This window comes from Macaca mulatta, chromosome 1, assembly GCF_049350105.2.
Source record: "Macaca mulatta isolate MMU2019108-1 chromosome 1, T2T-MMU8v2.0, whole genome shotgun sequence".
In the NCBI taxonomy this organism is placed as follows: Eukaryota; Metazoa; Chordata; class Mammalia; order Primates; family Cercopithecidae; genus Macaca; species Macaca mulatta.
The window spans coordinates 200529042-200673220 of NC_133406.1; the positions used below are offsets into that span (position 1 = coordinate 200529042).

The 144179-nt window shown below is 41.6% G+C and overlaps 1 protein-coding gene, 1 non-coding gene and 1 pseudogene across 6 annotated transcripts; all 3 read right to left on the reverse strand.

Moving 5' to 3' along the window:
• Window positions 1-4648: 4648 nt before the first annotated feature.
• RLF (RLF zinc finger) lies at window positions 4649-85290 on the reverse strand. Of its 5 annotated transcripts, XM_028835462.2 has the most exons (9): window positions 85041-85290; window positions 56461-56615; window positions 54835-54916; window positions 50939-51071; window positions 44787-44970; window positions 44284-44486; window positions 23186-23322; window positions 14565-14706; window positions 4649-9774 (listed from the first exon to the last, which is right to left on the reverse strand). In XM_028835462.2, the coding sequence occupies exons 5-9, from the start codon at window positions 44791-44793 to the stop codon at window positions 5116-5118; spliced, it is 5148 nt and encodes a 1715-aa protein (XP_028691295.2). In that variant the 5' UTR covers window positions 44794-44970; window positions 50939-51071; window positions 54835-54916; window positions 56461-56615; window positions 85041-85290; the 3' UTR covers window positions 4649-5115. The 5 variants fall into 5 exon arrangements, with proteins under 5 accessions (XP_028691295.2, XP_014991942.3, XP_077818499.1 ...); XM_015136456.3 differs by lacking the exon at window positions 44787-44970; XM_077962373.1 differs by lacking the exons at window positions 44787-44970; window positions 56461-56615.
• Window positions 68093-68199, reverse strand: LOC114674818 (U6 spliceosomal RNA). The gene has a single exon (XR_003725915.1). It is a non-coding gene; the product is annotated as a U6 spliceosomal RNA (small nuclear RNA).
• A 37794-nt stretch (window positions 85291-123084) lies between the features above and the next one.
• Window positions 123085-125124, reverse strand: LOC100426639 (ornithine decarboxylase antizyme 1 pseudogene; annotated as a pseudogene).
• Window positions 125125-144179: the final 19055 nt, after the last annotated feature.

Here is a 144179-nt window from a genome sequence, read left to right on the forward strand (position 1 = left end):
AAAGTGCTGGGATTACAGACATGAGTCACCACACCCAGTCCCCTGTTGGATTCTTAAATCTCTATGATGCAGGGAAGAGTCTTGTTCAACACTTACCACCCAGGGGCTAGCAGATGGTATATGCTTTCTAAATATTTGGCTTCTTAACCATTTAGATAGCTTTCCTATGCCTCTGGTCCTTTTTTTTTCAGGCTATACCTGCCAAATACATGTTGACAGATTTTTAAATCTCTTGCCTATCCTGGTTACCTTCCCCAGAGTGAATCAAACCTCCAAATGCAGTCTGTCACAGAAACCACTCCTGCAGGAGTAGACCAAGGTCACAGAGGGATAGGCCACTCTTTCTAGACACAGTTCTACATAATAGGCTATAAAATCAGTAGTATAAAGCCAGGAGGTATCACAGTTTACCTTGGGGTAGGAGGTGAGGAGGAGCAACGTTTCTGAGTTTTAGAAGTTTCTGGCCAGGTGCAGTGGTTCATGCTTGCAATTCCAGCACTTTGGGAGGCTGGGGTGGGAGAACTGCTTGGGCTCAGGAGTTCAAGATCAGCCTGGGCAACTTAATGAGATCTCGTCTCAAAAAATAGCAAAAACGAGTAAGTAAAAGTTTCTTTCAGAAAACTTGCCTTTTTTGTAGTTTTCATGTTATTCACAGAAAAAAATATGCACCAGTTTCCCATCTCTATATTCAAAAATGAAGAAATGTCAACACCATGACTGTGGAGTTTGAGTCGAATAACCTGGCTTTCACCTACACTTCAAATTGTATTTCCCACTATTCACCTTCACACTCACTCACATTACAGAACTGTGGTATTTTTGGTACTTCAAATACCACCTGCAACTTTCCATCTGTTATTCCTTTATACTAAATGTCCCTCTCTGACATTCTTCCCGTCAGAAGAGATTGGAAACTGGGCTCCATCTCTATTTGTGCCAGCCAGGCAAGATGCTTCATCTCAAGTACTTTGTCAAATAAGGATAATAACAGCACCTACTTCATTGGATTATGAAAATTCAACAAGATAATTTTATGTAAAATGCGAAAAAGCATAACTACCCTGAATTCTCACAGTATTTCCCACTTCCAGGCCAGTGCTTCTAGAACTTTTCTGTGCCTAAGAATCACCTGGAGATCTTACTAACACGCACATTTGGGTCCAGTAGGTCTAGAGTAGGGCCTGAAATTATGCATTTTTATTAATAACAATATCCTAGGTGATGCCCATACTGCTGGCCCACTACCACACTTTAAGTAACAATGTTATGAGAAACTCCAGCCCTCCCTTCACCTTGTGAAAGCTTCTTGATGGCCCTGACAACTTTACTTTTTTTCCTCGTCTCCCATTGCACCTGGAATTGTATCTTTTTAAATATGTGTACTTAAATATTTGGTGAATGACTATGTCTTAGGCAGTTCAGCTCAGTAGGCCATTTGGGACTGAGAAAGGATAGATTGAGCATGGAATACCCCGAGGAAGGCTAATAAAAAACTTTCTTCTCCACAGTTCCTTACCCTTTTTCATACATGGGCTCATGAAAATGGGAAAAACACTGAAGCAAGAGAATTCTGGGTAAAGGCAACAATAGAAGCGTCTGGAAGTCTTCATACCTACTCACCATTTGGAGGCACTCTTGAACTGAAAAAGCTTTGAAAACAAAGTCAGTGCTTTCAGGTCTGTGCCAGGGTTGGGACAAATTCCAGAGATATCAAGTTAAAATGATTACTACAAGCTAAAAAAAAATAACCCTTTGCCCTGTATTATATAGTCATTCATGCTGGTTTAAACATGAAAGTCTTTTCTTTTTTTTTGAAACGGAGTCTCGCTCAGTTGCCCAGACTGGAGTGCAATGGCACGATCTCAGCTCACTGCAACTTCCACCTCCAGGGTCCAAGCGATTCTCCTGCCTCAGCCTCCTGAGTAGCTGGGATTACAGGCATCTGCCACCACACCTAGCTAATTTTTGTATTTTTAGTAGAGATGGGGTTTCTCCATGTTGGTCAGGCTGGTCTCAAACTCCTGACCTCAGGTGACCTACCCGCCTCGGCCTCCCAAAGTGCCAGGATTACAGGTGCGAGCCACCACACCCAGCCAAAAGTATTTAATACAGATCAAATGATGCAAGCTGCTCTAACTGGGATAGACAGTGATCTTAGGATCAATTACTTAGGCTTGTACTTGAACTATTTTATTTATTTTTGAGACAGTCTCGCTCCGTCACCCAGGCTAAAGTGCAGTGGTGTGATCTCGGCTCACTGCAGCATCCACCTCACGGGTTCAAGCGATTCTCCTGCCTCAGCCTCCCGAGTAGCTGAGACTACAGGCGTGTGCCATCATGCCCAGCTAATTTTTTGTATTTTCAGTAGAGACGGGGTTTCACTGTGTTAGCCAGTTTGCTCTTGACCTCCCGACCTCATGATCTGCCCACCTCAGCCTCCCAAAGTGCTGGGATTACAGGCGTGAGCCACCGCGCCCGGCCTAATTGGGCTCTTAAAATCTGGGTTTAGTTTCACTGTGAATGGCCTCACTTGGTCCTTCCAGGGGCTACAAGTTTTTTGTGGTTGAATGGATATAGTTCAGTCTTAGATAAATTAGTAGCTTTTTCTTATTCTGGGCTAACCATCTCTCTAGTATGAGGAATTTTTACTAGGCCTACAGGTGCTTCTCATGCTCAAATCACAAAAAGGGACCTTTCACCTATACCCCCTCCCTTCGTAAGTGAGGAAATCAAGTCGCTGAAGAATTAGCTGGATTCCAAAGAAACAATAGTGGTCTCAGTCTCTAAGATCCTCGTTTCTGCCACTTCTTTCAACAGTCTTACTCAGATCATTTCGATTCCTCAGAATCCTCTGTTACCTATTGGGAGCTGAGACAAGAAATGACTTGGTTATGGGGGTGCTTTAGACTCAGGGTGAGGTGACAGAATGAAATTCCTGAAGAGCTGACAAAACAAGAAAACAAGGTTTAAGGGTCAGAGAAAAGGTCTTGAAAATCTAACCACAATAGGCTGGGCACGGTGGCTCAAGCCTGTAATCCCAGCACTTTGGGAGGCCGAGGTGGGGGGATCACGAGGTCAGGAGTTCAAGACCAGCCTGGCCAAGATGGTGAAACCCTGTTTCTACTAAAAACACAAAAAATTAGCCAGGCGTGGTGGCACACACCTGTAATCCCAGCTACTCCGGAGGCTGAGGCAGAGAATTGCTTAAACCTGGAGGGGCGGAGGTTGCAGTGAGCCGAGATCGCGCCACTATACTCCAGCCTGGGCGACAGAGCAAGACTCAATTGCGGAAAAAAAAAAATTCTAACCACAAGGATGATAAAGAGATGTTAGTTGTCTGAGTCACTTCATATCTAGCTAATGAAAGTGGTTGAAAACTTCACAAGGAACAGGAAATAAAACCGTATTAAAAGGACGTCCCACAGTCTAATAAAACTCAACACATCTAAAAGCCAAACTCACCTTGGTTTCCATTATCTTCCCAAATAATCAATCCTCCTTTGTATACCTACCTCAAATGGTTGCATCAGTACCAAATCTTTTCCTTGACTCCAAATCCCCAAAATCCTGTCTCCTTAAATATCTCAATTTCATCTATTCTGCCCTCTGCTGCATCAGTACATACACTCACCAAGCTTGCCTCAATTACTTCAAGTCTACTGTTTCCAATTTCAGCTCCTCAAATCAAGTGAGCACTCCACACTTCCAGTGATATATGCCTATAGACTGAAGTCCAAACTCCTTAGTGTTCATGATTTAGTTCCTGCTGTTTCTTCAATGATGTCACTCTCTTGTTCCCTTTTTATTGCCAGCGTATCAAATTATTTGTAGTTTCCTAGAAACATGCCCTCTGAATTTGCTATGTCCTTCATGTTCTGGTAGACATATCCTCTCCTTTCTACTCAGCCAACATCTGGACATCCTCTGGGAGATATCTTCACTCCCACAGCTAATTACTCAATCTCAGAAACTTCTTCCACAAAAACAAAATTTTTATTTTTATTTATTTATTTATTTTTTGAGACGGAGTCTAGCTCTGTCGCCCAGGCTGGAGTGCAGTGGCCAGATCTCAGCTCACTGCAAGCTCCGCTTCCCGGGTTTACGCCATTCTCCTGGCTCAGCCTCCCGAGTAGCTGGGACTACAGGCGCCCGCCACCTCGCCCGGCTAGTTTTTTGTATTTTTTAGTAGAGACAGGGTTTCACCGTGTTAACCAGGATGGTCTCGATCTGCTGACCTTGTGATCCGCCCGTCTCGGCCTCCCAAAGTGCTAGGATTACAGGCTTGAGCCACCGCGCCCGGCCGTAAAAACAAAAATTTTAAGATAAAAAGAACCTTGTTCTGGGATGGGCGTGGTCGCTCACGCCTGTAATCCCAGCACTTTGGGAGACTGAGGTAGGAGAATAACTTGAAGCCAGGAGGGGGAGGTTGCAGCGAGCCGAGACTGCACCATTGCACTCCAGCTTGAGCAACAAGAGTGAAACTCCATCTTAAAAAAAAAAAAGCAAAACAAAAAAACCCCTTGTTCTGAATGATCTAGTTAATAATAAAAAAATAACTGGGGTAAAATGTGAGTGGCATATTTCAGAAAATACAAGTGCAATTTCAGTTTACACGTGGCATGAAAACTCATTATGAGTAAACAACAAATGGGTGAAAAATTGTAATTTATTGAAACTCAACTCAAAAAATATAAGATGCTGTAGTGTACAATATATTACACAAAGCACCCTCAGGTGCACATTCAAGTCAAGTAAGAACTCCATATCCGTTTCCCTAACCCTCCCACCCTGGGACCTTAGTATTTGTTCCATATACAATCATGCACACTTAATTTGAAAAAGGAAGCCCCAGTATATTTTGATGTATTAATTAGCACCAAACAAGAGTACAGTTCCTTTTTTTTTTTTAATAAACAAAAAAACCCAATCATTAAACCAACTGGAGAGCTAATGGATTCAGCCAATACTGCTGACATAGATATTATACATTCATGTAAATACACAGCCTATTCTACCTAAACAACGGTGTGGCTGCTTCTCAGCCTTTGTTCGAGTTGGCAAATGTCCCCATGTTGCAGTGTTGGAGCCAGTCTGTTACAAAAACAAAACTGCTACTTATGAACTTCCTACACAAAGCTCATCTGTCTTTTTTGTTGGAAATAAGTCTAAAATTGGTGTGGAAAACTTAGATCTTTCAAGAACCACCACTGGGCGAAGATAATGAAGCTGTTTTAAGGCAAGCTCTCCACAGTCTGTTAATGCTTTGTCCAATACGACCCTCAGGTTTTCCAAGGAAGGAACTGTTGTTGTTTCAGCTACTATTAAAGGTGGGATTGCAGTCAGGTTCTCATGAATTGTAGAGTCACTGGAAGAATGAGGTATGTCAACTTCAGGTTCATTGTAATTCACCATATTATTTGCCACAACGTTCCCTGTTAAATCATTACTGGGCTGTGAAGAATTACTTAATGTTAAGTGCTCTGAAGGCTCCCAATCATCAAAATCATCTTCTTTCTCTTCACTTTCCTGAATAAATTTCAGAAACGAAGATTCAAATCCCATAGGTTTGTAGGTCTTCAAATCAAATGACCGGGGCTGTGAATGTTTTCTAAAATTCTCTTTTGGGACATGGGTTGGATTTTTTACAGTGTTTTCTTGCCCTGAACCATGCTGCCTAGTTTCTGATTCTTTGATCCTTGGTAAAGGCGGCAGCTGGAAACTTGTGAAATAAGTCCCACTTTCAGTCCCATTGGGATTAGGTATGGAATTTTCTATTTTACAAGGAGGAGGAGGCTGAACTATATTACACTGTTCCAGGGAAGTGGTTTCTGAACTATGGTTACATTTCAAAGTTCCCCTGTAAAGCAGAGTATCTGCATCAAATACTGAGCTGCTTTCTATGCACCCTTTCTGACCTCCATCCCTTTCACTTGAATGACAGGAATCAGTGTTCTGGATGGGTGCACTACTGTCACCCGGGGAATGGCTGTGTTCTGTGTGCTCTGATTCACAGCTTCTATTTTCTTCTTTCTTTATACAGGTATCTGCTTCAGAAGGGGGTTCCTCCTTAATTTTGGTACCGTACTTAACGCAAACAACAAGGTTCTCCATCTGTTGCTCTAAATAGGCACTACTCATCTGATGAGTGCGTTTGTAATGCCTCACAATGCTGCTCTCCAACTTCACCACAGATAAGCATCCTTGAACCATGCAGGGGTACTGTGTGTGCTCAGAGTGCTCCACACACATATGGAGGGCCTCAGCTCTGGTTTTAAAACTTATTGGGGCTTTCTTTTCTTTGATTAAGCCACATTTTTTAGCTTTAGCATTAAATGATCTCCTGGTGGTCTGATATTCATGCCCCTGAGTGTCAGCTGTTTGACATACCTTTTCACTCCTTAGTAGTCTCTCATTTGCTACTTTCTGGCTTCTAAACAAATCATCATAATAATCTTTATGTCGGTAATATACATGTTGTGAGTAATTACTGCGATGGGTGAAAATCTGGCCACAGCCATTAAGATCACAATGAATTTCATAATCTGAATGTATTTCCCCTTCAATATTATGCTGTTCCATCAAGTGGTGCTTCAACTTGTTGAATGTATAAAAAACAGCAGGGCACTGAGGCTGGTTACAAGAAAACCTTGCTGCAGATTCAGCTTCGGAAAGTACTTTAGGCTCTTCAGTATGGTCTAGGTTATGAGAGTCACTACAGTGCTTAGCTAGAGCTTTGGAACACAGGAAGCGTTTATTACATTCCTTATATTTGCAAGCAAATATCTTCTTACATTTGACAAGTTCCCTTTTGGTTCTTGCTTTGTCTTTCTCTAAACATAACTGTTCTTTGTTGTACTGATGTACAGTTCTGTAATGGCGAATTAAGCCTTTTAGATTGGTGAATGAGGAGTTGCAAGTTTTATGGATACAATGGAATGGTTTGTGGTATTTATTCAAAATATAACACAGATTTCCTTTAGCAACAGTTCGCCTGCTACCTCTGCCCTCTCTTCCTTCTTGTTCTTCTCTATGGCTGCCTATTGGTGATGAAATGTCAGATGTTTTACTTTCTGTTTCTTCACAAGATGATTCCAAATCTGTTTCAGAACTGCATTCATCCTTCTTAGGATGACAGTGTGGTTTCTCAGAGTTACTGTTGGGATCACCTCCAAGTTCTGCAGAACAATCACCTTTCAACCTATCTACTGAACATGGGCCTTCATGATCACACTTTTCATTATCTAATAGTTTGTGAGTTGCTCTGTCACTGCCAATTTGATGTTTATTTTTATAATGAATCCTAAGGTGTGTTTTTCTTGTAAATGACCTTTGGCAAATATGACATTGAAATGGGGAATACCGATGTTGGAACATGGTTAACTGAAGGACTTTTTCTTTTGAATAATTATGCTTTTTAAGATAATGCATTAACAGAGCCTCTCTGGTCACAAATTCATATTTGCATCCTTGAAGCTCACAGAAAAACGGCTTAGCCGCCAACTGTGCAAGGTACTGACTTGGCATATTTTCATCTTGATTCTGAAAATTAAGGTCTGAGATAGATGAAACTGACTGAAGAGACTTAGCACCACTGGATGGGTACGCCTGCAATGACCCTGAGAAAGAGCCATGTGTTATTGAGTTTTTCAAGCTTAAATGTTTCAAGCGTAACAGAAGTTCCAACATGGTATCCTCTGTACAGGGCCTTTTAGAAGCACAAATGGAGGATTCTGAGGAGTAACCTTGATGTTCTCGTTTACATTTAATGTGAATATTGTGATCTAGACCTTCATCTGGGGAGTCACTGTTTGTATCTGAGCTGGGTTTAGGTTCTGCATCCAACTTTTCCGTTGTCTGATTATGTTCATTACCCAAAGAGGGAAACAGATCTTTCGTCTTTATCTTTTTGGGCTTGAAATGGTATGGATGAACCTTCCGTAAATGTTTCTGCATTCCTCTTGCATTTTTGTATGTGGAACCACAGCCATCAAAACCACAGGTAAACTTAGTCCCGTCAAAACAAACTGCCATACTGGAACATTTTTCTTTTAAACTGGAGGGCCCAAAGACTTTCTCATTAGATAACAATATATCCTGCATGGTTTCAGAGTGATCTAGTGTGTCAATTAACTCTTCATTCATTGAAGCTGAAGAGCTATGACTTAACTGATCACTAGAATTACTGTCACTGTTTTCTTTCAGGTTTTCTGCAGTTTCTGTATCTATTTGAGAATTAGCTGATTCTGCACAGAAAAGATCTTCAGGTAAATGTGGTTTATCAGTTTGGTTAAGTAGATGGGGCTGATTAACACAATCTTGCTTTTCACCTGTTGCAGACTCCTCAAGTTTCACTGATTTCTTTATGTCACCATTTGAATTTTCAACATTATGCATTGAGAGGTGATTCTGGTATTCAATTTTGGAGTAATAGAACTTTTTACAGCCAAGAAAGTTGCATGTGTAAGATGCATCCCTAAAGTGTTGTGCTTCATGGTGGTAAAGCTGTCCCAAGTCACTGAAAACAATATTACAGCCATTTAATTCACATTTATAACGCAGATCATCATGCTTTTGTTTATGGTTAAGTAGTTCATTTACTGATCCAAACCTAGCATAGCAATCTATAGATACACACATATAAGGTTGAGGCCCACAATGCACTTGTTCATGCTCCCGAAGGTGAAAAGCAGACATAAAATGTCGTCGACAGTAAGTACACTTCTCTCTTCTATTTTTCATATCCAAGTAGTGCTTGGCATTTTCATCATTATTTTGGTGTTCAGCTTTAAGATGCACACTTAAGTATTTAAATTGCTTAAACACACGGGAACAGTCTGTACCAGGACATGGATACAAATCTCTGTCTTGCAGGTGGCAATCTTCTAATTTGCTGAATGTGACATATTCATGAGACTCTCCTTTGGCTTGTTCATTCAATGAATGGTTTTGCTCTGGGATTGCAGAGGGGCTCTTGGGACAAATACCCTTTTGAGAGCCTTTCAACAGTAATTTCTTTTTAGAGCGGTCCCTTCTGCTTGGTGGCATTTTAACATGCTCCATCACATGAGGAACAAACATTTCTTTTCTCTTAAATTTTTTAATACAAACTGGACAGGTGTAAATTCCATCTTCCATATGCATCTTAGAATGATGAAGAATTCTAGCCTCTATACATTCCCGCTTACATAACAAACAGAAAAACTTATACTGAAGCCACCTCTGATATCTTTCAGAAGAGCCAATGGGTTTTTTGTCTCTTTTCTCCTTATGCTGATCTGTCAAATCTCTTCTTCTATATTGTTTATCTTCTTTACCCTCATCATAGTCACTGAGAAATGACTCTAAAACATCTGTGTCATTAATGGACATTTCATAGCCACTTAAATCATCATCAGAATCTGAGGCTTCTTGTCCTAAAAGTTGGTGGCAGTGTCGTTTTAAAGTTTTCCAGTCCCAAAACTCAGGATCAAAAGGCCAGTGGGCTTTTAAAGCTAGTAAGAGCTCACATCGAAGAGAATTTGGAACCGGTGCATTTTCTTCATCAAATTTTTGATCTGGTTGCAAATACAGTTCTTCTAACATATTAAATCCATCCAAACTGGGTTCAATTAAGAATTCTGTAAGCTGACAGGCTCGTCTAACTTCTAAATCTTCTGGTAAAAGACAGGCAATTGTTTTACAAACTGATGCCTTCATTTCCTCATCTTCACTTGATCTGAGTTGAAGAGCTCTGACACACAGTAAAATTGACACCCCAAGACCAGCATCTTGTGCCTGTAAGTAAAACAGGATAAAAAAAAAATTTTTTTTTGCATACAGAAAGAGTATATAACGTTCACTGATACGGAATTTTAGGTTGTAAAAACTTTTAGAGTTCCTAAATTTTATCTTAAATCTTTCTTCATGAAAGACATTTAGATATTTCTTGTCTCAACATGCAAAGAACTGAATTAGATGCTACAACTATGAACAATGTACATTTACTAGGCACTGTGTATTAAAGCAGTTCCTTACTTTCAAGGAATTTATCTGTACCCCGAATGCATAAACAATAAATGCATGTGAATCCAAAGAAATTCAGGATTAAGTAAGGTCACTGGAGGATTCAAAATAGAATGATGTTGAGTAGAGGGGCAGTGTTTAAAAAGGCAGCAACAGGAAACACAGGTATAGATGTGAATCTAAGATTAAATTCAATTTAAGAAATTCTCTGTGGCCGGGCGCGGTGGCTCATGCCTATCACCCCAGCACTTTGGGAGGCTGAGGCAGGCATTATCACCTGAGTTCAGGAGTTCGAGACCAGCCTGACCAACATGGAGAAACCCCGTCTCTGCAAAAAGTACAAAATTAGCCAGGTGTGGTGGTGCATGCCTGTAATCCCAGCGACTCGGGAGGCTGAGGTTCAAAGAATCCGGGAGGTGGAGGTTGCTATGCACTGAGATCACGCCATTGCACTCCAGCCTGGGCAACAAGAGTGAAACTCTGTCTCCAAAAAAAAAAAAAAAAAAGCCGGCGCAGTGGCTCAAGCCTGTAATCCCAGCACTTTGGGAGGCCGAGACGGGCGGATCACGAGGTCAGGAGATCAAGACTATCCTGGCTAACACGGTGAAACCCCGTCTCTACTAAAAAATACAAAAAACTAGCCGGGCGAGGTGGCGGCCGCCTGTAGTCCCAGCTACTCGGGAGGCTGAGGCAGGAGAATGGCGTAAACCCAGGAGGTGCAGCTTGCAGTGAGCTGAGATCCGGCCACTGCACTCCAGCCTGGGCGACAGAGCGAGACTCAGTCTCAAAAAAAAAAAAAAAAAAAATTCTCTGTATCATGAACACTTGGATTTTTCAAAACTTCAAAGATAAAATAAATGATCCTCTCCATTTCCTCCTGAAAGAATTTAGTAATTTATAGTCACCATCACAGGTGTACTGAATCTCAGCTTTCCAGGGAGAAAAAAGAAATCAGAAAATCTTGCTATGGCAGCAGGTTCTCAGAAACTAGTTTAAAATTAGGACGACCTGGTCATATGTGATAAAAGCTTGGTACATACAAGATAACTCTTTTTATCTGAGAGGCTGAAATGCGAAAATGACATGAAAAAAGAAAAGCAAGATATGTCTGAGTGGCTTAAAACGCACTGCTAAGAGCAGAGACTTTAGAATCAGACTTTGACTGCCTTTGAACCCCAGCTTCACAACAAGTGACAGGTTCTCAACCTCTAAACTTCAGTTTCCTTATTGGTAAAATGATAACAGTAATGGTAATACCAGATTTTCCTCCTTCTAAGGTTATAAAGATGAAATAGTAACGCTAGCACATTGTAACTGTTCAACAGAATACGATGTAAAATAACGGAGTAAATTCCACTGTTTAAATCAGTCAACAATTTGCCAGGCATTTAATTCCGTGTTGGGCATCATTCATTCTAAATGCTGGGAACACAAAGAAATCACTGTCATTGATTTACAGAACCCCTACTACAACCTAGGCACTTATTTGAAATAAACTTTTTTGCACATATCCTCATTTTATAGACAAAAAATCCCCAACACTCAGAAGGTTAAGTTGCCCAGTGTCATCAACTAGTGAGCAGACGAGCAAGGACTTAAAAGCATTTAGGCCAGGCATGGTGGTTCACACCTGTAATCCCAGCACTTTGGGAGACCGAGCTAGGCACATCACTTGAGGCATGGAGTTTTAAGACCACCATGGCCAACATGGCAAAACCCCATCTCTAATAAAAATACAAAAAATTAGCCACGCATGGTGATGCAGGCCCAAAGTCCCAGCTACTCGGGAGGCTGAGGCATTGAGAATCCCTTGAGCCTGGGAAGCGGAGGTTGCAGTGAACCAAGATCATGCCACTGCATGCCGGCCTGGGCAATAGAGTGAGACTTCGTCTCCAAAAAAAACAAAAAAATAAAATAATAAAATAAATAAAATAAAAATTTGGCCTGAAGAGTAGAAGAGATGTGGACTGGTAGGTGGAAAGGGAGTGAGTGAGTGTAGAAGCCCTTGCAAACCGAGACTCCAACATTTTTTCCTTTAAAACTAGTCAAGTGTAATAGTGAGAAGGGGAGAAAGAGTAGAACAGAGTTCAGTCTGTAACTGACTGTGAACAATCAATTGAGATAACTCTCTACCTTTCAGACGAGCTGAGACTAGCTTTTTTGAAAGAGAGGCATTACTTAGCCTGTATCAGCTAGGATCTGGTTCTGTTATGAATGGCAGACATCCCACAACAGTAGTGGCCGAAAGAATATAGAAGTTTCTCCCTCTCATTTGGAATGTAGTCCAAGTAAAGAGGCCATGTTGCTTCAGTGGCTCCACAGGACTAGACCATGGGTCTCTTATTAGGATGCTGTGATATAAGTTTATCATTTGTTAAGTAAAAGCAGAGAGGACGGCCGGGCGCGGTGGCTCACGCCTGTAATCCCAGCACTATGGGAGGCCGAGGCGGGCGGATCATAAGGTCAGGAGATCGAGACCACGGTGAAACCCCGTCTCTACTAAAAATACAAAAAATTAGCCGGGCGCGGTTGTGGGCGCCTGTAGTCCCAGCTACTCGGGAGGCTGAGGCAGGAGAATGGCGTGAACCCGGGAGGCGGAGCTTGCAGTGAGCCGAGATGGCGCCACTGCACTCCAGCCTGGGTGACAGAGCAAGACTCCGTCTCAAAAAAAAAAAAAAAAAAAAAAAAAAAAAAAAAAAAAAGCAGAGAGGACTTGGGGAAAGTCAGCCAAATTTTAAAATAATTCAGTTTCTCCACAAGTTATTAACTCCTTTTGGAAGACTGTGAGGTGGACAGCAAAGAATGGCCATTCTTTCTTCAACAGCCTAATCTGGTTGGGATGGTAACATTTGAAAAATCACTAACAACACTTTTCAAAGAAAAGTAACCAGAAATACCATTATATATTCTGAAGAGATAGGCCAAAAAGTTACTAAAAGGAGTAGTGAATAAATTTGAATCAAGATATGGAATGTGGAGCTGAATTTTGAAGAAATTGGTGGGTCTTAAACTAGGAAGGTGAGGGATCAAGAGTGACTTGGCATATTGATGAAAGCGCACATAGGATGTAGCCAAGTCATTTAACCTTTGCTTCTTTTTTTTTTTGTTGTTGTTTTTTTGTTTTTGAGACAGAGTCTCACTCTGTCGCCCAGGCTGCAGTGCAATGGTGTGATCTCGGCTCATTGCAACCTCTGCCTCCCAGGTTCAAGCGGACAGGTGTGGCAGCTTACACCTATAATCCCAGCACTTTGGAAGGCTGAGGTGGGAGAATTGCTTGAGGCCAGGAGTTGAGAATCAGTCTGGGCAACAAAGCAAGACCCTATATCTACTGCCCCTGCTCCCCACCAAAAAAGAAAAAAACTACACGCCTATAGTCTCAGCTACTCTGGAGGCTGAGACGGGAGAACTGCTTGAGTCAAGGAGTTTGAGGTTGTATGAGCTATGATCACACCACTGCACTACGCCTGGGTGACAGAGTGAGACCTGTCTTAACCAAAAACTGAAAACTAAAGTCAGAGATGGAGGATGTCAGGTTTCAAGCACCAACTTGTTGCACCCTTGCTGCTTGAAAATAGACGCAAAGACTGAGTGTAGCTTTCTAGGACCTGAGAACAGACCCTGACTGGCAGCCAGCCAGAAAACAGAAACCTTAGTCCTACAATCACAGGAACTGAAATCCGTCAATGATAAGAACAAGCTTTGAAGTGGATTTTCCACAGAGCTTCTGATAAGAACTCAGCCTAGCCAACTACATTTTAGCCAATGTGATAGTCTTAGAAGAGAATCTTGCCACATTGTGCTGGATTTCTGATTTATAAAACTGAACTAATAAAAATGGACATTGTTTTAATATTCATTTTTGTGATATGTTATTCAACAATAGAAAATTAGTACCTTTATTAAAGATTTAAACAAAACAAAATGTTCTAATGGCCAATTATGAAGTAATTGTTTAAACGGGCAAGTTCTATAGTTACCTTGAAATGTTCTTTTTTTTTTTTTTTTTTTAAAGACCAAGTCTCACTCTATCGCCTAGGCTAGAGTGCAGTGGTGCAATCTTAGCTCACCACAATCTCCGCCTTCCCTGTTCAAGCGATTCTCCTGCCTCAGCCTCCAAAGTAGCTGGGATTACAGGCGCCCGCCACCATGCCCGGCTAATTTCTGTATTTTTAGTAGAGACAGGGTTTCACCAGGTTGGCCAGGCTGTTCTTGAACTCCTGAGCTCAAGTGATCCACCTGTCTCGGCCTCCCAAAGTGCTGGGATTACAGGCTTGAGTCACTGTGCCTGGCCTCTTAAAATGTTCTTAATGTGACAGGAGACACAACTTCATTCACAGTAATTAGAAATAATAATCACCTAACTTGTTTGGCCATCAATTTGTTTCTGATTAATTATAGGAAGTCAATCTGGAGAAGCAGTCAGATGTGGTCAATTCCATTAATCTTATTAAAACCCATTATTTCTTATCTTCCTTTATCTAAAGGGAATTTCCTGAGACATTATCTTCTCACTCATTTCTTTCCTCCAGCTACAGTTAGCAGAGAAGGCATAAAGTACTCACTTCAGTTTGTATAACTCTAATGAGGCAAAATAAATGCTGCTGCGTTTTAGCTATGACACCAAACTGACGACAGCGCTCCAAAAAAGTATCTAAAGAAGGGTCAATTCTTCTTTGCAGTTTACTCCAAAAGAGAGTCAGTTCCCTATAAAAAAAGAAGATCATGGTAAAACATTTAAAGTAACTGGTATTTGCTACCCTGCCCCCGGCAACCCAATTTTTTGATCTGTAGAAAGCTGACAGTAGAGAAAACAAAAACTAGATTAAAAACTATCTATATTCACCACTGCTTTCTCCCAAACTGGTAAAAATGTTAAGAATCCTCCATAATGATTCCCTGACTTCTCTTGTGTTTGGGGGGAAAAATAAAAACAAAACACTACTTCCTTTACGGTGACATTTTAAAAAAACTTATTTAGATCCCATGTTGTTCTAAAAGGTTTTATCCTTCACACTGATAATTATTATACTGATTGAATTAAGCCCTGTCCTAATGGGCAGAGATAATCAGACATCACTAAACTAACAACGAAATATATATACAGCAAATGGATACTCTAATTGTACACTTCTATACAGTGATCTTAAGGGCCCTTTCCAGATCTGAAATATCAGGATGCTACTTAGAGCCTGTAGTTTGGAATGTTTAAATACTTCCAGTGAAATAAGTAAAATGGCACTTTTTGGAAATGGCTAAAATACAGGAATCTCACAAAGATTTATCATGGCAACAAAAGGAAAGCTTGAAAATAATAAATTAAACAAAAACATTTAATGAATAAAACACTCAAGCAAAAAAGCATTAGAAACTCAAAAATGCCAAGGATAGAAATGCTAATGAGAATGTAAAATGTGAATGCAAGGAAAGCTAATAGTGAAACTAAAAAGAATGTTATCACTTCTAATAGCAAAACTAAAAGAGGCTAGGCATGGCAGGTGGCTCACACCTGTAATCCTAACATTTTGGGAGGTGAAGGGGGACAGATCACTTGAGGTAAGGAGTTCGAAACCGGGCTGGCCAACATGGTGAAACCTCCTCTCTACTAAAAATATAAAACTTAGCTGAGCGTGGTGGTGGACGCCTGTAATCCCAGCTACTTGGGAGGCTGAGAACAGGAGAATCGCTCAAACCCAGGAGGTGGAGGTTGCAGTGAGCCAAGATAGCGCCAATGCACTCCAGCCTAGGCGACAGAGCAAGACTCCGTCTCAAAAGAAAAAAAAACAAAAAAACAAAAAAAACACACCTAAACTAAAAAGAATGCTATCACTTAAAAAATGTGGCTCTTTTAAGTAAATCAATGGATACCAATTAAATTTCATTTAAAAATCTGTATTATTTTCATAAGCCAATTTAAAAACACTGATATCCTATATTGCTATGAACACAGACTGTCTCCCAGAAAGTTGGCTACAAATCCAAAGCTTAAGAAATGGAAACATGTGGCCGGGCGCGGTGGCTCAAGCCTGTAATCCCAGCACTTTGGGAGGCCGAGACGGGTGGATCACGAGGTCAGGAGATCGAGACCATCCTGGATAACACGGTGAAACCCCGTCTCTACTAAGAAATACAAAAAACTAGCCGGGCGAGGTGGCGGGCGCCTGTAGTCCCAGCTACTCGGGAGGCTGAGGCCGGAGAATGGCGTGAACCCGGGAGGCGGAGCTTGCAGTGAGCTGAAATCCGGCCACTGCACTCCAGCCTGGGCTACAGAGCGAGACTCCGTCTCAAAAAAAAAAAAAAAAAAAAAAAAAAAGAAAGAAATGGAAACATGTAATTTAAAGTAAATATATTTAACATAATTTATTTTCTTATATTTCTAAAGAGGTAACTGGGGCTCTTGTAAGGTGAGGTGTTTTTTTTTTTTTTTTTTCAGACGGAGCTTTGCTGTCATTGCCCAGGCTGGAGTGCAATGGCAGATCTTGGCTCACCGCAACTTCTGCCTCCCAGGTTTAAGCAATTCTCCTGCCTCAGCCTCCCAAGTAGCTGGGATTACAGGCATGTGCCACCACGCCCGGATAATTTTGTGTTTTTAGTAGAGATGGCGTTTCTCCATGTTGGTCAAGCTGGTCTCAAACTCCCAACCTCAGGTGATCCACCTGCCTCTGCCTCCCAAAGTTCTGGGATTACAGGCATAAGCCACTGTGCCCAGCATAAGGTGAAATTGTTAAGTAGTTATAAAACTTGCTTCAAAGATTGAAATGAATATATGGTGTCTCAAAAGATAAATGATTGGTCGAGGTGGAGGCTGCAGTGAGCCGAGATTGCGCCACTATGCTCCAGCCCGGATGACACAGCAAGACTCCATCTCAAAAAAAAAAAAAAAAGGACAAATTAATGAAGCTTAATAGGATGGCAAATTTGAGCTATAACAAATACAATTAATTTAAAATGCCTTTAAATATTTGCCTTTCTGGGGCTGGGCGCAGTGGCTCACGCCTGTAATCCCAGCACTTTGGGAGGCCGAAGCGGGCGGATCATGAGGTCAGGAGATCGAGACCATCCTGGCTAATATGGTAAAATCCCGTCTCTACTAAAAATACAAAAAAATTAGCCAGGTGTGCTGGTGGGTGCCTGTAGTCCCAGCTACTCGGGAGGCTGAGGCAGGAGAATGACATGAACCTGGGAGGCAGAGCTTGCAGTGAGCTGAGATCGCGCCACTGCACTCCAGCCTGGGCGACAGAGCGAGACTCTGTCTCCCAAAAAAAAAAAAAAAAAAAAAAAATTGCCTTTATTTGGCTAGTGCCACTTTCCTAACCACAAGAAGTGAAAATTGAGATAGGCCAGCTGTGAAAATAGCCACCAGCCAGGCAAGCTGGGATAACTGTTCATTTTAAACACACAATTACTTTATTCAGATTTAAGCATGTTAAGTAATAAAAACTTTTGTAATCTGTCATATGTATGTGAAATCTGTCCTATTTGAACAGAACAAAAATTATCAAAGTCAGTAAATCCTGATTATAAAGATATACACGAGTAAACGATGTCAACTATCTAAAATTTACTAAAGGGCTGGGCATAGTGGCTCATGCCTATAACCTCAGCAGAGGATTATTTGAGGCTAGGAGTTCAAGACCAGCCTGGGCAACACAGTAAGACCCTAAAACCAACCAAACAAAAAAAGCCTAGCCAGTGGTGCGATCTCGGCTCACTGCAACCTCCACCTCCCTGGTTCAAGCAATTCTCCTTCCTCAGCCTCCTGAGTAGCTGGGGACTACAGGCACATGCCACTATGCCTGGCTAATTTATGTAATTTTAGTAAAGATGGGGTTTCACCATGCTGTCCAGGCTGGTCTCGAACTCCTGACCTCAAGAGATCCACCCACTTCAGCTTCCCAGAGTACTGGGATTACAGGCTCAAATAATTTTTGCCCCCCAGATGGAGTCTTGCTCTGTCACCCAGGCTGGAGTGCAGTGGTGCGATCTCAACTTACTGCAACCTCTGCCACCCAGGTTCAAGCGATTTTCCTGCCTCAGCCTCCCTAGTAGCTGGGATTACAGGTGCCTGCCAGCATGACCGGCTAATTTTTGTATTTTTAGTAGAGAAGGGGTTTCAGCACCTTGGTCAGGTTGGTCTTGAACTCCAGAACTCATGATCCACCAGCGCCGGCCTCCCAAAATGCTGGGATTACACGCGTAAACCACCATGCCCGGCCACTCAAATAACTTTTAAAAGAGTAAGTCAGAATGTCCAGGGCTTGGTATTCCAAATTAAATATTTCAGGCTCCAAGTATGTAACTCCAAATAAGCATGATCAAAAACAGGCATTTATGGTGTATTTTGTAAAAATATTTGCATAGTTATAAATCGATATAAAATGATTACCCATCTAAATATATAAACATGCCTGAAACCATGACAGCCAGTATATTACTCATGAGGATGCAAGATGTCACTTCAATCATCCATTCAAATCTGTACACTGGAACAATGAAACCAACATCCAATAGTAACCGACAGCCTGATAGATCAAACATGTACTAGGATAAGTTCTTCTTCAATTACTACAATAATGTGACTTTTTAAAAAAAGCCAACCATTGAAAATCATGGAAAATGATTCCATTGTATGTATGCTTCCAATGTTGAGATGATCTACTGTGCCCACGGTTTTGCCCATTACCTAGCGCATTTCAACAAGTTATATATAAATTTATAAAAATTGGAAAAGAAATTTAGCTCTGTTAACAGCAAGAAACACATTTTGGTAGGAATTTAGCTACTAAGCAAGAACTTTAAATTACTCTGTGTTTTGGCCAGCGTGGTGGCTCAGCTGAGGTCAGGAGATTGAGACCAGCCTGGCCCACATGGTAAAACCCCGTCTCTACTAAAAATACAAAAAATTAGCCGGGTGTGGTGGCTGGCACCTGTAATCCCAGCTACTCGGGAAGCTGAGGCAGAGAATCGCTTAAACCCGGGAGGCGGAGGCTGCAGTGAGCTGAGATTGCACCACTGCACTGAAGCCTGGGTGACAAGAGCGAGACTCTGTCTCAAAAATAAATAAATACATACATACATATATGCATACAAACATTACTCTGTGTTTCTACATAGCAAGAAGCCCATGAAGTCCAGTTAACATGTTACACTGAGATTCAGAATTTAGGTATTTTAGGAATGAAGTAAATAAAACTGTGGAATCAAGGGATGATCATCCCCTAAAAAAGGCTATTACAGAAAAAAAGTTTTTAAGCTAATACAATAGTAATTGACCCCCATGACCTCTTTTCTCTCCCACAAAATTCTGTTAAATAAAACACATATGCTAGTTTTCGCCAGTTACTGAGGACACAACTGTGAATTAAACAACATATTGGTTGGTATATCAGTCTAGTTGGGGCAGAACAGACATGTAACTACATCTGAAGAAACACAAATGTGTAACACAAAATTTAAGCTCAGACGCATTACAGAAAGCAAAGGCCAGTCTATCAAATACTCAATGAAGGCTTACGGTGGAGGTTCAAAGTTCAACTTTATGACTTTAAAATGGCTGCAGTAATTACACCTCTCTCTATATAATACATCACCTCACTCAAAATGGTCACCTTTTTCAAATGCATGGCTATTCCAATTATATTACCACTGAGAGGCATCTACAGGGAGCTTACTCCTCTAGTACTTCTTTTTTTTTTTTGAGATGGAGTCTTCCTCCGTCGCCCAGGCTAGAGTGCAGTGGCACGATCTCGGCTTACTGGAAGCTCCGCCTCCCGGGTTCACGCCATTCTCCTGCCTCAGCCTCCCGAGTGCTGGGACTACAGGCACCCGCCACCATGCCCAGCTAATTTTTTGTATTTTTAGTAGAGACGGGTTTCACCGTATTAGCTAGGATGGTCTCGATCTCCTGACCTCATGATCCGCCCGCCTCGGCCTCCCAAAGTGCTGGGATTACAGGCGTGAGCCACCGAGCCTGGCCTCTTCTAGTACTTCTTTAATTTTCTCCAACAGTCAAAAATCTTTTGGGGTCAATATTAATAAGTAAGTTAAACAATAACTGCTGCAAAGTTTAAAACATTTTTACTTTTTACTGTGGTTTGTAAATGTCTCTGAGGGAAATTTCTAAAAGAATAAAAAATGTTCTGAGTGACAGTTACATAGGTTTTTGTTTTTGTTTTGTTTTGTTTTTTGAGACAGGGTCTCATTGTGTCACCCAGACTGGAGTGCAGTGTTGTGATCTTGGCTCACCACAACCTCCACCTCCCAGGCTCAAGCAATTGTCCTGCCTCAGCCTCCTGAGTAGCTGGGATTATAGGTGTGCACCAGTACCATCTGGCTTTTTTTTTTTTTTTTTGAAACAGAGTCTTGCTCTGTCGCCCAGGCTGGAGTACAGTGGCATGATCTTGGCTCACTGCAACCTCTGCCTCCCGAGTTCCAGCAATTCTCTTGCCTCAGCCTCCAGGGTAGCTGGGATTACAGGCGCACGCCACCATGCCCGGCTCATTTTTGTATTTTAAGTAGAGATGGATTTTCACCATGTTGGCCAGGCTGGTCTCAAACTCCTGACCTCAAATGATCCACCCACCTTAGCCTCCCAAATTGCTGGGATTACAGGCGTGAGCTACTGCACCCGGCCGATAGCTACATAGTTTACATTTCAAATATTATCTTCATGGTAACTACACTCAAGAATGATACTCCCAAGAAACAAATTCTAGCATATGTGTTTAAAAATAAGCATGACTACTTTTATTACTTTGTATTTCAACTTTATTGCCACATTTAAAAAATACTGATATCTCTCTTATCCAAAATGCCACTTAAAAGTTTTTTTTTAAACAAATACTCCTTATGTCCCACTACCTCAAGCATAACAAAATAATCTATCTCATTTGAACAGAATTCCTGTGATTAATTTTCCTTAGTAAAATTCAAAGTTTTTTGTGGTTTTTTTGAGACGGAGTTGCTCTTGTCTCCTGAGCTGGCATGACCTCAGCTTACTGCAACCTCCACCTCCCAGGTTCAAGCGATTCTGGTGCCTCAGTCTCCTGAGTAGCTGGAATTACAGACGCCTGCCACCCATGCATGGCTAATTTTTGTATTTTTAGTAGAGATGGGGTTTCATCATGTTGGTCAGGCTGGTCTTGAACTCCTGACCTCAGGTGACCCACCGACCTCGGCCTCCCAAAGTGCTGAGATTACAGGTGTGAGCCATGCCTGGCCAAAATTCAACGTTTTATGTTATTCTAATATTCTAACTCCAGCATCCCACTACCAAAAAAAAAAAGCTTTCAAAAACAATGGAAGGGTTAAAAAAAAAAAAAGATGTGGCTAGGCGCGGTGGCTCATGCCTATAACCCTAGCACTTTGGTAGGCTGAGGCGGGTAGATATCATGAGGTCAGGAGTTCGAGACCAGCCTGACCAACATGGTAAACCCAGTCTCTACCAAAAATACAAAAATTAGCTGGGCATGGCGGCCTGCACCTGTAATCCCAGCTACTCAGGAGGCGGAGGTTGCAGTGAGCTGAGATCACACCACTGCACTCCAGCCTGGGTGACAGAGCAAGACTCGGTCTCAAAAACAAAAACAAAAACAAGCTGTGATTTCTCCTTGAATTGCTTGAAAGAAGCTTAATTTTAACAAAGTGTGAAATGACTAAGATTTTCTTTCCTTTACTCATTATGGCTCCTGAGGAGGCCACAAAGGGAAATCTCTATTAATCCCTTCCTACTATAGAAGAACAGCATTAATCCTAGAGCCACTAACAGCTCTGGAAGAGTGAATGGTGGGCGACTAAAGAAGGGGAGAAAAATTTTAAACACAATCTGTAACACATTCCATATACGATTTAATTTATTATTTGTACTGAAAACCTAGCTATAATGGTAGGTACTTTTTTCATCATAAAGAAATTATATTTAAGTCCCCATCTCACTATCTCCTTTCTCACAGGAGGTATAACTCTGGCATAGTGGATTTGGTGGCAAAAAACTACAATTTGAATTTTGGCCTATGCCAAGAAAACACGTATACAGAAGAAAAGCACTAGATTAGAAGTTTAAGACCTGGGCTTGAATCTCAGCTCTACCACTTTAGCTTTGAGACCATGGACAATTACAGGTTTTCTCTGGTCCCTATGATCCCCCAACTGCCTCACCTGTGCAATGATTATTTATGAGGACTGGGTGAGATTACAGCACACAAATTTCTACATAAAATAATAAACAAAAAGAAATATAGTAACATACAACAGTATTAACCATAAAACTATTAAAATAGACAGACGATCCAGAGGGAGATCAATGAGGGCTGAAGTACACAAAAGGCTTTACTAGGTTTTCCTATAAACAAAATGCTCATTTCCAATTTTAAGCCATCCTTAGGTTCTGAAATAGAGTTCCTCTAATCAAGATAATGCAAATCCAACCCATTCTTAGAATTAAATCTCAAATATTACTTCCTCCCTGACACCTTTAATACTCTGGTATACAGTGAGCACCTCTCTCTGATCTCCTATAGCATTATCCATACCACTAATCTGATACTTACTGACAGAGAGTCTTACATTTTAGAGGTTTCCTGTGTTATCAGGTTTGTCCCTTTGGCCTAAATAGATTCAATACAGTTAGAATGAAAGAACCATGGATACACTTACTGTTTCCTTTTTAGCAACTAAGTATTCTGTAGGCAAACAAGATATAAATTGAATTAAAACCAAAATAATGCAATTCAACTATATAGTTCCAAAGTTGCAAAAGAGATTACTATTCAAATGAATTTCTTTTTTAGTGCTAGTTTGACCTAGAAACCTAGATAATTTGATCCTTTTCATCTGTGGGTTCCCAAATAAGAATGGGAAGGACTACCCAGAAGATACTAAAAAAATGAAAAGAAAAACAATCTAACACAGGTTTGTTTCATATTGACAAAATTTTATCTTCAAGATAGAAGACATATATTGGAGTTAACAGACAACCCTTTATGGGATAATCAAGAGGAATATTTTACCCTTTCTTGACTAGATTAAACCAATGATATTTTTAATTAAATGATTTTGTGTGGAAGCAAGAAGCTATTCACAGTTCATGCTAGGTTTTAAATTAGAAACAAATTAACATTTTACATAAACCCTAAATGCTATATACTATGTGCTAACAAATAAAGAGTGTAAAACTAAATATACTTACCAAGAACAATATACACTTGCAGTTTGGAGCTGCTGGGTAAGGTAAGTCGTACAAAGAACAAATGCTGTGTTATCCTGCCCCTCAGATTCCAGATTACAAATGATGTCTAGTACTTCCTTGCAGTCGACCTTTGCAATCTATCAAAAATGAGATGACTAAGTCAAAAAGAAAATGGTGACTTTTCAGTAAACTTTGTTATATAATGTGAAACTTCTTGATGAGGCAAAAATTAGGGACATAATTTTCTCCTGCTAATGAATGAGTCTTCTGGCATGAATATTTCACATAAGAAAACATTAAAGAAGGGAACAGACACTATAAGGAAGTTCTACTACAGTCTCAATATAGATAGAAACATTTTTGCATTTTAAAAAAATTACTTACGAACATTGCTACCATATAGATGATTCAAATTATATATAATAATCTCAGATTATTTTTACCTGAAGTATTATTATCTTTTTTTTCTTTCCTGTTCCTGTCTTCCCCTAGTATCTATGACCACAGCTGGGTCACTCTGGTTACAGATAGTAAAACATATGGCTTATCCTCACTGTCAGTGGGGCTAAAGGAGGCCAGTTCAGGAACTGTTTTAAATACAAACGCTACATTAACATCATTTTTTCATAGAAGGAAAATTTCTAGTGTATTAATGGGTTTTTCAGACCATCAAAACCCTTTTTAGAAATACATCTTTTCATTTACACGACTTAAATCATAAAAAAAACAAACAAAAACCCTCTAGACAAATCAGTCAAATTTTTCTGGGGCTCCTTTCCTACACTGAAAAAGAGTATAAAACAAGTGAACTAGACTTTAAAAGACCCTTTCTCATTCTTTTTTTTTGCATCAGAGCAAATGAGGTAAACAGCTCAACTCCTCCAGAGTGCTATGTAGTTACAAGGGGGTGGTTCTAAGGCTCTAATTTTAGTCATATCTTCAGGTAGGTGCAGAAAGGCTTTTTTTAAAGCTCAGCTCAAATGTTATTTTCTTACAGAATCGTTTCCTAACTTCTGAGGTCATGTTATTTGGATCGCTGTCAAACACTCAAATTTCTCCTTTGTAGCACTTATTTCTAGAACTTTTTTTATTTTTTCAAATAAATTTTACTGTATTATCTCGTTTTTTGTCATACGTCAACATGACAAATCTATAAGACTGGCAAGGCAGGCAATATTTCTATTTCACAAATAAAAAATGAGTCAAAAGTTCATTTTTAAATTGAAAATGTTTAAATTGGGATATTTATTCTGCCTTGGCCAACATTTAACCTACTCATACTGGCCTTTACCTTTTATTATTTTTTGTGTGTGTGTGTGTGTGTGTGTTTTTTAAGACAGTGTCTTACTCTGTTGCTTAGGCTGCAGTGCAGTTAGGGTAATCATGGCTCATTGAAGTCTCCACTCTCCTGGGCTCAAGATATCCTCTTGCCTCAGTTTCTCAAGTAGCTGTGACCACAAGTGTGTACCACCCCACCCAGCTTTTTTTTTTTTTAGAGATGAGCTCTCACTATGCTGCCCAGGCTGGTCTCAAACTCCTGGCCTCAAGTGATCCCTCCTGCCTCAGCCTTTCAAAGTGTTGGGATTACAGGTGTGAGCCAACGCCCTGGCCCTATTATTTTACTTTTTTATGTACTTTCACTTTGGCTCTCCAGCTAGACTATAAACTCGAGGACAAGAGCACAGCTCTATAAATAATATCCCAAATCCCCTGTAAACAAAACCCTGTAAGAAGAAAAATAGCCATATCAAAATGTATGTGCCTAGCAAAGCAGTGCGAAGTACTGGAGATGCAAGCCAATCTAATTTTTGCCCTAATGGATATCACAGTCTAGTCAGGGTTATTAGTAAGGAAGCAGTTACTAAGAATTAAATAGCTACAATGAGAGAGTATACAGTATTTTAAAAATACCTTTGGTAAGAAGACTCTAACCCAAATTTGGGAACCAAAAAAGACTTTCCGGGTAAAGTGGCACCTAAGATGAGTGGGAATGAATAGGAATAAGCCATGGGAAAGGGAGAGTGAACTGCAAAAGATACTCCAGAACAAGAAGAAAAACACATGCAGTGGCCTAAATAAGAGTGAGCATGGCATTGAAGAAACAGAAATAAAGTATTTCAGTATTGTTGTGGGTAACCCAGCAATACTGTGGGAGCATCAAGTCTTGAGAGTTGCTAGGAGTAGAAGCACTTCTGTTTTACTTTCTTTTTTTTTTTTCTTCTTCTTTTTTGAGATGGAGTCTTGCTCTGTTGCCCAGGCTGGACTGCAGTGGCGTGATCTCGGCTCACTGCAACCTCTGCCTCCCAGGTTCAAGTGATTCTCCTGTCTCAGCCTCCTGAGTAGCTGGGATTACGACACCATGCCCGGCTAATTGTTTAATATTTTTAGTAGAGACAGAGTTTCAACATGTTAGCCAGGATGGTCTCGATCTCCTGACCTCATGATCCACCCGCCTCGGCCTCCCAAAGCGCTGGGATTATAGGCGTGAGCCACCGCGCCTGGCCAGTACTTCTGTTTTTCTATTATCATTATCTCCGTGCCTTCTAAGTTACCACAGGGATTGTTGGTAAACATGCTCCTGCACTGGCCTAAACAAGCAAAGCTTAACTTTCTCTACCAATGTCTCAGATTAAACTTAACTTTAACTTTCTCCAATTATGCATTTTCAGCAAATATTAACATTTTTTTTTTTTAACATTCTTTTAATTAGCTCTTAATATTGCTGTTTACCTGGCATTTTAAAATACACCAGTATGCTTGATAATGAAATTTCTGATCAAGAGCTTCATAACTCCGAAGCTTGGTATCTCACACACACATTTTCATTATCTATTAACTTGACTGTTTTGCTTCCATCAAGGTTTCTATTGTGAAGGTGGAACTAGTATACAGTGGGGGCTTCGTATAAGCTTCCAATTCAAGAGCTCATTTGTCTTGTGCCCACTTATCTGAGGTAATAACAGAAATAAATATCACTCTAGACTTATTTTCCACTTTCATTTAACTAAATGAGACATCTGATCAATTTTACAAATGAGAAAAACTGAAGCCAGAGTTTTTTTTCCATATCTGTTATCTGTTCCTCCTTATAGACTCTAAATTCCTTGAAAGCAGGTACTAGATCTTATTTTATACTTTTATCCCCCTTGGCACCTGTTTTAGGATATTCACACAACAAGCACTCAGTTAACATCCTTTGACTTGAAGAGAATCTCAGTATTATGCCCCAAATACCTGTACCTTCTTGAATATAGAGGAAAAAAGATACGATAAATAAAAGTAAATAAATAACTGAAAAAATTCATGTAAATTAAAATGAGATAACACCTCACTAACAAAATATCATTATACTACTTGTCCTCAATCTTTTGCAATAAATAGCTAAGACCACACTAAAAAACAAATATATGCAAGAAAATACTTCACAGCTAAGGTAAATTAAAATGAAGGTCATCCACAAGCTTCTGAGAGTTTCAATGAGTATCTAGGTAACATCTTATACTTAGATACTAGAACAATTTTTTGTTCTTAAATATAATTTCTAGTCCTGGGGCTAACAATTCTATAGCTGGTAAAACAAACCAAACGTGTTTCAAATAATCAAGTATGCTTACTATCTATTTTACCACTAAAATATAAGTTCCTTAAGGGCAGAAGTCTGTTTCTTTCCCCACTTATCTTCAGTGCCTACAATAGTGCCAGGCCCATGAATGAACATCAATAACTACTTGTCAGAATGAAAGATAACTATAAGATAAATAACATGAAGAATAAATGGGACAGAAGACTGAAGACAGGAAGAGTAACATTGACTGAAGTAAGCCACAAAGATTCCAAGGAAAATAATTATTGGGGAGATAGCAGGGTCTAGATGGACAGGGGAGAGTGTAGCCCAAAAATAAAAAGCCAGAATGAGCAAACTAATTAATGTGAGAGTAACTGTGGCATGTGAGGAGGGAAAAGGTTATCTGATGTAACGGCAATGAGGGATGTCACGCAGATGACACTCCGTGAATGAAAGGCTAAACAAGTTGAGAGACTTAGGATAGAGCTAAATCACACACTGGGGGATAGACAGACTGAATAAGGCCATGTCACAGAGTTGTACAGTTTTGCATGGCACAAAACTAACCAGCCAAGGGAGTTACTGGGAGCTGAAATTCAGTCCACTTGTCAAGCCCTAATAAGGCTTTTGCCCTCAGAAGACGGAAGAACTTTGAAAGGCAACCATATGAAGGTGGTGTTAGAGGGTGAGGGTACTTTTGGCTGATTTCCACAAAATTATCATGCAGGCCAATGGTAACAGAATACTAAAGGACCCGAAACTTACTCACGGGTTTTTATGGGGAAAACCAATTTTTGTTGTTGTTTTCACTTGTATATATATCCAAAAGAAATCACTGGAAATCGTAGTTTGATTAATTACTGTTTACTAGATTTCTGCTAATTACAAAAATATTTACAATAGAAAACCCAGAACACAGAATAAAAATCATCTTCAATCTTACAACTCAATGATAACCAGTATTAACAATGTGAATTTTTTTCCAGTATTATGTCTACATACATGTTACACAGCATGGGTTTAATATGTGACTACTGCAAATATGTACACATTTTAAAGAAAGGGGATACTATGCTGGTTATATGTTACTTCTTTTACCTTATGCTATGTTGTGACTTAAGTAGGACTTGGGTATTTTTCTCTTTCTTTCTATTTTTGAGATGGAGTCTTGCTCTGTTGCCCAGGCTGGAGTGCAGTGGTGCAATCTCGGTGCAACCTCCGCCTCCCGAGATCATGCAATTCTCCTGCTTCAGCCTTCTGAGTAGCTTAGACTACACGCATACGCTGCCATGCCCAGCTAATTTTTTGTATTTTAGTATAGACAGGTTTCACCGTGTTGCCCAGGCTGGTCTTGAACTCCTGACCTCAGGCAATCTGCTCGCCTCGACTTTCCAAAGTGCTAGGATTACAGGCGTAAGCCACTGCACCCGGCCCGTTTGTTTTTTTTACTATAAGAGACAGGGCTAGAGTGTAGTGGAGTCTGTGGCCCAGGCTAGAGTGTAGTGGTGCAATCGCAGCTCACTGCAGCCTCGAACTCCTAGGTACCAGTGATCCTCTCTCCTGCCTCAGCCTCCAAGGTAGCTGGGACTACAGTCGCACACCATCATGCCCAGTTTATTATTTTTTTGTAGAGATGGAGTTTCATATTGTTGCCGAGGCTGGTCTTGAACTCCTGGCCTCAAATGTTCCCCCAACCTAAGCCTCCCAAAGAGCTAGGATTACAGGCATGCGTCACTAGACCCCAGCCTTAAATAAGAGTTTTTACAGATGTATTCAACAGTCCAGAAAAACAGGAGTGGGTGAGAATATAGAGGCAAAGAGATCAGTAAGAACAGAAGTGGCATGAGTGGACATTCTGGCATTTTGTCTCTTTTTGGAGAGAGTCTCACTCTGTCATCCAGGTTGGAGTGCACTGGCACGATCTCAGCTCACTGCAACCTCTGCCTCCTAGGTTCATGCAATTCTCCTGTCTCAGCCTCCTGAGTAGCTGGGATTACAGGTGTGTGTCACCACACCTGGCTAATTTTTGTATTTTTAGTAGAGACAGGATTTCATCATGTTGTCCAGGCTGGACTCAAACTCCTGACCTCAAGTGATCTGCCTGCCTCCGCCTTCCAAAGTACTGGGACTACAGGCATGAGCCACTGTGCCTGGCCTGGTCTGTGGTTTTCTTTCTTACAATGTCTTTGTTTGGTTTTAATATCAAAGTAATACTGGCTTCATAGCATAAGTCGGGAAGCGTTCCCTCTTTTTCTGTTTTTTGGAATACTTTGTGAAGGACTGGTATTAATTCTTCTGTAAATGTTCTGTTCAGTGAGACCCTGTGGATGTGGGAAATTTTCAAATTACCCTCTTTACTAGTCATAGGTATACTCGGATTTTCTATTTATCTGTCAGTCAGCTTCTGTGTGTGTGTGTGTGTGGTTTTTTTTTTTTTTTCTTGAGACAGAGTTTCGATTTTGTTGCCCAGGCTGGAGTGCAACGGCACAATCTCGGCTCACTGCAACCTCTGCCTCCCGGGTTCAAGTGATTCTCCTGCCTCGGCCTCTCGAGTAGCTGGGACTACAGGTACGCGCCACCGTGCCCGGCTGATTTGTTTTTTGTATTTTTAGTAGAGACTGGGTTTTACCACATTAGCTAGGCTGGTCTCAAACTCCTGGCCTCAGGTGATCCATCCGCCTTGGCCTCCCAAAGTGCTAGGATTATAGGCTTTGAGTCTCTGCACCCGGCCTCAGTGGTTTAATCTTTCTAGAAATTTGTCCATTTCATCCGGTAATGTAATTTGTTGGCAAACAGTTGTTCAGAGTATTCCTTTATAATCCTTTTTATTTCTGTAAGGTTGATGGTAGTGTCTCCTTTTTTATTCCTGATTTGAGTATTCTTTTTGTTTTTGTTCAGTCTAACTGAAAGTATATCAATTTTGTCAATCTTTTCAAAGAACTAACTTTATTACTTTCCTTTATTGATTTTATATTCTCTATTTCATTTATTTATACTCTAATCTTTATTATTTCCTTCCTTCTGCTTGCTTTCAGTTTAATTTGCTCTTCTTTTTCTAGTTTCTTAAGGTGAATGGTTAGGTTACTGGCTTAAGACATTTCTTTTTTAAAATCAACATTTTACAAATATAAATTTCCCTCCATAAATATTGGTATGTTGTGTTTCATCATTCATCTCAAAGTATTTTCTGGGCTGGGCGTGGTGGCTCATGCCTGTAGTCCCAATACTTTGGGAGGCTAAACTGGGAGGACCACGTGAGCCCAGGAGTTCAAGGCTGCAGTGACCTATGATTGTGCCACTGCACTCCAGTCTGGGGGACAGAGTGAGACCCTGTCTCAAAAACCACAAAACAAAATACAACAAAAAGTCATTTTCTAATTTATCTTGTTTTTGGTTTTGGTTTTTTCTTTTCTTTAATTAATTGCTTATTTGGGAAGGTAGAGTTAAATTTCACTTATTTGCGAATTTCCCAAATTTCCTTCTGCTATTCGTTTCTTATTTTACTGTAGTTAGAGAATATACTTTATATATTTCAATCCTTTAAAATTTATTTAGATTTGTTTTATGGGCTAACACATGGTCTATCCTAGAGAATAGACCATGTGCATTTGAGAAGAATGTATATTTAGCTGCTGTTGGGTAGTCTATAGATGTCTGCTCAGTCCACTTGGTTTATAGTGTTGTTTAAGTGTTCCATTTCGGCCGGGCGCGGTGGCTCACGCCTGTAATCCCAGCACTTTGGGAGGCCGAGATGGGCAGATCACGAGGTCAGGAGATCGAGACCATCCTGACTAACACGGTGAAACCCCGTCTCTACTAAAAATACAAAACTTAGCCGGGCGCGGTGGCGGGCGCCTGTAGTCCCAGCTACACGGGAGGCTGAGGTAGGAGAACGGCGTGAACCCGGGAGGCGGAGCTTGCAGTGAGCTGAGATCCGGCCACTGCACCCCAGCCTGGGCAACTGAGCGAGACTCCGTCTCAAAAAAAAAAAAAAAAGTGTTCCATTTCTTTGTTGCCTAGTTGTTCTACCCATTATTCAGAGTGGGTATTAAAGTCTCCAACTCTCATATTTGAATTGTCCATTTATTTGCCTCTTTGCCGCTATTTCATGCATTTTGGGCTCTATCATTTCTCAGACTGGACAAGTTTGCTGATTCTTTCTTCTGCTAATTCAAATTTGACGCTGACCTTCTCTAGTGAATTAACTTGAGTCGCTGCACTTTTTGACTTCAGAATTTCATTTTGAGAAATGGAATTTCTCAATTTTATTTTGAGATGGGGCTCACTCTTGCCCAGGTGGGAGTGCAGAATGGAGTGATCACACCTCACTGCAGCCTTGACCTCCCAGGCTCAAGTGATCCTCCCACCTCAGTCTCATGAGTAGCTGGGACTACAGGTGCACACTACCACATCCAGCTAATTTGAAAAATTTTTTGGCCGGGCGCGGTGGCTCAAGCCTGTAATCCCAGCACTTTGGGAGGCCGAGACGGGCGGATCACGAGGTCAGGAGATCGAGACCATCCTGGCTAACACCGTGAAACCCCGTCTCTACTAAAAAATACAAAAAACTAGCCGGGCAAGGTGGCGGGCGCCTGTAGTCCCAGCTACTCGGGAGGCTGAGGCAGGAGAATGGCGTAAACCTGGGAGGCGGAGCTTGCAGTGAGCTGAGATCCGGCCACTGCACTCCAGCCTGGGTGACAGAGCAAGACTCCGTCTCAAAAAAAAAAAAAAAAAAAAAAGAAAAATTTTTTTTTGTAGAGATAGGGTCTCTACATGTTGCACACGTAGATGTTGCTCAGGCTGGTCTCAAGAGTTTCTCCTACCTTGGCCTCCCAAAGTGCTGGGATTACAGGCGTGAGGCACCTCACCTGGCCTCCTTTAATTCTTTAGGCAAGTTTCCTTTAGTTCTTTGAATATACAGTTGGTCCTCGCTATTTGCAGACTCGGTATTTGTGTATTAGCCTACTTGCTAAAATTTATTTGTAAAACCCCCAAATCAATAATCAGAGCATCTTTGTGGTCATTTTACAAGCATGCACAGTGTGGCAAAAAATTTGAGTCACCTGACAGGCATATTACCAACTGAGGTCAAAGGTCATATTCTTACGAGATTTATCTCTTTTTCTTGAGTAAAACTTCCTCAGATTGCTGTAAAGCCTTTAATTTTTCAGAATTCTAAAAAAGTTAATCTTATTTACTCTCTGGTTTCAAATGGTGATAACTTAGAACTCTTAATTTCCAGCTCAGACCTCTCCTCTAAGTCTCACATTGTGTGAACACTGTCTGTTGTTTCTCTCCCTTTTGTCTTGTTCATTCTTGTATCCCCATTGCCTAGCAGACACCTCCAATGAATGTATACTGAATAAATGGAAGGCATTTCTGCATTATTTCTTGTAATTACATGCAAATCTAAAATTACCTCAAAATAAAATGTCTAATTTTACTTAAAAAAGAAAAAGGATCACCTTGGCCACTGTAGAAAATAAATCAGGAAAAGGCAAGATTAGATACAGTTAGAAAGGTTTCAAAATAATCAGGCAATTAAACAACAGTAATAACAAACATAAGAGGCAGCTAACTGGCATAACACACGGTGGGTAGAGGCAGCATACTTATGTTCCTAAGTTATTTTCCTGCTTAGGCTATCAATGTAAACTAGTATTCCGGCCAGTGCCATTAATATTTTATCATTTACCTTTCTCTAGAATAGTGGTTTTCAATGCAGTATTTCCCCAATTAGTCCTGAGGTATACTGAAAACAATTTGTTCCTAGCAACAGATTTTAAAAATCAAAGTTGATAAATGTTTTATTTTTTCAAAAAGGAATCAAAATAGATTTACGCTTATTCATATAATACTTTATTCACTTGCATCCTTGAGTAGAAGAAAGGTGGAAGTTACAGTTAGCAAACTTACATTTCAAGTAACCCTAGATATCTTTGGGAACATCATCTGTTAGGTTCAAAGACATTATCTGGGAAAAAAAGAATACTGACCAGTTTTAAAAACATGAGACTCCTTTTAAACTGCAGTAATGCTACACACCAGTACTATGATGCCTCATCGACCTTGCATATTTCTTAAAGAAATAAATGGTCACCAACGCTTCCATTTAAACCCTATCACAGTGCGTATCTGAAAGAAGGCTGAAATGTCCTGCCGAATTCTTGACAATGATATGTCCGATAGACTCTTCATAATGACCCCTCCAGTGCAATCATACACCAACCAAAATACCCACACATAACCCATGAAAGTAAGACCAGAAGTGAGATCCACACGCATACAAAGTTCTGGGAAGATGTCTCTTCAAACCTACGAAAAAGAACTGTGCTTTAGGAGATAAAATATCTAAACAAGCAAATCTAAAATATCTAAACAAGCAAATCCTCAATTTCTTTACACAGCCTTTCTGTCATTAGTGTAATGAGTGTGTATCTCATTCCTTGCATGATCACAAGGATAAAGTAAAAGTATTTAGACTTTCAAAATAATCAGGCAATTAAACACCAGTGGTCTAACAGGCAGTCAATTAGCATAAAAGAAGGTGGTGGAGGTGGCATATTTTAAATTTCAAATTTAATTAAACCTTTTGTAATTATTCCTTGTTCAGAATTCACCTTAATCTTGATTCTTACTTAAACTACATCTGGAATTTCTATACTCCTGTTTACTTTTTCTTCTACTCCCAAACTGAATTCCCACTGGGTCCTGTTTAAATGTTACCTGCTCTATCATTTATACCTAGTGACTGTGTCAATTCCCAACAGTGTTAGGCTGGTGAGTAAATTGGATCCTGTTTATCTTTTCCTTTCCCCATCAGGAAAAGAAACAACCATCTGCTATTGTGTCTATCAACCATGTCAGACACCGAAGATGTAGTTTATTCAGGGATTAAGAATGAAACAGACCCCTGCCTTAACTGTGACAAGAACTCTGCCGACAGATTTCTTGAGCTCTTTAAAATAGAAGTGCTTCGTGTTTAAAATGTTATCTTTTCTATATGGAAAACCAAATCTTTGCAAAGATTTCTCCTTTCAGTAATGAAAAAATATAGGAAACATCCACTTGGGACACCAGGCCACTGCCAAGTCTATAACATTCATTAAAATCCTTTCATATGTAAAGTTAATAGCAATGTCACCTCATTCAATTCAACATAAATAAAGTATCACAACCTAAAACTCCAGGATTCCATGGAATTCTTCTGCCTTCCAGACCTACCAGATCTCTGAAAGGACTCACTCTTTGCCCACTGGGTTCTGAATTTTGGCTTTCAGATGACCCAGTCAATTAATCTTAATTGTATGTGTCTGGCTAAATCTTCCCCAGCAGCGGTTTCCTATTACATATACCTACTATTGGGATACCCACAGGTGCCAACATACAATATACTTTTATTCCCAGCTGTTGCTCAAGTTAACTCTTCTCCTGAACTCAGGTGAAGTAGATGGCAAATACGTAACTCTGCTACCTTAGAACATATGCTGAATTTAAACTCCAATTAATCAACATCTAGTGAGTTACTAGTAATTTTCCAAAGCAGACTAAAGATTATTTTTAATTCTGTTGACACTTGCAAAAGAAAAGTATCACTAGAATAAGAGACTGAATAGTGGCTGGGCGTGGTGGCTCATGCCTTGTAATCCCAGCACTTTGGGAGGCCAAGGCAGGCAGACAACATGAGGTCAGGAGTTCGAAACCAGTTGGTCACCAGTAGAAACGGTGAAACCCCATTTCTACTAAAAATACAAAAAATTAGCCAGGCGTGGTGGTGCGTGCCCGTAATCCCAGCTACTCAGGAGGCTGAGGCAGGAGAATCGCTTGAACCCGGGAGGTGGAGGCTGCAGTGAGCTGGTATTGCGCCATTGCACTCCAGCTTGGGCAACAAGAGTGAAACTTCATCTCAAAAAAAAAGAAAAAAAAAAAAAAGAGAGAGAGAGACTGACTAGTTACGATGATACTAGAGTTCCTTTAAAATAATTTTCAGATAACTTCATGTGTACTAAATGTTTTTGCATTGGTATATTTAACAAATTAATCCAGATCATGATAAAAATGTTTTAAATCACACCTATATGTATAAATATGAACAGAATGATATATCACCAAGATGTTCCCAATCAGACTATGGTTTATCAGTGTCTAACACATGGAAATAGGTGGTGGAGTGGAAAGAAGGCTGACCAAGGAGCCAGGTGACCTGCATTCCAGCTGGGCTTGGCCTCTCTAATAAGCTTAATGCAGGAAGGGCCTTGGAAATATTATCAGCTTGGCTTCAGTTTCATCACTTATAGAACACGGAGGGTTAGACCAACTGATATATTTTTTTTCTTTTTCTTTTTTTTTTTTTGAGACGGAGTCTTGCTCTGTCACCCAGGCTGGAGTGCAGTGGCCGGATCTCAGCTCACTGCAAGCTCCGCCTCCTGGGTTTACGCCATTCTCCTGCCTCAGCCTCCCGAGTAGCTGGGACTACAGGCGGCCGCCACCTCGCCCGGCTAGTTTTTTGTATTTTTTAGTAGAGACGGGGTTTCACCGTGTTAGCCAGGATGGTCTCGATCTCCTGACCTTGTGATCCGCCCGTCTCGACCTCCTAGAGTGCTGGGATTACAGGCGTGAGAGACCAACTGATATTAAACCACTGAAATAGACTGAAAAATTTGGCCGGGCGCGGTGGCTCAAGCCTGTAATCCCAGCACTTTGGGAGGCCGAGGCGGGTGGATCACGAGGTCAGGAGATCGAGACTATCCTGGCTAACATGGTGAAACCCCATCTCTACTAAAAATACAAAAAACTAGCCGGGCGTGGTGGCGGGCGCCTGTAGTCTCAGCTACTTGGGAGGCTGAGGCAGGAGAATGGCGTGAACCCGGGAGGCGGAGCTTGCAGTGAGCCGAGATCACGCCACTGCACTCCAGCCTGGGAGACACAGCGAGACTCCGTCTCAAAAAAAAAAAAAAAAAAAAAAAAATTTAATTCTTGTAGAGCAGAGGTTAGCAAACATTTTTTGTACAAGGGCAGACAGAAAATATTTTCAGCTTTTCTGGCCAGAGAGTCTGTTACAACTACTCACCTCCGCCACTGTAGCACAAAAGCAGCCACAGACAAGAAATTAGTAAGTGTGACTTCGTGCCAGTAAAACCTTATTTATAAAAACAGGTAGTTGGGTGGGTGCCAACCCCTTGTTGTGAACCGTATCAAATTATATTTCCAATGACACAGTTCCCTGCAAACTCAACACAATCACGAAAAATCCCGTTTCCATACATTGTTATTAATAAACCAGAAAAGATCATGTATAAAACAAAGCTGATCATCTTCCCAGACTCTCCCTTGTCCCTCCACCCATTCTTTCTTCTAATTAGCAGCAGAACACCACTATTCTTCCAGTCTCCCAAGCTAGAAGCCTTATGAGCCTCTTGAAAGTATCTCTGTACATCCTTCTCTGTTTCTGCCCTGTCAGCAAGTCCTGTCCTTTCTCCTCTTGCTGGCTACAATCTCTTGTCTTGAACATAATATATACTATTTCTGTCTAGTCTTCCTAAAACACTTCAGTCATGTCACTTCCTAATTTCAAAGCCTTCTTAATTTTTACTGCACCAAATGTAACCACTAATGCAATGGAGTTTCCAAGCCCTTCTTTTCCAACCCCAACAGGTCTTATTTCTCACAAGACTTCAATAACCACTCTCTGCTCTAGGCAGGGTATTTATTCTGTAGTGGATCCCTGCAAAGTACTCATTAGTACCTGTGCCTTTACTACCACTCAGTCATCTCCAAACCATTCTTTCCACCCATCCAAAACCCACCATTACTTAAAGCTCCAACTCAAGGATCAATTTTTCTATAAACACAGAATTCTCTATCTTTACACTTCTACCGAATTTAGGGCAGTATCATAGAGCTTAGTACTTATCTTCCTGTAACTATTTTTGGCAAACAAACTGGGCCATACACAATTTGCTGTATTTGCCAATGCCTAATACGACATTAGAAACAAAACGGGTTTTAATTAAACAAAGGCTAAGAGAGTAAAGTTATTATTATAGGATGAGGAATCAAACCCAAAATGTAGTATTTTCTCAGTCTGATTAACTTTCCCAAACATAAAATACTGCAGCTGCTATTAGAGGTAAGGAATCTATCTCCTTACACTACCTGATACTACAAATAAATAAATTAGCATACAGGTTTATAGTTGGTCCCTTATGATCACTTTTTTTTTTTCTTTTTTAAGACGGAGTCTCGCCCTGTCACCCCAGCTGGAGTGCAAATGGCGTGATCTTGGCTCGCTGCAACCTCTGCCTCCCGGGTTCAAGTGATTCTCTTGCCTCAGCCTCCCGAGTAGATGGGATTACAGGTGCACGCCACCACACCTGACTAATTTTTTGTATCTTTAGTAGAGACGGGGTTTCACCATGTTAGCCAGGCTGGTCTTGAACTCCTGACCTCATAATCCGCCTGCCTCGGCCTCCCAAAGTGCTGGGATTATAGGTGTGAGGCACTGTGCCCAACCCATATGACTGCTTTTAAAAATGTAAATGAAGTCATAGGAGGCTAACTATCTCTGTGTATACTACATTGTTTCTCTGTGCAAATTCAGGTTTCACCTCTGCTCAATCTCAACTTCAACTGCTCCTCCCTAGTTCTGCACCCCAGGCTTAAAGAATTCTTCTACTAGAGTCTATATTTGTACAGTGTCTAAAATATGCCAGGAACTGTGTTAAGTGTTTTAGGTATTATCACATTTAAACTATCCAGACATTTTGCGAGACGGCTACTACTGTTTTGCCTACTTTACAGATAACGAAAATAAAGCTACCTGGCCAAGGCTGTATGGCTAGTAAATGACAATGTCAAGATTCAAGCCTACATATTTTGATTGTTGCTCTCACTTCTCTTGATGTCTTGTGAAAAACATACTCTACCTATGCTTCTCAGTAAATTCAATCCAGTAATGAGCCACGCACAAGCCTCAGAACTTCAAAGTTCCCTCCCATCTTTTCTGAAGTTTCCCCTCTGAGTAAACAAAAGAAATAAAAACTTGCCTGTGCAACAAGTCTACTTTAAAACCAGAATCCAGGAAGAACCAGAAGGTTGGCAGTGCCAGTGAGTTGGATCATGTATATGAAATGTGTGAGTGTCAGATTAATATGTATAAAAGCAAAGCAGGGGCAGATCACCTTGGATTTAAACCCTGGGCCCACCACTTACTGGACATCTTACTACTATGGGCCAGTAATATCATCTTTCAGAGCCTCAGTTAATTTCTATAAAATTCATAGTTTTTTTGTTTGTTTGTTTTTGAGATAAGGTCTTATTCTGTCATCCAGGCTGGAGTGCAGTGGTGCAATTTCAGCTCACTGCAACCTGCACCTCCAGAGCTCAAGCAATCCTCCCACGTCAGCCTCCCAAGTAGCTAGGACTACAGGCACATGCCACCACACCCAGCTAATTTCTGCTTTTTTTTTTTTTTTTTTTTTTTTGGTAGAGATGGGGTTTCACCATGTTGCCCAGGCTGGTCTTGAACTCTTGGCATCACGCAATCCTCCCTCCTCAGCATCCCAAAGTGCTGGGATTACAGGCATGAACCACCATGCCTGGCCTAAATTAATAGATTTTTATAAGGATTAGATACTAACACATTTAAGGCACACAGAACAGTGCTTGGAATAGACAAGTGAGCAATAAATGTTTTCTGCAGTTATATTTAAGGTTCAAGTGGAAAGTCTGAAAAGACAGGCAATGCAAAGCATTTTATCCTTTGATTTCTTTATCACCAGAAAGTCTAACAAATTAGAACATTTGTTAATGAGGCCCTAGGTCATAGCTTCAATTCCCATTTGAGGAAACTACATGTTATCCACTTCATAGCCACCAACTGGCTGTTTCATCTCAGCATCCCGTATCTGTGCTCCTGTCTAGGGTCATTCCCTAAAACAAAGATGACTAGCATTCTGTCTCTTTCTATATTTTCCCTGCCTAGACAATCCTCTCAGATTCACGCTACTACTAAATCTCAAAGTCCAGGTCACAGTGCTTCCAAATGGAATGTTGCTAACCCAATATCCATCCCAGAATAAAGTCTGTGAGCACTTGAAAAAATAAGTTAGTTGACAGAAATGCAAAGACTACTAGGAGCCAGGACAGAATCAGGAATTTCTGGAGTCAGTATTTTGGCCACTGGGAAGTACCTTAGATATAAGTACATCTTAAATCTCAACAAGGGGCCGGGCGTGGTGGCTTATGCCTATAATCCCAGCACTTCAGGAGGCTGAGGCGGGCAGATCGCTTGAGGTCAGGAGTTGGAGACCAGCCTGGGCAATGTGGCAAAACCCTGTCTCTACTAAAAATACAAAAATTAGCTAGGTGTAGTGGCACATGTCTGTAATCCCAGCTACTCAGGTGGTTGAGGCAGGAGAATTGCATGAACTCGGGAGGTGGAGGCTGCAGTGAGCCGAGATCACACCACTGCACTCCAGTCTGGGCGACGGAGACTGTGTTCAAAAAAAATTTTTCAACAAAAAAATCTGATAAAAGATTCTCACAGTGGGGAGATATGAGCTGGGCCACAGCGGGGGGTCTTAGCCATTTGAAATAACTACTGACCCAAGCACTGATCCAGGATGCAATCAACCCATACAGAAATCTGAATCACAACACTATATTTGGTTTCATCTTGGTTCACATTTTTATAAATATACAGATAGCATAAGTATATTTCAAAATAAAATAAAGCTGAGAGAAATATAAAATCATAATTTTAAAATTCAAAAAGACCTCCAAGCAAAGTTTAAAAACTTACAAAGCATGAGTGGAATGTTCCAGCTTTGACATTCTGGTCATAACTCAGGTAATAAAGCTAGAAATCCTAGTAACAAAAGATCAAGGGATGAGGCTATACTTTTCATTAATTCATTCAGTAAGTAATGAGTGCCTACATGGCTAAGCATTCTTCTAGAATATAGGGATATACCAGTAAACAACCTATGTTCCTGTCCTTACGGAATTTACAATCTAGTGGGAGGAAATACTGAATAATCAAATATAATGCCTAGTAGAAATAGTAATGTGTACTACAAAGAAAATACAAATAGGTAGAAAGACAGTGATGGGGTCATTTTAAATGGGTTAGTATATAATAATGACAGCAGATACTTAGGGCAGAGTGGGGGATAGGGTAATATTTTAGATGAGACAGCGAGGAAGGCCTCTCTGATATGGTAATATTGAACAGACAAGAGAATATTTAGAGCAGACACGAGGTAAGGGAGTAAGTCATTCAAATTATCTTGTGGAAGGGAATTCTGGTCAGAGGAAAAAGCAAGCACAAAGCTCGAAGACAGGAACATGCTTGGCTTGGCTTCTTCAAACAACAGCAAAGACAAGGTGGCTGGGGAGCAGTGGGCACTAAGATAACAAGATAAGGTCAGAAAACGTTACAAAAGTAGCCAGGGGCCATGGCACATAGAATAAAGAATTCTGAATTTATTTTGAGGAAGATGGAAAGCTATTAGATAATTTTGTGCAGAGGAGTGGCATGGTATGACAAGTTTTAGAGAGATTATTCTGGCTATTTTCAAGATAAAATGTAGAGGCCAACAGTAAAACCAAGTATGCCAGTCCAGAGGCTTCTGCATTCATCTTTGAACCCCAATGCCTAACACAGCATTTGGCATATAAACCCTAAGGTAAATACCAACAAGAATAATATTCCTTATCCTATGTCTTTAATATTACTGGTAGTACACCAAACTCAGGTTTGAATCCCAGCTTAACCACTTTAGCTTTGTAACCTTGAAGCATACAACCTAATGTGAGCCTGACTTTCCTCATCAATAAAATGGAGCTACCTCAGAGCTACTGTGCTGATTAAATGTAGCAAAATATATAAAGCATTTAGCTAGGTGCTAAACACATAGTGAGGACTTAAAAAAAACCCTCATAAAAGCAAAGTCCACATATCAGGAATACCAAGAGCTTAGTTATGGACATGTTAAATTTGAGATATTAGCTCTATAAGTAGAGATGGTAATTAGGCAATTGGATATGGGTCTGGAGTTTGGAGGAGGGAATAGGGCCGGAGAGAAAACTTTTGGGATTCAGACCATACATGGTATTTAAAGCCAAAGATGAAGGAAATAAGCCTAGTTAAGTGTAAAAAGAGAAGACCCAGTGACACAGTCGTTGGGTACTGAAACATGTACTCATTAGACAGCAAAGTAGAACTGAGAAGGAGTAATCAATGAGGTAGCCAGAAAACTGAAAGTCATCATTAGATTTAGTGATATGGTATACTGCCGGGGCAAAGGTCATATTAGAATGTCTTGAAAGAAGAATAGGCCAGGCGCCGTGGCTCGCGCCCGTAATGCCAGCACTTGGGAAGCCGAGGCGGGCCAGATCACGAGGTCAGGAGATTGAGACCATTCTGGCTAACACGGTGAAACCCCGTCTCTACTAAAAATACAAAAAAAATTAGCCGGGCATGGTGGCGGGTGCCTGTAGTCCCAGCTACTCGGGAGCCTGAGGCAGGAGAATGACATGAACCCAGGAGGCGGAGCTTGCAGTGAGCTGAGATTGTGCCACTGCACTCCAGCCTGGGTGACAGAGCAAGACTCCGTCTCAAAAAAAAGAAGAAAGAAAGAAGAAGAAAAATGTTCGATAGTAAATTAAGACAATTTGTTAGGAAGTTATGCTTAAAAAGCCAGAAGGAAATGGGGCAGTAGCTAAAAGTAGAAACAGGATTTAAAGCAGCGTTATTTTTATTTTATTTTTTTGAAGACAGAGTCGCGCTCTGTTGTTCTGTTGCCCAGGCTGGAGTGCAGTGGCGCCATCTCAGCTCACTGCAGTCTCTGCCTCCTGGGCTCAAGCAATTCTTGTGCCTCGGCCTCCCAAAGTGCTGCCTCGGCCTCCCAAAGTGCTGGGATTACAGGCATGAGCCACCACCTCTGGATCTACGAAGGGCTCTTTTTTAAGGACAGAATAAATAATAGCATAAATGCCAATGGGGTGGTTATAACAGAGATGGGGAAATCGATGATGTAATAGAGAAAAGGAGAACTGCTGTAGCATTATCCTTAAGGGAGACAACATCAATTGAAATACAGAAGTGAAGGAGGCTGGCCTTAGCTAGGAGAACAGATATAATTTATCTCTAGTAACAGAAGAGAAGATTCATCTATAGCATTCACAGATGCTGGTAGATGAAAAGATGTTTCAGAGACAGAGCTTATGAAAATTCTCTTATTTATCTTCTCAGCGCTTCGTTTTTTTCAGAGAAATAGGGAGTTAAGTTCAACAACAGAGAGTGAAACAGGGCAGAAAGTGTTATAGTATAGTTTTGAAGAGTAAGAAAAAACTATGCAACTATCTAAGAGTGGGAGAATGAATGGGATAAAGAAATACAGGCTGGGCACAGTGGCTCACACATAATCCCAGCACTTTGGGAGGCTGAGATGGGCAGATTGTTTGACCCTGGGGGTTCGAGACCAGCCTGGGCAACATGGCAAGACCCTGTCTCTCAAAAAAAAAAAAAAAAAATTAGCCGGGCATGGTGGCATGTTTCTGTGGTCCTAGCTACTCCAGGGGCTGAGGTGGGAAGATCACCTGAGCCCAGGATTTTGAGGCTGCAGTGAGCAGTGTTTGTGCCACCACACTCTAGCCTGGAGTAAAATTAGCTGGCAGATTTTTCTCCACGTAAGTTTGGCCCCATGAGTGCAGGTAAACACATAAAGAGTAGGTGAAGATTTAGGGATAATCAGGATACTGGTAGTCAAACAAGTACAATTAAGAGAGAGACCAGTGGCCAGGAGTAGTGGCTCACGCCTGTAATTCCAGGACTTTGGGAGGCTGAGGCAGGTGGATCATGAGGTCAGGAGTTCGAGACCAGCCTGGCCAAGATGGTGAAACCCCGTCTCTACAAAAATACGAAAAAATTAGCCAGGCGAGGTGGTGGGCGACTGTAATCCCAGCTATTCAGGAGGTTGAGGCAGGAGAATTGCTTGAACTCAGGAGCCGAGATCGCACCACTACACTCCAGCTTGGGCAACAGAGCAAGACTCTGTCAAAAAAAAAAAAAAAAAAGAGAGACCGACCAGCAGAGGACCTGAGAGTACACGGTAAGGGAGTGATAACGATGATCTGACAATGACAAAGCAGAGCTAAGTAGGGAAGTGAATACATCGGGGGATAAGGGAGAATGAAAAGGGGACAAGATCAACAGATCTTGATTGATCCTGGCAGAGTCTGTATATTAAAGGGAGTAAGGTAGAAAGATAGATAATGGTATTTGGAGAGTAAGATACCACAAGAAAAAGTTTCAGAAATTACTACAGCATAAAACCAGATCCTTGGGACTCCTACATCTAATAAAAAATTTCAGTTCAGAGTAAGAATCCATGTCAGAATTGAATGGCAGATAAGAAGATTAAAAGTAGATGATGTTTAAAAATCTCTAGTTTTTTTCTGTATGTCAAAAACCATTAGAAAAGTCTAACTCCAAATTTAAGAAAAACAATAATTCAGGTTGTTTTTTTTTTTTTTAAAGGATGCAATCTGATGGATAAAATAGCTGTTTTATGTTTTTTGGGGTTTTTTTTTTTTTTTTTTTTTTGAGACGGAGTCTCGCTCTTGTCACCCAGGTTGGAGTGCAGTGGCACGATCTCGATGCACTGCAACCTCCGCCTCCTGGGTTCAAGCGATTTTCCTGCCTCAGCCTCCCAAGTGGCTGGGATTACAGGTGCCCACCACCATGCCTGGCTAATTTTTGAACTTTTAGTAGTACAAGCTGCAGCAGGTGGATCAGCTGAAGTCAGGAGTTCAAGACCAGCTTGGCCAACATGGCGAAATCCTGTCTCTACTAAAAAGTACAAAAATTAGCCAGGCATGGTGGCGCGTGCCTGTAGTCTGAGCTACTTGGGAGGCTGCGGCACAAGAATCACTTGAACCCGGGAGGCAGAGGTTGCAGTGAGCCGAAATTGCACCACTGCACTCCTGCCTGGGTGACAGAATGAGACCTTGTCTCAAAAAAAAAAAAAAAAGACTCAACCCTTATTTTCCATGGTATCCAGTTTGGCCACTTAATTGTCCAGGTTGTAGTCATGGACTCTAGAGTCCTATACTTTTCTGCTTACAAAATTAAATGTATAAAGCAACTTAAGCTAAAATTAAGTGCCATTTTCTTTAGTTTATACTTTGATGCCACAATTAAACAACTTCTGCATTCCCCAAACGTGGAGACATCATTACTTTAAAAAGAAAAAACAACTTTCACATTTAAAGATTTCACAGCAAATCATCATCCAAACAAGTAAACATCCCTTTGTATATTCTTATCTACTTTTCAAATCTACTCTAAAATACTACATTCTATCTGTTGAGCAGTTAAATATACGATTAAAATCGTACATTTTGGTAGCCTGAAAAAAATGAATCTTGGTTTTCATTCTAAAGGGAAAAAATAAACTATGCAATATACATATATATAAAAATCTATTAAATTAATACCAAGTTTGAATGATGACAATTATTTACTCACCTCCTTAATAGCATCTTCATTAGGCAGCATAGAACATAAACATGTGATGTACGCTTGCTGAAAAGATGACACATTTGAAATTTCTTTAGATTCTGCACATAGTTTTGATAAAGCAGTAGCCTGGGGGATGCAGTTAGATTTCAACAAATGTTTTATTCGCATTTGCAGAAAGGAAGGTCCTTCTTGTGCAATCAATTTATTGACTAGAAAAAATGAAAAATAAAACAGTTTGACAACATACCACATAACATGTCAGATTTGTTAAGATGAACATTTCAGATCTTTTTATTTGATTTTTAGTTAATAAAAATTTAGTTTATATAAATGGGAAGTTTATTCTGGTCTCAATATTCATCTAACAGAGATGAGAGGAAAATTAAGAAATAGTGAAATGAACTATAAGCATAAATGCAAGAAATGAAGCAAGTAACCTATGTAATATTAACAACTATCAACTGAATGCTTATGAGACATCAAGTTTTAAGCTGCATATTTTTATATACCTTTCATTTATTCTTCACACCACCACCAAGGCAAGTATTATTATCCCCAGTCTAAGGTTAGGAAAATTAACATTCACAGAAGTTAGGTAACTTGCCAAGGATTCCAAAGCCAGTGGTGCTCTTTCCTCTAAACCAGGCATTTCTCAAAGTGTGTTCCACCGACCAAAAGACCTGAGAGATAGTCCTAGAAAAAAAAAGGATTCCTTGGTCAAATCTCTGAACAGTCCTGCAATAAAGAAAACTGTTCACTTTTATTTAAAAACCCAATGTTTCCCAAACTGATTTGACCAGAGAACCCTTTTATACATATTAGTAACCTGTAAAACATGTGTTCCTGGTTTAGTACACACTTTGGAAAATGCTACTCTGAAAGCTTCAGAAGTACTGAAGCTCAGTACTTCTGTACTTCCGTACTTCTGAGCCATACTGAATATTAGGCACTTGGCATTGACTGAACAGTGCTCTGCATGAGCCCTCAATTTTCGAATAGTAAATATCCAACAAGAATGTGACATCACTACATAATATTACTTAAAGAATAGAGGTGAGAATATTGCATGTCAAGCCAAGTGGTGAGTAAACAAACTGCTTTAGGTGGTTAATCTAACACAGTATCTCTCAGACTTGAAAGTGCCTTCTGGGTCACCTGGGGAGCTTATTAAAATGCAGATTCTGATTTACTAGGTCTGGGACCTGAAATTTTGCTTTTCTAACAAGCTCCCAGATGGGGTGTGTGTGTGTGTGTGTGTGTCTGTCTGTCTGTCTGTCTAGAGTAGCAATGGTTTATACTAAGGATAAATGACTGGCCCAATTTTAACTACATATCAGAATCAATCGTAAAATTATCCTTTAAAAAAAATAAAGAAAAAATATAGATATAATCACAGATTTCAAAAGGACACAAAAAGCTATACAGTTAAAGTTTTTCTCCCTCCTACCCTGACCCCAGTGCTCTGGTTTCCCACCCCGAGAAACAACAAGTTTCCAATTTCTTGTTTTTCCTTCCAGAAATATTCTGAGTATGGAAAACATTTTCTTTTGCCACTTAATATATAATACAGGTTACTCTATCATCTGTACAGTTAGAGCTACCTTCTTATTTTTAACAACTGAATAGCATTCAGTGGTATGGATGTACTATATTTAACCAATCCCCTACTGATACACTTGCAGGCTATTTCCAATCTCTGTCAATCATCAATAATGCTGCGACTTACAACCCTATATATAGGTCATCTGAAACATGTGAATAAATCTACAGAACAAATTCCTAGATGCGGAATTGCTAAAGGCTCTGTTCACTTGTAATACTGACTCATACTGCCAAATTGGTCTTCAAAAATTGAACCAATTTATATTCCCATCAGCAATATGTAAGTGCCCATTTCCTAAGGCACTTCAAAAAGTTCTGGATTCCAGAGCTCCAACTCTGGAGATTATGATTTAGCAAGTGGAGTCTGGACCTTGGGATGTATGTTTTTTGGTTTTAAATCCCACAGATACTCTAATACGTAGCCAAGGTCAAAAAGCATGGAGGGAAAACAGGTCACAATCACTTGGACTTTCCATTTTCGTCCAACAGTTACTAAATTCCACAAGATGAACTCACAATCATACCCTTCACTCACATAGCTCCTTATTCCTTACTTCTATTTTCAGCAATGATATTCTCTCAATTATACAACAATAAAATTTTGGCATTATCCTTCCTTGATACTTCCTTTCCTCAAGGAAATCAACTTAGTTATTATGTCCTAGCAATTCTTTTCTAATCATCTCCAATCTAATTCATGCCTATTATTTCCTGTCATGTCTCCCCTATATCCTATTCTGCCTAACATCAGATTCTGCTCTATTTATCTGCCATATGAGGTTGTAAGCAATTCTGCAAATCCCACAGGAAGCAACGTACCTGATAACAGGCGTATTACCTATACAACTTATCACCTTACAAATTCCCACAGCATTTTACTTCTTTCCCCACATTTAGTTTTCTCTAAGAACAGTGATAAGGGATTATAGTGTACAAAGGTTAACATTTCAGGCTTTATAATCACTGATCTGAGGTTGAAACCTGATTCTGACACATAGCTGTGAGACCCTTGGACAAATTAACTGAACTCTCTGAGACTCAAGTTTCTTCATCTGTAAAAAGGTTAGTTATATCCATCTCACATGGATGAACAAATTAAAGAAATACTAAAGATGCAGATAAGACTCACCACAAGGCCAGACATAGAGTAAATGTTCAATAGTACTTACTATTGTCTCTGATATCTCCTTTATTACACTGTCAGCAATTTGTGAACAAATACCATGTCTCGTTAGCCTTTGTATTCCCTACAGCTTAGTGCACAAGGCCTTGTATATTACAGATGTTTAATTAAACCATGCACTTAGCAACCGAAGGGTCATCACTCTCCAATCAAAAATGTTTTAACGTCATCTCACCTGGGCTCAAATTCTGCCTCCACAATTTTAACTACGTGGTCTTGGGTATGTGTAATCTCTTACCTGTTTCATGGATTAAATGAGATATGAAAGCACAAATACAGTGCCCAACACAGAGCAGGCACTCTGAAAACTATACTATTATTTTCCATGCAGTAAGCTATTTTATTCAATAATTATAACTATAGTTAAACTGCTGCTAAATCAATTTTAACATATAGCTCAATCTTGTATTTTACAAATCACTTGAAGATATCAATCTTTAAATTTCTTTATTGAAAGGAAATCTACCATATGCTTCAATATTTAAAACAATGTCTCCCAATCATAATCTTTTCTGTATCTCATTTCTTCAAACATTTCTATAAAAAAATTTGTTTTAGTTTTTATACCCTCCCTTCCATCCAAATTTAACAATTGAACTGGTTTGCCATATTTCTTTGCCTTCTCTTTTTCAGAACCATTTAAAAGAAAGGTGCAGACATCATGACACTTCATCTTATACTATATACTTCATTATGTAAAAAGAGTAACACTTAAGATCCAGTTGAAAAACAGTTCTGCCAGGCACGGTGGTGCACACCTGTAATCACAGCACTTTGGGAGGCTGAGGCAGATGGATCATCTGCGGTCAGGAGTTCGAGACCAGCCTGACCAACATGGTGAAAACTCATCTCTACTAAAGACAAAAAATTAGCCGGGTGTGGTGGCACATGCCTGTAATCCCAGCTACTTGGGAGGCTGAGGCAGGAGAATCACTTGAACCCAGGAGGTGGAGGTTGCAGTGAGCCAGGATCATGCCATTGTACTCTAGCCTGGGCAACAAGAGCGAAACTCGTCTTTAGAAAAAAAAAAAAAAAAAAAAAGAGGCCGGGTGCGGTGGCTCACGCCTGCCAATTCCAGCACTTTGGGAAGCTGAGGCCAGATCACCTGAGGTCAGGAGTTCAAGATCAGCCTGACCAACATGGAGAAACCCCGTCTCTACTAAAAATACAAAATTAGCTGGGCATGGTGGCACATGCCTGTAATCCCAGCTATTCAGGAGGCTAAGGCAGGAGAATTGCTTAAACCCCGAGGCGGAGGTTGCGGTGAGCTGAGATCGCGCCATTTCACTCCAGCCTAGGTAACAAAAATGAAACTCCATCTCAAAAAAAAAAAGAAAAACAGCTCTTCCATGGCGTCTTTACTAATCATGTCACATGAATGTCAGGTAAAAGTATCAACAATTGGCACTTATTACAGAAGACAATCAGTGATATGAACATCACTGCTTTTTGGTATCAAATATGTTAAATATCTGGCCTGCAGGGGCAGCAGAGATAGAAAGAAAGCTTTTTAATCTTTTGACCCAAAATTAGATTAAGGGTCAACTGTGAAAGGAGGCAGGCTACATGTTACCTCCCACTTATACTGTGGTCCTCAACATAATTCCTTAGATATGGAGGTTATCATGTACCTATTCAGCGTCTTAAAGATAGTGGGTGCGGCCGGGCGCGGTGGCTCACGCCTGTAATCCCAGCACTTTGGGAGGCCGAGGCGGGCGGATCACAAGGTCAGGAGATCGAGACCATCCTAGCTAACACTGTGAAACCCCGTCTCTACTAAAAATGCAAAAAATTAGCCGGGCGAGGCGGCGGGCGCCTGTAGTCCCAGCTACTCGGGAGGCTGAGGCAGGAGAATGGCGTGAACCCGGGAGGCGGAGCTTGCAGTGAGCCGAGATCGCGCCACTGCACTCCAGCCTGGGCGACTAAGCGAGACTCTGTCTCAAAAAAAAAAAAAAAAAAAAAAAAAAGATAGTGGGTGCTTAATTAATATTTACTGAATAGACAAGATACCAAGAATGTTAGGTAAGCAATGCTTCTCCCCATTTACTGATGTTTTTTCTATGTTAAAAATGATTAATTACTGTTAACTCCAGAGGTGGGGTGACATAGTTGATTAGTATTATCAGGGGAAAATACACTAAGGATGTTTAACTCAACCCCACCCTTTTTCCCTCTTGGGCTTGGGCCTGCCTGCACAAAACATGCAATCTCCTCCGCCCCAGTCAAAGACTTATCTGGATAGGAATCTGCCCAATTCTGGGATGTTTCTGAAATTACCTGGCTCTAACAGCTTTTGTCAATAACAAAGGTGTTATTTTAGCCTCCATCTATCTACATTTATAAAGGGATGCCGTTTATTGAGGACCTCAACGGAAAACAATAAATAACAATCTTTTTCTACTTAACAGCTCTTTTCCTTATTTTTTTTTTCTTGTCAGTGCAACTGGTAAGTACTAGAATGATCAGAGGAAACGGAGCAAGAAAAAATCTAAGTGCCTTTATGCCCATCTTCTCACTATACAGAGAGGTCCAAACACCATGTATATGGTAGGTGCTCAAGCTGGGTGAATGGATAAGCTAACTGGGATATTTTAAAGGATCAACAATCAAATGGCTACTTCTAAGACCTAAAGATATCTCAAAATGTGTAATAATTATTCTAAAATCTGTTTTTATAGCAAAAAATGTACTTAACAGAGTGTAATCCTTTGAACTTTCCACTAACTTGACGGAAATGAAGTTACAATTGTTGGCTATATCAAACAAAATATTTTGCGTACCTAAAATGCAAGTATCAATTCAAATCCATAATTTTTCTGGTCTTCAACTGACAATTTTGCAAATAAAAAATTTCATTCTGGCCGGGTATGGTGGTTCATGCCTGTAATCCCAGCACTTTGGGAGGCTAAGGCAGAAGAATCTCTTGAGCTTAGGAGTTCAAGATCAGCCTAGGCAACATAGTAAGACCCCCATATCCACAAAAAATAGAAAAAGTAACTGTGCACAGTGGCGCATGCCTTAGTCCCAGTTACTTGTGAGGCAGAGGCAGGAGGATCGCTCGAGCCTGAAAGGTAGAGACTGCAGTGAGCCATAATTGTGCCACTCCAGCCTGGGTGGCAGAGTGAAACCTTGTCTCAAATTAAAACAAAACAAAAACAACAAAACTTCATTCTTTGCATCTCCAAAACAATGAATTCCAATTATTTCCTATATATAGAAGAAAAAAGAAATTTTTTTCACGGCCCTCGGTTATTGCAGCCAATAAAAAAGACATAAGCAGGCCGGGCACAGTGGCTTGTGCCTATAATCCCAGCACTTTGGGAGGCCAAGGCAGGTGGATCACAATGTCAGGAGTTCGAGACCAACCTGACCAACATGGTGAAGCCCCATCTCTACTAAAAACACAAAACTTAGCCAGGCATGGTGGCGCGCGCCTGTAATCCCAGCTACTCAGGAGGCTGAGGCAGGAGAATCGCTTGAACCCAGGAGGTGGAGGTTGCAGTGAGCCGAAATCCTGCCACTGCACTCCAGCCTGGGCGACAGAGCAAAACTCTGTTTCAAAAAAAAAAAAAAAACAAGAAAAGTATAAGCAAAGCTCTACCACACACCAAAGATTACAGCAGATTATTCATTTCTATCTCAGGAACTTTGTATGAACATTGTTACTCAACGCAAAATTTAAAAATGAGTGCAAAAACGATCTAACAATGCAAGAATCCTTACTTAAGCAAAACATTAAATGCTAATGGTTAATTTTTACTGCTCAAAGCAGAAAGACTAGATATATACACAAGTGAAATTCCCAAAATTTTAACCCATAATCAATTCCAACTTTCTCAGAACTAAATCCTTATCCAATATAGTCTTAAGACTTACCTTCCTCTGTTTCCACTGGCTGTTGAGACAGAATTTTAAGAAGAACTGGGTTTTTCCACACCCCTTCCTTGGTAACATGAACCAATATTTGTAGGTTATTATTCCCAAATTCCAATAATGCATCATGTGACTCCTAGAACAAGAACAGCATACCCAGAAAATAAGTTAACAATATAAAAATTAGTTTTGCCTTTTCAACATATCTGATACACCTAAGAACTGAAAGAATCTATACTTTGGATTTCCTAAAAATAAGTAACCAAAAACAAAAAGACTATCCTTAAAGCCTTGTGAAATTCTGTTGCAGCTTTTTTTTTTTTTTTTTTTTTTTTAAAGACAGAATCTTACTCTGTCACCCAGGCTGGAGTGCAGTGGTGTGATCTTGGCTCACTGCAACCTCCACCCCCTGGGTTCAAGTAATTATCCTACCTCAGCCTCCCGAGTAGCTGGAATTACAGGCGTCTGCCACCACGCCCAGCTAATTTTTGTATTTTTAGTAGAGACAGGGTTTCACCATCTTGGCCAGACTGGTCTTGAACTCCTGACCTCGTGATCCACCCGCCTCGGCCTCCCAAAGTGCTGGGATTACAGGCGTGAGCCACCGCGTCCAGCCTCTGTTGCTGTTTTTTTTTTTAAAAAAAAAAAAAAAAAAAAAAAAAAAAACTAGGATGGGGCCAGGCACAGTGGCTCATGCCTGTGATCCTAGCACTTTGGGAGGCCGAGGTGGGTGGATCACCTGAGGTCAGGAGTTCAAGACCAGTGTGGCCAACATGACAAAACTCTGTCTCTACTAAAAATACAAAAAATTAGCCAGGCGTGGTGGTGCCAGCCTATAGTTCCAGCTATTCGGGAGGCTGAGGCAGGAGAATCACTTGAGCCTGCGAGGCGGAGGTTGCAGTGAGCCATGATTGTGCCACTGCACTCCAGCCTGGGTGACAGAACAAGACTCCGTCTCAAAAATAAACAAATAAATAACTAGGATGTTTTCACTAAGTAAAAGAGTGCCTTTAAAATGTTTTCCTGAATTCCTCCCTGGTAAAATTATCACAACAATTCAAGATAGGTCCTTGCATTACTGTTGGATATTTGGAGTTTTTGTTTTTTTGTTTGTTTGTTTCCTTTGGAGATAGAATTTCGCTCTTTTTGCCCAAGATGGAGTGCAATAGCGTGATTTCGGCTCACTGCAACCTCTGCCTCCCAGGTTTAAGCGATTCTCCTACCTAAACCTCCCAAGTACCTGAGATTACAGGCACCTGCCACCACACCTGGCTAATTTTTGTATTTTCAGTAGAGACGAGGTTTCGCCACGTTGGCCTAGGCTGGTCTTGAACTCCTGACCTCAGGTGATCCACCTGCCTCAGACTCCCAAAGTGTTGGGAATAAAGGCATGAGCCACTGTGTCCGTTGATTTAATTATTTTAAAGCCACCAGTGCTGCTTTCTTTTAAAGAATTCTGTAGTATTCACACAAGCTGCCTATTCCTCTAACAGGAATTACAGGACTATTAGTGACACAAATCGTTAAATAATTGCTTAAATTCGTCTAAAAACTTGCTATTTAAATGATAGGTGACTCTAAAATCTAAGTTATTAGCTCAGCAAACAAACAAAATGTATTTACCAATAGTTTGTTCATTAAAGTTCAAGTGTGAGGGAAAAGGAGTCAGAAAATTAATTCAGTATAAATGATGACGTATATGTCTCACTGTCCTCTATTACTACTGAGGATTATTGATTATGATGAGCTTGTTCCCATGTTCTAAAATTCTTGTTTCCCTTATTTTAAACTGCTGAAATTCTCTAGCAACGTAAGCTTCCATTTATGTCAACATTTCTTTGGAAACTATAAGCCAAAAATGTTCACAGGCCTAAGAATATAGTTTAGTATTCACTCAAGTGAAAACTACAAGATATAAAGTCTCCCCCATCTGCATTTGCTGCCTTGTCCATTTATAATATAAAATAGGAAAAATTAAGGGTTTTTTATCTTTTGGATTTCAACAGGGATCATGTCTTAACATTTATTTGTACCCCCACTACATTTATTTACTGAACACATGTTAAAAAATATATCCTACACATCTGATAAACCTGAAAAAGCTTACACACTTTTAAGCTGAAAAGTGGAAAAAGAGGCAACTATTTTATTCAAGCAAGCTATCTAAGAAAAGAATAAAGCAATGTGAGAGATTTCTCTCTAAAAAGGATAGAGGATGAGTATCCCTAATCCAAAAATCTGAAATCCAAAATTTTCCCCAAATCCAAAACTTTCTAAGCATCAACACAATGCTCAAAAGAAATGCTCACTGGAGCATTTTGGATTTTCAGATTAGGGATGCTGAACTACTAAGTATAATGCAAATATTCCAAAATCCAAAATACTCCCAAGCATTTGAGATATGGGATACTGGAACAGTATTAATATAGTAGTAATAGTCCTAATTAGGATTTGCCCTTCTAGAATGCCATATGCCAGAACAAAACAACTGGCAGGCTTCAGAACACAGAGTGACAAAAATCAAAGTGCTACGCATGAAAGATGATTTTAGCAGCTGTACAGATATGTGAGCTATTAGGACTGCATTACAGGGATTTAAATAGGCCAAGAACATGACGAAGAATCCTCTTCTCACTAAAGAGAACATTATATCATTTCATTTTGGGTTACGCATTCCAGAGGAAAGAAATGTTCAGATAATGAAGTGTGTCTGTTAATATGCATGTCTTTATTTGTGCCTACATGAAACAGGTCTAAGCTGCTACAACAGGTCTAAGCTGTGTCCTCGAGGAAGTGGTTAACAAAGTAAGCTCAGGGTTTGAAATCTGTGTGTAACTTTGGCCAAGCTAATTAACCTCTCTTCACCTGTCTCCCCATTTGTAAATGGAGATTCAAATAATCCTCACACTATAAGGTTTGTAATTTGATTAGAAGATATAAAACGAGTAACATGTAGTATAAAGCAGTGATTGGTACATAATTAGTGATCAATAAATGAATGACAGAATGCATTTATTTTTAGAGATGAGTCCTATTATTTTAGAGATGAGCCCTGTCACCCAGGCTGGAGTGCAGTGATGTGATCGTATCTCACTGCAGCCTCCGACTTCTGGGCTCAAGAGATTCTCTTGCCTCAGCCTCCTGAGTGGCTGGGACTATAGTCCATAGACCATGCCCAGTCTATTATTTATTATGCTTTTTTTTTTTTTTTTTTGAGATGGAGTCTCACTTTGTTGCTCAGGCTGGAGTGCACCGGCACGATCTTGGCTCACTGCAGCCTCTGCCTCCTGGGTTCAAGTGATTCTCCTGCCTCAGCCTCCCAAGTAGCTGGGATTACAGGCGCCCACCACCATGCCTGGCTAATATTTGTATTTTCTAGTAGAGACAGGGTTTCAGCATGTTGGCCAGACTGGTTGCAAACTCCTGACCTCAAGTGATCCGCCTGCCTTGGCCTCACAAAGTGTTGGGATTACAGCCGTGAGCCACCACACCCAGCCGGGTACAATTCTTAAGGTGTTAGGAAGAAAAAGGTGAACCTTAGATGTAATGAAATAGTGTTTTGTACATTGAAGGTTACCAATAAGTATGCTATGAAGGATCCAAATATTGTTCCTTAATAATCGTGTATGATTTTGATAGCTTTATGCTGTGTAAACTTTGTTTGAATAATGAAACTTTTCTGTTGATTTCTAACTATGTCGAGGCAAACAAAACCAAATGAAAAAAAACCATTTTTAATACATCCCCTTCAAGTGACGGGCCTTTTTGTCATTTGATGAACTTAATACCAATATATAATAAGTTTTGTTTTTGTTCTAAGGTTTTAATTTTAGTTTGCTAGGAGTAATTAATCAGGTGTCTTGGATACAGAAAATTTTTCTGAGTTAAAATCAACTCACCTGCAGAGACTGAAGGAATGGTAACCAGACTTCACAAGGCAGTTCACTTTCAGATACTGAAAGCAGTAATTCAAAACAACTCCTACAATAAAAATGAGTAAGTATATAAAGGTGGTTACAGTAATAATTAGAGTATGACAGCAATACTAAAAATCTATTTTACATTTGTTTAGACTATTTTAAATGTTTTTACTCTTCAAAATTTTCTTCAGAGTTGTTATACTGACTGTTCAATCTAAAAAGGAGGAAAAAAGAAAGACCACAAGGCTTTATATTTACATTGTTGCTTTAGTACATTTGGTAAGAATATAATAAGCTCTTTAGAAATCACATTCCAAGCAGTTTTATTTTGTTTATTTGGGTGTGAAGAGGCACCCGTATAGGACAATTCTAATTCCAGTAGACAAAAATGGGAGCTCATACTACTGTCAATTCAGCTGATAAAATGATAAATATATGTAACTGTTATCTATAGGTTTCTGTCACTTGCAGAGGAAACAGGAAGACTAGCAGTCGTTTCCTTACCTCTGAAAAAACCAAGCGTAAGAGTTTCCTTTTTCTAACTATTATCCAGAAGACACAGAAAAGAAATAACAGGAAGATTTTTTTTGAGAAAAGAAATGCACAACTTGAATAATGATCAACTCAAAATACCAAGAAATCAACACCTCTCTAAAACCCTGCAGAATTATCCTTTACTCCTTAGAGATTACAAAAGGTAAAACAGAAACTAAGACTTGGTAGAAGGAAAAATAGGATCATAAAACCAGGAATGCTGGTCTTCCATACAGGGCCATTGGAGAATAGGAAGCAAAACAGGTGAAGCTAGAAAAAAAAAAAAAATAAACCATCTAGACTAGAAGTCATCTCACTAAACAGTCTATAAGTTGAACAAGGTGATGCCCAGCTAAAACTGAATAGCTGTTGTATCTTTTCAATTTGCAGATGAAAATTACAATAAAGATGTAATTTTGTCTACTACTATGCAGTTAAATATTAAAACAACAGCTAAATCATGTTCTTTTTTTTTTTTTTTGAGACAGTCTCACTCCCTCACCCAGGCTGGAGTGCACTGGCGCCATCTTGGCTCACTGCAAGCTCCACCTCCCAGGTTCAAGCGATTCTCATGCCTCAGCCTCCTCCCAAAGTGCTGGGATTACAGGCGTGTGCCACCATGCCCACCCTAAATCATGATCTCTTTCTTAGGATGGTAATCTTATACTGTACCCTGATATTTTTTGCTAATAAAATTATTCTTAGTTCAAATATAATCAAATTGCAGAATTTCATGTTGTTTTTGCCAAGATGTTCTTCAAAGACTACCAGTTTCCAGGTATTCTGTCATTTAAATCAATCTATACCTAAGGGACAGAAATATATCATTCTCAGATTCCAAGCCTGAATAGGAGAAGAGACTCTAGAGGCAAGTTAAAGATGATGTTGCTTGGCTGGAGCTTCACTTGGACTGTATCTCCTGGCAACGTGAGTACAAAGGAAATTTCATTCAATGGTATGACTCTAATGGTGCTCTGAAGAATAAATGTGATGCCACTGTAAAGAGAAACCAGGCAAACAATACGACCAATGGTACTCAATTTTAAGAGTGATTTAAGTTCTTAAACTTACAGTACTAATCTGCCAAGCACTAAGAGGACATCTTCACATTCAGTAGTTAAGTATGGACGTGCACTGGCAAAGCTTTGGATGGCAAGTCGATATACCTCCAGAAGATACACAATATGTTCTGACGCATTCTTGTTGCTTGCATATTGCAATAAGGTCTACAAAATAAAATTAAAAATTATTTACAAACAAAAATAATGAAACAGATTGTCCTCAAACGCACCATATAGCTCTCCCATTTTTTTCCTAATAGATGCATATACCTTTTATTTGCCTTTTAAGGCTCTGGTTTGTTTAGAAGATTCTATTTTCATCACTTAATGAATTATTTCTGCTAAGTTAAAGAAATGGCATAACTACTCTTTTGATGTCAGAATAATTCTAAGAGTAGAGCCATAAAATGTCTAGTTGTTCTCACTATAGTTCTGGAGTTGCCATCTCTAAAATTCAATGAGTTTTCAACCATGTGCCAAGCACTGGGTACATAAGAATAATACTATGATCCCTGCCTTCTACAACAAGAGATGAATTATTCCTGAGTATGACTCTCAGTACTACAGTCCCATAAAATCCTTTTTTTATTTTCTGTACATATGGAATTGATTAGGCTTCCAAGGGCTAATTTATGCTAACTAATTTGTAAAAGGTTAATGTTATATTGGTATTTTTATTTTTCACTAGCCCTGTATCCTCAACAAAATACATATTTATTTTTTGTAAAGTTTATGAAAAATATTAACATACAGGCCAACACCAGTTTATCTGGTTACAATGGGGGGAATAGTCCTCTTACCACACAGGGTACCCTATTCCTCATACTGTGGCATCTGAGAAGTTATCTGGCAAGTATGGAATCTAAACCAAAAGAAAATGAAACCAAAATAAAGCCTGATTATGTGTGTCCTATCACTAAGAATTTGTCCAAATGATGGTGGAAAGCTGGCTTATGTTCTCCCTGGACAGTGTTGAAAAACCACTGCCAAATTCATGTTTGGGGACTCTCCTTCTGAGTTCCATGGAGCTGTTTTCTCTCTTGTTCATATATATCTTCCTTCTGACAACTGATTAGGTTTTGTCTATGCTTAATTGGTATATCTAGTTAAGACCTGAAGTATGTATTATAGCCTAACATAAGCAGGATACAACATTCTCCCTGGAATACACATTCTGTCTGACAGGGCTAGGGAGTTCCTAATAGGCTTTTGGTTGGGGATACTTCAATAGGCAAGTCTTATTTTCAGAAGGCAGCTTTAACTTGAGTGAAATACATCTTATCTGAATTCATTACCCCAGAATAATGTCTTCAAAGATTCCTAACTTCCTGTCTTTGATTTTTCTGCCTGAAGAACTACAAATAGCTACAACAGCAGCACAGGATTCTGCTGGATTTTCTGCAGCTTTAGTTTCCACACGAATGGCCCCTGTATGAGTTCTGGTAACTGACTGTTAGCATCATCTTGATTACTTTAAAATTTAAAAAAGAGAGAAACAACTTACAAGGAAATATACCTTAGACCATTATACCATATAAAGTAGAAGTTCTCTTAATATATTGCATTATCTGATCTTTGCATACCTGAATCACTATAGTCAGTTGAGCTATTTTTAGTATACCCACCTACTCAATTAAGTGTCTTGCTACTTTGTCACAGTCACTTTAGATAAATGCGCTTCTGTAATTTCAGAAGAGCATCATGTCATCACTTAATCAAATCCCTAATTTTAATAAAATAAAAAAAATGAGTAGCATTATAAACTGACTCCTAAGCAATCCTGCTTCCCAGCTGAATTAGTAGAGAGAGAATGCAGAATGGGTGTCTGTTATATAATAAGATTTCACCTAATCTCCCTTAAGAAATTTATTAAAATCAGCCAGGCACTGTGGCTTACGCTTGCAATCCCAGCACTTCGGGAGGCCGAGGCGGGTGGATCACGAAGTCAAGAGATCGAGACCATCCTGGCCAACATGGGTGAAACCCCGTCTCTAAAAATACAAAAATTAGCTGGGCGTGGTGCTGTGCACTTGTAGTCCTAGCTACTTGGGAGGCTGAGGCAGGAGAATCACTTGAACCTGGGAGGCGGAGGTTGCAGTGAGGCAGTGAGCCAAGATCGCGCCACTGCACTCCAGTCTGGCAACAGAGTGAGACTCTGTCTCAAAAAAAATAAATAAATAATAATAATCATTAAAATCTATGTTACAAAAAAATTCTGGTTTAGGTCAATAAGTTACTTACTGTCTGCATTGGCTAATCTAAGAATTAAGGAGTTTCAAAAATTTGTATTTAGTGCCAGATTTTATGTTCCTTAAAGTCAGACATTATGTCTTATCAATCTTTATAGCCCTACCACTCCTCTACCCACTACCACCCCCACAGGACATTCTCAAGTCTCACTAAATGTCTGCTGAATACATTCACCATTTTATTCATTTGACAAATATTTTTCAATAGATTATCACACATGAAGTGCTAGATGCGGTGGGGGCGGGCAGACATGTGGCCTATCCTCACAGAGCTTTCAGAATGAGTCAATACAACATGATGGCTAAAACCACACATGCAAATTAACCAACTGCTAACTAAAGTATGCAAAGAGAAGGACAGAGTGCATACAGATGGGGTTAGTCTTTCCACAATCCACCTGTCCACTTAGAATGCTCTTGCCACCAATCTAATAGCTTCTGACAGACATTCCACTAGGACTTATAGAAGTTACACAATTTCAAAGATTCAATACTCTGAGGAACTTCCAGTTTGCTCTATACTAATTTACACTTTTTATATTCCTAAATCTTTACCCCCTCATGTGTTGGTTCAAATTAAGTAGTGAGATCTCTTATACCCATTATAAGCATACTCCGGGTATGTGAAGAATGGCTGGAATAATCAATCTTCATTATCACCCTTTTTTTTATTTTTTAATTTTTTTGAGATAGAGTCTCACTATATCACTGCTGGTGATCCTCCCACTTCACCCTCCCAAGTAGCTGGGACTACAGGCATGAACCACTGTGGCTGGCCAGGCTTTTTTTTTTTTTTTTAAATGAAGTCTCACTCTGTTGCCCAGGTTGGGGTGCAGTGGTGCAATCTCGGCTCACTGCAACTTTCACCTCCCAGATTCAAGCGGATCCTTCCACCTCAGGCTCCCAAGTAGCTGGGATTAGAACTGTGGGTCACCAGGTCCGGTTAATTTTTCTGTTTTTAGTAGAGACGGGGTTCACACCATGTTGGCCAGGCTGGTCTCGAACTCTTGACCTCAAGTGACCCGCCTGCCTTGGCCTCCCAAAATGCTGGGGTAACTACAGGTAAGAGCCACCTCACACCCAGCCTTTGTTTTTTTGTTTTTTTGTTTTTGCTTTTTTTTGATTCGGTATCTTGCTCTGTCGGCCCAGGCTGGAGTGCAGTGGTGCGATCTCGGGCTCATTGCAAGCTCCACCTCCCGGGTTCACATCATTCTCCTGCCTCAGCCTCCCAAGTAGCTGGGACTACAGGCGCCCGCCACCACGCCTAGCTAAATTTTTTTTTTTTTTTGTATTTTTAGTAGAGACGGGGTTTCACTGTGTTAGCCAGGATGGTCTCAATCTCCTGACCTCGTGATCCACCCGCCTTAGCCTCCCAAAGTGCTGGGATTACAGGCGTGAGCCACCGCGCCCAGCTTTTTTTTTTTTTTTTTTTTTTTTTTTTTTTTGAGAGGGAGTCTCGCTCTGTCGCCCAGGCTGCAGTGCAGTGGATGGATCTCAGCTCACTGCAAGCTCCGCCTCCCGGGTTTACGCCATTCTCCTGCCTCAGCCTCCTGAGTAGCTGGGACTACAGGCGCCCGCCACCTCGCCCGGCTAGTTTTTTGTATTTTTTAGTAGAGACGGGGTTTCACCGTGTTAGCCAGGATGGTCTCGATCTCCTGACCTCGTGATCCGCCCGTCTCGGCCTCCCAAAGTGCTGGGATTACGGGCTTGAGCCACCGCGCCTGGCCTTTCTTTTTTTTTTTAATGCAAGATTGGGTTGAAAGGATCAGGAGTTGGGACCAGCCTGGTAAACATGGTGAAACCCCATCTCTACTAAAAATACAAAAATTAGCCAGGTGTGGTGGCACATGCCTGTAGTCCCAGCTACTTGGGAAGCTGAGGCTGGAGAATTGCTTGAACCCAGCCAGCATTCAGTGGTACAATCACAGCTCACCGTAACCTCAAACTCCTAGGCTCAAGTGATCCTCTCTCCCAACCACCTCAACCTCCTGATTAGCTAGGACTGGAGAAGAGCATCACCATGCCCAGCCAATTAAAAGAAAATTTTTTTGTAGGGACAGGATCTCTTTGTTGCCCAGTCTGGTCTCAAATTCCTGGGCCTCAAGTGATCCTCCCACCTTGGCCTCTCAAAGTGCTGGGATTACAGGTGTGAGCCACTGTACCTAGCCATGGTCTCTTATTTTTCTTTAGGAACTGAAATCACAATTGGAGAAAAGGGGCAATAAATGACAAAGATGACCTCCTAAAGTTCATTCTACAGTGACCAAATTAATGGTCTCTCTCTTTTGTTTCAGTATATTCACTTATTCCACAAATACCTACTATTTTGTAGCAGTACTGTGCTGGAAAGTAAGGATGGAGACTCTATTCCTGCCCTTGAAAGGCTATGATATATACTAAGAGGTCAGATATATATGTAAAAAATTAGCTCACTTAGACACCATATTTGACTATTCTAAACTTTCTTATTGAGGTGCTCTCATTCACATCCCAAGCAGATTACCCTCAAATTACTCCCTCAAGTCCTTGCTATATACCTCAACTGCCTATTACGTATTTCCATCTGGATGTCCTATTCAAATCTCAAACTCAGCATGTCCAAAACCAAACATCTTCCCCAGCAAATATGCTCTTCCTCCTATGTTCCATCTGCCTCTTTCAGTAGCCAGAGCTAAAAAACTATCTTTGAAACCACCACACTAAAGTTTGTTGATTCTATCTCAGAAATACATTTGTCTCCTGTCCCTATGCTTTATCTCTGTAGCCATTCACCTAAACCAGGTCTAAATAACCTCCAGTTCTGTAAATGTGTTATGTCACAGTATGTCTGTACACTGAAAACATTAATGTCCAAGGGGAAAATGACTAGAAGAAATTAACTAAAATGCTTACATGGTTAGCACTGAGGTAGCAGGAATATGAGTAATTTTTGTCATCTTTATACTTTTCTAAACTTCTCAAATTTTCTTTAATAAGCATAACTGCATTTTTAAAGCAAAAAAAATCTCCCCTCACCCTCAATTCTATCTATATTTCTCACTACATGGTTTCAAGGAGCTTGGCAGCATTCTGACTATTCTCTGAAACTATCAAGAAAGGAGAATTTCTTTCAGGATGGTCACATTTAATGTAAAGAATACATTCCAATTTAAATCTCACATAGTTCAGGATTAACTTTCCTAATGAAACAAATACAGTTATATTTACTGAGCACATAGTATGGATTAGGCACTTCCTAAGAGCTTTACAGGCCACTAATTTAATACGCACAACTCCATGAGCTAGGTGATTTATTATCAGCCCATTTTAAAAATGAGGAGCCACTGTCAAGTTGTCTTTTGGGGATTTTTTTTTTTTCCTTAATGAGGAAACAGATTGAATTATTTGGCCAAAGTCATCCAATAGGTAAGTGTTGGATTCAGGATTCGAACTAGAGCCATCTGGCTCCTCAGCCCACACTTAATCACCATGCTTTATGCCTTTTCACAATTCAACTATTTTAAGTGTGCTTTTAAATTCTGCCCCCTCGGGCCGGGCGCGGTGGCTCAAGCCTGTAATCCCAGCACTTTGGGAGGCCGAGGCGGGCGGATCACAAGGTCAGGAGATCGAGACCACAGTGAAACCCCGTCTCTACTAAAAATACAAAAAATTAGCCGGGCGCGGTGGCGGGCGCCTGTAGTCCCAGCTACTCAGGAGGCTGAGGCAGGAGAATGGCGGGAACCTGGGAGGCGGAGCTTGCAGTGAGCCGAGATCGCGCCACTGCACTCCAGCCTGGGCAACAGCGTGAGACTCCGTCTCAAAAAAAAAAAAAAAAAAAAAAAAAAAATTCTGCCCCCTCACCCCCCAGCATCAGCTTTAATATTTTGCAGCAAGTTGTGTCATGGTCATTATTTGGCCTTCTTCCCGAGTTTACAACATCTAACTTCCATTTTAAAGTGACTGCTTCTGGGGAATGTTTTCAAGCAATGGCACTGACAGATATCCTGTACTTCAGAATGCTGGTGGGTCACAAAAAAACTGACAAAAGATAGCTAGTGTTCATTTTCAAAGCTGTATGTCCTATGGCAATAGGAAGTTACATGTTTTCTAATAGAGAGGGGTTTGAATTATTTCAAATTTTGCACATAAAGCAAGAAACCTTGATTTAAATTTCTCCACTTGTGAAACTCCCAGGAAATTATACATTTCAGTAAAATGTGACTGCACTACAAGAGATAGACTTCCAGGAGAGGGCAGCACTTGAGATGGATCTCTGAAGTATGAGCAACAGGGACGGGAACAGGAGGACTCCAAAGAGAGAACTTTAAAGAAGTCAGAAAAGATGAATAGACAACTAGATGACTAGAACAGATGGGAGTAAATGGTGAAGACTTAAATGTCAGTAATGAGGATGCACCTCTTGATGGAGGTTTCCCATCAAGAGACTAAGCTGAGAGTGACATGAAATGAAATGGAGAGAGAACAGCTGGCTGCTTACAACCAGGAAGTTAAGTGGCTAGAGTAAATTAAACCCCCTAAGTCTTTAACATATGCTGCTACTATGCCCCCTGCCTCATTTTCTATATTGGTTATAGGTGTTTTTTTTTAAAGCCAGAGATATGACTTTTACTCTATCTATCTATACTTTTTTCCATCCATCCTGATTAAATTTCACCAGATTCAGTCCATCAATCTCAGCCTACTAAGATTATTTTTAGATACCGATTCTGCCACAGGATTTAACTATGCTTTCTAGTTTCATTTCATTTTTAATTTTTAAAAATGCCTTTTGCTGTTCTGTCATAAAAATAACATAGCATTGTTAAATACATATGCAAAAATAAAAATTTAATAACCCATAATACCACTATCCAGAAACAGACCACTATTAACAGGCAATACATTAAGCTTGAGGAGTTTTTTTTATTATTTTTTTGGAGACGGAGTCTCCCTCTGTCACCAGGCTGGAGTGCAGGGGCATGATCTGCGCTCACTGCAACCTCCGCCTCCCAGGTTCAAGCGATTCTCCTGCCTCAGCCTCCTGAGTAGCTGGGATTACAGGTGCCCACCACCATGCCTGGCTAATTTTTTTGTATTTTTAGTAGAGAAGGGGTTTCACCATGTTGGCCAGGATGGTCTCGCTCTCTTGACCTCGTGATCACTGCAACCTCCGCCTTCCGGGTTCAAGCGATTCTCCTGCCTTAGCCTCCCAAAGTGCTGGGATTATAGGCATAAGCCACCATGCCGGCTGCTTGAGGGTTTTTTTAATGCCTAAACCAAATATTTTAATAGAATCATGCTATATGTCTTTCCATTTGTTGTAAAGTTTTCTTCAATGTCAGTGTTTTTATGGTTGCACAACTTGTGTGTGAGTATATTTTATTACCCAATTATTTATGGACATAATGGCTTCTAACTTTGCAGTATTATATATAATATTAAGATGAACACCCCTAAACACTAAAATGAGCACCCCTATATCTAATTTCTCTCATGCATCCATGACAATGTTCTTATAATAATGTCCTATAAATGGAATTGCTGGGTGCATAATTTTTAAGGCTTTACATAGTGTCAAATTCTGCTCCGGAAAATTTGTTCCAATGTACATTCCTATTATTGGTGTTAAAAGGTGACAGACTGAGGAGCTGTAACAATTATTAGATATTATAATTGTAATATAACTTTTGAGGATCAGCTTACTAGAAGAAATACAATACTTTATTCAATTTACATTCTTTTCATCACTGTGGCAGTTCAAGAAAATTTTTCATATATTCCTTTAATAATCTAAACACCTAATTACTGCAGAGTAATCCATAAAAGACACATAGACCAATGCAATCTAATAGAAAGCCAAGAAATAAATCCAGGAATAAATCCTTGTATATGTGGTCAAATGAAAATGATTTTCACCTAGGGTGCCAAGACCATTCAATGGGAAAGAGACAGTGTGCTTCACTTCGCTTTTCTTTTCAGATGGAGTCTTGTACTGCTGGTCAGGCTGGAGTGCGCAGTGGTGCCATCTCGGCTCAACGCAACCTCCACTTCCCAGGTTCAAGCGATTCTCCTGTCTCATTCTCCCAAGTACCTGGGACTACAGGCACAAGCCACCACACCTGGCTAATTTTTGTATTTTTAGTAGAGATGGGGTTTCGCCACATTGGTCAGGTTGGTCTCAAACGCCTGACCTCAAGTAATCCATCTGCCTTGGCCTCCCAAAGTGCTGGAATTACAGGCGTGAGCCACTGCACCCGGGTGAAGACAGCCTTTTCATTCAACAATGTTAGGAAAACCAAATATTCATATGCAATAGACTGAAGCTGGACCTTACCTTACACCATTTACATAAACCAACTTGAAATGGATCAAAGATCTAAACATATGAACTAAAATGATAAAACTTTAGGAGAAAACATAGATAAATAGCTTCATTACATTGGATTTGGCAATTATTTCTTGACTATGACACCAAAAGCACAAGCAACACAAGTAAAAATAGATAAACTGGACTTCATCAAAATTAAAACTTCTGTGCATCAAAGGACACTCTCAAGAGAGTAAAAAGGCAACCTGTAAAATGGAAGAAAATACAGCAAATCATATATCTGTCGATGGATTAATATCTAAACACATAAAGACCTCCTGAAACTCAACAACAAAAAACAAGCCAATTAAAAATTGGGCAGAAGACTTGAAAAGACATTTCTCCAAGGAAGATGTACAAATGGCCAATAAGCACATGAAAAGATGTGAAACACCACTAATTAGGGAAATCCAAATCAAAACCATGAGATACGACTTCACACCCATTAGGATGACTATTATCTAAAATAAAAGAGGTCAGGCCGAGTGGCTCACACCTGTAATCCCAGCACTTTGGGAAGCCAAAGCAGGTTGATCACTTGCGGTCAGGAGCTCGAGACCAGTCTGGCCAACATGGTGAAACCCTGTCTCTACTGAAAAAAAAAAAAAAATTAGCCAGAAATGGTGGTGGGCGTCTGTAATCCCAGCCACTCAGGAGGCTGAGGCAGAGGAATCGCTTGATTCCGGGAGGCAGAGATTGCAATAAGTGAAGATCGTGCAACTGCACTCCAGCCTGGGTGACAGAGCAAGACCCGGTCTCAAAAAAAGAAAAGTAAAGAACAGAACAAGTGTTAGCAAGGGTATGGAGAAACAGGAAACTCTGTGCATTGCTGATAGAAAAGTAAAATGGTGCAGTGGTTTGGAAAATGGTATGGTGGTTCCTCCAAAAATTAAACAGAAATACCATATGATCCAACAATTTCATTTCAGTGTACATATCCCAAAGAAGTGACAGCAGGATCTTGAAGAGGTATTTGTACACATGTGTTCATAGCAGCATTATTTACAATAGCCAAAAGGAGGAAGAAACCCAAATGTTCATGAACAGATTAACAAAAGTGATATATCCATAAAATGAAGTATCATTCAGTCTTAAAGGGGAAGAAAATTCTGACACATGATACAACATGATGTATCTTGAGGACGCTATATTAAGTGAAATTTGGCAGTCACAACAAGACAAATACTGTACAATTTCACTTATATGAGGTACCTAGGAATAGTCAAATTCATAGAGACAGATGGTAGAATGATGGTTGCCAGAAGGTGAAGAAAAAAGGGAATGGGGAGTTAGTATTTAATGGGTACGTAGTTTCACTTTGGGAAGATGACAAAGTTCTGGAGATGGATGGAGGTAATGGTTGCACAACAATGTGAATGTACTTAATGCCACTAAGTTGTACACTCAAAAATGGTTAAGATGGCAAATTCTATGTTATGTATACTTTCCCACAATAAAAGTACCAAAAAAAAGAGTTAACTTTAAGTCTAGAGATTTTAGATTAGAAATTTTCAAGAAACTGAAGTGGATGAGCATGCAAAAGGAAGACGATGGGGGCCGGGGATGAGGAGGATAAATTCAAACTATCCTCCATTTCTGCATTAGCGAGCCATTATTACTAAAAGGACTGATTTACAATACTTCTTAAGTCTGGAGATTGTAAAGTTCAAACTTTATCGTGCTGGGTAAAAGTATTACAATTCTGAGGTAGTTGTGTAACAACAGAGGGAAATAACAAGCATTCTGGCTACAGTTTCAAATCTCTGCCCCATCAATTACCAGATAACCTCTCTGAGTCTCATTTTCTGAAATCAGTCAACTGAAATTGACTACCCGTTTTGTACCGGCATCCTACAAAATAGCTCTTTAAAATATGGTGGTAAAGGCTGGGTAGGGTGGCTCACGCCTGTAATAGCAGCACTTTGGGAGGCCCAGGCTGGTGGATCACCTGAAGTCAGAGGTTCGAGACCAGCCTGGCCAACACTGCGAAACCGTGTCTCTCTTAAAAATACAAAAATTAGCTGGGTGTGGCGGCACAGGCCTGTAGTCCCAATTACTCAGGAAGTTGAGGCAGTATAATCACTTGAACCCAGGATGTGGAGGCTGCAGTGAGCTGAGATTACACCAGTGCTCTCCAGCCTGGACGACAGAGCGAGACTCCATCTCAAAAAAAAAAAAAAAAAAAGGTGGTAAGGCTGGTACCAGTGGCTCATGCCTGGAATCCCAGCACTTTGGGAGGCCAAGGTGGGAGGACTGCTTGAGCTCAGGAGTTTGAGACCGGCCTGGGCTAAATATATCAAACCCTCATCTCTGCGGGGGGAGGGGGGGACACACAAAACAAAAAAGACCATAGCAAGATCCCACCTCTCAAAAACAAAACAAAACAAAACAAAAAAAAAAACACCAAAGACAGCTTTGGGTTCAAACTATTTTTTCAAAACAGTGGTAAAATACATATAAAATTTACTATCTGAACAATTTTTAGGTATATATTTCTGTGGTATTAAGTATTCACATTGTACATTGCTGTGCTGCCACTCTAACATCTACCCACCCAACTCCTGTCATCTTACAAAGCTGAAACTCTGAACTTACTAAAAAGCAACCCCCCCCTTCTCCCCTCCCTCTAGCCCTTGGAAACCACTATTCTATTTCCTGTCTCTATGTGCTATATAGCTTTCATGGTATATTATATTTTGTTTGAAAACGCAACATAAGAGTGTGGTATTGGCATCAGAGTAGACAAACAGATCAATGAAATAGAAGAGAATTCAGAATGAGACTCACACATGCATAGCTGACTAATTTTCAGTAAGGTGCAAAGGCAATTCAGTGAAGAAAGGATAGGTTTTCAATAAATGGTACTGCAACTTTTTAAAAAAATCACTCATATATATAGCTATAAATATACCTATATAACACTCATATATATCTATAGATATATATATGAGTGTTTTTATTTTTTGTGTGTGTGAGCCAAAGATTTATCTGTTCATTTACTGCATTTGAAGTACTCTTCGATGACATCCTTGGCCTGAGACTCCCTGAAAAATATAGAATGCTTCAAAAATCTGCAAGTCATCCTTGCACAGGGGCCAAGCTAATCTTCTCTGTATCATTTCAATTTTAGCGTATGTGCTGCCGAAGCAAGCATGAGTGATTTTTCCATCCATCCCTCACACCATATATAAAAATTAACTCCAAATCAATCATAGACTTAAATGTAAAACCTAAAACTATACAATCTCCAGAAGAAAACAGCAGAACTTCTCTGTGATCTTGGATTAGACAGATTTCTTAGATATAACAGGAAAAACACAATTTATCAATATTAAGAATTTATGTTCTTAGAAATACACTGTTGACCGGCGCGGTGGCTCATGCCTGTAATCCCAACACTTTGGGATCATGAGACTATCCTGGCTAATGCCATGAAACACTGTCTCTACTAAAAATACAAAAAAAAACCCCACAAAAAATTAGCGAGGCATGGTAGCGGGCACCTGTAGTCCCACCTACTCAGGAGGCTGAGGCAGGAGAATGGTGTGACCCCAGGAGGCGGAGCTTGCAGTGAGCTGAGATCATGCCACTGCACTCCAGCCTGGGTGACAGAGTAACACTCTGTCTCAAAAAAAAAAAAAAAAAGAAAGAAATACACTGTTAAGGCCGGTTGTGGTGGCTCACACCTATAATCCCAGCAAGGGCAGATCACTTGAGGTCAGAAGTTCAAGACCAGCCTGGCCAACATGGCGAAACACTGTCTCATCTAAAAATACAAAAATTAGCCAGGTGTGGTTGCGGGCACCTGTTCCCAGGCTACTCAGGAGTCTGAGGCAGGACAATCACTTGAACCCGGGAGGCGGAGGCTACAGTGAGTTAAGGTCACGCCATTGCACTCCAGCCTGGGAGACAAAGTGAGACTCGGTCTCAAAAAAAAAATTAATTAATTAAAAATAAATAAATAAGAAATACACTGTTAAGAGAATAATAAAAAGAGAGAAGGCACAACCTAGGGAGAAAATATTTGCAAAAGCATATATCAGAAACACAAACACAACACCTCTCAAAATTCAACAATAAGAAAACAATTATTTTTCAATGGCAAAGATTTGGACACTTCATCAAAAATATAAAGATGGCAAACATATGAAAAGACATGCGACATAAGTCATTAGAGCCAGGCGCAGTGGCTCACGCCTGTAACCCCAGCATTTTGGAAGGCCAAGGCAGGAGGATCGTTTGAGACCAAAAGTTCAAGACTAACCTGGGCAACATGGCAAAATCCCACCATTACAAAAAGTACAAAAAAATTAGCCAGGTGTGGTGACACAAGCCTGTGGTCCCAGCGATTTGGGAGGCTGTAGTAGGAGAATCACCTGAGCCTTGCAGGCAGAGGCTGCAGTGAGCCGAGATCACACCACTGCAGCCTGGGTGACAGAGTGAGACCCTGTCTCAAAATTTTAAAAAGCCATTAGGGAAATGCAAATTAGAATCACAATGAACTAACAGTAATTTTAGAGTGGCTAAAATGAAAATCACTGGCCACACCAAGTGTTAGTGAGGAGGTAGAAAACTAGAACGCTCACACACCGTTGATGTGAATGTAAAATAATACAACTACTCTGGAAAACCTGTCATGTGACCCAGTCATTCCACCTAGGTATTTACCCAAAAGAAAAGAAAAAGCATCTGTCCACACAAAGACTTCCACACAAAATGTTCGTAACAGCTTTATCTGTAGTAGTCAAAAACTGGAAACAATTCAAATGTCTATCAGTAAATAAACAAATCATGATATATCCATACAATGAATACTCATCAATAAAATAACTGCTGATATATAAAAGATGAATGAATTTCAATAATTATACAGATAGAAGCCAAAAAAGAGACCATATGATTATAGTATTTATATAAAATTCTTAAAAATGCAATCTAATTTATAGAGACAGCAAATCAGTAGTTAAGTGGGGATGGGAGGGTATGATACAGGAGGAGGGTAAGAAAGGGAATACAAAGCGGTAGGAAGAAACGTCTAGGGATGATGGATACAATCATAATCTTGATGGTTTCATGGATATTAAGATACTACAAAGCTCACCAAATTGTACTTTTTTTTTTCTTTTGAGACGGAGTCTTGTTCTGTCACCCAGGCTGGAGTGCAGTGGCACAATTCTGCTCACTGCAACCTCCACTTCCCGGGTTCAAGAGATTCTCCTGCCTCAGCCTCCCAAATAGAATGAGAATTATTATTATTTTGAGTCGGAGTCTCATTCTGTCGCCCAGGCTGGAATGCAATGGCTCGATCTCAGCTCACTGCAACCTCCACCTCCCGGGTTCAAGCAATTCTCCTGCCTCAGCCTCCCAAGTAGCTGGGATTACAGGCACCTGCCACCACGCCCAGCTAATTTTTGTGTTTTTAGTAGAGACAGGGTTTCACCATATTGGCCAGGCCGGTCTCAAATTTCCTGACCTCATGATCTGCCTGCCTCGGCCTCCCAAAGTGCTGGGATTACAGGCGTGAGCCACCGTGCCTGGCCAGAATGAGAATTTTAAGTGAAATCTCTTTAAGTTCAAATATACATATATGTTCTCCATTTCACATGACAAAAAAACACAAGATTGATCCAAATGTGATGTTTTATGCACATTTACTGTTAGAATTTTATGACATCGTCTGCTCTAGATTTAACTCCTCCCCGCCACCCGACAACAGAACAGAGTCTTGGTTCTCCTGTTCAGGCTGGAATGCAGTGGCACAAACACAGCTCACTGTAACCTCAAACTTTTCAGCTTAAGGGATTTCCTGCCTCAGCCTCCCAAATAGCTAGGACACCACAATGCCCAACTAACTTTTAAAAAGTTTTTGTAGAGACAGGGTCTCACTACATTGCCCAGTCTTGGTCTTGAACTCCTGGCTTCAAGAGATCCTCCCGCCTTGGCCTCCCGAAGCACTGGGATTACAGGTGTGAGCCACTGTGCTTGGCCCCTTGATTTAACATTTTCATTGACAATGTCCTTTAAAGACTGAAATCAAGATTGCACTACGAAGAAAAAACCAAATAAAGAAAGCGAGCATAACTAATGCAACACTTTCAGTTCTAATCAGTAGTTTCCACTGGGATGGGCATTTATTCTAGAGGGGCAAATGATAATCCATCAGGGAGAAGGAATATAATATTAATACTTATATTCAAATGAGTTTTAAAAAATCTCATCCCTTTTATGTATGTCTGTGTCTGTTTTATACAATATATAGGTATGGTACAAATAAAACATACTTTTAAAAGATATTAATTTATTTTGATAAGAATATACAAGACAAATATTTGGAGATGATTTAGAAAATAAATCTTATATAGCAAACATTTTTCAATAGAGTTATATAATTTTGGAGTAGAATCAAACCTTAAAGAGTATCTCATTTAAGGAGCAATATGAGGCCCCCCAAATAACAAGCTGACTTGCTCCAAGGTCATACATCCATTTGGTGGCACTCTATTTGAAAACATATAAAGGTCACTTTTTTTGTTTGTTTTTTTTTGAGACAGAGTCTCACTCCTGTCACCTAGGCTGGAGTGCATTGGTACAATCTTGGCCCACTGCAACCTCTGCCACCCGCGTTCAAGCGATTCTCCTGCCTCAGCCTCCAGAGTAGCTGGGATTACAGGTGCCTGCCACTGTGCCTGGCTAATTTTTGTAGTTTTAGGAGAGACGGGGTTTCACCATCTTGGCCAGGCTGGTCTTAAACTCCTGACCTCCTGATTCACCCACCTCAGCCTCCCAAAGTGCTGGGATTACAGGCGTGAGCCATCATGCCCGGCCAGGTCACAGTATTTTTTATAGTTAGCTAATGGAAAGCACTGCAGTCTTTCCAGTTATTCAGCTATGACTTAGTCTTCCAGAGTTTAGAAGCATTGATTATAAGAGATCAATAAATGACTACACTGACAAACCTCTCACAAAGCCACCATCAATCACAAAAGTGTATCACACATTCCAATGGCTTCAGGTTAGGCTACAGCTCTAATTATAATTCTTTGGACACGTTCTGCTTCATGAGAACTTCAAAGAGATCTAAAATCTCAAGATTACATGATCAGCCTGGCACAGTAGCTCATGCCTGTAATCCCAGCACTTCGGAAGGCCAAGGTGGGCAGATCACTTGAGGCCACAAGTTTGAGATCAGCCTGGCCAACATGGCGAAACCCCATCTCTACTAAAAATACAAAAAATTAGCTGGGCATGGTGGCGCACGCCTGTAATCCCAGCTACTCGAGAGGTTGAGGCAGGAGAATCCCTTGAACTCAGGAGGTAGATGATGCGGTAAGCCGAGATCACACCATTGCACTCCAGCTTAATCAATAACAGCAAAACTCTGCCTCAAAAAACAACAACAACAACAAAAAACTGAATATTATTAAAAATGCAAATTAGTGTAACGATCTGATAATTTTTTCCTATTAGATTGTCAAATATTAATAAGTTTAACAATACAAGCATTAGCAAGGATTTAGTAAAACGGGGACTCCCAAACACTACTGGCAGAAATACATATTCAACTTTTTGTAGGCAAGTATCCATCAAAACTTAAACATTCTCTTAATCCAGTAATTTCTTTTTTTGAGTCAGTGTCTCGCTCTGTTGCCCAGGATAGAGTACAGGCAAGTATCCATCAAAACTTAAACATCCTGTTTAATCCAGTCATTTTTGTTTTTGAGTCGGCATCTCGCTCTGTCGCCCAGGATAGAGTGCAGTGACGCAATCTTGGCTCACTATAATCTCTGCCTCCCGGGTTCAACCAATTCTCTTGCCTCAGCCTCCAGAGTAGCTGGGACTACCGGCTAATTTTTGTATTTTTAGTAGACACAGAGTTTCCCCATGTTGGCCAGGCTGGTCTCGAACTCCAGAGCTCAGGTGATCCACCCGCCTTGGCCTCCCAAAGTGTTGGGACTACAGGTGTGAGCCGCCGCACCCAGCCTAATCCAGTAATTTCAATTCCAGATTTATGTTATAGATAGAAATAACCAGCACTTAATTTTATTTTATTTATTTATTTTTTTGAGACAGTGTCTCGCTCTGTTGCCCAGGATAGAGTACAGGCAAGTATCCATCAAAACTTAAACATCCTGTTTAATCCAGTCATTTTTGTTTTTGAGTTGGCATCTCGCTCTGTCGCCCAGGATAGAGCGGTCGCCCAGGATAGAGCGGTCGCCCAGGATAGAGCGATCGCCCAGGATAGAGCGATCTCTGTCGCCCAGGATAGACTGTTGCGATCTCGGCTCACTGCAACCTCCGTCTCCTGGGTTCACACCATTCTCCTGCCTCAGCCTCCTGAGTAGCTGGGACTCCAGGCACCCGCCACCACGCCCGGCTAAGTTTTTTTTTTATTTTTAGTAGAGACGGGGTTTCAATGTGTTAGCCAGGATGGTCTCGATCTCCTGACCTTGCAGCACTTAATATTTAACTAAGTTCATGGGACACTTTATAATAACAAAATAACACAAATGTTTAAATTATGGTGTATGCTTAAAATGTACTGATAAAGAAAAGGGTCAACATATCAAATTAAAAAATAAATTGCAAAAGAGTAAGTATTTGTGTTTTGAAGGACACACGAGACTGTTAACAGTCATTTCCTCTGGGAAGCGACTGGAAAGATTGTGGGCAGAAGGAAAGAGGCTTTTACTTTTCCTTAAACCCTCCGTACTGTATTTTTTGCCTCAAAAAGTGCTTTTATAGTTTAAAAAAAATTTTTTTTTAGTTAAGAGTGTTGAAGGTGTTGCTACCTGTAGAATTTAAAATCAATGCAGTTTCTGATGGAATACTATGCATTTATTTCTTAATTACAGTAAGTCTACACATATTCTACATGAAAAGATGTCTACAATAATGAAATAAGCAGGTTTTAGTATATAAGCTTGAAACAATTTTTTCTAAATATAGTACATATATATGTACACATCATATAGAAAAATTCTATAGATATACATTCCTAAATTGTTAACAATGGTCTACCTAGGAAAAGGTAGTACTGGAGTACATAAAAGTGTGTGTGACAGGAGCTTTTACTTCTTATTCTCCCCTTTGATACTGTTCTAATTTTTAACAATTAGAATGTATGCATGAGTTGTTTGCACAATTAGAAATTGTAATATTTATATAAACACATATTCTATACGTGTTTTTCCAAAAATCTGATAAATACACCAAGCTATTGAGTGACTTTATATGGTACTGTCACTATCTAATTCATCTATTTGTAAATCTTGTTTTAAGTTTCTGGAATGAGCACCCACTAGTTTTGAGTCGCAAAAACTAAAATATTTATGTTTGCTTTATTACTTTAGGATACCTTATATATATTTTAAACATATATCTGAAAAAAGCAAAGATGATGAAATGGAATCACAACAATATGCCTATTTTGTAAAATTATATATCATAAAAATACAATTCCCAAGCAAGGATATACATTTTATCATATGCGATAATAATTCTTATAACAAATGTCCACATTATTAAGAAATTGTGCTGGCTAATATGACATATTCAGGTTATTTCCTTGGTAGTAAGAATACCAAGAAATCAGGCTGGGAGTGGTGGTTCACATCTCTAATCCCAGTGCCTTGGGAGGCTGAGGTGGGAGGATCACTTAAGGCCTCAAGTTCAAGACCAGCCTGGGCAATACAGTAAGACCCTGTCTCTACGAAAATTATTTTTAAAGTAGCTGGGCACTATGTCATGCACCTGCAGTCCTAGATATTTGAGAAGCTGGGGTGGGAGGATCACTTGAGCCTAAGAGTTTGAGGTTACACTAAGTTAAGATTGTACCACTGCATTCCAGCCTGAGCAAGGGAGTAAGATCCTGTCTCTAAACTGAAACAAACAAACAAAAAAACAACTATCAAATCAAATGTCAGCACCATAAGCTGCTAGATCCAAATAATAATAATATTGACAAGAATAGCACTCAAAAAGACAGTAATCAGAGTCAGCACAAAAGTGGGGAGAAATAAACAAATACATTAGTAATCCCAGCCTAACTATGTTGCAGCAATATAGGTAAACCTATAAGAATAAATCTTGACTCAAGATATGTCTGAAATATAACTCATTCTCAACTTTCTCCAAATTATAACACACTAAAATATTTTTCATATGTAACAATACACATAATTTAATCCCTGAAAAACCTTCGGAGGAGAAATTTTTTCATAAAAAGCTCAGTCAGAGTCAGCCAGTTTTACAAATAAATTTTAGCAAGTAGGCTAATGCACAAATACAGAATCCGCAAATAGTGAGAACCAACTGTATATTCAAAGAACTGAAGGAAACATGCCTAAAGAATTAAAGAAGGCCGGGCGAGTTGGCACACACCTGTAATCCCAGCAATTTGGGAGGCTGAGGAGGGAGGATCACAAGCTCAGCAGTTTGAAACCAGCTTGGGCAACATGGCGAAACCCTGTCTCTACAAAATACAAAAATTAACAGGGCGTGGTGGCGCGCCTGTGGTCCCAGCTACTAGAGAGGCTAGGTTGGGATGACTGCCTAAGCCTGGGAGGTTGAGGCTAACAAGGCTACAGTGAGCTGTGATTGCACCACTGCACTCCAACCTGAGCAACACAGCAAGACCCTGTCTCAAAAAAAACAAAGAACAAAAAAAAAGCTCAGAATCACGTTTTAGGCTAAAACTAAATAATTAAAAGTCAGTGACAGGCAGAAAGACAAGGCAATCATCTCTTCACCTCTGCACTCTGCTTTATTATAGTAAAAAAAAATGTGACTCTTGAGCTGACAAAGGCTTCAGAATATGGCAAAATGTTCTAGACCTGGTAAGTTTGGCAAATGCTGCACAATACCTAATGTCTCTCTTGGAAATTCACAATGTATTTTAACATTTAAAACGCTTATCCCATGGCCGGGCATGGTGGCTCACGCCTATAATCCCAGCACTTTGGAAGGGTGAGGCGGGTGGATCACCTGAGGTCAGGAGTTCAAGACCAGCCTGGCCAACATGATGAAACCCTATCTCTACTAAAAATACAAACAGCCAGGTGTGGTGGTGAGCATCCGTAATCCCAGCTACATAGGAGGCTGAGGCAGGAGAATCGCTTGAACCTGGGAGGCAGAGGTTGCAGTGAGCCGAGATCACGTCACTGCACTCCAGCCTGGGCAACAAGAGCGAAATTTCAACTCAAAAAAAAAAAAAAAAAAAAAAAAAAGCTTATCCCAACTTACATGAACATAGAACCCTTATTTCAAGAAGCACTTATTAATAAATATATCACATGGAGTGAAACACAGTTTAGGAAATTCTGATGCAAGAAAAAAGAACACAGGCTCTAGAGTCTAAAGAACTCACCACCACTTACCAGCTGTGTGATCCTGGGAAAGTTACTTAACTTCTCTGGACCTGTTTTCTATCTGTAAAATGAAAATCACACTACCTACCTGAGGGCTTGGCACACAAAAAGATCCTCAATAAATTATTTAGGCCCTCAAATTTTTCATGTACTGGATTGTATGTTGGCCTTGTGCCAGCAATGAAAGTTTTATTATATAAATTTCTATTTATGTTAAAACATATTATTATTATTATTTTTAAAATGGAGTTTTGCTCTTGTTGCCCAGGATGGAGTACAATGGCACAATCTCTGCTCACTGCAACCTCTGCCTCCCAGGTTCAAGTGATTCTCCTGCCTCAGCCTCCCAAGTAGCTGGGGTTACAGGTGCCTGCCAAAACATCCGGCTAATTTTTTCTATTTTTAGTAGAGACGGGGTTTCACCATGTTGGCCAGGCTGGTCTCGAACTCCTGACCTCAGGTGATCCACCTGCCTTGGCCTCCCAAAGTGCTGGTATTACAGGCGTGAGCCACCGTGCATGGCCAAAACATATTATTTATACAAAATTTAATGCATTTTATATGAAATATTTTATTATATAATAAAAATGAGGCTCTACTCTTAGTTGATCAAGATTCAAAAAACAATAAGGTGTGGTCCCTGCTGGGAAGCAGGATAAACTGGTTGACAAAAAAATGTCTCTTTCTCTCTTGGCCAGGCACAGTGGCTCACGCCTGTAATCCCAGCACTTTGGGAGGCCGAGGTGGGCAGATCACTTGAGTCCAGAAGTTCGAGACCAGCCTGGCCAACATGGCAAAACCCCATCTCTATTAAAAACACAAAAATTAGCTGGGCGTGGTGGCAAGCACCTGTAGTCCCAGCCACTCTAGAGACTGAGGCACGAGAATTGCTTGAACCCAGGAGGCGGAGGTTGCAGTGGGCTGAGATCTTACCACTGCACTCCAGCCTGGGCAACACAGAAAGACTCTGTCACAAACAAACAAACAAACAAACAAGTATCTTTCTATCTATTTATTTATTTATTGAGACAAGGTCTCACTCTGTCGCCCAAGCTGGAGTAGAGTGGCGCGAATATGGCTTACTGCAGCCTCAACCTCCTGGGCTCAAGTGATCCTCCTGCCTCAGCCTCCTGAGTAGCTGGGATCACAGGTATGCATTACCACAACTGGCTAATTTTAAAATTTTTTGGGCCGGGCGCGGTGGCTCAAGCCTGTAATCCCAGCACTTTGGGAGGCCGAGGCGGGTGGATCACGAGGTCAGGAGATCGAGACCATCTTGGCTAACATGGTGAAACCCCGTCTCTACTAAAAATACAAAAAACTAGCCGGGCGTGGTGGCGGGCGCCTGTAGTCCCAGCTACTCGGAGGCTGAGGCAGGAGAATGGCGTGAACCTGGGAGGCGGAGCTTGCAGTGAGCCGAGATCGCGCCACTGCACTCCAGCCTGGGTGACACAGCGCGAGACTCCGTCTCAAAAAAAAAAAAAAAAAAAATTTTTTTGGAGAGACAAGGTCTCACCATGTTGCCCAGGCTGGTCTTGAACTCTGGGGCTCAGGGGATCCTCTCGCCTTGGTCTCCCAAAGTGCTGGCGGGGATTACAGGCGTGAGCCACCACAGCTGGCCAAATGTCCCTATTTCTTGATAAAGTCAGTTAAGACTTGCTTGTTACTCTCAAAAATAAGAGTGGGAGATACAGGAAAGGGAGGAGATAAAGATGAACAAGCATTTAGTGAGTATCCACTAAGTTTTAGAGACTAGGCACTAGGTAAATAAAAGCCAACATCTTCATAGCACTTACATCCCAGTTGGGGAGACTGATATACAAGATCAGCAGTGATCTGAAGGAAAATAAAGTAGTACTTAAAGAGGTGAAAGGCAATGGGGAAGTGCTATTTTAGATAAGACAGTCAAGGAAGGTCACTAGGAAAGGTGACAAGCGTCTAGACCTGAATGAAAATAAAACACGTTTTAGTCTTTGCAGCCTTGCAGTAAGTTGTACTTTCTATTCAGTTTTTGTCAACACTATTCAAAAGAGTATGATCCACGGAAGAAACAGAAACCACTAGAGGTCACAGTACACAGTAAGAGACAAGACGGTACCACAGCAAATGACAGCACCCGAAGTTTTCACTGCTCCACGGGTCATATTTATACTATGTTTTTGTCATGTGCATTACAAAGCTAGCTTCTGCTATGGAGAACTACTTGTCATGTAGTTTCTATTTAAATATCACTAAAAAGAAGGCAGTACAAGAAGAGAAGCTAGTGCATTAAAAACTTATTGAAATATATGAGAGAGGTAAGGCTCAAGAGCCTTCATGGCCATCAACCTCAAGGTAAGCAGACTGATTATTCCCATCTTGGCATCTCCAAACTATTGTCCTGTTAGGTGGCTAAATCTTCCTCAATACTAGGCCTCTCATTTTCTCTCTCCATCAATGCTATTCCTCACTGCACACATGTAAATGTGTACATTATTATATGAATGTAGGCTTAGGGTGATAAGTAATGTCTCCAAGAAATGGCCAAAAGCTCCTATCCTGTTCCTTTATAGTAACTTCTTTTTTTTAAATTATACTTTAAGTTCTAGCATACATGTGCACAACATGCAGGTTTGTTATGTATGTATACATGTGCCATGTTGGTGTGCTGCACCCATTAACTCATCATTTACATTAGGTATATCTCCTAATGCTATCCCTTCCCTCACTCCCCACCCCACGATAGGCCCCAGTGTGTGATGTTCCCCACCCTGCATCCAAGTGTTCTCATTGTTCAATTCCCACCTAAGAGTAAGAACATGCGGTGTTTGCTTTTCTGTCCTTGTGACAGTTTGCTCAGAATGATGGTTTCCAGCTTCATCCATGCCCCTACAAAGACATGAACTCATCCTTTTTTATGGCTGCATAGTATTCCATGGTGTATATGTGCCACATTTTCTTAAGCCAGTCTATCACTGATGGACATCTGGGTTGGTTCCAAGTCTTTGCTATTGTGAATAGTGCCGCAATAAACATATGTGTGCATGTGTCTTTATAGCAGTATGATTTATTATCCTGTGGGTATATACCCAATAATGGGATGGTTGGGTCAAATGGTATTTCTAGTTCTACATCCTTGAGGAATTGCCACATAATGTCTTCCACAATGGTTGAACTAGCTTACAGTCCTACCAACAGTGTAAAAGTGTTCCTATTTCTCCACATCCTCTCCCTTTATAGTAATTTCTTATGGTAAATTTGTTTTTTACATAATAGATTTTACATTAGGTGTTCCCCCTAAAGTACTGTTTTTTAAGTGTGTATCTCATGTGTGTATCATGAAGTCCCTACAATACAATCCATTTAACAAATCAGTTTTGTGTGACAGGCATTGTACTAATTGCTAGGTACTAAGTATACAAAAAAAAATAAATAAACAAGATCCCTGCTCTTGTTGATTTATAAGTCAATACAAAAGACAAACATGGAACAAATATTTAGGCACCACGTTTATGTACTGGAAGCTAATAGAATACAATGGAGAAAGAACCACCTAATTCTGCCTGCTGAAATCAGAAAAAGCTTCTGAAAGACCCTAATATTTGAGCCAGGTCTTGAAGGATAAATAGGTAGATAGGGAAAGGAAGACCCTGGGTTACTGAGGCAGAGTGAGAAATGGACACAGTAGTGAAGGTGGGATCAAACCAACTTTTTAAATGAGGCTGGAAAAATGGGAGTTGGTGGTTCGGATTCCAAAAGGCTTTGTATACCAAGCTAATAAGTTTGAACTTTATCTTGCCTTTGGGGGGAAAAAAATTGAGGCATTTTAGAGAATAAAGTGACTAACAAGATTATATTTATAATTTAGAAAGAACACAAAGATGAACTGCAGATAATGTCAGTCAGAAAACAAGAGATTAGTGAAGAGGTGGCTGCAATAGGAGAAAACCTGAAAGAAGACAGTGACAGCAATAAAATTAAGAATTAAAACTATAGGTATATACAAAGTGTCAAGGAAAAAAAAAATCCCCCCTGGCCGGGCGCGGTGGCTCAAGCCTGTAATCCCAGCACTTTGGGAGGCCGAGACGGGCGGATCACGAGGTCAGGAGATCGAGACCATCCTGGCTAACACAATGAAACCCCGTCTCTACTAAAAATACAAAAAAATACGGCCGGGCGCGGTGGCTCAAGCCTGTAATCCCAGCACTTTGGGAGGCCGAGACGGGCGGATCACGAGGTCAGGAGATCGAGACCATCCTGCCTAACACCGTGAAACCCCGTCTCTACTAAAAATACAAAAAACTAGCCGGGCGAGGTGGCGGGCGCCTGTAGTCCCAGCTACTCCGGAGGCTGAGGCAGGAGAATGGCGTAAACCCGGGAGGCGGAGCTTGCAGTGAGCTGAGATCCAGCCACTGCACTCCAGCCCGGGCTACAGAGCAAGACTCCGTCTCAAAAAAAAAAAAAAAAAAATACAAAAAAATTAGCCGGGCGTGGTGGCGGCACCTGTAGTCCCAGCTACTCGGGAGGCTGAGGCAGGAGAATGGCGGGAACCCGGGAGGCGGAGCTTGCAGTGAGCCGAGATCGCACCACTGCACTCCAGCCTGGGCGACAGAGCGAGACTCGGCCTCAAAAAAAAAAAAAAAAAAAAAAAAGAATTTAAAAAAAAAAAAAAAAAAGAAAAAAAGAAAAAAAAAATCCCAAACAAATAAGAGGAAATCTACCTGGTGAATCAGGAAAAGCTTCACAGAAGGGATGACATTTATACTGGGCCCTAAAGAAGAAAAATCTCCCATGCAGAAAATGAGAGAACCTCACAATGAAAGGGAAAGGCATGGCCTGAGATCTTGTTAACGTAGTTAATACGTTTATTGGATCTTGAAAAGTCAAATGAAAATTAAAATCATCTTTCCCAAAATAATGTGCTTGGAAAGATACAGACAAAATTTTAATCACAGGAATAACTGCAATCACACGTTGGTCCATGGACTGACTCCAAGTATAGAACTCCTGAATAGGAGTAAACAGTTGGATTCAGGTGATGAGACTGAGGGGAGGGTTGAAAAGCATGCTGAGACCAAGGCTGTGAAAACTTTTTGCTACAAAGCTAAGAAATCTGGATAACACAGACAATTCTGGAGGTATTTTTTACAATAGAGATTTTCTTATTAAGTCCTTACAACAATGAATCTGCATACAAAACATAAGTGCTATTATCCATTTGCAAAAGAATTAAGGTTTAAAGAAAATAACATGCCCAAGGTTACACAACTATTTCAATAGTGAAGCCAGTACACAGGTTATCTGACTCACAGCCCTTGTACTCCATCACTAATCTAGGAAAAATGGAAATTTTAATGCAGTACTTACTTATTTTAGCCATTAAAAATCTATGAAGTCACTGTTAGTCTTGAACCTAAAAGTGTCTCATATAAACATGGTTTAGTCATAAAATTACTTTGCCTAGTATTCTCAAAGTGTAATCATATAATCACCCAACAATTCCAATTTTGATAACAAAGTTTACTTAAAGTCTTCAAAATTTCTGTTACAAATAGAGACACCAACTGTAAAACTTAAGGAATCTTGGTCCCCAAAATACAGCAAAAACTTGAGAAGACATCATCAATTTTTCAGGAAAACAAAGAAAGACTGTTTTCTAAAGTTAATCTTATCCACACTGTCTGGCAGTGGTTTCACAAAAGGAACTGAAAGGAAGAGAAAAAACAAACCACATCCCATAGTCACTTAATACAATTTTTCACTGAATACAGTTTGACCTAAGTATCATTTTCTTAGTAACTATTACTTTCAGTGTTTCATTTTATCATATTCACAAACATATGAAAGTTGAAAATACGCCCAGAATGAGACAAGCTTCTCTATTCACTCATATGTTAGTTTATTTCTTGATTTGGTGCAATTCCAAAGATAGAGCCATTTCTTTTAAGTGCTACAAGAGTTGGAGAGAATATGGTCCCAGGATGTTGCAAAAGGGATCTGCTTGGTACAATCTAAGTCTCTAGGACATTTCTAACTAAATAACTGATGAAAATACATTTGTAGTATTAAGCATCCCATAAGCAGGGGTCAGGCCTTTATGATAATGTAAAAATGCCTACTACCTATCTTTATATATTATGTGCTCCTCTCCTAGAGTCCGAGAAAACTGTCTTACTAGGTTCCCATCTTCAGAACTGTCACACAATCAGTGCTCCTTAAGTGAATGAATATATCTTATTCTTCTTTTCAAATGTGAAACCAAGAGTTATTCAACAAAATTTATTGATGGTGAAAATTTTCCTGCTTCTTCATACAATTTTTACTTTTTCTGTATCAGGTCATCAAGGACATAGTTGATTTTATCTGGACTACAGGGAAAAATGTGTCAAAAATATGACAAATTTTGTGAAGACTTGTACACAAACTTTCTATTCTGATTGTATAAGGCATTATAAGGAGATAAAGATCAGAAAATAAGATAGTTTTGCAGACATGGTTACCCAAGATTATTAGCTAAGAAGTGGTAAAGTCACAGTCAAGACCCAACTAACCCCCAATCCCATGTACTTTCTATTACAATATAGTGCTACAGGAATACTTGTTCTTACTTCATTTATTAGTCTAAAAAACAATTTTTGGAAAAATTTTAGGTTAAAAAAAAAAACTTCATAGAAAAGACAAATTACACATGCTTTCTTTTAAAAATTCTTCTGGGCCATCACATCTCTGGTGTCACCAAGACTCAAGACATTAAAATATTACGTTAAATAAAACTGCAGTTGCAAGCACTAGACATAAAGCAGAATACATATATATGTGATCCTTTGACAAGTTTCAATGTGACTGGTTACATTCATTCTTGTCATCTTTCCAGGGAGACAACTCAAGCTTAGAAGTCTTACCCAAAACCCACAGTTGTTTTCTGCACCACCACTCTCCTTCCATTAGTTTCCCCTTCTCCCATAGCATTCTGGGTCCTGACCAATCTCTACCTTTGGCACTGGGATGCTTCCCCACCCGAGACCTTCACGGTGACTCATTTTCATCCTTGCAGCCCACAGGGTCTACTATCTAAAGTGGCCTCTCCCAGTTACTTCTTTCTAAGCACATATTACAATTTATAATTAATCTTTTTACTTATTTTTACTAGTTAATTGTCTTTCCCATCGGGATATCCCATGAGGGCTCTCTCCTCACCATTGTCTCTACAACACCTCCTTTTCAATCATTACCAAAACCGCACTGGAAATACTGTCATTTCTACCACCTCCCACCAACTTGTAAGTTCATCAAGGCTAAGTGCTGTCTTACTCATGTTTCCCCAGCACTTGGTAAAGTCCCTGGCACTATCCTATAAAGTCAGTAAAAATTTGTAAAATAAATTAGCTTACTAAACAAGGATGATTACTGCTAAGGAAGCTGAGAACAATACATTAACATTTAATAGTACAGGGCAATGTTGCAGGTTGTACACACAAAAACTGGAGTGGTACAATCCATGGAAAAGATGAGTAAGGACAAAATTCCATTCAAAGAGATGAAGTGCTTCTGTCTCGGCAGAGAGAGGGAGAAAAGCAATCAAGCAACCTAACTTTTATTCTACTCCGGACCAACAGAGCAAATTGCCCCCCAAAATTATTATTTTAGAACGCCGCAATTTATTCAGCATACTGGACTACTTATTAAGACTCCAAGTACCAACATACTACGATTATTTTGCATTTTCTAAGGTACAACAGATAAGGAGCAGAGGGGTGCCTCTGAAACCTGACAGAACAAACACTGGAAGTAGAAATAATAATGGCCAATATTCATATTTGTAAAAGACTTGAAAATATACAGAAAAATCTCGGAGTGGTCATGGAGACTAAACACACCCATAAATATGTAATCATAGGTTAGGACCCACCATGGCACAGAAATGATCATACGACTGCCAAAAGAGGCCACACTCTACATCCCTCTTCCCATCCTCTTCTACCCAAAGAGTCAGCCTTATTCTCGGTAGCACAATCCTCTCAAAGAAATACAGAAAAGACGAAAGAACAGCTTAAACGTCAAAAAAAAAAAAAAGAAAGAAAGAAAGAAAGAAAAAGAAAAAAGAAAAAAACAGCCAACCAACCGGCTCTGCAATCCCTAATCAGAAAGCCCTAGACGCCTTTCGAAGCCAACTGTCATACCTTTTAGGAGCCCAAAAGATGTTAACTCCAAAAATAAATCTCTGGCCCCAACACGCCTCTCTGGATTATTCAGAAAAACCCGGGTTTAACAGTTCGGAGATCGGCACTCCACTCAAAAAAGGATCTCCCGGCAGGGACAAGCAATCAATCCCTCAGGGGGCAGTGGCGCTCCAACCACCCGGTCAGGACACAGGCAACGGCGACAGGGCACAGCCCTTCCAGGGACCCGCCAGGGCCCTCCGGGATCTCAGTAAGGCTCAGAGCAAAACGCCCCAGGGGTGGCCAAAGTCGGGCAGTGGCGCAGGGGGGCCAGCGGTCGAGCTTCCGAGCTGGGCCTTCCCGGCCCGGGGGCGCGGCGAGTCACTGAGGTGGCGCCTTTCAGTTCGGACCCGGCTGCTTGCAGAGTATCCAGGGCCTCTTTCCCTGACTTCCCCGCCCCGCCGCCCTCAGCCAGCCAGTCAGCCCCTCACCTGGCAGAAGCTCCGGCAGTAGTTCAAAGATGAGACCTCCGACACCTCTTGCTCCCTCAGCTCTGTCTCCAGCTGCCACAGACACGGCCGCAGTCCCAAGGCTCCCGGCGCTGGAGATACGGGGCGATGACCCCGAACCATGGACTCAGTCTCGGCTCCATCTCCGGCTCCCGCTACCGCCGGAGCCTCAGCCCCAGCCCCGGCGACAGCGGCGGCGTCTCCCTTTCCGTCCGCCATCTTCCCACGGCCCACCAGCGCGTAGGCAACCAAGCCACGTGACTCAGCCCTGGCCCTGCCCCCGTCCGCCCGCGCATGGTGACGCACTCCTTAGCGACGCGGGCGCCCGCCTGATTCCGTCACTTGGACTCCGGGTGCTCCTCCTCTCAGTGGCCTACGCATCACCAGTCCTGACAACAACCCAGCAACAACTGGTCAGAGGCTATGCCCATCTAGACCCCTTTGAGGTCATGGGATCACGGAGCCAGAAATGCCTGTAGAGCAATCTGGATATGAGGGGGATGACATTTGAACTGCGATCTGAAGGTAGCCCTGAAAGGAACATAGCGAAAAGCATCCCTGGTAGAAGGAAAATAAGCGAAGATTGTGAGGCCGAAATGAAGAGTAACATCAAGGGAACTTGGTTTATGATAAAGACGGCATTTCAAGTCAGTGGGCGAAAGGACGGACTCTTCAATAAATGGCGATGAGACATTTTTTCCAAAAGGGAAATAAATGATTAGATTTCTACCTCAAACCGTATCCAAAAATAAGGCCGAGATGGATTAAAGACCTGAAAACATTTTTCAGAAAACAAAAATAGCTTTATAATGTCAAAAAGGGAGGAATTTTTTTTTTTTTTTTTTTTTTGGACGGAGCCTCACTCTTGTTGCCCAGGCTTGAGTGCGACGGCGCTATCTTGCTCGGCTCACCGCAACCTCCGCCTCCTTGGTTCAAGCATTCTCCTGCCTCAGCTTCCTGAGTAGCTGGGATTACAGGCATGTGCCACCATGCCCGGCTAATTTTGTATTTTTAGTAGAGACGGGGTTTCTCCATTCCAAGGCTGGTCTCGAACTCGACCTCAGGTGATCCGCCCGCCTCGGCCTCCCAAAGTTTTGAGATTACAGGCGTGAGCCACTGCGCCTGGCTAAGAATTTCTTAATAAGACCGGAAAAGCACAAACCATAAGGGAATATATTTAGATTTGACTGTATTAAAATGTGTTACTTCTGTATAACAAGTTTAAAAAGATAGCATACAAAGACAAGCCACAGACTAGATGATATTCCCCATATATATAACCATGGTTTATTGTTGTTGTTTTTTGAGACAGGGTCTCACTCTGACACCCAGCCTGGAGTGCAGTGGCATGATCTAGGCTCACTGCAACCTCTGCCTCTCAGGTTTAAGTGATTCTTGTCCCTCAGCCTCCCAAAGTAGCTGGCACTCTAAGCGTCCGCCATCATGCTTGGCTAGTTTTTGTATTTTTAGTAGAGGCGGGGTTTCACTGTTTTGGCCAGGCTGATCTCGAACTCCTGGCCTCAAGTGATCTGCCCGCCTTGGCCTTCCAAAGTGCTGGGATTACAGACGTGAGTCACCGCGCCCGGTCGTAAACCATTGCTTGGATTAGTATCCAAAACAGTTCTCGGGCCGGGCACAGTGGCTCACGCCTGTAATCCCAGCACTTTGGGAGGCCGAGGCGGACGGATCATAAGATCAGGAGATGGAGACCATCCTGGCTAACACGGTGAAACCCTGTCTCTACTAAAAAAAAATAAAAATAAATTAGCCAGGCGTGGTGGCAGCCGACTGTAGTCCCAGCTACTCGGGAAACTGAGGCAGGAGACTGGTGTGAACCTGAGAGGCAGAGCTTGCAGCTTGCAGTGAGCCAAGATCACGCCACTGCACTCCAGCCTGGGCAACAGAGCAAGACTCTGTCTCAAAAAAAAAAAAAAAATATATATATATAAAAAATTCTGTATTTGTTTATATATTTGTAATACAAATAAATTAGGTTTAGGCCAGCATGTCTGGAATATGGTGCAAGAGAGGGGAAGAGGTGAAGATGAGATTGGAGAAGGAGCAAAGGGCCAGATCATGTAGGACAGTACAGCTCAAGGTAAGCAGTGGGGATTTGAAGTGTACTGAGTAATCATTGTTTTACTGAGTAATCAAAGCTTTAAGCAGAGGTGTAACTTCGTCCGATTTACACTCTTGCTGCCATATGAGAATAGGTGATGAGAGGTGAGAATGAATGCCGGGAAGCTATTGCAGTACTCCCAGATGATCAAGTTAGAGATGTATTTTGGAAGTAGAACTAACGGGCTGATGCACTGTTTGTGAGGAAAAGGAAAGAATCTGGAATGGCTACATGGCTTTTGGTTTGAATGGCTGGCAATGATGTTTACCGAGAAAAGGAAGGCTTAGGAAAGAACAGATTGGGGAAAGAGTGAGGGAGAATCGAGAGTTCTATTTGGAACAGGTTAAGTTTGATTTTCCTATCAGACATTTAAATGGAGATGCCAGATAGGCATTTGGATGTGTGACTATGGAGCTTCAGCTGAAGATGTAGGGCCATCAGCTGTTCCACCTCTATTAGGCAAAAAGAAAAATAAATCTCTGATGACTCCACCACATCTTCATCTAGCTTCCCTCCCACTTCTTTGCTTCCTATTATAGAAAAACTTCTCTAAAGAGCTGGCCAGACCCTCTGTTTCTACTTACCCTCTTCTCATTCATACTTGAACTCTTCTTAGTCAGGTTTTATCCCCACCACTCACTGAAACAGCTCATTTTAACACCACCACTGAGTTCTACTTTTTTGTGTGTCCAAAGGTGAATTCTCAGTCCTTGTTTAGTCAATCTCTTAGCAGTATTTGGCATTGTTGATAATTCCCCAACGTTTAATTTCTCTTGGATTCCAAGTCTGTACATTCTGGCTTTTTTTTTTTTTTTTTTGCCTTGATTTCTTTTTTTTTATTCTCTCTTTTCTTTGTGATTTCTAAGTGTCCCAGGCATAGTCCGTCAACTTCTTTTCTATCTATACTCACTACTGCACTCACCCAATTCTGATACATGTATGTGCTTATGACAATACCACTCTAAGCCCAGGCAAAAGGAGCCCTGCCCGGGGTCCCACACTTTAGAGGGCCACACGAACCTCTCTGTCTCTTTCTTTTTTTTTTTTTTTTTTTTTTTTGAGACGGAGTCTCACGCTGTTGCCCAGGCTGGAGTGCAGTGGCGCGATCTCGGCTCACTGCAAGCTCCGCCTCCTGGGTTCACACCATTCTCCTGCCTCAGCCTCCTGAGTAGCTAGGACTACAGGCGCCCGCCACCGCGCCCGGCTAATTTTTTGTATTTTTAGTAGAGACGGAGTTTCACTGTGGTCTCGATCTCCTGACCTTGTGATCCGCCCGCCTCGGCCTCCCAAAGTGCTGGGATTACAGGCTTGAGCCACCGCGCCCGGCCTCTGTCTCTTTCTTATACACACACACACACACACACACACACACACACACACAGAGTAACTATATTAAAGAACACATGGGCACCCCTATCATTTGAGATCCAGCGCTCACTCTCAGCACAAGTACAATCTTAAATATTTGCTTTCTTGAAGCAGGGTCTCACTCTGTCACCCATGCTGGAGTGCAGTGGTATGATCACAGCTCACTGCAGCCTCAGCCTCCCTGGACTCAAGCAAGCCTCTCATGTCAGCCTCTTGAGTAGCTGAGACTACAGAAATGCAACAACAAGCCTGGCTTTTTTTCTTTTCTTTTCTTTCCTTTTCTTTCTTTCTTTGTTTTTTTTTTTTTTTTTTTTTTTTTTTTGTTTTGTTTTTTTGAGACGGAGTATTCCTCTGTCACCAGGCTGGAGTAGTGCAGTGGGGTGATCTCGGCTCACTGCAATTTCCACTTCCTGGGTGCAAGAGATTCTTCTACCACCTCAACTTCCTGAGTAGCTGGGATTACAGGTGCACACCACCACACCCGGATAAATATTTGCTTTATTTACCACTACTATTCAGGCTTGAGGGAACCTCTTTATCACATCTCTTGTTCCATATATTCAAAGCTGAAAGGCACCAAAAGAATTGAAACCAGGGACGTGAACAGATATTTGTACATTTATGTTCACAACACTGTGATTCATAATAACCAAAGATAAAAACGACCCAAATGTCCATGAATGAATAAACAGAATGTAGTATACACATGCAATGGAATGTTATTCAGCCTTAAAAAGGAAAGAAATTCATTCCTGAAAAGCAGGATGAGGGAGGAAATTCTGACATGTGCTACAACATGGATAAATCTTGAAGACATTATGCTAAGTGAAACAAACCAGTCATAAAAAGACAAATGTATGAGTCCACTTATATGAGGTATGTGGGGTAGTCAAATTCATAAAGTCAGAAAGAATAAAGGTGGTTGCCAGGGGCTGGGGGAGAGAGAGGCTGGCAGAGTTATTGTTTAATGGATATAGAATTTCAGTTTAGGAAGACGAAAAGGTTACGGCGATGGAGGGTGATGATGTTTGCACAACAATGTGAATGTACTTAATGCCTCTGAACTATACATTTAAAAATGGATAAAATGATAAGCTTTACTTTATGCGTATTTTACCACCATTAAAAAAATGAAAGGCAACTGCATTCTAATGTCTTGAAGGTTTTGGGTTTTGCTACTTAAGAGAAATAGGCAGGCTGGGCGCGGTGGCTCACGCCTGTAATCCCAGCACTTTGGGAGGCTGAGGTGGGCGGATCACGAGGTCAGGAGATTGAGACCACCCTGGCCAACATGGTGAAACCCCATCTCCACTAAAAATACAAAAAATTAGCTGGGCATGGTGGCGCGCGCCTGTAGTCCCAGAGCTACTTGGCAGGCTGAGGCAGGAGAATCGCTTGAACCCAGGAGGCGGAGGTTGCAGTGAGCCGAGATCCCACCATTGCACTCCAGCCTGGGCGACAGAGCCAGACTCCATCTCAAAAAAAAAAAAAAAAAAAGAGAGAGAGAGAAATAGGCACTGTTTTTGAAATGCTACATAGAGAGTCATCAAGCTACAGAAACACTTAGGTAAGAGAAAACACAAATTAGCTTGTCATACTCTTCCTCTTAGATAGCACAAATGCAATTTTCGTGCATAAACATGTATTGTTTCCTGGTAGTGGCAGATGTTCCTTTCTTTAATTGTCTCAATACACACATATGCGTATACACTGATACAAACATGTATCTGTCTAGATGTAACATGAGTAGAGAGTGAGACTGAACATTTACATAATCATAAATAGACAATGAATAGTAGCATTGGGAATAACTATTTGTACAAAAATATTTAATAAGACTGAATTGTTTTTTAAATGAAATTTAAAATTCTAGCATTATTTACCTAATTTTAATTTAAAATTGTGAAAGAAAATAAACAGTCTGTCTATTTTAAGCTTCTAAAACTTGTTAGGCCCTAAGCAAGGTTGACTTTGGAGACTGAGTCACAAAGCATGACCTCTTGTTTACTGGCATTTTTGTTTGTTTGTTTTTGTTTTTGTTTTTGAGGCAAGGTCTTACTTTGTCACCCAGTCTGGAGTGCAGTGATCTCAGCTCACTGCAGCCTCAACTTCTGGGCTCAAGAGATCCTTCTGCTTCAGCCCCTCAAGTAGCTGGGATTACAGGCACACACCACCACACCAGGCTAAGTTTTGTGTTTTTTGTAGAGATGGGGTTTTACCATGTTGCACAGGCTGGTCTCAAACTCATGGACTCAAGTGATCTGTCCACCTCGGCCTCTCAAAGTGCTGGGATTACAAGCGTAAGCCACTGTGCCTGGTGGCCTTTTGTTATAGATTAACTTCCTTCTTTTTTTTCTTTTTTTTTTTTTTTTTTTGAGACGGAGTCTTGCTCTGTCGCCCAGGCTAGAGTACAGTGGCGCAATCTCGGCTCACTGCAAGCTCTGCCTCCCAGGTTCACGCCATTCTCCTGCCTCAGCCTCCCGAGTAACTGGGACTACAGGCGCCACCACCACGCCCGGCTAATTTTTTGTATTTTTAGTAGAGACGGGGTTTCACCGTGTTAGCCAGGATGGTCTCGATCTCCTGACCTCGTGATCCACCTGCCTTGGCCTCCCAAAGTGCTGGGATTACAGGCGTGAGCCACCGCGCCCAGCCACTTATTTTCTTTTACTTGGCTCAAACAAGATGTTGCCGGAGAAAAAGACACCTTGACTATTACATCCTTAATGTAAAATGTGAAATATACCCTTCCCCCAAAAGAAACACTGCGTATAATCAATCAAGTTGCTGTATTAGTCTTGTATGCAAAATGTTGAAATCCTGGTAAGTGTCCCCAGACTTTGCCTATTTAAGCACCCTCAAACCTCTCCATTTCAGAGCACTGACCCCATCTTTTTGGAGTCTATATCCTCTCAGATGACCACCCTCAAACTTTACACTCGAATAAACTCAATTATTTAATCATGTTACCTGAATTTCATTATTAAGGTTGACATTTTGGCAACCATGAAGGGACCAGAGGTAAACCTTCACTCCAGTTATTCCTGTCATTTCACTAACGGCCAAAATCTTGGTACCAGCATGAACAACTTTTGTTCATCCACCCTCAAAGGAACTAATGGGGATCCCTGGTAAGGCTCCTCTCAGGCTGTAGTCCTCCTGGCTTTAATGAGGATTCAGACTTTATTCTAGCTATACATTCCTAACTGGAGGGAGTTAGAATTAAAGCACTGCTGCAAGATAGGAGTTTCATTTGTTATTCTCTAGAGATTCTGCTGATCATAGATTTGTGACTTTGAGTCAGGTGCAGTGGTTCACACCTGTAATCTCAGCACTTTGGGAGGCCAAGGCAGGCAGATCACTTCAGGTCAGGAGTTCGAGACCAGCCCGGCCAACATGGTGAAACCCCGTTTCTACTAAAATCACAAAAATTAACTGGGCGTGGTGGCACATGCCTGTAGTGCCAGCTACTCAGGAGGCTGAGGCAGGAGAATCGCTTAAACCCAGGAGTTTAAGCGAGGTTGCAGTGAGCCGAGATCACACTACTGCACTCCAGGCTGGGTCACAGAGCAAGACTACGTCTCAAAAAAAAAAAAAAAAAAAAAAATTGTGACTTTCACTTTTCTGTGAGGTTAAGTTTTTGTGTTGAATTACTCCTTAGAGATTTTACAACTTTTTCTCTCATTCAAAATTTTGATAAGGTGAAAAACAGTTTATTTTTGAAAAGAGGAAGTAAATATTTGTGGCTTAAGCAAAAATGTTATAATATTTAAAGCTAGCCAGGTTCTGAGGCTCGGTTCAATTGATAAATTCAAATTTGCTTCTTGAGTGACCAAAATTATGAAATACTCTGTATAAGGATGAAATAACTCCTGAAGATAATAGACACTGTTTCTCCCAGCTAAAAGGCACCTTAAGCAACCAAAGTCTAGTATGAGTATCTGAGTTAATCACTCCTGCTAAGTAACAGTCTCACAGGAAATCCCTTAAGTAGAACTTAAAGGAAACCTCGCTTAATCTGGTGAGCACACATGAAGGATTGATGACCCTGTATCTTCAGCATCCAAGTTTGTTGGTATCATTGAGATTTGTATGTGGGAAGAAGTGACTCAAGGGTGACACCTTGAGGAGTTATTTTCACAAGCAGCACACTTGATCCCAAAACAACTTTCCCTAAGTCTTTTGGTCTTTCAAAGGAAAGCACTATGGGCAACTGTGCATCTAAAACTGAATCTTCCTCCTTGAAGAGAGTCCCACTATTAGAAACTCCAGCTGGATTTATAGTTAACACATATGATGCCTTTTCAGGTAAATATTTAGAAAATTGGTCATGAATAACTCACGATGACTCCAAATTATAATGGCCCAAGTGGGGTGCCCTTGAAATGCCTAAACTACTTTACTTATATGCTCAATTAGAATAAGTTGGCTCTAAAATAAAACAGAGCAATTGGAAAAGTTATTTTCAATGGCATTTAGAGGCTTCCAAAAGAGGTTCTGATAAAGTTCTTTCTTTACAGAAAGAAAACAAAAGATTCTCTAAAACAATTTCTGAAATAAAAAAGCTGCTGAAATTTCTCCTCCTCCCTTAACTCCTCTTTCTCTTTATCCTTCATTATCTCAACTACTTTTTCTTCCTCCTCCCACTTCTACTCCTATTGTTCTGGCTCCATTTTGTGAATAGCTGGTGTCTGGTAGGGGAGAACCCAAGGTGAAACCTAAAGGCGTAAAGAATTCCCTGACTCTCACCTGGACCCTACTCATTTCACCAGAGAATTTGAATGGAATATTCAAGCTTATGATCCTGTTTTTTTTTTTTTTTTTTTGGTTTTTAGTTTACGCTAACTAGTTCACATGTTAATATCAAAAAGTAAAGCTAAAGGCGGGGCTCAGAGGCTCATGCCTGTAATCCTAGACCTTTGCAAGGCCAAGTTGGGTGGATCACTTGAGGTCAGGAGCTCGAGACCAGCCTGACCAATATGGGAAAACCCTGTCTCTACTAAAGATACAAAACTTAGCTGTGAGTGGTGGCACATGCCTGTAATTCCAGCGACTTGGGAGGCTGAGGCAGAAGCAGGAGAATCACTTGAACTCACTTAACTTTTTTATAGAGATGGGATCTTGCTATGTTGCCTAGGCTGGTCTCAAACTCCTGGGTTCAGGTGATCTTCCCACTTCAGCCTCCCAAAGTTCTGAGATTACAGGTGTGAGCCACTATGCCTGGCAATTAGTATGCCCTGTACAAGTCCATGTAATGCTTCAGTTCTCCTCATGAGAAAGCCAAACAATAGAGGATAGAGATTTCTACAGGATCTAAGAGAAATGAATATCATAATCATTCCTTGACATCCAGTAGTGCCAAACTCCCAAATGTTGTTTGCTGCCATCTCAACTGAAGGTGAATTCTTTACTGTGATAGATTTATGTAGTGTGTTTTTTAGCATTACTATTGATAATCAGTTTCTCTTCACCCTCACCTGAAAAACAGACAATACACATGGATGGTTATGCCTCAGGGATACACTGAGAATCCAGCTTATTTCTTATAAGTATTGAAAGCATATTTCTTGGGTGTCAGCTTTTTTTTTTTTTTTTTTTTTTTTTGAGACGGAGTTTCACTCTGTCACCCAGGCTGGAGTGTAGTGGCATGATGTCTGCTCACTGCAACCTCTACCTCCCAGATTCAAACGATTCTCCTGCCTCAGCCTGCTGAGTAGCTGGGATTACAAGACCCCGCCATCACGCCTGGCTAATTTTTGTATTTTTAGTACAGACAGAGTTTCACCATGTTGGCCAGGCTGGTCTCGAACTCCTGACCTCAGGTAATCCGCCTGCCTCAGTCTCCCGAAGTGCTGGGATGATAGGCGTGAGCCGCCGCGCCCAGCCGGATTCCAGTTTTTGTTTTTTTTTTTAAACTCAGCCTTTATATACTCTTAAAAAAAAAAAAAAAAAAAACCGGCTGGACACAGTATCATATGCCTGTAGTCCAGCTACTCAGGAGGCTGAGGTGGAAGGATTGCTTGAGTCCAGGAATTCCAGGCTGCATTAAGCTTCAGTCGCACCACTGCACTCCAGCCTGAGTGACAGCGCAAGACCCTCTCTCTAAAAAACAAACGACAGGCCAGGCACGGTGGTTCTTGCCTGTAATTCCAGCACTCTGGGAGGCCAAGGTGGGCAGATCACTTGAGACCAGAAGTTTGAGACCAGCCTGAGCAACATGGCAAACCTTGTTCCTATAAAAAATATAAAACAATTAGCCAGGCGTGATGGTGCATGCCTGTTGTCTCAGTTACTCAGGAGGCTGAAGTGGGAGGATTGTTTGAGCCCAAGAAGTCGAGGCTGCAGTGAGCCATGATTGTGCCACTGCACTCCAGCCTGGGCGACAGAACAAGACACTATTTCAAAACAAACACAAAAACAAAACAAGCCAGACTCTCTGGAATGGACAGGCAGAAATCAGTCAACATTAAAAGGAGTCTTATATTCTACAGCCAGGAGCGTGGGAAAAAAAAAAAAAAAAAGTAAATAAAATATTAATAGGCCGGGCGCGGTGGCTCAAGCCTGTAATCCCAGCACTTTGGGAGGCCGAGACGGGCAGATCACGAGGTCAGGAGATCGAGACCATCCTGGCTAACATGGTGAAACCCCGTCTCTACTAAAAAATACAAAAAACTAGCCGGGCGAGGTGGCGGGCGCCTGTAGTCCCAGCTACTCGGGAGGCTGAGGCAGGAGAATGGCGTAAACCCGGGAGGCGGAGCTTACAGTGAGCTGAGATCTGGCCACTGCACCCCAGCCTGGGCGACAAAGCGAGACTCTGTCTCAAAAAAAAAAAAAAAAAAAAAAATTAATAAATAAAAGGGGTCTTATAGGTGCCTGTGCCCCTTAGGACATGCAAATTATAATATTCCATTTACATTGCTTGTACATAAAAATCAAGAAAATGTCCTAAGCATTCTGACCTGAAAACATGGGGGATTAAAATAGAGCTAGTTTTAAGCTACCATAGTTAGCACTTGGATTTAGTGGCTAGATGATTGCCATCCTGCATGAAAGTGATAACAGAGACCATCTTGCTAGTAAAAGCAACTGAAGAAATAATGAAGGGATCTCCCCTCACTATCTTCATTCCACATTCTGTGGAAGCATTTCTAATTTCACACCATACTCAGCATTATTCGGTTAGCAAGCTGACCCCTTAAGAAGTTCTATTTCTTTCTGCACCTCATATTACACTCTCTAAGGGCAATAATCTAAAAACCTTCTACTGTTCCGCCTCTACTTTCAGATGAAATGCCATAACTTTAACTGATCAACTTCTCTCTCCTAGCATGAACCTGCAAGAAACTCCCCTTACTGATGTTGTTGTTGTTTGATTTACAGATGGATATTACTTGGCAGGTGAGTCTGGAACTTATACAGGTTGTGCTATCATATCTGTAGCTGAAGAAATAGAAAGTGCTTATCTTTCGAAGCAACCTCAGCTCAACAAACAATTGATAGCATTAATTAACAGAATAACTGCTAATGCACAGATAGCAGATAGCCTTTGGAGTAGCTCATGACTTTGAAATGCTACAAAGAGGGTTCTTAGCCTCTCCTGGTCAGTCCATAAAAATGGGCACCCTGTGTTGCAATTATTAAAAGCCATATTATTACCCAGATCACTAGCTATTATTAAATTCCCAGGTCACTCCAAATCAGATACTCCAAAAAAAAAAAAAAAAAGGAAATCAACTAGTTAATAAGGCAGCAAAGAGGACTGCTTACAGACATCTAGGCAAGAAAGACAAACTATATTAACTTTTAAAGAAGTCCCTGAATTTGACATAAAATTGACTCAATCCAGAGCTTCCCAATAAAAAAATTGGGAAACAAAGGAGGGAACGTACTCCCCCAAACATGAACTATGGTATGGACCAAACAACTTGCCTGTACATCCTACTGAATCACAGTTATCATTTTTGACCTATGTTCATGATTTAACTAGCTAGAATCCTGATAAGATAGGTGCTGGGGACAATGATGTTATTGGAAACCTTCTCTGACTACAGCTTATAAGGTATACAGTTGCTGCCATATCTGCCCAAAATACAATCCAGGGAAACCTTTATATAGTTCTCATGGATATTTTTCTTTACCTGAAGTCCCCCTTCCAGGTATGGTAATTAGATTTTATTCGGTTACTCCCATCACAAGGATACAAGTATGTGCTAGTTTGGTTTGTATGTTTTCTTACTAGGTAGAAGCATTTTCATGTGGAAGAGCAACAACCTTAGCAGTAAATAAAATGCTCCTGGAAAAAATTATTCCAACTTAAGGAGTCCCTCTAGAACCTGATAGCGACAGAGATACTAATTTCACTGGATACATTATTCAGTCAATATGTAAGATCTGGCCAATTCTTCAACATTTCCCTCGTGCATATTACCCTCAGTCATCTGGGTTACTAAAACACACAAATGAAATAATGAAAACTCAATTGGCAAAATTAACCAAGTCTTTTAAAATTTATTGGACAAAAGCTTTTCCATTGGTTTTGCTTAACGTAACCTAAGATCCACTCCTTTTTGTAAACATCAGTTATCTTCAATTGAGACAATAACAGGTACACCTATAAAAACTATCCCCAGGAGGCTGGGCACAGTGGCTCACACCTGTAATCCCAGTACTTTGGGAGGCGGGGGCGGGCAGATCGTGAGGTCAGGAGATCGAGACCATCCTAACATGGTGAAACCCCATCTCTACTAAAAATACAAAAAAATTAGCCAGGCATGGTGGCAGGCGCCTGTAGTCCCAGCTACTTGGGAGGCTGAGGCAGGAGAATGGCGTGAACCTGGGAGGCGGAGCTTGCAGTGAGCTGAAATTGTGCCACTGCACTCCAGCCTGGGCGACAGAGCGAGACTCCATCTCAAAAAACAAAACAAAACAAAAACAACTACCCCCAGGAAATTATGAATCCATAATGCTAAAAGGAGACACGTTACATTACTGCAGTGGCCTTATGAGACAACTAAAAATTGCAAATTGGTAAAAGATTCTTTTTATAGTGAACTCCCAGTAAATGAAGAACATAAAACACATGGACTTCAGCCAGGAGATTTTGTCTATTGGAAACATTATCTTCTAAAGGATTCCTTTCGACTGAAATGAAAAGTCTCTATCAGGTATTTCTTATTAACCTTGTGCTATAAAATTAGAAGGCATGAACTCATGGATTCACATTTCTCATCGAATGGCCTGCTTTACTGAAAGGTGATCTTTGACTTGTCAAGTTTACACCAGGCTGAGAAAAAGACAACATCTGAGGTAGACAGCTCTTCCAAGATACCAGACCAGAACTTTATCTAAACGAATGCTTACGCCTGTCTACTAGTGACCATTGTCACCATTGCTTCAAGAATCTGGTTAATCATTATTTATTTATTTATTTATTTATTTTATTTTTTTGAGATGGAGTCTCAAGCTCTCTCCCAGTCTGGAGTGCAGTGGCATGATCTTGGCTCACTGCAAGCTCTGCCTCCCGGGTTCACACCATTCTCCTGCCTCAGCCTCCCGAGTAGCTGGGACTACAGGCACCTGCCACCACGCCTGGCTAATTTTTTGTATTTTTAGTAGAGATGGGTTTCACCGTGTTAGCCAGGATGATCTCGATCTCCTGACCTTGTGATCCACCCGCCTTGGCCTCTCAAAGTGCTGGGATTACAGGCGTGAGCCACCGCGCCCAGCCAATCATTATTATTTTATGTGACAAAGAAAATTTCTTCCCTTGTTCATTCTACTCTGTTGAGATAAGTGTTGTTTCAGGACTTTAGTGGGCAGTTTGGTTAGGAAGAATGAATTTTATTTTTTTCCTTATGGTTGTTTCTTTTTCTCTCTGCATGGAATGGTATGATAACACTTTGATTAAACTATCCCAGAGTGTTGTTACTGAAGGAAACCTGTCTGACTGTTGGATCTGCCATATGATTACAAGATCTATTCATGACCAACATATGCCATTAGTAATATCCATCACTTATTTTTTGGATGTCCCTAATGCCATTACATATTTAGACTGATTTCTTTCTAGGCTAACTTTCCCAGTTCAAATCATGCATGACACTTCAGTTTCTATATCTTGTCAAAAACTATTTACTATCATATCTACTTGGAAAGAATTTGGTCCTGGCCCTCCTTGTTCCATTCTACATTGGATTAAGAAATGCATTACAGGCTGGGCATGGCGGCTCATGACTGTAAACCCAGCACTTTGGGAGGCCGAGGTGGGCGGATCACCAGAGGTCAGGAGTTCGAGACCAGCCTGGCCAACATGGTGAAACCCCATCTCTACTAAAAATACAAAAATTAGACAGGCATGGTGGCCTGTGCCTGTAATCCTAGCTACCTAGGAAGCTGAGGTACAAGAATCGCTTGAACCCAAGAGACGGAGGTTGCAGTAAGTCGAGATGGTGCCATTGCACTCCAGCCTGAGCGAGACTCCATCTCAAAAAATAAAAAACAAATCCCTGGTCTGCCAGTATCTCCCTCTTATTTCATGTCATGCAATGAGTTCTGGCAAATATATGAAAAGGGAAATCTCTGGTTTGACTTTCTGCTCTCTACTCTTTCTGTTAATGAGGCTATTAACAAATATACCCTGAGGGCCATCACACTCCAGCCTGGGGGACAAGAGCAAGACTTCGTCTCAAAAACAACAACAACAACAACAAAAAATACGCCCTGAGGGGAATTACTTATGCTCCCTCAGGTTTTGCGTTTGTATGTGGCATCAAGAATGATTTGCCTACACAAGGTAGTTTGGTTGAGCATACCGTGGCCTCAATAGTTGACAAAGAAAGGACATATGCTCATTAGGTTATTTTGTAACTCTTTTATCGTTACATAAAAATATGAAGGAGCCAAGCATGGTGACTGAAGGGGTGGCCTGCCCCTCCACACCTGTGGGTGTTTCTCGTTAGGTGGAACGAGAGACTTGAGAAAAGAAATGAGACACAGAGACGAAGTATAGAGAAAGAAAAAAGTGGGCCCAGGGGACCGGCGCTCAACATACAGAGGACCCATGCCAGCACCGGTCTCTGAGTTCCCTCAGTATTTATTGATCATTATCTTTACCATCTTAGAAAAAGGGAAGTGGCAGGATAATAGGATCATCTTAGGGAGAAGGTCAGCAGTAAGACAAGTGCATAAAGATCTCTGTGACATAAGTTTAAGGAAAAGTGCTGTGCCTTGATATGCATATGTAAACATCTCCATAAACCTTTGTAGTGCATAAAAAGCAGCATTGCGCTAGCAAGTCCCACCTTTCGCCCTAAGGCGGTTTTCTCCTTTCTCAGTAAACAGAACATACAATCGGGTTTTACACTGAGATGTTCCATTGCCCAGGGACGGGCAGGAGACAGGTGCTTTTCTCTATCTGAACTGCCAAGAGGCCTTCTTTCCTCTTATACTAATCCTCCTCAGCACAGACCCTTCACAGGTGTCAGGCTGGGGGATGATCAGGTCTTTCCCTTCCCAGGAGGCCATATTTCAGACTGTCACATGGGGAGAAACCTTGGACAATACCTAGCTTTCCTAGGCAGAGATCCCTGCGACCTTTGGCAGTGTACGTGTCCCTGGGTCCTTGAGATTAAGAGAATGGTGATGACTTTTCACAAGCATACTGCCTTCAGGCACTTGTTTAACAAAGCACACCCTGCACGGCTCAAAATCCTTTAAACCTTAAGTCACCACAGCACATGTCTCTTGCAAGGACAAGGTTGGGGGTAGGGTCACAGATTAACAGCATCTCAAATACAGAACAAAATGGAGTCTCTTATGTCTACTTCTTTCTGTATAGACATAGTAACAGTCTAATCTTTCTTTTCCCCACAGTGACCCATGCCTGTAATCCTAGCACTTTGGGAAGCCGGGGTGGGAGGATCACTTGATGTCAGGAGTTCAAGACCAGCCTGGGCAATATGTAGGGACCCCCATATATATGGACCCCTCTTTCTCTATTACAGAGATAAGAGGACTATGTTAGCAGAATATTAAAATAATTTAGGTCAAAGCATTTTGGGAATACTAATCCTGAGTGCTGGGAGAAATGAATAAAAACATATCAGCTCGTATTGGTCAGATAGCTGGAGACAATGCAAGAAGCATTGCAGCTCACCAAAAATGTTTGACCTCCTTAGCCCAGGTAATACTAGATAACATAATTGCCTTTGACTATTTATTGGCTGAAAAAGGAGGAGTCTGTGCAGTAGCATACATCATTTGTTGTATCTATGTTAATACCTCTAGAGAAGTGCAGACTCAATTTAAAAGAATAACGTGGTTGGGTGTGGTGGCTCATGCCTGTAATCCTAGCACTTTGAGAGGCCAAGGCGAGCACATCGCTTGAGGTCAGGAGTTTGAGACTAGCCTGGCCAACATGGTGAAACCCTATCTCTACTAAAACTACACAAATTAGCTGGGCGTGGTGGTGGGCGCCTGTAATCCCACCTACTCAACAGGCTGAGGCAGGAGAATCACTTGAGCCTGGGAGGCGGAGGTTGTAGTGAGCCAAGATTGCACCACAGCACTCCAACCTGGGCAACAGAGCAAGACTCCATCAAAAAAAAAAAAAAAGCCAGGCACGGTGGTTGAAACCGGGAGGCAGATGTTGCAGTGAGCCAAGATTGCGCCACTGCCCTCCAGCCGAGGGGACAGAGCGAGACTATATCTCAAAAATAAATAAATAAGTAAATGAATAAATAAATCTCAAAAGGCGAATGGTTATAAGATGTTAGAAAATGGATTCTCTAGGCCAGGCACAGTGTGGCTCACTCCTGTAATCCCACTTTGGCACTTTGGAAGGCCAAGGTAGGTGGATCACCCGAGGCCAGGAGTTTGAGACCAGTCTGGTCAAAGTGGCGAGACCCCATCTCTACTAAAAATGCAGAAATTAGCTGGTCATGGTGGCACACCCCTGTAGTCCCAGCTATTCAGGAGGCTGAGGCAGGAGAATCACTTGAACCTGGGAGGCGAAGGTTGCAGTGAGCCAAGATCATGCCACTGCATTCCTGCCTGGCTGACAGAGTAAGACTCTGTCTCAAAAAAAAAAAAAGAAAAAAAGAAAGAGAGAGAGAGAGAGAGAGAAAGAAAAGAAAAGAAAAGAAAAGAAAAGAAAAGAAAAGAAAAGAAAATTGGATTCTCTAAATGACTTGTTTAGTTGGTTACCCTGAGGGCTAAGTTCATTTTTTTCATTCTGGTCTTCAAGTAATTATTATCATAATCATAAGTATAGTTACCATTTTCCTGGTTATCAAATTACTCATGATTCGTGTTACAGTTTGCTTGTGATCAATGACTAAAACTAGAATAATAATTGCTTAAAAATTGCGTTAATTGAAAATAAGTCACACGACCAGAATCAGACCACTAAGTTATACTTTCCTCCTGTTTCTTTATAATTAGGCTTTAGCTTCTTTCAGCTTATGAATTAAACATTTCCCCTCTCTGTGGGACATGACTCTCCAGGAATGAGACTTCCTAGTGATGTGAGATATAACTACTCTCTAACAAATGCTTCGTCTGTAATGCTTTCTTTGAAGATCTTGAAGAAAAGGGGAAAGTGTGAAAGAAAATGAATAGTCTGTCTATTTGGGGCTTCTAAAAGCTTAGGTTTTGTGGAAGATTGACTTTGGAGACCAAGTCACGGAGCATGACTTCTTAATCTTGACTTTTTGTCATAGATTAATTTCTTTTCTTATTTTCTTGTACCTGACTCAGGTGGTACCTGAGATATAAGACTTCTTGACTGAATCTATATAAGACTCCTTGACTGAGTCTTGACTAACATATAAGACTCCTTAGGCTGGGCGTGGTGGCTTACACCTGTAATCCCAGCACTTTGGGAGGCTGAGGTGGGCGGATCATGAGGTCTGGAGATAAAGACCATCCTGGCTAACATGGTGAAACCGCCTCTATTAAAAATACAAAAAATTAGCCGGGCATGGTGGTGGGCCCCTGTAAATCCAGCTACTTGGGAGGCTGAGGCAGGAGAATGGCGTGAACCCAGGAGGCGGAGCTTGCAGTGAGCTGGGATCGCTCCACTGCACTCCAGCCTGGGCGACAGAGCAAGACTCTGCCCACCCCTCCAAAAAAAAAAAGACTCCTTGAGGCCAGGCACGTTGGCTCATGCCTGTAATCCCAGCACTTTGGGAAGCTGAGGTGGGTGGATCGCTTGAGGCCAAGAGTTTGAAACCAGCCTGGTCAATATGGCGTAACTCTGCCTCTACTAAACATACAAAAATCAGCCAGGCATGGTGGCACATATCTGTAATCCCAGCTACTTGTTCAAGAATTACTTGAACCTGGGAGGTGTACGCTGCAGTGAGCCAAGATCATGCTGCTGCACTCCAGTCTGGGCAACAGAGTGAGACTCTGTCTTAAAAAAAAACAAAAACAAAAAAAACAAACTCCTTGATTATTACATATTACATCCATAATGTGGAATATTAAAACTACATTGCCCAAAAAATAAATATTAGAGAACCAACAGGTTCTTATCCCTGCTGTGCAGTGACATATCTATTACACCGAGACAGCAGGGTTTGCAGCAGAGAAATAGTTTAATGATCACAGGATGCCGAGTGAAGAGATGGGAGAAGATCCTCAAATCCACCTCCCTGAGGAGTTCTGGGCTGAGGATTTAAGGGGATCATGGAGGGCAAGGGACTGAGAATTGGGGTAATTGATTGGTCAGGGTAAAGGGAGAATGAGGTCATCAGGATGTGGAAACTACATTTTTTGGTGAGTTAGCTTCTTTTGAGGTCCTTCAGACCAGCTGAGTGAGTGGTTTTCTCAGTATGCAGGACCTGAATATCTCAAAGGGAGAACTTAGCATTTCATATTTTCAAGTTGTTAGCTGTAGAACAGTTAAGGAGAACTATAATCTTGTAACGAGGTCTACATGAGTCTAGGACATTAGGCACAAAATGACAATGAGGAAGCAGCTCAGAGAACAAGCTAACCTAATGACTAATGTTGAATGTGCTGCAAGGTGGGTTTGTTTTTGTTTCTCCCCCTCCCTTCTTCCCTGATTAATTTTATAATGTTTATAGGGGTGGTTTCAGAAACACTGCCTATCAAATTGCTGTAACTGTGCAATAACATTGTATGGAAAATATTGAAATCCTACTAAGCTTCCCCAGACCTTGACACTGTAAACAACACTCAAACATCTCCACTTCAGAGCACTGACTCCATCTTTATGGAGTCTGTATCCTCCCAGGTGACTGTCCTTAAACTTTGTGCTTTAATGAACTCAATATTTAATCATATAGCCTGCATCTTGATATTAAGATTGACAACATTTTGATATTTTTGTATTTTGCCTTTTATTTTTATTTTTTTTTTTGAGACGGAGTCTCGCTCTGCCGCCCAGGCTGGAGTGCAGTGGCCGGATCTCAGCTCACTGCAAGCTCCGCCTCCCGGGTTCACGCCATTCTCCTGCCTCAGCCTCCCGAGTAGTTGGGACTACAGGCGCCTGCCACCGCGCCCGGCTAGTTTTTTTTTGTATTTTTTAGTAGAGACGGGGTTTCACCGTGTTAGCCAGGATGGTCTCGATCTCCTGGCCTCGTGATCCGCCCGTCTCAGCCTCCCAAAGTGCTGGGATTACAGGCTTGAGCCACCGCGCCCGGCCTTGCCTTTTATTTTTATTATTTGTTTTGTTTTGTGAGATGAAGTCTCTCTTTGTTGCCCAGGCTAGATTGCAGTGGCACGATCTCAGCTCACTGCAACCTCTGTCTCTCCACTTCAAGCGATTCTCCTGCCTCAGCTTCCTGAGTAGCTGGAATTACAGGCACACACCACCATGCCTAACAAATTTTTTTTTTTTTTTTTTTTTGAGGTGGAGTCTCGCTCTGTCGCCCAGGCTGGAGTGCAGTGGCCGGATCTCAGCTCACTGCAAGCTCCGCCTCCCAGGTTTACGCCATTCTCCTGCCTCAGCCTCCCGAGCAGCTGGGACTACAGGCGCCTGCCACCTTGCCCGGCTAGTTTTTTGTATTTCTTAGTAGAGACGGGGTTTCACAGTGTTAGCCAGGATGGTCTCGATCTCCTGACCTCGTGATCCGCCCGTCTCGGCCTCCCAAAGTGCTGGGATTACAGGCCTGAGCCACCGCACCCGGCCACTGATTTTTGTATTTTTAGTAGAGACAGGGTTTCACCATGTTGGCCAGGCTGGTCTCGAACTCCTGACCTCTGGTGATCCACCCTCCTCGGCCTCCTAAAGTGCTGGGATTACAGGCATGAGCCACCACGCCCAGCCTGTTTATTTTTTGAGAGAGTTTTACCCTGCCACTCAGGCTGGAATGCAGTGGCCCAATCATGACTCACTGCAGGCTTGAATTTGCGGGCTGAAGCGACCTTCCCACTTCAACCTCCTGAATAGCTGGGACCACAGGTCCATGCCACCATACACAGTTAATTTTTTTGATTTTCCGTAGAGACAGGGTCTCGCTGTGTTGCTCACACTGGTCTAGAACTCCTGGCTTCAAGTGATTCTCCTTCTTCAACCTCCCAAAGTGCTGGGATTATAGGCATGAGCCGCCATGCCTGGCCTTGAAAAAATTTTTATTTTATCAATATAATTAGTGATTTTGCTAGGGTAAGAAAAAAAATAATTGTATGAAAAATACAATAATGTAGGGCCAGGCGCGGTGGTTCACGCCTGTAATCCCAGCACTTTGGGAGGCCAAGGTGGGTGGATCACAAGGTCAGGAGTTCAAGACCAGCCTGGCCAAGATGGTGAAACCTCGTCTCTACTAAAAACTACAAAAATTAGTCGGGCATGGTGGTGGGCGCCTGTAATCCCAGCTACTCGGGAGGCTGAGGCAGGAGAATCACTTGAACCCAGGCGACAGAGGTTGCAGTGACCCAAGATGGCACCACTGCACTCCAGCCTGAGCGAGAGAGCGTGACTCCATCTCAAAAAAAAAAAAAAAAAAAGGAAAAGAAAAATACAGTAATGTATTAATTATGTATTTTTTTTCAATGGAGTCTCACTGTGTCGCTCAGGCAGGAGTGTAGCGGAGCGATCTCAGCTCACTATAAGTTCCGCCTCCTGGGTTCACGCCATTCTCCTGCCTCAGCCTCCCGTGCAGCTGAGACTACAGGCGTCAGCCACTACACCTGGCTAATTTTTTGTATTTTTAGTAGAGATGGGGTTTAACCCTGTTGGCCAGGATGGTCTTGATCTCTTGACCTCGTGATCGGCCCACCTTGGCCTCCCAAAGTGCTGGGATTGCAGGCGTGAGCCACTGTGCCTGGCTGTATTTTTAAATTTATCTAAACATCTCCGGCCCATCAATAAAATACCCAGGCGTGTACAATAATAATTAACTTCAGTCATCTTTGATATTTTCTTTCTTTCTTTCTTTCTTTCTTTCTTTCTTTCTTTCTTTCTTTCTTTCTTTCTTTCTTTCTTTCTTTCTTTCTTTCTTTTCTTTCTCTCTCTCTCTCTCTCTCTCTCTCTCTCTCTCTCTCTCCCTCTCTCTCTCTCTCTCTCTCTCCCTCTCTCTCTCTCTCTCTCTCTCCCCCTCTCTCTCTCTCTCTCTTTCTTTTGAGATGGAGTTTCACTCTTGTTGCCCAGGCTGGAGTCCAATGGCACAATCTCAGCTCACTGCAACCTCCTCCTCCCAGGTTCAAGCGATTCTCCTGCCTCAGCCTCCCAAGTAGCTGGGATTACAGGCATGTGCCACTATGCCTGGCTAATTTTGTATTTTTTGTAGAAACGGGGTTTCTCCATGTTGGTCAGGCTGACCTCAAACTCCTGACCTCAGGTGATCGGCCCACCTTGGCCTCCCAGAATGCTGGGATTACAAGCATGAGCCACCGTGCCCAGCTTCTTTGATATTTTCAAATAGTCATAAAAATCACAGCTATTCAATATTTTAATAATTGTATTGTTGTGAAGTTTGTGTTTTTTTTTTAATCAAGGAGAAAGATAGAAGATATTTTACTTAATAGTACATTGTTAGCTTGGTTATAACTTCTAAATATTTAGACATAGTTTATGTAGGCCTCCAGTTGTGCTCTTGCTCCTAGGACCTACAAATAACGAGAATGGGCCTATTTAGCTATCACCACTGCCCTGCAATTCAGAATCGCCTGCTATTTCCTTGTGGATCTCTATTAGGCATCTCACATAAAACATGTCCGAACTGCCCCTCTCCAAGGAGGGGACACCACTATTCATTCATTTGTTTAGGCAAAGCACTTTGGAGTTGTACACGATGCCATTCTTTCTTTCACATTCCATATCCAGTCCAGGCTCTTGACTGAAAATATATTCCCAAACTGACCCTTTTTTACACCTCCTCCAGCTATTACCACCCTACTTTTATTCACTAATACCTCCCATCTAAACTTAAGGAGTAACCTTTTTAGGGGACTAGCTATTTCTATTCTGGCCCTCCTGAAGTCAATTGTCCACACAATAGCTACATTAATCCTTTTATGGGACAAAGAAAATATTCTTCTTTTCTTTCTTTTTTTTTTTTTGAGACAGAGTCTTGCTCTGTCGCCTAGGCTGGAGTGCAGTGGCACAATCTCAGTTCACTGCAAACTTCGCCCCCCGGGCCAACGGTCTGCAACCTCAAAACAGAAAGGAGGAGGAGGGTCCAGGATCAGGCCAACACTGAGATGTCAGAGGAATAGGATCCAGCCATCAAAGAATGTTCAGAACCCACTGAACAGACAAAGGGAAAACCAAGAGTGTGATATTCCTCAAGACAAAAGAAGAAAGTGGCAGGAAGAAGCTGAATGATCAGCTGTGTAGGCTGCTGACAAGAGTTTGGGTAAGGTGAGGACACACAAATGACCATTTGATATTACATCATGAGTATTGGTTGGTAACCTCAACTAGAGAAGTTTCTGTAGATCTCTGGTGTGGAATCCCGTTTGGAGAACATTGGAGAATTAATGTGAGATATGAATGTAAAAAGGGCGGGGCAGTTACCCTCTTGAGAAGTTTTTCTGAGAAAGAGGAGAATAAAAATGGGGCTGTGCTATTAAGGGGATATGAGGTTTTGGAAGAAATTATTAAAGATAAGTTTATTAGTATGTTCTCATGCCTATAATGAAGACATAACCGAGACTGGGTAATTTACAAAGGAAAGAGGTTTAATTGACTCATAGTTCCCCACGGCTGGGGAAGCCTCACAATCAGAGCAGAAGGCGAACAAGAAACAAAGTCGCGTCTTACATGGTGGCAGGCAGAGAGCTTGTGTAGGGGAACTCCCCTTTATAAAACCATCAGATCCTGTGAGACTTATTCACTATTATGAGAGCAGCATGGGAAAGATCTGCCCCCATGATTCAGTTATGTCCCACAGGGTACCTCCCACAACGCGTGGGAATTACAATTCAAGATGAGATTTGGGTGGGGACACAGCCAAACCATTTCAACAGGAGATTCTAGAGCAAGGTTGTATGGGTATGGAAATGATACAGGAAAATAGGAGAAAATATAATGTAGAAAACAGGGTGGGGGGACTGCAGGAGAAAAGTCCTTGAGAAGGCAAGAGGGGATGGCATCCAGAATTCAAGAAGTTTGATCTGCAATAGAAATTAGATATGTATTTTTGTTTCAAAAGGAGGGAATCTAGAGAGTATGGGTACAGATGCAAGTTGGTGTATAGATTTGGCAGTGGGAGATTTGGGAGTCATTGCCTGGGTGCTTCTTTTTTCTCCATGACTTATGAGATAAAGCTGAGGTGGTAGAGAAGGGCAATGTTGGGCTTTTGAGGAGACAGTAAAAACCTTGTTAAAGTTGTTTTAGAGTGAGAAAAAGAAGAATGCATACTAGATGCTTACAGGAAGATTGCAGGACAGTGTCTAGTGGCATCATTCATTTACTGAACAAATATTCATTGAAAGTCTACCATGTTTCAGGTACTATCCTAGAGGCTAAAAATACATCATGAAAAAACAAGTCCTGGGTTTTATATTCTTTTTTCCCCCAGAAGTTATAATACAGTTAATTTATTCACAACTTTCTTTATTATATTCCAGTTCTATGAATACTCCCAGGTCCTCTCCCTGCTCCCTAACCACCATTGCCGGCTTGAGTGAACCTGGATATTTCTCAGTACATCATCAGTAAGACACAAATGACGAGTTAGAATGGTTACATTTTTAAGATCCGTCTATTTAGATTCATGAAACATTGTGGACACCTACTATGGTCAAGGGAATTTTTTCTCAGTATAGGTAAAACCCAGAGGGCTATAGGGTCAAGTTTGTCAGATTTGGATTCCAGCTCCAACTGCTTACTCCTTGCGTGCCTTTAGATCATTTAATTTCGTTGAGCCTTAGGTTCCTAAGATGGACATTGTAACAGCCTGTGTCTCATAGTTCTCATAGTTGTGAGTCCTAATGAGATTTATCCAGAGAGCCGAGAATGAGGCCAGATGCACAGTAAGCACTCGATGTTACTAGTATCACTCCTATAAGGTTCAGCTTCAGAGGATAACTTTAGTTTCCTTTACTGTAGTCCCTCCACACCTACTGACTGTGGATGCCATCTATTTCCACAACTTTGTCCTGTGAGTGACAAAATGATCAAGAGGACAGACCCATATTGTGGATCATCAAAGGAGCTGATCGATTAGGCTAGAATTTCTGATTTGCAAATTCAATAACTTGATTCTATCATTTCACCTAGGTTGTGATTAAGTCACAAGAGCTCAAATTACTAATTTACCTTAAGAAATATAATGGTGTCTCTATAGAAAAGTCAGCTTGGGAAACAAAATTAACACCAGAAGTTTGCTTAGGGAAGGTACAATCGGTGTAAAGGGAATGAGAAGATCTTAAATCACCATTGTTCCAACACCCTAGCTTCTCCCACGGTTACTTTTTATCTTTTCTTTCTCTACCCCCCCAAATCTAATCAGGTTAGATTCTAAGTCCTATTAATTTGTGCTCAGGAAACTTTCTTCCATCTTTTCTCTTACCCATTTCTACTTCTCCATGCCTGGGGAATGAGAGTATATAGATAACAAAAAATAATGTCCTCTAAAGATCTTCAAATGAGAAGCATTTGGAGAGTGAGAGTGGCTGCCAGGTGAGGAGAGGATGTGCTTCAGAAGCTGATTTTGATTATTATTTCCTATGGCTGGACTTGCTGCCATCACCTCACTGGGACCCTGGGGAACATTTTATTCCTTTCCCAGGGGCTCAGCTTTCCCTTCGGGGAGGCTTTGTTGCTGCATTTTGATGAAGGGTTAGGGGCCCAAAGGTATAGAACCCCCAAAGGAGATGGGAATCCAAAAATCTCACAGATGCTATTTCAGACTTTCCCCTCCTGCCAAAGTCTCTCTGGAGAATGCTTTTTTCCTCTGCCCCTTGGGAGATTTTATATTTGTTTATATTTGTTGGATTTAAGGGAGGGGCAGTTCCTTCATTGTACCACCACCCTTAGACATGCCCTACTTTGCTCTTGCTTGGATGATTGCAAGGGCTTCCCAACAGGTATTCCTGCTTCTAGTTCATCCCCTTGCTCCCCGAGATTCACCTTCCTAAATTTGACTCCATTGTTTAAGATTGTTCAGTCCCTTCTTGCTTCAAATAGAATCGAAATCTTCAGCCTGCCTATTAGGTTCTACCACCTGGCCTTATCACCTGCTATTCTTAAGAGCACCAGAATTTCCTGTTAGCACCCCATACATGTTGCTACCCACCCCCCAATATATAATTTTCCTGCATTTGTGTCTGCTCAATTTCTCACCTTTTCCTGGGACTCCCTCCTATGTGTACTAAATACAATTAACGGGGCATATCATCCAGTCATGGCAGAGGCCCCTAGTTATATTAACCTTCAGCAAACCCTAAACTTTGTCTCACTTCAGGTCCTCTGTACTTGTTCTTCCCTCTATCTGGAACATTCTTCACTTGTCCAGCTTCTTCTCAATCTTCAGGGTTGATCTTTTAAAGTAAGGCCCTTGATTTTCTCTCTTCTAGCATCCTGTTCTTTTTTCCTTCATAGCACTTACCAAAAATATGTAATTATACATTTAAATATTCGTTTATTTGTTTAATCCTCTGCTAGACTATAAACTTGCAATATTCATGTCTATTTGCTCCCCGCTTTATTTTTCAGTGCCTAGCACAGTGCAAGGATGTAAAAAACATGAATATTTGCTGAATGCATAAGTGATTGAATGGCTTATAGTACATAGAACTCATGGTGTGTCATCAGCAAAATCCTATATTCTCGATCTCTTCTCTGCTTTAACTTAGACCTGGCTTTCCCCAAAGAACACTATTTCTCCCAGGTGACATCTTTTCTCTTTTGTTCACTTCATAGATTAGTGCCTGGTACAGAATAGGTGCTCTGCAATTATTTAATTGCTGTTTACTGGCTGTGTCCTTTTCCCTTTAAGCTAACGAATAGGAAGATAGCCCAACAGGATGAAAAGAAGTCATTCTGGAGTCAGACAGACTGAGATTGAATCCTAGTCCTGCTGCTGACTAGCTGGTGATTTGACCAAGTTGGTTAACTTCTCTGAGCCACAGGATTCATCTTTATGTGTAATAGAATTTTAACTTGGGCAGAGGTACTTTATTAGGTTGGCCCAGTGAGTTGATTCACACTGCCCCCTAGAGGACTTCTGTTTCTGGGACAACAGACTCCAAATCCCAGGAATGTTTGAGGATCTTTGTGAGCTACTCAGACACACCTGAGGGAGGGGAGGGCTCCAGATCAGCCCTGTGGGAGTTGGCGCCAGATCAGCCCTGCAGGGGTTGGCCCCAGATCAGCCCTGCAGGAGTTAACTCCAGATCAGCCCTGCAGGAGTTAACTCCAGATCAGTCCTGCAGGAGTTGGGCCACAGACAAAAAGTTCAGTGGTCGGCCGGGCGCGTTGGCTCAAGCCTGTAATCCCAGCACTTTGGGAGGCCGAGACGGGCGGATCACGAGGTCAGTCAATCGAGACCATCCTGGCTAACACAGTGAAACCCCCGTCTCTGCTAAAAATACAAAAAACTAGCCGGGCGAGGTGGTGGGTGGTGGGCGCCTGTAGTCCCAGCTACTCGGGAGGCTGAGACTGGAGAATGGCGTAAACCCGGGAGGCGGAGCTTGCAGTGAGCACTCCAGCCTGGGCGACAGAGCGAGACTCAGTGGTCTTGGAGAAGGCAGCTCAGACATTGACAAGGTCAGCAGTCCTCGAGCAGCAGTGACAGTGGGAGTTTTAATGATTTCTGAGAAGCAAGGAGGGGACTTGGTTTGCAAAGCCTACCTTTATTGCTACTTAAGCATGTGGTGGGTTATCCAGAGCTCGGAGATTTAGAGTATTGCTAAAGGTGAGGTACATTTGTGTTAACCATAGTTGAGGTTAGGGGTATCTCAGAGTCACATGTAAAATGGAGCATCTTCAATAATAACTACGTGCCTTTCAGGGTTGTTGTGAGGATCAAATGATAAAAGAATCATGTAACATGCTAATATGGTACTTGATACATAATAATTGCTCAATAAATGACAACTGCTATTATTGTTGAAGATAAGGCAGCCTCTCCACTTTCCTTTCGTATATTATATGCTAAATTTATTCTCTAATAACAAAGAGTCAGCAAAAAATGGAACAAAGATATGATCAAATATGCACTTTCTTATAGGCAGTCTTGCTTTTTGTGTTTCATAATAAAATTATCTTCTTAATAAATTAAATGTGTATAGTTAAATCTATTTAAAATCCATTCATAAATGGTAAAGTAATCATTATGTGGTTGCCAGTGGCCAGAGGTAGAAGTGAGGTAGAAATTGATGAAGAAGGGGCAAATGGAGTCTTTTGGGGGTGAAAGAAATGTTCTATATCTTAACTGTGATCATAATTACATGGATATATACATTTGCAAAAATTTATCAAACCATACACCTAAATAGATGTTTCATTGTATGTAAATCATATCTTAATATAAATGATTTTTTTAAAACTCTAATACTTACATAGGTTTTCTTATTTTATTTTTATTTAAATTAAGTAATAATTGAATTTGAAATGTATTATTATTCATTACTTTATTAATCTCAACATTGAATCATTTAATTTTTTTTTTTTTTTTTTTTGATACGGAGTCTCGCTCTGTCGCCCAGGCTGGAGCGCAGTGGCGCAATCTCGTCTCACTGCAAGCTCTGCTTCCCGGGTTCAGGTGATTCTCCTGCATTAGTCTCCTGAGTAGCTGGGATTACAGGCACCTGCCACCATGCCTGGCTAATTTTCGTATTTTTAGTAGAGACGGGGTTTCACCATGTTGGCCAAGATGGTCTCAATCTCCTGACCTCGTGATCCACCTGCCTCGGCCTCCCAAAGTGCTGGGATTACAGGCGTGAGCCACCGCGCCTGACCCATTTAATACATTTTAATTTAACTTGAATACTATCTGTAATAGCAATGGAAATGAATCAGTGGTGAAAAATAAGAGAGACAGAGAAAGAGCATAAGCAGCCATATTATAACTCTGACCTGGACACAGAGCTGGGCTCTCGGGATACAAACTGAAATAGACCTGGTTCCTGACCTCAAGCAGCAGCTAACTGTCTTATGAGGGAGACACACACATAAATACATAATTTCTCCTTAAAAAATTAAATATTCTTGAATAATTAGAATATGTATTTGGTTTTGAAAAAATCTGTACAAATAATAGTAAAAATAAGTCTCCCTCCCACCCCTGTCTCTTGGTTGAAAGCAACCACTGAAAACAGTTTATTTTACAGTCATTCAGAGGCATTCTATTTACATACAAGAACAATTTTTATATGGCATGTGTATTTGTTAGCTTTGTATATGGTAGCTTTACTTTAACAAGTGTTCCTCGTTAAAAAACAAACAAAAAAAACCCTTAATATTCTACCCTGTAGATGAGTCTATAACAAAACCTATCAAACAGATGGTTTGCAATATAAGACGGTAAGAACAATGGGAAAGAAACGAAAAGAATGCTATGGTGTGGAGACTACTGGCATCTAGTAGTCTTGCCAGCATCTTGCTAGCAAGGGAAAGCTTTCCGGAGGATTGATGAGGCTGCCTTTTCTCTTTTATGAGTATTCCAAGATAAAAATACAAGAGCTAATTAGTAAACCAAACACTCTAGTTGTATACAAAACTGTGTTGTCTATAACTCTGATTGTTGTTTGGAGGGAAGCAAAAACAGTTTGAGCAGGCCGGGGTGGGAGCCCAGTGTGTGCAGGGAGGTCTTTAGTTACAGACTTACAGACTTGAGTATAGTATTTCAGATGGCCCAAGGACTGATTAGAAGGATTAAAGGATGCTTACTTGCAGTTTTTTTTTTTTTTTTTTTTTTTTTTTTTTTTTTTTGAGAAGGAGTCTCCCTCTGTTGCCCAGGCTGGAATGCAGTGATGCAATCTCAGCTCACTGCAACCTCTGCCTCCTGGGTTCAAGCAGTTTTCCCTGCCTCAGCCTCCTGAGTAGCTGGGATTACAGGCACCTGCCACCACACCCAGCTATTTTTGTATTTTTAGTGGAGACAGTATTTCACCATGTTGGCCAGGCTGGTCTCGAACTCCTGACCTCAGGTGATCTGCCCACCTCAGCCTCCCAAAGTTTTGGGATTACAGGCATGAGCCACTGCACCTGGCCGCTTATTTGTAGTTCTAACTAGCATTGCCAGATTTAGCAAATAAAACCACAAGGCATCCAGTTAATCTCGGAGTTACATAAACAATAAACGCTTTTTGCCGGGCGCGGTGGCTCAAGCCTGTAATCCCAGCACTTTGGGAGGCCGAGACGGGCGGATCATAAGGTCAGGAGATCAAGACCATCCTGGCTAACACGGTGAAACCCCGTCTCTACTAAAAAATACAAAAAAAACTAGCCAGGCGAGGTGGCGGTCGCCTGTAGTCCCAGCTACACAGGAAGCTGAGGCAGGAGAACGGCATAAACCCGGGAGGCAGAGTTTGCAGTGAGCTGAGATCCGGCCACTGCACTCCAGCCCGGGTGACAGAGTAAGACTCCGTCTCAAAAATAAATAAATAAATAAATAAATAAATGCTTTTTAAATATAAGTATGTATATTTCAACTTAACTGGGCATCCTGTATTTTATCTGGCAACCCTATCTTTTTTTTTTTTTTTTTTTTTTTTTTGAGACGGAGTCTCACGCTGTTGCCCAGGCTGGAGTGCAGTGGCGCGATCTCGGCTCACTGCAAGCTCCGCCTCCTGGGTTCACGCCATTCTCCTGCCTCAGCCTCCTGAGTAGCTAGGACTACAGGCGCCCGCCACCGCGCCCGGCTAATTTTTTGTATTTTTAGTAGAGACGGGGTTTCACTGTGGTCTCGATCTCCTGACCTTGTGATCCGCCCGCCTCGGCCTCCCAAAGTGCTGGGATTACAGGCTTGAGCCACCGCGCCCGGCTGGCAACCCTATCTTTAACCCAACCATGTGAAAAAATCAAATTGACCGCTCAACATCAGGCACTTAAAAACAATGACGAAGTGGGAGTTTTTAATTGGAAGAATAGACAAACAAGAAAATATGTAGGGCTGGGGCCAAGGTTTGTTTAAGTGAGTTTAGGGCTGGTGGAGCCTAGGCCAAAGAGACAACCCTGGTGATCTGGGCTGGCGGGTCTGGGGCTGAGGTATGTGGGGAAAAGAAAGAGAGATCAGACTGTTACTGTGTCTATACAGAAAGAAGTAGACATAAGAGACTCTATTTTGTTCTGTATTTGAGATGCTGTTAATCTGTGACCCTACCCCCAACCTTGTCCTTGCAAGAGACATGTGCTGTGGTGACTCAAGGTTTAAAGGATTTTGGGCTGTGCAGGGTGTGCTTTGTTAAACAAGTCCCTGAAGGCACTATGCTTGTGAAAAGTCATCACCATTCTCTTAATCTCAAGGACCCAGGGACACGTACACTGCCAAAGGTTGCAGGGACCTCTGTCTAGGAAAGCTAGGTATTGTCCAAGGTTTCTCCCCATGTGATAGTCTGAAATATGACCTTATGGGAAGGGAAAGATCTGATTGTCCCCTAGCCTGACACCCGTGAAGGGTCTGTGCTGAAGAGGACTAGTATAAGAGGAAAGAAGGCCTCTTGGCAGTTGAGATAAAGAAAAGCATCTGTCTCCTGCCCGTTCCTGGGCAATGGAACATCTCGGTGTAAAACCCGATTGTATGTTCTGTTTACTGAGAAAGGAGAAAACCGCCTTAGGGCGAAAGGTGGGACTTGCTAGTGCAATGCTGCTCTTTATGCACTAAAAAGGTTTATGGAGATGTTTGCATATGCATATCAAGGCACAGCACTTTTCCTTAAACTTATGTCACAGAGATCTTTATGCACTTGTCTTACTGCTGACCTTCTCCCTACGATGATCCTATTATCCTGCCACTTCCCTTTTTCTAAGATGGTAAAGATAATGATCAATCAATACTGAGGGAACTCAGAGACCGGTGCTGGCATGGGTCCTCTGTATGCTGAGCGGCAGTCCCCTGGGCCCACTTTTTCTTTCTCTATACTTTGTCTCTATGTCTCATTTCTTTTCTCAAGTCTCTCGTTCCACCTAATGAGAAACGCCCACAGGTGTGGAGGGGCAGGCCACCCTTCAAGGTAGTAACCTACAAGGTCAAGACAACTAGGTTCAGAGCCGAATAAATGGTTTTCATGGTCAGGAATGGCAGGGTCAGGGCAAAGGCAGCAGCTCAAGGTCAGGGTCAGCAAGAATGGGGCCAAGGAAATGGTCCATGTGGTCAGGAGACTGAGCAAATAAGAAAATATGTTGAGAAGAGTGAGAGCCAGGTTTCTTACTCTTGGAGACAATAAGCATGAAAAGGGGAAAGACTAGAACAAACCCTGTAATTAGAGTCAGAGGTGTGACCCTATGGGGTGTGTGTGTGTGTGTGTGTGTGTGTGTGAGAATATTATATATTATATACAAAAAGAGAGAAGGGTAGATGTGTGTGTTTATGATATATATGTAGCGGTGTCCTGGTAAAGCGGCTTTCTGATTTTTCAAAAAACACTAATTTGTAGCATTTGCTGATTTCCATGGTGTAAATACTCCCAGCATTAAATAACACCAGTTTCACAGCCACCCACAAAGTTCCTGAATATTTAACAAGCAGCTTTTGCAAGCCCATATGAGCCAACTCCACTACAATACTTCAGAATGTACATCATACGTATGATTGTGTGAGTGTATCCAGACATATTTTTCCTAGTTGATAACGTGTTTCCTTGTCCTACTGAAAGAACTTGCAAGACCAACACACCCATAGCAATGAGTGCACCTAGCATCTACATCTTGACTTCCAAATATCATTCTTCACTAAAAAGAAACCAAAACTTCTTAGAGAAATGGCTGATGTCGTGACTAGGGCAGTGAAAAATCTTACTGGTTCAGGAAGAAAGGAAGTATTCAAAGAATGAGGACGTAGTAAGCTGAGTAATGGACCCTGAAGCTCTAATCTCTGGATTCTGTAAATATTATCATATATGGAAAAAGGATCTTTGCAGATATGATCAAGGAACTTGAGATGGGGAGATTGTCTTGGATTATTCAAGTGGACTCTAAATGCGAACACAAGTATCCTTGTAAGAGAGAGGCAGAGAGAGATTACGCAAAAGGAGAAGGCAGGAGGCAGAGACTGGAGTGGTGCACCCACAAGCCAAGTGCCAACTGGAAGCTGGGAGAGGCAAGGAACGAATTCTCCTCTAGAGTCCAGAGGAAGCTGGCCCTGCTAACATCTTGATTTTGGTCCGGTGAAATTGATTTTGGACATCTGGACTTCAGAACCATGAGAACTGCAGCTGTTTTAAGCCACCAAGTTTGTGATACACTGTTACAGCAGCCATAGCAAACTGATACAAACGGGAAATGTCAAAAGAACACAGGAGCCAGTGTAAAGAGGCTCCCACTGGCCAAATCAGGGACAATCTAGTCGTCAACGTAAATTATGATTATAAAGAATTATAACTTATTGAATAAATTGAGAATCCTTAAGGCCACACTAATATAAATAAAAAATTAATTAAAAAGGATACAGGAGGCTGGGCCCAGTGGCTCATACCTGTAATCACAGCACTTCAGGAGGCCAAGGCAGGCAGATCACTTAAGGTCAGGAGTTCAAGACCAGCCTGGCCAACATGGTGAACTCCCATCTCTACTAAAACTACAAAAATTAGCTGGATGTGGCAGCACGCACCTGTCGTCCCAGCTACTTGGGAGACTGAGGCATGAGAATCTCTTGAATCTGCATGGCGTTGTAGTGAGCCAAGATCTCACCACTGCACTGCAGCCTGGGCGACAGAGCAAGACTTGAGCAAGACTCAAAAAAAAAAAAAAAAAAGAAAGATATGGGAAAGGAAAGGATAATATAGAATTCAAATAATAAATGTAGAAGAAACAATGGACAACGGAAAGTCTCTATTTGGTGGCCATTATAGTAATAATCCAGGCAAGAATCATTAATGGATGCTAAAATTACAAGGTGTAAATTCGTGTGCGTATGTATGTATGTATGTGTGTATATATATATATACACACATAGAGAGAGAGAGAGATAAATAAAGAGATAAGGAGGCAAATATGATAAAATGCCTCTGGTGGAGATTCTTCAGGATTCTCTGTACAATCTTGCAAATCTTGTGTAAGTGTGAAATTATTCAAAACTGTTTTTTAATTGTGGCAAAATATACATAAAATAAAATTTACCAATCTGTCCGTTTTTAAGCATATAGTTCAATAGTATTAAGTACATCTGCATTGTTGTGCAATCAATCTCCAAAACTCTTATCTTGCAATCTAAAACTCTATACCTATTAAACAACAACTCCCCATTTCCCTTCTCTCCAGCCCCTAACAATCACTATTCAACTTTCTGTCTCTATATATTTGACTATTAAGTACCTGATATAAGTGGAATCATGCAGTATTTGTCTTTTTGTGACTTGCTTAGCATAATGTTGTCAAGGTGCTACATCCATAGTATAGCATATGTCAGGATTTCCTTCCTTTTTAAGACGGAATAATATTCCATAGTATGGATATACCATATTTTGCTTATCTATTCATCTGTTGATGGACATTTGGGTTGCTTCCATGTTTCAGCTATTGTGAATAATACTGCTATGAACGTGGGTGTACAAATAACTCTTCAAGACCCAGCCTTCAATTCTTTTGGATATATACCCAGAAGTACCAATTACCAACGCTGGCTCATATGAAAATTTTATGTTTAATTTTTTAAGGAACTGCCATACTGTTTTCCACAGCAGCTGCACCTTCTTTCTTTCTTTCTTTCTTTCCCTTCCTTCCTTCCTTCTTTTTCTTTTCTTTCTTTCTTTCTTTCTTTCTTTCTTTCTTTCCTTCCTTCCTTCCTTCCTTCCTTCCTTCCTTCCTTCCTTCCTTCCTTCCTTCCTTCCTTCTTTCTTTCTTTCTTTCTTTCTTTCTTTCTTTCTTTCTTTCTTTCTTTCTTTCTGTCTCTCTCTCTCTCTCTCTCTCTCTCTCTCTCTCTCACTCTCCCCCCCCCTCTCTCTTTCTTCCTTTCTGTTTTGACAGAATTTCACTTTTGTCGCCCAGGCTGGAATGCAATGACATGATGTCAGCTTGCTGCAACCTCTGCCTCCAGGGTTCAAGCGATTCTCCTGCCTCAGCCTCTGAAGTAGCTGAGATTACAGGCGCATGCCACCACGCCCAGCTAATTTTTTGTATTTTTAGTAGACACAGGGTATCACCATGTTAGCCAGGATGGTCTTGATCTCCTGACCTCGTGATCCTCCCGCCTCAGCCTACCAAAGTGCTGGAATTACAGGCTTGAGCCACCACGCCCGGCCCCTTTAATTGGGTTGTTTGTTTTGCTTTTAAGAACTCTCTGTATATTCTGGATATTAACCCCTTATTGATATAGGACTGCAAATATTTTCTCTTATTTTGTGGGTTGCCTTTTCACCCTGATTGTGCTGATTATGTCCTTTTTTCTTTCTTTCTTTTTTTTTTTTTTGAGATGGAGTCTCAGTCTATCGCCCAGGCTGGAGTGCAGTGGTGTGATCTCGGCTCACTGCAAGCTCCGCCTCCCAGGTTCACGCCATTCTCCCGCCTCAGCCTCCGAGTAGCTGGGACTACAGGTGCCCGCCACCACGTCCGAGTAAGTTTTTGTATTTTTAGTAGAGACAGAGTTTCACCTTGTTTGCCAGGATGGTCTCGATCTCCTGACCTCATGATCTGCCCGCCTCGGCCTCCCAAAGTGCTGGGATTATAGGTGTGAGCCACTGTGCCTGGCCGATTGTGTCCTTTACAGCATAGTTTTAAATTTATCTATTTTTACTTTTGTTGCCTGTGCTTTTGGTGTCATATTCAAGAAATCACTGCTAAATCCAATGTCATGAACAATCATTATGAACAATGTTATGTTTTCTTTTAAAAGTTTTATAGTTTTAGCTCTTATTTGAGGGCTTTGATCTAATTATTTTAGGTCTTTGAATTAATTACTGTATATGGCATAAGGTAAGCTTTTAACTTTATTTATTTACATGTGGATATCCAGTTTTCCCAAAACGATTTCTTGAATGACTGTCCTTTCCCAATTGAAGATACTTGGCACCATTGCCAAAAATCATTTGATCATATATGGGAGGGTTTATTTCTGGGCTCTATTTCTACTCTGTTGGTCTATATATCTGTCATTATGCCAGAAGTACACTGTTTTAGTGACTGTGGCTTCATTAAAAGTTTCAAAATCAGAAAGTGCAAAACCTACAACTTTGTTTTTCTTTTTAAAGATTGTTTTGGCCATTCAGGGTCTCTTGAAATTTCACATAAATTTTAGGATTGATATTTTATAAGACAAAAAGCTTTAAAAATGCTTTTCCGTAGAAGGAGATGGCACCATTACCTATTCTTATAATTCAGGGTGTCCTTAAAACAGTCATGACTGGCCACAGACATGAAATTAGGGACCATTTTGAGATATGCCTTAATAGTACTGGAATCCTGTCCAGAAAAAGTTGAAAAGCCCAAGACAACATTTTATGAGATTTTTCCTTCCCTGTTTGTGCCTATTAGAGCAGGCTCAGCAGCTTTCTGGTTCATCTCCCCCAAGGCTATTTTTTTTTTTTTTTTTGAGACGGAGTCTCACTCTGTCGCCCAGGCTGGAGTGCAGTGGCCAGATCTCAGCTCACTGCAAGCTCCGCCTCCCGGATTTACGCCATTCTCCTGCCTCAGCCTCCTGAGTAGCTGGGACTACAGGCGCCCGCCACCACACCCAGCTAATTTTTTGTATTTTTTTAGTAGAGACGGGGTTTCACCATGTTAGCCAGGATGGTCTTGATCTCCTGACCTCGTGATCCGCCCATCTCGGCCCCCCAAAGTGCAGGGATTACAGGCTTGAGCCACCGAGCCCGGCCTCCCCCAAGGCTATTACATCAGAAAAGAGGGCTCATCTCTCATGGGTTTATTTGTTCCATAGGCCTTTTGGGGGTCCTAAAGAGTTTAGTGAGTTTTGATAGGATTGCTTTATCTTATTCAAAGGTCAAGATAAAATTTAACAAGTACCGACCGGGCGTGGTGGCTCACACCTGTAATCCCAGCACTTTGGGAGGCTGAGGTGGGCAGATCACGAGGTCAGGAGATGGAGACCATCCTGGTCAACATGGTGAAACCTCCTCTCTACAAAAAATACAAAAAAATTAGCCAGTCATGGTGGCAGACACCTGTAGTCCCAGCTACTCAGGAGGCTGAGGCAGGACAATGGCGTGAACCCGGGAGGTGGAGCTTGCAGTGAGCCAAGATCATGCCTCTGCATTCTAGCCTGGGCGACAGAGCGAGACTGTATCTCAAAAACAAAAAAACAAAAACAAAAACAAGTACTGCACAATCACAACATCTTTTATGGCCATGTATCATTCAACAGCATAAAATGATCTTTGATTCATTTGCTCAAACAATGTACTTGAAATCAAATCATTCAATATGACTTTTCTCTAAGATAAGAAAAATAATAATGTATATTTAAAAAATATATGTACACAGATGGCTGGCTCTGTGCTTACTAGGTAAGGCTGTTAAACTCTGTGTGTCTCACATCTTTAAAATCGAAAAGTAGTATAAACTACATCATGGGGTTCCCTGAGGATCAAATATGTTAATATATGCAAAATGTCTAGAACAGTGTTATGTAAATATCAGCCATTATTATTCTCTTATTAGGTGTTGTGAGGATTAACATAAATGAGGTAACCCTTGTGAAGCTCCTGGTACAGTGCCTGGTGCATATAAAGTGCTAAATAAATATTGGCTATCATTATAAACAGATATTTCTGTGATTTCTTATGAAGCCCACATCTTCATTAGGTACATCTTACCTTTCTTTACAACTTGGATACATGGGGAATTTGTTATCACAATAAGCATGGATTGAGTGTTCCTCTGTCATCCAGGCTGGAATGCAGTGGTGCCATCATAGTTCATTGCAACCTCGAACACCTGGGCTCAAGTGATCCTCCCACCTCAGCCTCCTGGGTAGATGGGACTACAGGTGCACACCACTGTGCCTGGCAAGCACCTAATTTTTCAGGCCCTATGGTTGTGTTGTCCAATATGGTAACCTGTGGCCACATATAGCAATATGTCTGTCTTTATGCCAGCATCACAGTTTTAGTGAAATATGACTAATACAAATTGAGAAGAGTTGGCCGGGCATGTGGCTCACGCCTGTAATCCCAGCACTTTGGGAGGCCGAGGCGGATGGATGATCTGAGGTCAGGAGTTCGAGACCAGCCTGGCCAACATGGTGAAACCCCGTCTCCACTAAAAATACAAAAATTAGCTGGGCATGGTGGTGCATGCCCGTAATCTCAGCTACTCAGAAGACTGAGGCAGGAGAATCACTTGAACCCAGAAGGTGGAGGCTGCAGTGAGCCGAGACCATGCCACTGCACTGCAGCCTGGGCAGCAGAGTAAAACTCTGTCTCAAAAAAAAAAAAAAAAAAGTAAAATACACACCAGATTTCAAAGACTTAGTACAAAGCTGGGTATGATGGCCTATACCTATAATTCCAGTGCTTTGGAAGTCTGAGGCAGGAGGATTGCTTGAGGCCAGGAGTTTAAGACTAGCCTAGGCATAGGCAGACTTTGTCTCTACAAAAAACGTAAAAATTAGCCAGACATGTTGTTGTGCACCTGTAGTCTCAGGTATTCAGGAGGCCGAGGTGGGAGGATTATTTGAGCTCAGGAGTTCAAGACTGCAGTAAGCTATGATTATGCCAGTATACTTCAGTATGTCAGCCTGGGTGACAGAGCAAGACCCTGGAGGAAGAAGAAGAAGGAGGGGGGAGGGGGAGGAGCAGGGGGAGGGGGAGGAGCAGGGGAGGGGGAGGAGCAGGGGAGGGGGAGGAGCAGGGGAGGGGGAGGGAGAAGGAAAGGGAGAAGAAGAAGAAGAAGAGGAGGAAGAGGAGGAGACCTTGTATGAGATTCAAGCTATTCTTCTGCCTCAGCCTCCCGAGCAGCTGGGGTTACAGGTGCCCGCCACCACACCCAGCTAATTTTTGTATTTTTAGTAGAGATAGGGTTTCACTGTGTTAGTCAGGATGGTCGGGATCTCCCGACCTCTTGATCTGCCCACCTCAGCCTCCCAAAATGCTGGGATTACGGGCGTGAGCCACTGCCTCACATTTTTATTTCTATTGGACAGTGCTTCCTTAAATGGTAATAATTGTGATTGTTTACTCAAGTCATGACCATAGCTGTAAGGTGGAACTTTCATAATTTGACTTAATAAATAATATTCTCAAATGTTTATAAACATATATTGATAATTTACTTCTACATTGTAACGATATTTTAACCATACCTCATGTTAACATCTCTTTATTTCATATTATCCTGGATTCAGGGTGCATATATAGATTTAACTTGTTCCAGTTGGTGATAGGCATTGATTTCCATATTCAACCTGTCATGGTTTGACTGTCCCTGGGCATGAAAACTTTATTCTTAGACCTTCCCGTTTGACTCCTGCAACCACCCTGTTTGCTTCCCCAAACATTATACTTGAAATCCCTCCAAAATTTCTCCTTCCCATCAGTTACAAAATGTATCAGGCATTTCTCTGCCTGGAGATTTGGCACTGGCCGCTCTTTTCATGAAGGTTTTTCATGGAGGATTTAGGCACCAGGGCTGCAAAGTGTCATCTTCAGTGACCATAGGGTGTCAGCAGGGCCAAAAACAAAGCAAACATTTAACCATTTCATTGACTGAATGAGACTTTTCAGAGTCATAGATTCAATTTAACTCCAATCTCGTTATTTTTATCTTACTGTAATACAAATAATAATTCTAAATAAAATTAAAATTCTACATCAAAATCCTAATTTATTTAACATTACAATCCTCCCTCTCCAACATTCCTGATCCCTCTTATTCTGCTCTATTAATGGCACTTATATCTTCCAACATATCATGCCTCAATTTTCATTTCTTTTTTTCTGTTTTTTTTCTTTTCGTTATTTTTTTATTTTTTATTTTTTATTTTTTTTTGAGACGGAGTTTCACTCTTGTTGCCCAGTCTGGAGTGCAACGGCACGATCTTGGTTCACCGCAACCTCCGCCTCCTGGGTTCAAGAAATTCTCCTGCCTCAGCCTCCCAAGTAGCTGGAATTACAGGCATGCGCCACCATGCCGGGCTGATTTTTTTTTTTTTTTCCTTTTTAGCATTCATTTGCACAGTTACAACATGTGGACAAACCCAGGAAAGATGAGCGAGTCTACCGTTCCCACTCACCCGGCAGACGCCGGGGCAGCCCCAGGAACTCGATGCCCAGCCCCGCCGCGGCCGCTACTCCTCCTCGCCAACGTGTAGGCCATGAAGAAAGCGTCGGGTCTCTTGGGGACAAGGGGGGATGCCCCGGTCGCACAATCTCAAAGTCCCAAAAGCTGAAGGTCCGGAGCAAGGTGGCTGTGTCTTCGTGGTTCTTGTGGAAGCAAATGAAGACATGGTCGGCGCGCAGCTGCTCCTCGGCTAAGTGCTGGAGAACTGCAAAGCTGTCCTCGCTCCCCTGGGACAGCGCACCGCCAGGGATCTCGATGCAGAGGCTGCGGCCGCTCAGCACGGCTCGCCAGTTAATGCGTTTGGCATCTGTGAGCCTAGAACGGACCAGTTGAGAATCCTCGTCTTGTCGTTGGACGTTAGAATCTCTGTTACGTTCAGCCGATCATAGGAGTAGAGTAAGTTAGCTGAAAGATTGTGATCCCTTTGACGATTCCCTCGCCTACCCGGAATCTTCAGGGGTGGGCGAGGGGCATCGGGGTGCGCGAGGGGCGTCAGGAGCACCACCGAGACCCCGGGCCCCGGTTACTACAGCAGCGGAGGGAGACCCTGGAACTCTCGCTGCTGCGGCCGCTGCGGCTGTGCAGGCTGAGGAGCGGCCTGGTGCGGCTGGCGTGGACGGTGACGCTGGCTTTGATCCCCTTTCTTCTCCCGGGCAAAGCCCTGGCTTTTGAGGATCGCTGCAGGGAGGAGTTCACCATCCGGCCCCTGGAATCCGAAACCAGGAAAAGCTCTGCTGTGCCTCTCTGCGCCGCCGCCGCTGCTCGCCGTGCGCCCTTTTTAAAGCACAAACTGAGACGTCCCATAAGTTATCAAATATCTTAAATTTATATTTATTTTTATAATAAATATGAAATTTATATTTATTCTTATTTATTTTTATAAATAAATACAAAAATAACATTTGAATTTATTCATCTCCCTTTGAATTTTTACATCCATTGACATTGGTTAAGTGACCTTGTAAAACAAAAAACCCACTTTATTTCCTGTCAGTAGGCGAAAAGTGGCTTCCTTTGCTCATATTTTGTCATAACAGCTTTCATAATAATTTTAAAAAGCCAATAAAACCCTAAACAAGAAAGGAAATAAATTAATTTATATAAATTATAATTTATGGCTTGCCTTTGCTCTGCATAATTACATAGTGAATGGAAGTAGTCCCTGCTGATTTCAACTTGGAATCAACTTACAGACAAAGCACAAAAGACTGAATGTAAATGTTTTCCATCCTGATTGTGTAAAAGTGAAACTACACATGATAGAAGTCGGAAGGTGAGCCTGGGGAAAAATGCTGAAAGGGAAGGGAAAGTCTCTGATATCTGCATTTAACGAGGAGTCGGGCCGGGCGCGGTGGCTCACGCCTGTAATCCTAGCACTTTGGGAGGCCAAGGTGGGCGGAGCACGAGGTCAGGAGTTCGACACCAGCCTGGCCAACATGGTGAAACCCCATCTCTACTAAAAACACAAAAATTAGCCGGGCATGGTGGTATACGCCTGTAATCCCAGCTACTCAGATGGCTGAGGCAAGAGAATCGCTTGATCCCGGGAGGTGGAGGTTGCAGTGAGCCAAGATCAGGCCACTGCACTCCAGCCTGGGGCACAGAGCGAGACTCTATCTCAAAAAAAAAAAAAAAAAGCCAGGCGCGGTGGCTCATGCCTGTAATCTCAGCACTTTGCGAGGCCGAGGCGGGCGGATCACGAGGTCAGAAGATCAAGACCATCCTGGCTAACATGGTGAAAACCCGTCTCTATTAAAAATAAAAAAAATTGGCCTAGCGTGGTGGCTAGAGCCTGTAGTCCCAGCTACTAGGGAGGCCAAGACAGGAAAATCGCTTGAAACCCCAGGAGGCGGAGCTTGCAGTGAGCAGAGATTAAGCCACTGCGGCTCCAGCCTGGGCTACAAGGCAAGACTCCATCTCAAAAAAAAAAAAAAAAAAAAAAAAAAAAAAAAAAGGGAGAGAGAGGACCTAAAACAGTCAGTCCTATAACTGTATTGAGAGAAGAGGAGGATTGTGTTAGCTTAACCCAAAAATAGACAAATCAAGGAATGGTGGCATAGTATGTTATTTAGAAATATGAAGGTAAGCACAAGAGAGGAAAAACGTCTTTTAATAGAGTTATTTTTTAAAAGCTTCCCATTGGGGAATGGGTCAGGGGAAGAAAGTGAGGATGGGTAGAACAGAGCCTTGTCTCGGGCAGCTACAAGACAGTGGACACTTGCACCTGTCCTCCAGAAAATACCCTTTATGTAGCAAGTTTTGTGGGGTTTTTTTTGTTTTTTGTTTTTTTTGTAAAACGTGTGCAGTTAGTCATGTCTCAGACACTCTTGCAAAACTCTTGACCACTGGGGAAGTTAGATAAGCATCTTCGTGAGGGGTTATCTATGCTACAGGCATTGTTTCTGTGGGACTGCCTTGGTATGCAGGAGTCAAATATGGGTCATTATGTATGTTTGGCTTGAAAATGGCATTACTCTTGCCATGCAACAGGCTGTTCTCCAAACGAAGAAAACAATTCCTTGTACAATAACATCAAGAAATAATGTATTCAGGAATAAATTTAACAAAAGAAGTGCAAGACTTATACAATGGAAACTATAGAATACCATTGAAAGAAATTAAAGCAGATCTAAATAAATGGAAAGGCCTCCTATGTTCATAGATCAGATTATTATTATTATTATTTTTTTTTTTTTTGAGACGGAGTCTGGCTCAGTCGCCCAGGCTGGAGTGCAGTGGCTGGATCTCAGCTCACTGCAAGCTCCGCCTCCCGGGTTTGCGCCATTCTCCTGCCTCAGCCTCCCGAGTAGCTGGGACTACAGGCGCCCGCCACCTCGCCCGGCTATTTTTTTGTATTTTTTAGTAGAGACGGGGTTTCACCGTGTTAGCCAGGATGGTCTCGATCTCCTGACCTCGTGATCCGCCCGATAGATCAGATTATTATTAAAATGGACATATTCCCCAAATTGATCTACAGATTCAATGCAATCCCTATAAAAAATCCTAACTGGATTTTTTTTCAGAAATTGATGAGCTGATTCTAAAATTCATATGCAAATGTAAGGGAACTAGAATAGCCAAAACAATATTGAAAAAGAAGAGCAAATTTTGGGACTCTCACTTCCTGATTTCAAAATCTACTACAAAGCTACAATAATCAAAACAGTGTGGTGGTAGTGTAGGGATGACATATAGATCAATGGAATAGGAATGAAAGTTCAAAAATAAATTCTCCTATTATGACCTATTCATTTTTGACAAGGCTGCCAAAACAATTCAATCAGAAAGATAATCTTTTCGACAATAGGTGCTGGGACAATTGGATATCCACATTCAAAAGAATGGAAATGAGGAGTGACTGACTGATAATGGGTACAAGATTCTTTTGGGGGTGATTACAGCATTCTAAAATAGATTCTGGTGGTGGCTGCCTACATATGTATACTAAAACCCATAGATTTTACACTGTAGGTGAATTTTATGGTACATAATTATATATAAATAAAGTTGTTTTAAAGCATGTCAGATGTCACTCCTTTATTAACAATTCTCCAAAGGCTTTTGATATTATGTAGGCTAGTTGTTCTTGACAAGGGTCAGAGGAGAGGAGGATTTTTCTCTAGGGGACATTTAACAATGTCTGGAGACATTTTTGGCTGTCACACTGGCAGGGGACTACTAGCATCAAGTAGGAAGAGGCCAAGGATGCTTCTTTTTTTTTTTTTTTTTTTGAGACGGAGTCTTGCTCTGTCGCCCAGGCTGGAGTGCAGTGGCGCGATCTCAGCTCACTGAAAGCTCTGCCTCCCGGGTTCACGCCATTCTCCTGCCTCAGCCTCCCCAGTAGCTGGGACTACAGGTGCCCACCACCTTGCCCGGCTAGTTTTTTGTATTTTTTTTTTTTTTAGTAGAGACGGGGTTTCACCGTGTTAGCCAGGATGATCTCGATCTTCTGACCTCGTGATCCGCCCGTCTCGGCCTCCCAAAGTGCTGGGATTACAGGCTTGAGCCACCGCGCCCGGCCTTTTTTTTTTTTTTTCTTGAGTCAGAGTTTTGCTCTTGTCAGCCAGGCTGGAGTGCAGTGGTGCCATCTCTGCTCACTGCAACCTCCACCTCCCAGGCTTGAGCAATTCTCATGCCTCAGCCACCTGAGTAGCTGGGATTACAGGTGTGTGCCACCATGTCTGGCTAACTTTTGTATTTTTACTAGAGACGGGGTTTCACAATGTTGGCCAGGCTGATCTCAAGCTCCTGACTTCAGATGATTCACCTATCTCAGCCTCCCAAAGTGCTGGGATTACAGGCATGAGCCACTAGGCCCAGCCCCAAGGATGCTTCTTAACATTTTACAATGTTTTCAGCTAGGCAATCATCTACACAAAAGGATTATCTATCCGAAAACATCAATAGTGCTGAGACTGAGACATCTTGATCTAGAGAAAAAGCAAGGTCCTTACAATGGCCTATAAAGCTCTACCTACTCTGGCTCTGGATGCCTCTATTGTCATCCCCCTCCACTCTCCTTATTGCTCACTCTCCTTCAGGCACACTGGCCTAGTTGCTGTTTCTCAGATACACCAGGCTCACTTTTTCCTTGGAGCCTTTGCATGTGTTATTCCTCTTGCTTAAGAGCCTCTTCCCTCAGGATCACATGGCTAAATCCCCCATCTTTTTTCAAGTCTTTGAACAAATGTCCCTTCCCAATGAGACCTACCTTGACCATCCTATTTAAAATTATAACACTCCTGGCCAGCGCGATGGCTCACGCCTGTAATCCCAGCACTTTGGGAGGCCGAGGTGGGCGGATCACCTGAGGTCAGGAGTTCAAGACCAGCCTGGCCAACGTTGTGAAATTCCATCTCTACTAAAAAATCCAAAAATTAGCTGGGCATGGTGGCAGGTACCTGTAATCCCAGCTACTCGGGAGGCTGATGCAGGAGAATCAGTTGAATCCGGGAGGCAGAGATTGCGGTGAGCTGAGATCACACCATTGCACTCCAGCCTGGGGAACAAGAGAGAGACTTAGTCTCAAAAAAAAAAAAAAAAGAAAAAAAAATTACAACACTCCTGTAGTCACTAGTACTCCTTCTTGTCCTGTTCTATTTCTTTTTTAAAATTCCCTGTTATTATTGCCTTAGAATCTATTGTTTACTTTGATTATTTAGCATGTCTATTGCTGTTGTTTGTCTTCCCTAAGCATCACAAGGGTCCTCATCCATTTTGCTCACTGACCTATCCCAGTTCTTGGGATATTGTAGCTGTCAATAAATATTTATTGAATAAGTTGAATGAATACACTTGATTCCTTCCAAAGCCTTTAAAAACATATTGGCATTCACTGTTCAATATCTATGCCAAATTTCCAAAAGACATTTTAAAACCAAGTATTTATTAAAAATATAAATTACATATTGTAAATTATACCTAATAGCACGTTCTTTCTTTCTTTCTTTTTCTTTTTCCTTTTTTTTAATGAGATGGAGTCTCACTCTGTCACCCAGGCTGGAATGCAGTGGTAAGATCTCAGCTCACTGCAACCCCCACTTCCCAGGTTCAAGCGATTCTCCTGCCTCAGCCTCCCGAGTAGCTGGGATTACAGGCATGCAGCAACTACACCTGGCTAATTTTTGTATTTTTAGTAGAGGCAAGATTTCACCACATTGGCCAGGCTGGTCTCAAACTTCTGACCACAGATGATCTGCCCGTTTTGGCCTCCTAAAGTGCTGGGATTACAGGTGTCAGCCACTGTGCTCGACCAATAATACACTCTTAACCCTAGACAAGACTTTTTGATAATTCATAGATTATTCTCTCAAACTGCGGTGCTAGTCTCCAGGGGATAAATTGCACAGCCAGTTAAAGTGTAACTGGGTTTCCAGAATCTCATTGCTTCTATATTCAGGATTCAAAGGTAAAATTGTATTTCTGGCAAGCACTGGGCCAACCCATTTACCCCAGCTTCTCTCCGTTACTTTTTCTTTTTTTCTTTTTTTGAGACAGAGTCTCACCCTGTTACAGTGGTGCGATCTTGGCTTACTGTGATCTCTGCTTCCTGCATTCAAGTGATTCTCCTGCCTCAGCCCCCCAAGTAGTTGGGATTATAGGTGTATGCCACCACACCCGCTAATTTTTGTATTTTTGGTAGAGAAAGAGTTTCACCATGTTGGCCAGGCTGGTCTTGAACTTCTGGCCTCAAATGATCTGCCCACCTCATCTCCCAAAGTGCTGGGATTACAGCTGTGAGCCTTCGCCCTCAGCCTCTCCATTGCATTTTGGGAAACATACTGCATTAAGATCGTGGAATTAATGAAATCAGTCTCTGTTCAGTCTTGATGTTGCCCCCAAATTTTCCAAATAATGCAGACACAGAAAACACCCCCACCACACACATAAACATACATACACAAGCACACACATTATAGAAAAGCAATAGTTTAGCTTTGTTCATAAACATTTGGAAAACTCCAAATTGTTTCCATGGGTTGGGCAGCTCGTGTTTAGCAATGAACAACCCCATTACATAAGATAAAATAACTCTTGGCCGGGCGCGGTGGCTCAAGCCTGTAATCCCAGCACTTTGGGAGGCCGAGACGGGTGGATCACGAGGTCAGGAGATCGAGACCATCCTGGCTAACACAATGAAACCCCGTCTCCACTAAAAATACAAAAAAATTAGCCGGGCGTGGTGGCGGCGCCTGTAGTCCCAGCTACTCGGGAGGCTGAGGCAGGAGAATGGCGGGAACCCGGGAGGCGGAGCTTGCAGTGAGCCGAGATCGCGCCACTGCACTCCAGCCTGGGCGACAGAGCGAGACTCCGCCTCAAAAAAAAAAAAAAAAAAGATAAAATAACTCTTTTTTTTTTTTTTTTTTTTTTGAGACGGAGTCTCGCCCTGTCACCCAGGCTGGAGTGCAATGGCACAATCTCGGCTCACTACAACCTCTGCCTCCCAGGTTCACGCCATTCTCCTGCCTCAGACTCCTGAGTAGCTGGGTCTACAGGCAACCGCCACCATGCCCAGCTAATTTTTTGTATTTTTAGTAGAGACGGGGTTTCACCTTGTTAGCCAAGATGGTCTTGATCTCCTGACCTCATGATCCGCCCGCCTCGGCCTCCCAAAGTGCTGGGATTACAGGCGTGAGCCATCATGCCGGGCCAAGATAAAATAATTCTTAATCCTTAAACCATAATAACTTAAAAATTAGCTAGAAAGGCAGCCTTATTTACTTTTCATTTCATAGTATGATCCACAAACATCAACTTAAATTTATACATTAAGAAATCATAAATTTTCTTTCTTTTTTTTCCTTTTTTTTTTTTTTTTTTTTTGAGACGCAGTCTCGCTCTGTCACCCCTGCTGGAGTGAAGTGGCGCCATCTCAACTCACTGCCAGCTCCTCCTCCCGGGTTCACGCCATTCTCCTGCCTCAGCCTCCCGAGTAGCTGGGACAACAGGCACCCGCCACCACGCCCAGCTAAGTTTTTGTATTTTTAGTAGAGATGGGTTTCACCATGTTAGCCAGGATGGTCTTGATCTCCTGACCTCGTGATCCGCCCACCTCAGCCTCCGAAAGTGCTGGCATTACGGGTGTGAGCCACTGCACCCAGCTAAGAAATCACAAATTTTCTTAAATAATTAAGTTGTGTGGGGAAAAGAGAGATCAGACTGTCACTGTGTCTATATAGAAAGAAGTAGACATAAGAAATTCCATTTTGTTCTATATTTGAGATGCTGTTAATCTGTGACCCTACCCCCAACCTTGTCCTTGCAAGAGACATGTGCTGTGGTGACTCAAGGTTTAAAGCATTTGGGGCTGTGCAGGGTGTACTTTGTTAAACAAGTGCCTGAAAGCAGTATGCTTGTGAAAAGTCATCACCATTCTCTTAATCTCAAGTACCCAGGGACACGTACACTGCCAAAGGTCGCAGGGACCTCTGTCTAGGAAAGCTAGGTATTGTCCAAGGTTTCTCCCCATGTGGTAGCCTGAAATATGGCCTCGTGGGAAGGGAAAGACCAGATCCTCCCCCAGCCTGACACCCGTGAAGGGTCTGTGTTGAGGAGGATTAGTATAAGAGGAAAGAAGGCCTCTTGGCAGTTCAGATAGAGAAAAGCATCTGTCTCCTGCCCGCCTTGGGCAATGGAACATCTCGGTGTAAAACCCGATTATATGTTCTATTTACTAAGATGGGAGAAAACCGCCTTAGGGAGAAAGGTGGGACTTGCTAGCGCAATGCTGCTCTTTATGCACTAAAAAGGTTTATGGAGATGTTTACATATGCATATCAAGTCACAGCACTTTTCCTTAAACTTATGTCACAGAGATCTTTATTCATATGTCTTACTGCTGACCTTCTCCCTACGATGATCCTGTTATCCTGCCACTTCCCTTTTTCTAAGATGGTAACGATAATGATCAATAAATACTGAGGGAACTCAGAGACCGATGCCGGCGTGGGTCCTCTGTATGCTGAGCACCGCTCCCCTGGGCCCACTTTTTATTTCTCTATACTTTGTTTCTCAAAGTGTAGAGAAAGAATTTCTTTCTCAAGTCTCTGTTCCACCTAACGAGAAACGCCCACAGGTGTGGAAAGTATTTCTTTTCTCAAGTCTCTTGTTCAAAACAGAGAAAGTATTTCTTTTCTCAAGTCTCTCGTTCCACCTAACGAGAAACGCCCACACGTGTGGAGGGGCAGGCCACCCCTTCAAGGTGGAGTAGGCCGGGCGCGGTGACTCAGGCCTGTAATCCCAGCACTTTGGGAGGTCAATGCGGGAAGATCACAAGGTCAGGAGATCGAGATCATCCTAGCTAACACGTGAAACCCCATCTCTACTAAAAATACAAAAAAATTAGCCAGGTGTGGTGGCGGGCACCTGTAGTCCCAGCTACTCAGGAGGCTGAGGCAGGAGAATGGTGTAAACCCGGGAGGCGGAGCTTGCAGTGAGGTGAGATCACGCCACTGCACTCCAGCCTGGGTGACAGAGTGAGACTCCATCTCAAAAAAAAACAACAAAAAACAAAAACCCATACATATTATAATTATGTATTTCAAAATATGCAAACTGAAAATAAAACGTGTTTTACTCAAGTTAGGTTTGTTACTACGTGTGAAAAAATGAATTGTGATTGTTCAAGTGGCCCACAAGAGTATGTGTTAAACTGAAAGGGGTTCAAAAAAATCAAGAACACATGTTTAGTGCTGATCTCTGGCACAAGTATCTTAAGATAACTTAACACTTTGGGAGGCTAAGGCAGATGGATGACTTGAGGCCAGGAGCTTGAGACCGACCTGGCCAACAAGGCGAAACCCCATCTCTACTAAAAATACAAAAATTAGCCAAGCAGGGTGGCACACACTTGTAATCCCAGTTATTTGGGAGGCTGAGGCATGAGAATTGCTTGAGTCTGAGAGGCAGAGGTTGCAGTGAGCAGAGATCGCACCACTGCACCCCAGCCTGGGCAACAGAGTGAGACTCTGCTCAAAAAAAAAAAAAGAAAAGTAAGATAATTTAAGATTATTACTATTATTATTTTAGAGCAGGGTCTCACTACGTTGCCCAGGTTGGAATTCAGTGGCTATTTACAGGCATAATCACAATACACTGCAGCCTCAAACTCCTGGGCACAAGTGATCCTCCCACTTCAGCCTCTGGAGTAACTGGAACTACAGGGTGCACGCCACCACGCCCAGCAATTCTACTGTTTTGCTCAATACACGGCTCCTAGTTAATACAACTAGCTTGGCACATTTATGTTGTCTTGAACTGAAATTTTAGTATTTTCTTTTCAGTATCTAAATATGGAGATGTTGCCGACAAGTTTTTTGTTTGTTTGTTTGTTTTTTGAGACGGAGTCTCGTTCTGTGGCCCAGGCTGGAGTGCAGTGGCCGGATCTCAGCTCACTGCAAGCTCCGCCTCCCGGGTTCACGCCATTCTCCTGCCTCAGCCTCCTGAGTAGCTGGGACTACAGGCGCCCGCCACCTTGCCCGGCTAGTTTTTTGTATTTTTTATTTTTATTTTTTATTTATTTATTTATTTTTTTTTTGAGACAGAGTCTCGCTCTGTCACCCAGGCTGGAGTGCAGTGGCCGGATCTCAGCTCACTGCAAGCTCCGCCTCCCGGGTTTACGCCATTCTCCTGCCTCAGCCTCCCGAGTAGCTGGGACTACAGGCGCCCGCCACCTCGCCCGGCTAGTTTTTTTGTATTTTTAGTAGAGACGGGGTTTCACCATGTTAGCCAGGATGGTCTTGATCTCCTGACCTTGTGATCCGCCCGTCTCGGCCTCCCAAAGTGCTGGGATTACAGGCTTGAGCCACCGCGCCCGGCCAGTTTTTTGTATTTTTTAGTAGAGACGGGGTTTCACCGTGTTAGCCAGGATGGTCTCCATCTCCTGACCTCGTGATCCACCCGTTTCGGCCTCTCAAAGTGCTGGGATTACAGGCTTGAGCCACCGCGCCCGGCCCTGTTGCCTACAACTTTTAATTGAAATTCCCAGATATGGTACAGTTTTATTTCCTGTCCTTTTTAGTGGTGTTCCTTTAAAAAAAAAAAAAGAAGAAGAAGTAGGGAACTATTAAGTTACATTGATAAATCTGACACCACAGAAGCACAGAATCTTGCAGCTGAAAGAATTGCCCAAAAGAAACGGAGTGATGGCTCACACCTGTAATACCAGCCCTTTGGGACGCCAAGGCGAGCAGATCACTTGAGGTCAGGAGTTCGAGATCAGCCTGGCCAACATGGTAAAACCCCATCTCTACTAAAATACAAAAATTAGCTGAGCATGTTGGCATGCTTATAAGCTTATAAATCTCAGCTGCTCCAGAGGCTGAGGCAGGAGAATTGCCTGAACCCAGGAGGTGGAGGTTGCAGTGAGTCGAGATCACGCCACTGTACTCTAGCCTAGGTGACAGAGCCATACTCTGTCTCAAAAAAAAAAAAAAAAAAAAGAATTGATAAAAATAATTTATTCCATCACTCCCTACCCCCATTTGTTGTTGTTGTTGTTGTTGTATATTTTTGAGACTGAGTCTCACTCTGTCACCAAGGCTAGAGTGCAGTGGTTCAATCTCAGCTCACTGCAACTTCTGCCTCCCATGTTCAAGTGATTCTCCTGTCTCAGCCTACCAAGTAGCTGGGATTACAGGTGCCTGCCACCGCACCCAGCTAATTTTTGTATTTTTAGTAGAGACTGGGTTTCACCACGGTGGCCAGGCTGGTCTCGAAATCCTGACCTCTGGTGATCCACCTGCCTCAGCCTCCCAAAGTGCTGGGATTACAGGCATGAGCCACCTCTCCTGACCTAGACTTTTTTATTTAAAAAACTGGGAGTATGGCCGTAATCCCAGCACTTTGAGAGGCCTAGGCAGACAGATTGTGTGAGTCTAGGAGTTCGAGACCAGCATGGGCAACATGGCAAGGCTCTGTCTACCACCCCCACAAAAAAAAAAGCCGGGGCTTGGTGGCTCACGTCTGTAATCCCAGCATTTTGGGAGACCGAGGAGGGTGGATCACTTGAGGTCTGGGGTTTGAGACCAGCCTGGCCAACGTGAAACCCTCATCTCTAGTAAAAATACAAAAATTAGCCAGGTGTGGTGGCATGTGCCTGTAATCCCAGCTACTGGGGAGGTTAAGGCAGGAGAATAGCTTGAATCTGGGAGATGGAGGTTGCAGTGAGTCGAGATCACGCCACTGCACTCCAGCCTGGGCGACAGAGTGAGACTCTGTCTCAAAAAAAAAAAAAGTTGTAAGATGATCTGGCTCCTACTCTTGGTCTCTTTATGCTGCACTCATTTCTCATAAGTAAAGATTTTTATGTCAATAATTTATGACTTATTAAATAGATTGGTGTTCTAATTCATAAAATCAAAGGTATTTGAAGTCACTTATAGCAAGAACACAAAAAATAAAGTAGAAATGAAGATGGGACATTATAGTCATTGAGAAAACCAGGCACCCAGCTTTGGGTACAGAAGTCTGAAGTCCTTGGACATCTTTACCTGATTTATCTTCTTTTTGTTTCTATGTTTTTTTGTTTTTCTTTCAGTAATCTTCTACAATCTCCTTTGCAGTATGGAGAATGGTTGGAAAACGTTCTCAAAATGTATTTTCTCTTGGCATATTGCTAAATATTGGGGAAGGAATAGCCTTGTTATATGTGGTATCGGGTGTTCTTTTTTTTTTTTTTTTTTTTTTTTTTTTTTTTTTGAGACGGAGTCTCGCTCTGTTGCCCAGGCTGGAGTGCAGTGGTGCGATCTCGGCTCACTGCAAGCTCCGCCTCCCGGGTTCATGCCATTCTCCTGCCTCAGCCTCCCGAGTAGCTGGGACTACAGGCGCCCACAACCGCGCCCGGCTAATTTTTTGTATTTTTAGTAGAGACGGGGTTTCACCGTGGTCTCGATCTCCTGACCTTGTGATCCACCCGCCTCGGCCTCCCAAAGTGCTGGGATTACAGGCGTGAGCCACCGCGCCCGGCCCGGGTATTCTTTTTTATGTCTTTATTTTATTTTATTTTATTTTATTTTTTTAGGAAATATTTTTTAAAAAACAAAAATAAAATTAGAGACAGGGTCTCACTATGTTGCCCAAGCTGGTCTCGAACTCCTGGGCTCAAGTAATCCACCCACCTCAGCCTCCTAAAGTGCTAGGATTACAGGCATGAGCCACTGTACCCAGCTGGTATCAGATATTTTTGAGTGTCCATCTGAGAGCATTACCAAGGCTTAAGGGAAGATGCTACGTGTTTCATTCCAAGCAACATGTATTTGCTTGGAATGTTTGTTACAAAACAAACATTGGACAAAATATCTGCCTCTTCCCAGCTCTCTTAGTCAAAAATATCCTCCACCCACTACTGCTTATAAGCTACTGATGTATGGCACTTGATTGTGATGGACGAGGGGCACTGGACTGGGATGGAATGGTTTAGTATGTGCACGCTGAGGCCATTAAAATCCTTTGCAAAAGTTGATTCCTCAGAACTGTGTCTGACCCCGAGATGCCATTGTGCCTCATGAGCTCCTAAAGTCTCCTAAGACCTTGCAGGCTATACGTAGCAGTCAGGTTAGGTTCTTAGGCTCTGTAGTCAGAATTACTAGCTTCAAATTCTGTTTCTTACTAGTTGTCTAACTTTGCGCTTAACTTCATGTCTTGGTTTCTACATTGAAAATTCAGGATGATTGAGCTCACTTCATAAGGTGGTTGAATTTAATTAACTAATTAAATTAGTTAATTTCCATAACCTCTAAGAAGTTCATGGTTCATAGTAAGTGCTCAATAAATGTTGGTAATAATTACTGGTCTTTTCTCCCTGGTGTATGGCTTTCTGGTGGCTTTGATCTGATCCACAGTGTTAAGAGCACCAACATGACAGGTAGATTCTATGCTTACTCCTCCCATAGGGCCTCCTCCTTCTGCGTACAATACTCTCCTGTTCATCTCCAATCCCAGTTGTGTAACCGCCCAAGGAGTTCGCTCTGCCCACTGTCTAGACAGAGCCAACCAATTCATCAAGACGGGGAATTGCAATACAGAAAGAGTAATTCAAGCAGAGCCGGCTGTGCGAGAGAACAGAGTTTTATTATTACTCAATTCTGTCTCCCTGAGCAGTTTTTAAGGATAATTAGCTGGGCGTGGTGGTGGGTGCCTGTAATCCCAGCTACTCGGGAGGCTGAGGCAGGGAATTTCTTGAACCCAGGAGGCAGAGGTTGCAGTGAGCCAAGATCGCACCATTGCACTCTAGCCTGGGTGACAGCAGCGAAACTCTGTCTCGAAAAAAAAAAAAAGAAACGTATGACTCCCAAATAGAAGGCATATTTGAGACCAGCTACATTCTCTAAAAGTGTTCTGTTGTGTTATTTTTGCATAGCCTGATTAAACATGTAATGCACTTATCCAATTCTTTCTTACCTGTGGATTTTTTTTTCTCTGATGGCTATAATCATATAATTTTACAAAGGGCTATTGATCATTGTAATTTAGCTTATCTGTTTATTACAAAATGCCATTTAACTCTTACTAAGTCATCAAATTCTGGTAACTGGCATAAAAATAACTCTGGGGCAGCTAGCAAGCAATCAGGAATTGCTGAGGCCTGTATGGTTCAGTTACTTTGAGTGAAGTCTACACATTTCGATAATTGTTATGGTGAAATAATCTTGTGTGCATTTTTTATTTTACTTAGAAATAAGAGTTTGTTGAATAGATTCTCTTTTTTTCTGATGGCCTAGTGTTGCTTGCCAAAATGCAATAAAGCTGAGCTTCAGGATCTTAGTGCTTTCCAGGCCTGAACTGCTAGCATTTTGTTTTGCTTCTCAGAAGAGAAAAGCATTCTCATCAAAGACCATATTTATTAATACACTGGCATATTTCGTTCCTGAGTGTGGCAAGAGAATTAAGGATAGAAGAAATTTCAGTTCTTTCTTTTTTTTTTTTTTTTTTTGGAGACGGAGTCTCACTCTGTCGCCCAGGCTGGAGTGCAGTGGCCGGATCTCAGCTCACTGCAAGCTCCGCCTCCTGGGTCTACGCCATTCTCCTGCCTCAGCCTCCCGAGTAGCTGGGACTACAGGCGCCCGCCACCTCGCCCGGCTAGTTTTTTGTATTTTTTAGTAGAGACGGGGTTTCACTGTGTTAGCCAGGATGGTCTCGATCTCCTGACCTCGTGATCCGCCCGTCTCGGCCTCCCAAAGTGCTGGGATTACAGGCTTGAGCCACTGCGCCCGGCCGAAATTTCAGTTCTTTCAAATCCACCCACAAGAAACAATTGAATGGAGCCCTCTTATCATGAGGCTATTTTAAGAGGGGGAAGGATGCTAATTTTTGGGTGCCGATAGACAAAGGAGGAAGCAATGACACCAACAGCCTCATTCTCCCTAATTGCCCATCCTTCTCCTAGCAGTGTTCTCCCTCAGGATGGAAGTGCCTGGAAGTGCTTCTAGTGGCCACTCCTGAACCACAGACTATCCTGGGTTAACATCTTCTGTTGTATATTCAGAAGGAAAAAACCAAGGAGTCATCTGTGGTCTCAGGGTATCATCTGAACAAGCAATATGCACCCAGCGAAGAACACTCTATCCCCTTAGAGAGTTTCCAGTCCTTTCCCACATAAACAGACTAACACCTGCACTCCTTTCCTCATCTCTCAGGGCATGTCTGTCACAAACAGAACTTTCAGAAATCCTTTATGAAGATATAGACTTCAAACTCCTGTGAGTTTGGTTATTATGAATCTACTCTTTGAGCCTAATCCTCTTTGGGCACACCGACAGAGCTCAGACCCTGGGCTAGGAAGTCCCTGTTTGGCCAGCTTGTCAGACTCTATTGCTGTCATCCCTAGTCCATTTAAATGGAACTGCAAGAGTTACAACATTCTGTATATTTCAATTAACATTACTGTACTAGGGAAAAGTAGTGATGCTTCCTTTCAGTTGGAGATTTATTGTCTCTAAATTGGGGGTCTTCTCAATCCAAGTTTGCCCTGTGAACATGTTGTGAAATTGTCATCTGAAGCAGGCCCCTCAAAGATGGTTGAGAAGCCTTGCATTTTCCTGAAGAGCAGAGGACACTGTTTGTCTTGGCAGAATTCCAAGCCCAATCAGTAGATACGAAGAGCAAGAAGAAAGGAGCATGTGTTCAAAGCTTTTTCTTATCAAGTCTTTAGAGTGCAGGCCCTGGGGAAAATGCTGCAGGTACATTAGGATGGAAAGACTATGCTTGGAGAAGGCCCTTGGCTAATGAGAACATAGATCTAGTAGAATATTGAGGGGCCCTTTGAGGAGAAAACAATTAGCTTTTTCGAAGTTTTCCTTATTAGAGACCAACTCACTATTGAGGGACCCTTTGAGGAGAAAACAATTAGCTTTTTCGAAGTTTTCCTTATTAGAGACCAACTCACTATTACTAGTAAATTAGACATACTAAGAAACAGATTATTCAAGAAAAAGGACTTCAGCCACAGAAGTAAAATGGGCAAAGAGTTAGATCAAGAGGAAGCAAATATTCAATAGGAAGCAAAGAGTAAACAATACATGCATTCCTTGCTAGTAATAAGGTAAAAAATGCAAGAGAAAGCACATTTAGGATTCTATTTGACCTTTCCCAAATAAAGAAAACTGTATTTAAAATAGTAGCCCCCATTTCTGATGAGATTGTGACAAAATTGAGGTGAGAATAGGAATGACAATAGGAATACCATTTGGGAAAACAACATAGCCATAACTAGCAACAGGCTTTTATTGACTGTATAGTTCAATGATTTTTAATATATTTTCAGAGTTGTACAACCATTAGCACAATCTAGAAACAGTCTCGAAAACATTAATATCCTTGAAATTACTCCTGGATCAAGAGCAGTTGTTATTATTCTGTGTTGAGTACTAACTCAGAGCCAAACACTTTGTATGTAATTTATTAATTTCAATTCTCACAACAATCCTATGAGGAAGGTGTTATTAGTGACCCTTCTTGATAAATGAAATACTGAGATATGGAGAAGTGAAGAAATTTGCCCAAACTACCATGGATAGTGTTAAAAATCAGATCATCTCTTTCCAGAACCTGTACTCATAACCAACCACTACACTATAAGGAAATAATATAACAAAAGTAAAAAAACTCCATGCAGGAAGAGTTAATTACAGAATTCTGCAGGATCCAATAATGGGCATAAGTTAAATGCTCTATGATCCAACACAGAATAGGTTTAATAGATTTTGGTGTGTCTGCTACTCAGCCATAAAAAAGGAAAATAGTAGAGCCTGTAGAAATAAGGAAAATATTTATGAGATTCAATACCAGAGAATAGTAGTTGTTGGATGAATGAATAAGCCAGCATAGCCCCTGCCTTCTTCAATATCTGTCCTTCACAAATGATCATCAATTGCTGTGTACCCAGGGCCAAGCCAGTGTCTTCAATGCATAGGGCTCTCCAAGTGGCTGTGAGGTGGTACGATCTTTTCACTGGGTGAGCCACAGGAAATGACTCCAATAGTCAGGCTCTGAGCTGAGACCTGGCTGGGCATTGGAAATGTTCTCCAAGGACAAAGGTTTTGGTTTTGGTTTTGGTTTTTTGAGATGGAGTCTCTGTCATGCAGGCTGGAGTGCAATGGCACAATCTTGGCTCACTGCAACCTCAACCTCCTGAGTTCAAGTGATTCTCCTACCTCAGAGTAGCTGAGATTACAGGCACGTGCCACCACACCCAGCTAATTTTTGTATTTTTAGTAGAGATGGAGTTTCACCATGTTGGCCAGGCTGGTCTAAACTCCTGGCCTCAAATGATCCGCCTGCCTTGGCCTCCCAAAGTGCTGGGATTACAGGCATGAGCCACCGTGCTCGGCCCCCAAGGACAAAGTTTTGATGGTGTCCTCTGTGTCTGCAAAATATTGAAAAGACATCTGCATGTGAACAAAATCTGGAAGACAGTATGCAAAAAAATTAAAATAGTTGCAATGTTTGCTGGAAGAATTGTAGGAGGTTACTTATTTTTAAAATTTTTTCTACAATGTTGTTACACTATCTTTTTCAACAACATTTTGAAGAAAAGGGATCTCCTTGACTTTCACCTTGATGTTCCTAAGACAAAAGCCAAATCAATGAATGACTCATTGCTGGCCACATCGGACCCAAACGTTAGACACTGACAAGACTCCATCCTCCAAAGAATATCTTGGTTAGAAGTATTTAATTGTTCTAGATTCTGGAGATATGGCAAAGCATAAGATTGAATCCCTGCTCTCTCAAAGCTTACATACTAGAACTGTGTTGCCCAGTACAGTAGCCATTGGCCACATGTGGCTATTTAAATTTAAATTTAAATCAGTTAAAATTAAATTAAATTAAAAATGCATTTGTTCATTCATACTAGCCACATTTCAAGTGCATAGGAGTCACATGGTAACTAGTGGCTTCTGTATTGGACAGCTCAAATATAAAAATACTTTCATCATTGCAGGAAAATTCTATTGGTTAGTCCTCTGTTAGAGAGAAGAGTTTGACAATAATCAAGTAAACAAAAATGGACAAGAGTAGCCATTGCTCTGAAGAAAATAAAAAACAGTACTGCCTTGTATTGTAGACTGATGATCTTTGGGAAGGCATCTCCGAGGGACTCACATTTGAGCTGAAAAACTATGACAAGAATGAGCCAGTCATGCAAAGATTTGGGTACAGAATGTCTTAGGAAGAAGGTGAGGCAACTGTAAATGCCATTGAGGTAGGAGGTGAAACTCATCTCCAGAGGTGGGACTTGAACCTCGAACCCGATAGAGAAATAGCTAAAACAGGGAAGAGGCCAAAGCTCCTCTCTATAAGGCAGTCCCACTAGTGTGCCATGTCAGTTTACTGTTGCCATGACAACACCTGAAGTTACCGCTCTTTCTTTTCTTTTTTTTTTTTTGAGACGGAGTCTCTGTTGCCCAGACTGGAGTGCAGTGGTGCGATCTTGATTCACTGCAACCTCCTCCTCCCAGGTTCAAATGATTCTCCTGCCTCATCATCCTGAGTAGCTGGTACTACAGGCATGCGCCACCATGCCCAGCTAATTTTTGTATTTTTAGTAGAGATGGAGTTTCACCATATTGGTCAGGCTGGTCTTGAACTCCTGACCTTGTGATCTGCCCACCTCAGCCTCCCAAAGTGCTGGGATTACAGGTGTGAGCCACCATGCCTGGCCAGTTACTGCCCTTTCCATGGCAATGACCTGACAACCTTTTTTTCTAGAAAATTCTGCATAATATTCCCCTTAATTTGCATATAATTAAAAGTCAGTATAACAATGACTCCAGAACTGCCACTGAGCTCCTACTGTGAGCATACTGCCTATGGTGTAGCCCTGCTCCTCAAGGAGCAATACTACTGCTGCTGCTGCAGCTGTATACGGCCACTTCGTAAAAGTTGCTAACACCACTAGCTTGCCCTTGAATTATTTCCTGGCAAAGCCAAAACCCTCCTGGCCTAATCCCCAATTTTGGGACTTGTCTGCCTTGCATCACCATGAAGTGGGAATAAGCTTGGGGTATTTGAGAAACGGAAAGATCATTTTGGCTAGAACTTTGTAAGCAAAGAGGAGAGGGGCCTGAGATGAGTTTGGAGAGATAGGTAGGAACAGACTCTGTAGAGCTTCCAAGGCCACAGCGAGGGGTTTGGAATCATCCTCTGTTTTCAGAGGGTGATTAACCAGATGCTGTCTTGAGGTCTAGAGATAAGTTTATACTTCTTGTTAGGTTTTTTGAGGCCATGAATTAGATATTCAGGCACCCAAGACCCTGGGGCAGAGCAGAGTTGCAGAGCCTGACAATGGTTTTGGAATTGAGCAGAAGATGGTGTCAGTAAAGTTGGGCTTGCCAAAGACAAATAGGAAGAATTGGGGGATCAGCTAGCAGCATCCACAATCCCACTATCAGATAAGGCAACAGACTCACTCAGGCAGGTCAGTGCTTTTGCAGGGCGACAGACAACTCCTCTGTGCTGGCTCCTAAAGGAGGAGTCAATACATGGTTATACCCATTTTGTTGGTCCCACCCTAAGAACGAATCTTTTGGATATTAAAGGGACACAGCATGGTTTAGGCCAGCGCTAAGCATAGGAGAAACTACAGGTGGGGAATGGGAGAGTAACATCCCCGTACCCTGGAGTGTTCAAAAGGAGAGCCATCTTCCACCTTTATCTAAGATCCATCCATTCGATCATTTATTCCAACAACTCTTGGTCGTGTGCTTCTGCTCTGAATTGTTTTAGTTGTCATGTCAGGAATATAGTATTAAACAAGACAAAGTTTTTTTGTTTTTTTTTTTTTTGAGACGGAGTCTCGCTCTGTCGCCCAGGCTGAGTGCTGTGGCGC

What these genes read in the sequence shown, in the direction of transcription:
- RLF (XM_015136456.3), bottom strand. Translation starts at nt 85,277, where the DNA reads ATGGCGGACGGAAAGGGAGACGCCGCCGCTGTCGCCGGGGCTGGGGCT. An exon ending in GTGCTTGGCAGATTAGTACT is followed by an intron (nt 54,917 to 56,460) that starts GTAAGTTTAAGA and finishes TTTTTATTGTAG; the next exon opens with GAGTTGTTTTGAATTACTGC. An exon ending in GCAAGTGTATATTGTTCTTG is followed by an intron (nt 14,707 to 23,185) that starts GTAAGTATATTT and finishes CTTTTTTTATAG; the next exon opens with GGAACTGACTCTCTTTTGGA.